The sequence below is a fragment of the Spodoptera frugiperda genome, chromosome 28, assembly GCF_023101765.2.
Source record: "Spodoptera frugiperda isolate SF20-4 chromosome 28, AGI-APGP_CSIRO_Sfru_2.0, whole genome shotgun sequence".
NCBI lineage: Eukaryota > Metazoa > Arthropoda > Insecta > Lepidoptera > Noctuidae > Spodoptera > Spodoptera frugiperda.
The window spans coordinates 4,752,922-4,862,788 of record NC_064239.1 but is presented as its reverse complement, the minus strand read 5'-3'; the positions used below and the strand labels follow the sequence as shown (position 1 = coordinate 4,862,788).

The 109,867-nt window shown below is 37.0% G+C and overlaps 9 protein-coding genes across 13 annotated transcripts; 5 read left to right on the top strand and 4 right to left on the bottom strand.

Annotated features, from left to right (window-relative positions):
• Window positions 1-9,593: 9,593 nt before the first annotated feature.
• On the top strand, window positions 9,594-27,909 carry LOC118265458 (WD repeat-containing and planar cell polarity effector protein fritz). 3 transcript variants are annotated; one of them, XM_050706043.1, is made up of 15 exons: window positions 9,594-9,790; window positions 10,006-10,304; window positions 10,573-10,694; window positions 11,028-11,194; window positions 11,646-11,760; window positions 12,117-12,341; window positions 12,590-12,723; window positions 13,052-13,070; window positions 13,738-13,839; window positions 14,236-14,365; window positions 14,754-14,892; window positions 15,186-15,340; window positions 15,530-16,194; window positions 16,384-16,534; window positions 27,628-27,909. In XM_050706043.1, exons 1-15 carry the CDS (start codon window positions 9,714-9,716, stop codon window positions 27,681-27,683), a joined length of 2,556 nt encoding a protein of 851 aa, XP_050562000.1. In that variant the 5' UTR covers window positions 9,594-9,713; the 3' UTR covers window positions 27,684-27,909. The 3 variants fall into 3 exon arrangements, with proteins under 3 accessions (XP_050562000.1, XP_050561999.1, XP_050561998.1); XM_050706042.1 differs by lacking the exon at window positions 27,628-27,909 and adding an exon at window positions 16,908-17,422; XM_050706041.1 differs by lacking the exons at window positions 13,052-13,070; window positions 27,628-27,909 and adding an exon at window positions 16,908-17,422 and having other exon boundaries at window positions 13,719-13,839.
• On the bottom strand, window positions 18,052-29,892 carry LOC118265614 (polyubiquitin). Its single transcript, XM_050706063.1, is given in 5 exon segments — window positions 18,052-18,319; window positions 18,523-18,564; window positions 18,567-18,754; window positions 29,219-29,467; window positions 29,724-29,892. Coding segments are annotated over 4 exon segments (636 nt in total). The 5' UTR covers window positions 29,461-29,467; window positions 29,724-29,892; the 3' UTR covers window positions 18,052-18,155.
• Window positions 19,520-20,908, top strand: LOC126912696 (cytochrome c oxidase subunit 7A2, mitochondrial-like). Its single transcript, XM_050706061.1, has 3 exons — window positions 19,520-19,688; window positions 19,767-19,940; window positions 20,677-20,908. Exons 1-3 carry the CDS (start codon window positions 19,614-19,616, stop codon window positions 20,812-20,814), a joined length of 387 nt encoding a protein of 128 aa, XP_050562018.1. The 5' UTR covers window positions 19,520-19,613; the 3' UTR covers window positions 20,815-20,908.
• LOC118265613 (synaptojanin-1) lies at window positions 21,176-26,755 on the bottom strand. Its single transcript, XM_035578606.2, has one exon. The coding sequence runs from the start codon at window positions 26,611-26,613 to the stop codon at window positions 24,148-24,150; it is 2,466 nt and encodes an 821-aa protein (XP_035434499.2). The 5' UTR covers window positions 26,614-26,755; the 3' UTR covers window positions 21,176-24,147.
• Window positions 21,176-38,024, bottom strand: LOC126910612 (synaptojanin-1-like). Of its 2 annotated transcripts, none has more exons than XM_050706040.1 (2): window positions 32,808-38,024; window positions 21,176-22,141 (listed from the first exon to the last, which is right to left on the bottom strand). In XM_050706040.1, the coding sequence occupies exon 1, from the start codon at window positions 37,860-37,862 to the stop codon at window positions 34,581-34,583; it is 3,282 nt and encodes a 1,093-aa protein (XP_050561997.1). In that variant the 5' UTR covers window positions 37,863-38,024; the 3' UTR covers window positions 21,176-22,141; window positions 32,808-34,580. The 2 variants fall into 2 exon arrangements, with proteins under 2 accessions (XP_050561997.1, XP_050561996.1); XM_050706039.1 differs by having other exon boundaries at window positions 21,176-23,234; window positions 33,899-38,024.
• On the top strand, window positions 30,232-31,566 carry LOC118265615 (cytochrome c oxidase subunit 7A2, mitochondrial). Its single transcript, XM_035578609.2, has 3 exons — window positions 30,232-30,400; window positions 30,479-30,652; window positions 31,335-31,566. The coding sequence occupies exons 1-3, from the start codon at window positions 30,326-30,328 to the stop codon at window positions 31,470-31,472; spliced, it is 387 nt and encodes a 128-aa protein (XP_035434502.2). The 5' UTR covers window positions 30,232-30,325; the 3' UTR covers window positions 31,473-31,566.
• A 762-nt stretch (window positions 38,025-38,786) lies between the features above and the next one.
• LOC118265616 (polyphosphoinositide phosphatase) lies at window positions 38,787-44,380 on the bottom strand. Of its 2 annotated transcripts, none has more exons than XM_035578610.2 (12): window positions 44,133-44,380; window positions 43,667-43,874; window positions 43,006-43,435; window positions 42,500-42,820; window positions 42,062-42,406; window positions 41,619-41,817; window positions 41,181-41,314; window positions 40,714-40,941; window positions 40,264-40,456; window positions 39,740-39,897; window positions 39,452-39,646; window positions 38,787-39,215 (listed from the first exon to the last, which is right to left on the bottom strand). In XM_035578610.2, the coding sequence occupies exons 1-12, from the start codon at window positions 44,205-44,207 to the stop codon at window positions 38,975-38,977; spliced, it is 2,727 nt and encodes a 908-aa protein (XP_035434503.2). In that variant the 5' UTR covers window positions 44,208-44,380; the 3' UTR covers window positions 38,787-38,974. The 2 variants fall into 2 exon arrangements, with proteins under 2 accessions (XP_035434503.2, XP_035434504.2); XM_035578611.2 differs by having other exon boundaries at window positions 42,500-42,814.
• Window positions 44,381-47,646: 3,266 nt separating this feature from the next.
• Window positions 47,647-106,637, top strand: LOC118264893 (protein turtle). The gene is made up of 18 exons (XM_050706045.1): window positions 47,647-47,970; window positions 87,261-87,297; window positions 95,972-96,097; window positions 96,282-96,424; window positions 97,646-97,792; window positions 97,877-98,012; window positions 98,120-98,361; window positions 98,722-98,992; window positions 99,374-99,634; window positions 99,721-99,791; window positions 100,126-100,317; window positions 101,063-101,284; window positions 101,747-101,855; window positions 102,432-102,515; window positions 103,398-103,583; window positions 104,713-104,940; window positions 106,206-106,292; window positions 106,490-106,637. The coding sequence occupies exons 3-17, from the start codon at window positions 96,025-96,027 to the stop codon at window positions 106,235-106,237; spliced, it is 2,397 nt and encodes a 798-aa protein (XP_050562002.1). The 5' UTR covers window positions 47,647-47,970; window positions 87,261-87,297; window positions 95,972-96,024; the 3' UTR covers window positions 106,238-106,292; window positions 106,490-106,637.
• On the top strand, window positions 106,523-107,503 carry LOC126912645 (serine/arginine repetitive matrix protein 1-like). The gene has a single exon (XM_050705700.1). It carries the CDS (start codon window positions 106,523-106,525, stop codon window positions 107,501-107,503), a length of 981 nt encoding a protein of 326 aa, XP_050561657.1.
• The last annotated feature ends 2,364 nt before the right edge of the window (window positions 107,504-109,867 follow it).

The following is a 109,867-nucleotide window of genomic DNA, read 5'->3' as shown; positions in this document are numbered from 1 at the left end:
ACATAGTTTCAGTTTCAGATAAACATCGGCTTACGTACATATTGCTATTGTACCAGCAAAAGCGCGTAACATTTGGTTGAAAATCGATTGGAGACCAATAAAGTGTCCCACACAGGCCCCTTACTCTGTCAAATAAGTTCAGATATCGCCACAACCCTGAAGCCATTGCCGATAACCTTACACTGACTCCGAAAACCGAACACTTCTCGACTTTCAGTCACGCAAACTTGTGTGACGTTAGTTCGCGTATTTTTAGCCAATCATTATGGCCTAAATAAAAAGTCAGCTTAAAATAACAAAGGTTATCTGCCAGATAACCTACATTATTAGAGCTTTAAATAAAAATGTTAGTCTCATTATAAAAGGCTTACATTACACTAGTTAGTATTAAGTTGTCTTAAATAATTGGAGTGATTCTGTAGTGTCTGTCTGCCATATTTTGAGGCTCTACTATACATTGCTATTTTCATTACCTATGTATAAACAATGGAAGCTTCGTGCTTGAGGAGATATAGACTAATAAAAAAAAAGTCTGGAGCAATTATCACACTGTCAGTTCCAAAAAAAAGCCTAATTATTCTTGATTCACAAACAATTAAGAAGATATAAGAATATTTCAAGAGATTTTTTCTACATTGATCAAAAGAAATATGAGTAATTTGTAACTAAAACTACAAATTGAAGTTCAGATTTTCTTTTTATAGAACCAAAAAACATAGTTTTAATAACTGAGATCCATCATCAACTAAGTTATCAGCTGCTACCCCGCCCTTATTCGTCTTAAGTTTTTATATAAAAATTTTTGAAAAACCTTTGAATTAAAAAACCTCAAAACTTTAAAATGTATTCATTATCTATGAATGTCCGTGATAGGTTAAAATAAATGAGCATTATGCATGTAAAAATGTGTTGTTGAGTATTAAAAAAGGTAATAAAATTATTTTGATGTATCTATGGATCTAACCTTGCCTACCTATTTTAAACACACCTACGTATTGACGTAAAGAAATCCTTAAATTCCTATTTACGCATAAAAAATATAACCATAAAATTTTAAATAATTCATTAATTCAAGATAAAGTTATTTAACGGACCCTAAACCTACAAATGTTTTTGTATCGTGAAATTTAGAATTAAATTACCTAATAAAATAATATCTATGTACATTTCGTGAGAAATACTCATTAAGTATAACTCTAGTTACTGAAACTTTAAGAATTTCAGTTTAGTTGATAAAAAAGTTTTATCATTTTCGTGATTCAATTCTTAAATTATATATGAAATTATTCATTAGTAAGTTTGTAAAACTAAAATAAAAATAACAGTACCTAGGTACTTATTTACAAAATGAACTAATAATTTAGTTAGAACTGAACGTTTTAACAACTCTAAGTAGTTTAACAAACAATCAAATATTCGAAGCTTATATCTACTATCCTACTTATAAAATAAATACACAACTTTGTCATAAATACGAAATATTTACAATACTTTTTTATAAATATTAAAGAAGGGCCAAATTAAAAGTACCCATAACAGACGAGCATGCATGAAAAGACTGATGGTTGTTGATGAAGTGAAAGACGTAATATTATGTAAGATTCATTGCAATTGGCGTTCCATTGTCTCTGCCTATCCCCATGGGAGACAGGCTTGTTGTACTTATTTTACACAAATACTGAATGGAACTAGAATGAAATATTTGGCAGTGATAAATTGTAGTCCAGATAACACACACTTTTTACGTAGTAACTCTCATGGACGCTAAATATAAAATTTTGATGGCAAAAATCAATTTAAATACAATTCTAAACTAAACCACCAGAACAGTGTACTTACTAATACTTATTAAATTAACCTAAATATTTCATTTCCATGATAATTAAGTGTTTCTAATCCTGGATGTTAAGGAAAGTACCCAACTATGTGAAGTGATAATAAACTTTACATTTAATTAAGATATCAAATAGTTACGAGTTATAATCTCGGCCAACTCTTGATATACATAACATATAAATAACCCTTTAGAATATCTTTGGATCAACATAAACCGATAATGAAATACATAATGAAAAGACATTTATATCTTTCTAGCAGTATCGGACATTTCAAATCACATGCTTATTAAAATAATGGATCATGAAACGTTAAGTAGATCAAACCTGCCAATGGTAGGTATCATAATATGTCCCCCATAATAGGTAGTCTCCTTGATTGAGCTGCCAAAAGCATCAGCACCCCAAACTCCCAGGAACCCTGAGATAAAGACCGAGTAAAGAATTTCGATAATACTTTGGAGCTAAAGCACTAATGAGATTTTCGGTCTTTACAAATTTTTAGCATTGGAATCTTTAATGGAGTTCCTTATCGTTCACACCGATCGTATAAAACGCAAAAGGAGTTAGCTGTTTAATACCAAATATCTATATCATTCGTCATAATCATGACGTAGTCTAGGCCAAACTAACCATGGCCGCGACATTGAAACCAAAGGGATATACTATGGAACCGCACTATTTTTGTTTTATTCCCCACCAATGAAATAAAGATAAGGCCCTCAGTGATAGCCGTCAGGATTTATAGTCGACAAATAAAATCGAACCATTATTGGAGAAGTCTCATCTACCCTAATTGAGGGTCATTTACTTGCTTACTTTAGCGTATGGTCGCTTTATTGTCTGTACTTATTATACCAACTTAATTCGGATACTTCATAAATCAGCTGTTTGTTTGTATAAATAAGGTGCTTTCGTACTTCGTTTCGTGTAATAATATAATTCAAGGTTGTCATAGAAAATGTATTACGTTAAACAACTTTTTAAATGAAGTACCTGTCTACCTTCATTATAGGCTGTTTGTAATCTCTTCGGGGTTTCTCTACGACATTTATTAAGAAAGATATTTAATCTTTATTGTTATCTATGTGCCGTTACACATAATTAACTGTTTTCTCACTAATTCAGTAAAGAACGGAAACTTAAATGAGAAGTAGGCTGTTTAAGCTGTTGCCATTGCTCTTTATGGGTCGATTGTCAACTGACGTAAGTAACAAGACATGGGTTCATTGTCTATGGAACTAAAGCGAATGTCGCATTGTCACTGTTGTTCTACAGCGGTATGTGTTCCTGTGTTCTATGGTATGCGTTAATCTTCCATTGTTTTCTCCGTCAAAACAAACACTAGGTATATTAGCAAGAAACACTATTGAAGAAAGCGAAATTGAATAGCCTTAATGAATAGTGATAAACAATTAAAATTAAATGAAAATTAAGTAATTACTGTTATCATTAAGACCCGTTACGATTAAGCAAACAATTTTCCGACAAAGATATAGAAAGTAATTTCTAAACCAGAATGCCAGCCACGTTGGTTACTCAAATAGGTCCCTTTTACGGTAACTAGTTTCTACGATCTAATTTTGGTAATAAGAAAATATAGGATTACTGAAACCAAATCACAGACCAAATGTACCTAAGAATTTTGGAGAACATTCCGCGCCATTTCTGCCACATTTTTAGGCGAACAAATGTGAAATGTTAAATGAGTTGTTGCGTACCGTACGATAACAGAGGTATAATTTAAAAAAAACTCATGAGTCATGTACGCTATGGCTTGATGGCGGATTGATGGGAGTAATTTTCTTGCCCTTGGCCTTCACGTTGGTTGGTTCCACAAAATGTGTCCAAAGGTACAAGATCTTCTTAAACTTATTTCATTAATATTTGAATTCAAAACGTGAAGGAATCAAGGAATACATGTAAGGAATCAGAAAGTACATATAACTCGGAAAATGTCACATTGGTACTTGCCGTTGAAAAGTTTCGAACCCGCGCTTTCATGCATGAGAAGCCTTAAAGTCTTAAATCTTACCTAATTATTACAATATTACGACTTAGTATGAATCTCTGCAAGTTATCCCGAAACTGAGCAATTAGTTGTAGTTAGTATGTAATACTTGCGTTTCCAAAGAGAAGTTGTTAACATTTTTAAGTAACTCCATTCCATTTATTCGAATTCCATTAACAACGTTTAATATAGGTACTTGTAGTTCTTTATGTGTTACGGGTAACTAAGTAGTTTATCAAATAATCAATTAAATAAAAGTGTTAGTATAATACACTATTTGTTAATGTCATACACTTACGCTATGTAGCCGAATATTGTAACAGTAGGCATTATCATCTCATTAAGTTGTTGATGAGTACCAATGCAATACACTTTTCCTTTATTTAGTTAGCAACAGGTTTATGGCTCTCTCGACGCTCAATATCTTTTATAGAAATGAATTATTCATATTTACGATCCCTTCAGAAGTAATATTAGGAAACTGAGTACTATAATAAGTATGTAGGTTTGTAAATAATGTCCTTAAATAGATGTAATATGTAGGTACCCGTAGTCTGATGTTTGCATACGACCACCTTGTACGGGTTCCTATTGTACTCTGACTCTCTGACACGTGTAAAATACTTTTTTTTAATATTTTCAATTAGGGGTTCGACCCCCTATATTATTTTTTTTGTCGATAAAATTAGATGTAGTACTCAGCCTTATATAACGTTACGCCTTTAATCCCCGAAGGGTTATGCAGAGATGCACATTATGGCACATAATACCAATGTACACCCAAATTTCACAATTTATGTTGTAAGTCCCATGTAATAGCTGGTGAGCCTATTGCCGAGACCCCTTGCCCGGCAGTCGCATTTGCAACCACTCGGCCAACGAGGCAGTCAAAAATACTAAATAGATATTATTAATGTTTCAAATATATTAGGGACTGTTCATAAACAAGCCTTCGACCTAATATGTATAGCCGAATACACCAATTATAAGTTCTGTGATATTAAATAACATTATCCTGCATACATTAACACACATGAACTTACGAAACTCCGTACCCAATTGAAAAAAAAAAAGTTACCTACCAAGGAATAAGGATTGAATTTATTTTTAGTTTCACTTGCTTGTAGCAATGCAGTGCTACAAATAGTCAACAGATTCTCTGTAAATTGAAACTCTTCGTCGTCTGGTCATAAAACTAGACTCCATCACTCGTAGGAAATCCCACAGCAGCTTTTGCAAACGCCTTGAGATAGAAAAGGCTTCCTCAAAATTGCGGCCACAATTTACTGAAAACTACGAACTTCCAAAGCGACCGAGTCTTTTTAGGGTCTTAACGGAATTTTTAACTAAAGTAAACGTCTTCTACAAGAGTTTCGGCAGCTATTATTTTAATATAACCGCCTTATAATTAACTTTGTATTAGTATTCCGAACCTTTATTAAATCCATTCTCTCGAACGTTCCCGTTTTGATGTTATAACAACAACTTTTATTAATAAGTAAGTATTATTAGTATATTAGCAAAATTATTGTAGTTGTGACATTACGAGTAATATAATTATGTGGGCCTGAGTACCATGACGTATTTTATGTAACAACTGTCATAATATGGTTGCATTGGTTTACAAACACAAATTCTATTAATACAATATTTATATCAATACAAGAGACGGCAACACAGTACTAGCACATAAAATAAAATCGGATGTTTTTTTAAACAATCACTTAGTAAATCTATTTATTAATACAACAAACTTTTCTCAAATGTTGTATTGTTTTCTGTGACCCGCATTGTTTATCAATGTTCTCACGTAATTTTTCATCTTTTATAGCCGTAAAACGCCATTTGTATAAAATGTATCCGAATGACAAAGTGATAATGGTATCAGTTCTTGAATTTATTGCCCTTTCATATGAGAATTATGTGAGTTTGGATATTTTCGGATTCGGAAAAGGAGCACTTCCTTTATAAGTAAAAAAGCGTAAGCCGTTTGCCGTGGTATGAGAATATCCATCAAGGTATATTAATTTTATTCGAGATGTGTGAAAATATATGTACATTATATTGTGTAACTGAGTACTTTACACTCTACATCTACTAATCGAATCCAAGATATATGGTAATATTTAATCTTTTAAAAAATTTGACTTTTTAATCATCGATTAAAATTATCAGACAATGTAGGTTAGAAATCAACTTGTAATTGATGTCATAAGCCTTAAAACGAATTATGAGAACAAACTCCATCACTGGATCGGTAACGATGCCCTGTGCTTGGTAAGTAATTAAATTTTAACCAGAATTATACCTGGCGGGATGTTCCCAAGATTTCGAGCACCACTTAATGCGAACGGCGTTAACGCCAGATGCCAACCATTATTCCATTTTATCGAAGATATTTTTGAAAGAAGATCCTTTTTAATTAGATATTAGGGTAAAGACTTGGCCGCTTCCCTATTGTTATTTCACTTAAATTAGGTCGATGCAAATTGACTGTTAGGTAGAGTGGATATGGTAGTACTTGCAACCACGAGGTCTCTTGTTTAACTCCGGGATGAACAAAATGATTGTTGTAACTAGAATTATGTCCAATTGTGTTATTCCGTTTCTGGAGCCGAGAGTTGTCCGAGCCGCTGGATGCAGGTCGCTTCCTACCGGCCTATCTGGGAGCCATTGAGGAGGTCTATGTTCAGCAGTGGACGTCTTATCGCTGATATGACGATGATGATGTACATAATTCCAGTACTACATACCTTTAGAAGGTAATAGTCGGTTGTCGTGGTGTTATATTATAATACCTACAATGTGACTACCAAATACATAACACAAATGAACTCCACAAATTATGCAATTAGATAACACTAAACTACCGTAACACGCCGAACATTGGCTACGAGAGCTACGAATTGTCTACGGCTACGAAGCTGGCTACGAGTTACCAGGAAAACATGTAAATTGCTTATTTTAGCATACAACATTTTCTAAGAAACTTCCTTATACACCTATCAGTCTAGTAAATAGGATTTACATCAAAACGTTTGCCTTTTGAAATAGATTGATCTTAATAATGCATAAATTGTTCGATCTATGTTTTTGTCTCCATAATCCTACGCTTATTTTTTATAGGCTTATCTTACTAAGTTATCCCACTTTCTTAATTTATTAAACTTATTCAGTCTGAATAAACACAATTACGAGTACACGGAAAAGATTTAAAAATGTAGGGTTACAAGGCCGATGTGTTGAACTTTTTGGCACAGTATGTAATCCTGGTGTATCTAAAAATGTATTATTATTAAACAATATTACTTACACACATTTAATATAGCAGTTAAGACTTCGTGAGATCCTACGAAAACTTGTTATTTTATAAAATAGGTAGCTTAGAACACAAGTATCCACTTGGGGAGTCCTCGACGGGCGTCCGTAGTCCAATTTTCTCAATAAAAACGTAGACATGTTATATAAGTCCAATACACTAATACCCACACGTACGTTATGCCTTGTTCGCATTACGCTAGTATTTTTATCCAGTAGCGAAGTACATAAGTAGCTCTCCCTTGCTTCTATCCCATAATCGAAGCGAGAGAGTGCTACTATATACTCGCTACTTGACTAAAATACTAGCGTAGTGCGAACAAGGCATTAGTCTCAGACCTATTTCAGAAACATAGTAAAGTTTATCTCCTATACCATAAACTGGGTATTGGACTCGTTAATTTAATGCAACGTATCCACTAGCTTGTATTAAATTAGTGTTTACGAATAAATGGGTAACAGGTAACGCACTTTGTTTTTACTCAACTGAGAGACGCGAGAAGAGTATCCTATAAGTATTATCGTTTTATTTGAAGGACATAAAAAATCACAATTTCGACCGCCACGATATTATTAATCTTAGGTATATTACCACAAACAGACAACCACACTTGTCTATTCTTACATATATTAACCTAATTACGTATTGTAAATAACGCACAATGATTCCAGAAATAGATCCTCAACCAGAGGCTTTGTATAAGCTCATATTTTGGAATTTGATTAAATTCAATTAATGAACTGTTGCTTTTGTCTTAATTAAACTTATTTATAGAACTTCCGTTCGCTTATATACCAGTGGTTAGTATGACATATTTGATACAGAATTATAGCTAGTATTGTTGTCCTATTATTATCTAATTATCTACCTATGTACCTACTTAGGTAGGGTACTTCAGCTACGTTGCGACGAATAAAGTGCGACGCCCATTACCTTACATCGTTCCATAAATTTTAGGTCCTAACCACATCATAGTTACATGGCCGTGCTAACAAGCTATTTTCTCCCCTACGCCACAGATATAACAATGATGAGAATTACGAAACACAACCCCTCATACACCTAAAAGAGTTTGGCCAGCAAAAATACACCCATGTTAGGTTCACACATCTTCGGCACCGCTTTATGTTTTACATATTAATAAAACTATAGGTAATTTCGAGACGTCTATTTAACAGAAGTGTCCAAATTTAATTCTATCAAAAACAGGTACTAGTAACAAAAAATACGTTACAATATCTGCCTCTAGCATTCTCATTAATCTATTAGTTAAAACCACTTTAAGTGACTACTTAAAATACTGATAAGTTTAATTTCTTTAAACATTATATGAGATTAGGATAATACCTCTCACTTTGTTATAAAACTACTCAATTTTTAAAAGAAGTTTTAGAATGTTTTTCTTATTAGTTTAATATAAAAGTAAATTGTTTTTGGAAGAACGCCTGTATAAAATTTCAGTTTTCCAGACCCATTTGTTTAGGCTACGAGTTGTCTCTCAAATATTTAGGTACTTTAAAATGTTGCTTAGTAATATTTTAGTCTTGTATCTGAGGCAAAACTCGAGTCTGGCCCACCCATCCATCAACGAACAACAACAAAAATGTTTCTTTTTAAAAATGTTTACATTATGATTGATCGTCTTTCATTAATTACCTTGTATAAGTTCTTCGTTTTATAATAATACATAATCACAAAGTCTCTTCTTTGTTTTTAAATTTACTTTAATGTGTAGGGAGTAGGGTGTTACTAAGGACAAGAACAAATTTTCTCAGAAGTTAGAGATATTGAAAACTTCAGCTGCGCGCACTTTATTTAAATACATCACCAGGGCTACCCAAATAAATCTACGGAATCTGTTCAACAACAATTACGGGTTTGTTTGTTAGCTTAAAAATAAATACTTAAGTTTGTACGTAGCATGGTAGGTACATACCTACATGCATTAATGAAGTCACTACGTAGTAGTGTTGACTGCTGTTCATGTGCCACAAACAAATGCGATTTCCGAAAATAAAAATACATATATAATATCGTCGCGCCTTAAATCCCAGACGGGGTAGGCAGACGTTCACATGGCACGTAATGCCACTATACAATGTACACATACTTTTCATAATTTATGTTGTAAGTCCCGTGTGTCGTGATAGTAGTTACCTGAACTACTTTAAAAGCTTAGTTCTAACTACCCTCCATTAAATACAAACGAATTATATGAAAAGCATGAATACTTAGTGCATTTAACATTTTTAGATTAAAGTACAAATAATTAAAAATTAATCTTTCTCTGTATTATAGCAGACAGTGTGAATTCTGTTGCTGTTCCTGTTGCAGAATCATAAACACTTAAAAGACCCATATCCAAATCCTACGAAACTTTTAAAAACGACAGCCGTCAAAGAAAGAAACGTCACTGTCACAATTATTTACTTTCTGAATGTGATACACGGAGATGTAAAATAAACTAGATTTTGCGATTTCTATTAGAAAATTATTTTTTAAACTCTATCATTAAATGTTATATTTAAGTTATGAATAAGAATACATAATGATAAACTATGACGTTAAATTCCTAACATGCGATGACACTGTGCACATAAAAAACAACGACTTTAAAAGTTTCAAGTAAGTTTCCAAAAACTTATTATCGAACAGTAAATAAATATTTTTAGATTATAATAAAAACTTTTGATGAATTAAAATACACTATCTATATTTAAAGCATTTATGTCCTACTTTTAGTCAGAGAAGAAAAATATTATCTAGTCTAATATTTTAATTTACACAATTAAAGAATGTTTACGTTACTCTCGAATAAAAATTAACCTACTTGCTTACAGATATGAAACTAAGAAAAGAGTAGATGAGACGATTTATGATTCTGGTAAACGCAGTTATTGTGAAAAACGGGGCAGTGTCTGGCGGGCCGCGCACCCTCGCCAGGTGCGCCAGTTGGAGTCCAAGCTTAGAGACAGGAGTATCATCACTTGTGAATGGACCACCGACTCGCTGATCACCTTGGTATTCTCCTCAGGAGTGATAGCCTACCTAACTGTTAAACAAAACACTCTAGATGTCTCTCAAATACTTTTCGACAGATATTTTGTGGGGAAACTCTCCGGACAGTCTATCACAAATGGTATGTTTAATATATTTATTTAAATAACATAGTATTGGCTTAATTATCGTACAATGTTAGCCTGTATAAAATTACATAGTGATTTATACCAAGTGCAAGTGCACCCCATAAATAATGCCTTTAAAATAAAGACAAAAGAAATAAACTTGATATATTTAGAACTTAGACTCAATAATTTATTTATTTAACCAAAGGCAACACTGACTAAAGTAAATTAAAGATTCTTTACCTTTTTTTATTAATTTAATTTTTCTATGTTGTATTACAGTGGCACTATCAAAATCACACATACTGGTGACACACAATGACCGCACAGCAATTCTAGTGACATTTGGCAAGAAGAATATCAGTCTCCCATGTCGAATCACTGACAGGGATCCACATATTCAGGTTAGTTCCTTTTATATGATAATATGACATCAAAGAGCCATCAGACCACCACAGATAAGGCCCCGTAAGGCTGTTGCCTGATCCAGTGTTGCGAACTACCTAGTGGATTTAATGGAGCTTCAACTCGAAAAGCAGAAGTAGGAATGGGTTGCTTTTTAATCAGTAAGAGTCTAGCACTCGCTGTTACCTCGCCCAAGGAGAAGACATTGGATTATTTTCACCCTACAAACAAAAACCCTCTGTGAAGTTGTAACTAACTACTAAATCAACAACTTTCAAAAACTTTTAACTATTCCAGGAACATTATTCTAAATAATAATTCTTATTTTTCAGAACATAGAGCTAGGTGGTAGTAGTCGCAGGACAGAGAGGCACATATCTAGCAATGAGAGTGCCAACGGAGCGCGGGTGCTCGTATGGAGCGTCACTGTCGCGGAGCCGGCGCCCTGGAGCCCTGTCCTCGAGGACCATGCTAACCTACACCTGTATACCATTAATGGGTAATTATTGTTTAAATATTACCTATAGATACACTTGTACCTCTGATGTAGCCAATGTAAATTACTATCAGGTGATATATCTATATGCTGTACTTTAAGTATGAGTTTGAGAACGAGAGTGCATTCGGCGCTTTGATTGGTTGGTTCATTTGAGCCGGCCAATCAGAGTGCAAACACACTCTCGTTTCGATTTCTTTAAACGTAAAGCAAACTCGTACTAAGGGTACTGGTCTGCTCTCTATCACATAACTAATTAACTTTTTTACTCTGTTTGCTTGCATTACTTGCATTAACATGTTAAGAGAACAGAAAATGGCACAGTTGCTTCCAACTGCATTATCTTCCTACAAAAAAACGACAAATAATAGAAACATCAGCTACCAATAAAGGTTTAAACAATAATAAAGGTTGTATTATTTAATAATTTAACATAATATCTTGCATATTACAGGCATAACATCAGTCTAACAGCATATCACCAATTGGAGAATGAAACATTGTCTGCTGAGCTATCCAACAAGGGGGAGAATATTGTTCATATTGTAGAACAAGTTGCATCTCATAAGGTAATCAAACATATTCCATCTCACGTAATGAATTCATTTCCACCATTTTTTAAAATTAATATACAGTAAGTCTGGTTCTTGCTTTCTATTCTACTAAAAAGTACAACTTACTGCATATATCTAAACTTTTATGCATGCAACTGTACAAACAGATGCATATCAGCACCAAACTGTTTGAAATCATAAGGTTTCACAAGATTTAGAAAGTTTAGTCAATATAATAAATAACTCAGTAAGTGCTTATTTAACTACATATTTAAGTTGTTTTTAAGAGGTCGCCCAATACCTAGGTCAGTATCTAATATGTATACTTATATACTTGTTTGTCTAATGCACATAATACAAATACTTTTCAGAATGGTGTCAACTTAGACTGGCTTCGATACGAAGTGAATCCCGAAGACCGTGCGACCAAATTGTCGAGTGCCCGCGACAGTGCGACACACGTGTCATTGTCCACAGCTGTGAGGGTCGTACGCCGCTCTCCCTGCGACACGCGACTATTGATCGCTTGCATCGACGGCTCACTACATGTCGTGCATTGTGTAGCTGGCCTTACGCATACTACAAGAGCTGGTTTTGTAAGTTGATTCTTAGTACTATTTTAACAATTACTTGTCAATTAAAAATATTGCATAGGTAGTATAAAATCTTCCTAACTAATATTAATAAGTTTGTTTGTCTTTATGAAGATGAGGGTTGAAAATAACGTGTTATCTTCAACCTTCATCTTTAATATTTTTGTTTAATTTAAGCACTTGATGATCTTTGATCCATCATCGCTATGATGATATATAAATAATTATCATATTTTCATTGTTATCATCAGATAGCGACAGAAATCAGATGGGCAGACGAGCTGATCATAGCGGCAGAAGAAGGCGGCAGACTGCAGTGCTTCGACCGAGCACTCTCTCTACTACACCACCACTCTAAGTGCTTAGATCTTACTTCATACTTTCGGTAAGTGAACCCAATCTGTTCAAGTTCTTTTAGATTTTGAACCTTAATGTTGTGCAATAAAGATGATGATATACAGAATCTGTTAAACTTTTTAAATATATTTTGAACCTTTCACATTAAAATTCACAATATGAATTTAGAAAATATTTATTTAGCATTGGGCCATGCACAAACATTAAAAAACTGCAAATAGAGCTTACTTTAGAATCCTAACAGTGTTATGAAGGTAGAATAGTTTGCTTCTAATTATAGAGGCTCTCTCGTTTAGCGCGCCAGAAGAGTGTTAGATAATAAATATCGATTTTAAACAGTTCTTTTTTTATACCAGGGAATCTCGACGAATGCAAGTTGCTAGCCTCAAGAACTGCAATATATGGAGGTCCCATACTGCTGGCCAATTTTTCTGGCAGCCGATTACTTATTCCTACACATTACAGCATCCGAAAGCTTCTGACGTTATAGCTTTGAGCGATATTTTACAAACTATAAGATTTTCCATATAAGAAATTAACATTTACTATTAACTTCTAAAGTTCTAAGCAAGCTACCACAAACTCTTTCGGAGCGCTGATAGTTGCACAAAAGGAGCAATTAACGCTACTATTAGCTATTACGCTATTAGCTCTTAAATTCATTCTGTAACTCCACTACATCGCCACTGTGGAACCTAAGGCTAAATTAAGTAACTTGTTTTTCCAGGCATGGATCCGCAACAAGCGTCCATAATAGGCGGTGTCGTAGCTCCGCGCCATGGACTCCTAGCGTGATAGCACTTACTTGATGACCTTAGGATGCTGTTTAGCTCCTTTATATATCTGTTATAACTCTTATATTAGCGCTTAATGTTAGTTAGGATGTTTCCGATCCTTGCAGACTTTTTTGAGCCTCCATCACGTTTATGCATCTAATTTTTAAAGCACTCTTGTTCAAAGAACACTTAGCTAGCCTTGAGATCCATTCGAAATATCGATTTTAAACAGTTCTTTATTTACCAGGGAATCTCGACGAATGCAGTTGCTAGCCTCAAGAACTGCGAAGGGCGGCCCCATACTGCTGGCCAATTTTTCTGGCGGCCCACTCACTCTTTTACACATTACGCATCCGAAACTGCTAACGGTAAGTCACGATTTTTATTGTAAACATTTTTTTTTAAAGAGAACCTTTATAATAACATTTAGTATATAAGTGTATTCTTTGTACATATTACGATATTAAATAGACTCAGTGTTTCGATTCCATTGCCCAGCATGTAACGTCTTTCAATGTCTCGTCTTTCTTAAAATCTAATAATAGTAATTGTAAAACTTCTTGGACTTAGTTATCGATACCTTAATTGGCAAACCAGCTAACTCCTTATGAGCAATTTTTTCAGGGGACACTTAAAACTCTGTCATACTAAGTGTTCCATGTCATATTAACAAAAAAAAATTTACGAAATGTGTAGTTGGCTGGTTTGCCAATTAGGGTATCGTTATGCAACAGTCTAAATTAAGTTATTTGTTTCGCTGGCAGGCATGGATCCGCAACAAGCGTCCATCGCAGGCGGTGTCGTTGCTCCGCGCCATGGACTGGGAGCGTGAGGGCACCGACTGTCTGTGGGCCGTCAACGTGCTCGTCTGTGCTGCTTTGAGGAACAAGACTGGTTCGTATACCATACTCTATTAGGAATTTTACATTTTCATCATTCTTGGCATGATTAGTCTTTGAAGGCCTTTACTCACACGTAGAAGATATAAAATTTTACTTTTTCTGGACTTTAAAAGTGAACGATAAATGAAATCACTATGAATAGTGATTTCTGTGTTCCTTCTTGGAGTAGTCAGATTGAAGGTTTTTACAAAAATAAATAATTATCATTTTTGGATAAAGTGAGCGGTGGGCAAAACTCACAACTGAGTGGAGCCCACTCCAAATCAACAGACGTCGCGGCAGGCACACGAGAAAATGGTGGGATAGAGAGGCGCTCCTGCTCTGCAATGGGGCGATCACGGCTAAACATAATAAATAAAACAAAATTATCATATGTGCAGAGGCAGGAAGTAGCGAGGCAGTAGCCCAGGGTGCACTGGGCGCGTTCCTGTCTCCGGCCGCCCCGCACCCGGCCGCCGCCGCGCCGTACCATCCGCCAGTACACGACCTCGCCAGGAAGTTCTTCCATCATCTACTGCGGTACTTATTATCATATGAAAAATAAATGAATAGATGTTTGAATTAAAAAAACTGTCTTCCAAAAACTAAAAACCAAAAAATCACTATCATTGCATTACCTGTGTCCACTGCTAGTTTAGAAGTTGATGCCACAAGTACTAAACAAAATTATATTAAAACCTAAGCAGATACAAATTATTATACATCTCAAGGATGCTCAACTACTTTCAAGCCATACAGGAACTCTTAACAATTTTCGAGCATCTTCGAAATAATTTCGCAGTTATCATTATAGAAACTTTATGCCTTTACAGTCGCGGTCGTATAGAGAAGGCGCTAAGCTTAGCAGTGGACCTGTCGTGCTGGGACCTGTTCTGCGACGCTCGCTGGGCCGCCAGTCGCCGCGCGCTGCCTGCGCTCGCCACTGAGGCTGCTTCACTCGCACTGCATTATGCTGACTTAGATCACGGTTAGTTCACTCTAACTAAATGTAGTACCTACAAATTAATATTTGTGTCGCGGTTAATGTCATTTGATAATCTTTTACAGATATTAAAACATTTAGAAAGATCTTTATCTGATTTGAGCTAAAATGATTCTTATTTGTTCTCCATTTTCATTCGTACTGACTACTAATAAACATTGCTACTAATTGCAGGGTCAGAATGTTCAGAATCGTGTTCAAGCTGCAGTTCTCACTCTTACACCGGATCTGAAGAAGAACCGAGTGTGACGTCAGAGCTTGTCAAAACAAAACCACCGCCATTACCTCGCGTCTCAATACCAAACCATCCCACACTCATGCAGGTGCCGATCACACATACAGAGACCATGTCCACCAACAGCATACGACCAAACCTCCATCAGTATTTAGAAAGAGACAACACTATATGGACTACAGACGTACGCGACGATACATACACGAGAACTCAATACGATGACTATACAAAACCTATACGGAACTCACAAAACGTTCGATGGCATAGTATGGACGTACTATCAAACTATAATGGTGCTAAACACAAACTATTGACTATAAACGAGGCTCCCGTCAAACCAACACATACAGTCTTGGACATACTCCCTCGGCAACATGACGACAGATTATCAACCACCCACTATAAACACTTATACCAAACAGAACTAAGAGAGGAAACTCCGAACACCTTGTATCGTTACCAAAATAATAATAATTACCATCCCAGTACGAGCTTGAAAGAAAGAACGTACAGAATCGATACTGACTCGGAGAAACAAGGAAATCGCACCGGGGAAAGGAATAAAGTTAAATTCTCAGATACTGTTACCATTGCTGTAGTTTCGGTAAGTACTTAAAAACTAATAGCAACTAATTAACTACTAGTCAAGTCATCAATTGACAGAATTAAACGAAAACAATCAATTAAAATGCTATCAGTATTTTAATATATATCGCATCATTAATTTTGACTAAGGAAACGACTTAAACCTACTCTACGGGCCTTGTGTCACATACCGAATATTTTCTTGCAGGAACCGCGCGTATCTCCGGAGCCAGCCCGCGAGTTAGCGGCCAGTCTTCCTCTTTGTCCCCCACACAAGTACCTATCCGCCTTCACCCCGCAGCACGCCGCGCCCCCAGCGCTGGCGCCTGCGCCCCCTACGCCCGCGCCCGCCCCCGCCGGTACTACGCTCGACTACGTTGAAGTGTGATGCACGCACGCATGCCATCATATCACACACACCGCACCTCACTTCACACCCGATGCACGATCAAACCATCAATGCAACTTCATTTATATGTTTAGTTTGTTAGTCTCGCTTATAGTCATAGATCTGCTTCTTGTATTTTTTGTACTAATTGTGCCATTTCAATACCGTGTTATGACTATGCATTGAATGAATTTGGTTATTTATTGTAGAAACTACCTACTGCATGCACATTGCACATTGTGTTTTCACCATCAAAGCATGTCACTGTGCACACTGGCAATCACTTGTGCATTAAAAACAAATTGATGAATTAATATTTATTTGTATAAAAATCCTGTTTTCAGAAAACGCAACACAAAAGCCGCCGAAAATCAAAGTTGTACATTTCGGCATGGTATAGAGAGACTGCAATACATTCCATTTTATAGCGACATAGTGCAATGTATAGTGATATAAGAATCCGTCCAGATTTAGCTGTAAGTTATCTAAGTTGTGTATATATAAAAACATTTGTTTATTGTTTAAAGGCTGATTCAGTACACTGAATTCATAGCAGGAAATGTCCCTCCCTCTTTATATAATCAGGTCCTAAGCCTAAGAAATTACTTTCTTAGCGGTGGCTCATGTGGTAAGGAAGATGGAACATGGGTAAAGAACTAAGAACAAATCAACACTTACCGCATTTCACTATTTTAAACATGGATGAAATCGCGAGCCTATACAGTAAGTCTAACTTACATTAATGGTTGTGATTTGCCCTTTAATCTACGATCAAATTTTAAAATAGAAATTAAATAATCGTTGATGCATTTATTATATTATTTACTAATAAATAAAAATTATACAATTTTATATTGAATATCTTGTTTTATTTATCCAGCTGCTGGCTAATAAATATAACAGATTCCTCATAAGTCTCCTTAGATTTTGAGCTTGAATCCTACCTACCTACCTACCTTTACTCGCATCAGCAAGTTTTTTTGATGAGACATCAGCGATTTTAAGTGTAGAAATCTACACCTGGAAAGGGTCTATAGGCCCATTTACGCAATCTCTAAACATATTTTTTGAGATTTCGTAAATTGGATTGCTTTAGTTAGTGAGTCCTGCAATATCTATCTCAGAATCATGAGCTCCTAGCTAAAAAATAACGAATTTGTTGTTGCCCCTCTTAGCGTTATGCCCCATAAAGCTTACATTTTCTTTAATCAAGGAATAGGATGGATGTGAACCTAGCCTAGAAAGTTTCCAGTGGTTAATTAACGAAATTTAAATTTAGATTTCGTGGACAGAACAATTTCCTAATTCAGTTTAGAGTTGAAAATCTCTTGCAAAATATCTATTCTCAATATAAAAATATAAACTAAGGTAAATTTCTCTTAAAAGTTAATTTTATTTGAATCATCATTATCCTTTCCCATATCAAAGGTGGCCTATGCTCAGTAGTGAGCATTTATAGGCTGATGCTAATGCTAAATAAAACAAATATTTTGCTGTTACATTTTTATTAATTTTGTCATCTTAATTAAATGAATAGCAAAATGTAAGATGGTAAATTGGTAATGCTATGCAATTGAAAGAAATAAAATAATTTAATCCTTCAGCTTCTTCTTGGGGCGCAGGTTGTTGGTGTGTCCACACTTGGTCTTGCGGCAGTTGGTAGCACGGGGGTGAAGGCGAGCATAGCACTTGCGGCAAATCATTTTGTCACAGTTGTACTTCATGGCCAGAATACGGAGGGAAGGCTCAATGGTACCTGAAAACAATTGGTTTTATTATAATTTTGCACATTATTTTACTGTTGTGCCAGCTATCATTCGATTTTAAATGCTGACATGAAGCTGGTCTCAAATTAACATTAATATGCCATTAAAACAACCCACTGACCAATATTTCTTTATCACACTCAACACTTTTATGTTTTAAACCTAAAAATCATAGACAAAGTTGAAGTCTTACCTCCTCTCAACCTGAGCACCAAGTGGAGGGTGGATTCCTTTGGATGTTGTAATCAGAGAGAGTACGGCCATCTTCCAACTGTTTACCAGCGAAGATAAGACGTTGCTGGTCTGGTGGGATTCCCTCTTTGTCCTGGATCTTTGCCTTCACATTTTCGATGGTGTCTGAGGCTTCCACCTCGAGGGTGATGGTTTTACCCGTGAGGGTTTTTACGAAGATCTGCATTGTAGAGCTGGAAATAAGTTATTTGGTTACTACAACATCTATTGGATTTTTTATGGCAGGTGGCCTAAACTTTTATAAAACAAATGCCAAGCGACGTCTATACATGACACGCCACGCGGATATTTAAATTACGAACATCAGCTCAAGGAAACACTGTATTTTATGAAGAAATTATAGTTATATCACAGTATTCAATTATACAGATGGTTTTGTATGAAAATATCACTAATTTTACGTTTTTTAAAGTTATTTCACAAGCTCACCTTTTCCTAAAAACGTGCTCAAAGTAAAAGAAATGTCAAACTTGAAAAGTAATATGGCGGAATTTGTCGTTCAGAATTGGTATCATAAACTATAATTTGTAAGATATCGAATATATATTTCTCTAACTGTAATTAAAATATTTACTGAAAATACATATTTCTAAATGACAATTTATTGAAACAACGTATAAAATATCAAACCATTCTTTGATATGTAATTAAATTTCATTTTCATAATAGATTGATATATTTTAAGTGTTCTGATTTCTGAACGCATTACCGGGGTCACGTTCAGAATATACAGCTCACAACCTTAATCATTTATGGTCAATTTACACATAATAGTTATTCTATTATTTCATGAGTGAAATAAAATATCTTAAGTACTCCCCAATTTATAATACTTCCAAAAATAGTATTAAAATACATACAGTCAGCTATTTTCTTCAAATTATTTTTATCCAATAACAATGTTGACAGTTATGTGTTGCCATCACGTTTTTCTATAGCCATATTTCTAAACGAACCTGATAAGTACTTGTTTCGTAATCGCTCGATTTTCAGGCACTTTGCAGGTCTAAAGTAGATTTTCCTTCGAACAAAATGTATCATCAACTTAGCCGAGTTACTGGCAGGCTGGTGGCTTCAACCCACCTGCAAAGCCCACTGTTCCCCGTGGTAAGTTTCTACTACAAAAACTTGATTTATATGAGGTTTATCTTTGGGTGACTTACATAGATAACTTTTCTTCTCTAGGCACCCGTTGCTTTGCAACGAGTGGAGCCCCCGACTATCCAGTACAACACTTCGCACATGTCAACTGTTGCTGAGACGTGCCCAGCTCCTGGCAAGACTAAGTTGATCCCCGGCACCAACACTCCTTACGCTCGTATGTCTGAGAAGATCATCCAGCGACAGAAACAATTCCAGGTTATAACTTCTAATCAGTTTCTAATATATAATTTATTGCGTAGAAAAAATATACTAAAATCTCTTATTCTAATCACAATAACAGCTTTACAGCTGATGTGATCTGAATGTTCATACTTCATAACATTATTGACATTTTATATTTAAGAATATTTTAAATAAGAACTAACTCATATTAACTGATACTGATGTATTAACTTGTATACCTAGTAATCTTACATGGCAAATTATTATCTATTATTCTAGTAGACAATAGTATTTGATACTACATTGTGTCTTAAGGAAAATAATGCATTGTGTTTGTATATAGTTAACAAGTGGTCATGATAACAAACTTGTATGTTAGTCCTTTTATGAACATATTCACTCACAAGTCTTTACTCATATTATCTTCAAAAGAATTCAGTTGGCTTACCTTTCCGACTTTCAATTAACTAATGGAAAAAAGAAGCAAGTTATTTTCAATAGTATAGTTACTTCAGATAGGTCTGCTTATATCTGTGTTAAATATTGTTTATGTTATTCATTTGTTTACATTTTTTATTCAATGTGGCCATGTTCACTAACAAAATGAAGTTTTATTCTAATAGGCATGATAAAAAATTTGTTACCTAACTGTCAATTGATAACTATTTAAAATTTCTTTCAAATATAGCAATTATACTGCCCATAACAGATAAAACTTATTCTGAATATAAATATTTGTTTGCTAAGAAGTATTTGTATAACATTTCAGAAAGAGGATGATGTCCCCGTGTTCCTGAAGGGAGGTCCCGCTGATGGTATCCTGTACCGTTTGACCATGGCTCTCTGCATCGTTGGGCTCCTCGGTGTCGGCCACACCATCTACACCCACGCTGTACCCAAGAAGTAAATACATGAATAAATCAATTACTAAATTATGTATTAGCTGCCTGTGTTATAAGTGTCTCAGCACTGTGATTAGAAATATATAATCTATAAAACTATATCTTTCTTTTTCTTTCTCTGTGGTGATGGAAAACCTCATATACCTTGCTCAAATCAGTCCTTTGGAACTCTAAATCCAAATTGAATATAATAAAATTATACATCATTCAAACTACAGATAATTCTGAATGCATGAAATATTTAAGTTTAGTCAATTAGTCAGAATCATTATATGAAACTCCAATGAAGTATGAAAAACCCCATTATTGTAAAAATCAGAGTGCTAGATTGGGATATTATTACAAACAGGAAAATGAAACACAAACTTTTATATAATTCTATATTTGATATAACTGTATAACATATCAACACTGGTCTTCACCTATAACGCCATATATTGCAAACCATACTTTGTGAATTCATGTAGCATAACATTCAAAGCACTACCTTATAACACCAACCTACTCTATGCTTGAAAAAATATGAATAACATCCAACTTTAATAATAATCAGGATCAAGTAGATATACATAATATTTTGATCGATAGTAAATACGTAACACCTTAGTAAACTCAGTTCTTCCATGGAGCTGAAGAAGGAAAACAATCAGGTACCTATCACGAGAAGAGTTGTAAACTCAACTCGCTTAATAAAAAAATATTTTAAAAGGACATAATATAAAGTAACTAGGTAAAAAAGGATATAAAAATATTTTGGAACTTTTACCATCAAACCAGTCCAGAAACATTAACTAAACCAAACATGAAAGAAATTTAAAATAATTGAGATTTCAACATTCCATCTCATTTGAATAAAATGCAAAACACAGCCTTTTAACATTAAAATAAATCTGGACAATGTTTTAAATTCATATCACTTAATTTCCTTTAATAGACACACCAAGTAAGTAAACAGTTTAATGATATATCATGACTTAAAATCTATCTAATTGCTAGGCAATATGTATATAAAAAGTATTCAGCACTGAATATTACTGGGAACTTAATGATTTACTAAAAGTAAATAAGTACCAGTAAATGACTACTGTGGTTTAACTTTAAATAATTTGTAGGAAGAATAGGTATTTGTTAAATGATACCTAAGTAAATAAACAATATAAAATTTAAATTAACTAAGTAGTAGCGTGGATCTAGTATCTACCAGATAACTAGACCATAATTAAAGGAAATGTATGTAATGTACTTCCTATTATAATACTATGTACTTGCATAAAATCTACTTATTTCTATGACAGCTTTTCCTATTTAAATAAATATAAACCGAGACGATTACTGAGAATTCGATGCATTATTACTATTTTCGGCAGTTTCTAATAAATCAATGGAGTCAGCTGCTTATAAATAGCAACCATTGATAGATGAGTCATGGGTATAAATGTACCTAAGTATATTCATGAATAGAGATCGACAGGATCTACACGGAAGCATTCTATAATAATTATATCTTTGTTAGAAGTCTAGATTGGCAGCTGTTTCGATCGAACTAAGGCAAAATAGTGCTAGTTATGTGTAAAATGAGCTGTTAGTTTACACACATCATCTACAAACACAGGAACCCCATAGCTGCTTAACATTACCAATAAAGATTATGTAATCAATTAGCTATAGTTATGTTATGTACCTATTCAATATGCGATATAAAATCCATATACGTACGTTAATAACGTAGCATTGAAGCTGTAAGCAATAAATTATTATATTCTTTTCATTTTCTATTTAATTCATCGAACGAAAATCACTGAACATTTCAAAAATATATAAAGTAACAGCTGACTTAGAAGTTTGAAAGAAAAATAATCACGTAAAGAAAACTTATTAACATTAAGTATCCAAGTTAATTGTTACACTGCTATGTACCTATTACAGATATTCGGCGTGATAATGCTATCATCAATGCATTATTTCTATCTGTCTATAATGGTGTACATTAAGCTACGTTATCAGTATTTACGTGTTAACATTAGTATAGTAAATATTCAGTGAAAAAGTACCAAGATATTACTAGAAATCAACGATAGAGTAAAACACACGTTCTTAAATCGATAATAATACTTATACATTTCTTTCATTACAGTAAAAAGTAAGCCTGTTGAACTGGGTCACTGTCTTCAGATATTGGAACCACTCCAATTGTTGCCAAAGAATTTCGTTATCTTCATTCATTGATTGTGTAAAGCCGTAGATAAATACAGACTTAGGAAATACAACATACATTATTGTGTACGATACCGTAACTAGACTTGTGTCACACGGTGGCGCGGGCGCTTCTAAATATAATTACGGCGCCTATTAAATACATGTTCCTGGCCCTCGCTAGAACTGACATACAGTTGCTGGTCACGGTACTTTGTTAAGTATATTTAAACTAATACAATAATCTCATACAACACTAACGTATCGATACGTACTGATTATATTGCACCTCACAAACACTGGTATATTAATTCAACACTCTACTAAAATATAATTATTAACAGTAAATATTTTCAAAACAACATCCAAAAATTCATCATCATTAATGAACATTAAAATATATATTTCAATTTTGTTAATATGGAACACAGGTTTTCAATCTTAAGCAAAAGCAGTTCATTGAAAACAATACTTGTAGTAACTATGCGTTATTTTCAACAATTTTATGTATATTATTAAATGTAATACATAATTTATAGAATTGAAAGCCAGCACAACTGTAATATAGGTACAACGATAGTGGTATTTAGGTATATATAATTTTGGTAAACAATTACATTATGTAACAAAAAATCGAATTAAATAATAATTACATAGTTCGTGTTTAGTGTTCCATAATATAAATAAGTAATAATTTTAACTGCAATTGCATTACAGTTTAAATTCTGCAATAAAATAGTAAACATATAATTCAATAGTAAGTAAACAGCATTAAGCTTACTGATTGAACAGTTATTGCAAACTTTTACAGATTAGGGACGAATAAATAAACGAAGGTAACACAAAATATACAATAGTGTACATTGGCTTGTACACATTATTCCTACATTAGACGTAGCATTATATTTACGTTGATTACGATGGTCGAGGCCGTGCTGGCAGTGGTGGCGGTGCGCCCTGTCTGGCAGGGACAGGTGGCGGCGGCCCAGCTGGAGGAGGCGTGCTGCTCTCCGGAGGAGGCGGCGGCGCACACGTGGGGGGCGGAACGCTGTCTGCTGGAGGCGACGCGATCGGAGGCTGTGCTGTAACCTTACCTGCGTCAGGCGTGAGTGGAGCTGGACGCGGGGGCGGTGGTCGCGCTGGACTTATTGCAGGCGCTCTGGACGGCACCAGCGGAGTCGGTGATGGCGCCGGTGGTCTACTGGCTGTTGTCTGCGAGGGGTGGGCGGTGCCGACCTAAGAGGCCTCTCAGGCTGTGCTTCTCCCGACAGAGGGACCGTATTGTTGGAACATAAATTTATTTCGGCTCTTACGATATCGATCCAATTGGGGGTCTTTAAAGTTATTTGTAATGGGATAGAACAAGCATATATCTGTCCCTTCTGAGCAGCTGCCAAAGCATTTTGCCCTTCTCTAAAAGTAATACTTAGAGCAGCATCATCAATAAATCGAACTAATGTTACTTCACCAATAGTAGATAATTCCTGTAAAACGGCTGCCACGACGTTGTCATCAAAGGCGGACTCCTCACTATTGTATTCTTCGAAGGGCTGCACGATTATGCTAGCATCAGGAGGTCCAAGGTCCTTTACTACTTCATAAAATACTTCCATACATTTTGTATAGCTAACTTGCAGAACTTCAATTTCTAAAATTGCGATAACTGGTCGATGATCGCTTTGTTTAAGTTCTGCGCGGCCATAATGAAGCAATTTTCCGGCAGCTAATTCCGAGGTGCCTTCTGGGTCAATAGTAGATTTCCTGCTTCTCCACAACACTCGATCGGTCCAAGCGGGTGCTCTACACTTTTCGCTCGTATCGTAGTCATCGCTAAATAAGTCATATTTATATGTTGGTGGGAAAGTTATTTCTCCTTCAAAGCAATTTTTGAACACTAAACCTTGGTCTTTTTGTTGTAATAATTGGTCGTGGTCTAAAATTCGTTGTAAATTGTTCTGTGACACTAACATACGTATCTCATCTTTATCTAGGTCAACTCGGTAATTAAAATCACCACACCAGAACACATAATCATGGGAGTATAGCGACCGACCCATTGGGAAGGCAGTTTTTCGTGTTATCTCAGTGTAATCAGCATTGCGCTCTGTAACCTGAGACTGGCCAGCGGCGAAATGAGCACAAACAAAACATAGCGACGTCCCATAGAGGACCATTCGAATTCCCACTGATCCTTTGTTTCCAGTTGTCCCACCCAGACCAGTTTTTACTGAATCAAGGGCAACATCTCTGATATGTGGAATCAGATCTTTCCTTACAAATATGAAGAGACATACGCCTACTAATTGATGACTTGATAGTAAAGTATATGGAGCATCCCTGCAAAGTACCTTTTCCAATTCTTCACTCCAAGCTCTAGCATTGTCTGAACTAGCTGCCATAATATTGCTAGCATTCAAGTCCACAATTTCTTCAAAGCCAATAGCAAATATATCTGATGGATGTTCCTTTAAGTTGACAGTGTTCACTAAAGCTGAATTAGGGCAATCAAGTAACCAATCAGCCAATGAAACATCCTTGTATGCAAGACTTCTGAAATGTTTTCCTCCATTTACATTGTATGTACCAATTGTGATTCGGATAGGAGTTGGCTGTGTGAACTCATTTGCTCTGCGGCACATTTCTCTGAGCACTGGTGTTGATGTGTGCAATAAGTTTGATGGTAATAGTATCCTTGAACGGTCAGCAAGTTCAGAGTTCAAAGTAGATCCTAATAGTAAAATATCAATAGCCTCTTGCTTGGAGTTGTCTAGTAAGTTATTTTGAATAGTACGAGCTGCAGACCTCGCTCCATCAATTAGTTTAGAGCCTCCTTGAATGGCACCAGTGCCCGCATATATTTTGGATATTTCATTGCCATTATTGACCCACATTTGTTTAAACACTTCCTCGAATCGGTTGACATTTTGTTTTTTGTCAATGCATTGCAGAAGCATCAATTGAATTGCCAACATTTCTAATCCTATAAATGTTTGTATAGAATTGGTTCTGTCCAAGCAATCTAAGCAATTGGTTCTTATCACTCCTTTTTGAATATTATAGATGTCTGAACTTTTAGCACTAAAAATACTAATGTCATCATAGTGCTTTTCTATTATTTTTCTAAATTTCGATAATGCTGTTTCAATGGAAGAGGCTCTGACTTCTTGGTGATAGTCAAAGATAATTTGAACAACATCATTGTGAGCAGAGTCATTCAAATGTTTCTGAAATGCATTGCTCAGAGTAGCTTCACCTTCACTGCCTCCAATTAAACTAGACCCTAATAGGTTTACAACTATTAAAGAGCCATAGTTACGCTTCAGTTGAGAAAAATGTCTATCACATGCACTGGTAGATGCATCATATCCTCTTGACATCTTAACTTTGTGTGATCCTACTTGGATACCAGGTTGTTCCCAAAATAGAGGCACTGAGCCTCTGGTTTGTATATATGAAACTACTGAATCATCAATGTAAATAGCTTGTTCAGTTTCTACAAAATTGGCAACATTGCCATCATCATTGCAGCCTCTAACATTGAACCGTGTTCCAGCACGCTCACAGCTGAGACGGGAGACCAATACTGCTCTTGCTTGTCTGTGTGCCAACATAAATGGTCCTGATTTCCACTGAACCACACATTGCTCTGGTCAACCACTCCTCACAATCTATTCCATATCTTATTAAGTGTATAAACAAGGTTCTGTTCCAAAAGAACCTATTATCTGGACTGGCCCCCTTACTTTTTCGCTGGGCACATAATGTGAGATCAAAAAGATTAGGAGTTTTACCTGAGTTCCAAGAAAAGTAAAAAGTGCCAGAGTTAACTAACTTCCTGACTTCTGAAACTTTGTCCTCACCTTGTGTTTGATAAAACAGTGGCAGAAATTGCGTTTGAGTGATTTTAAATACTTCAACATCACCAATCTTACCGATTGAGCAACATCCCGTTACAAGAACCAAGTACAGCAAACAATTCTCGCCAGAATTCAGTTGCAGGACACCTAGCACTCCATAGGCGTCCGCGATTTTATGATACTGTTTTCGCAATGTTTCTGTTTCTTGAGATGACAACGAGACCACAGCTTGAGACTCGAAGAGAAGCGCTGAGTCTTTATTTCTATGTTGTAAGATTATACTGTACGGGTTTGGCGGAGCGGACTTCTCTAGTACCTGTCCGCCTTCACCCCGCAGCACGCCGCGCCCCCAGCGCTGGCGCCTGCGCCCCCTACGCCCGCGCCCGCCCCCGCCGGTACTACGCTCGACTACGTTGAAGTGTGATGCACGCACGCATGCCATCATATCACACACACCGCACCTCACTTCACACCCGATGCACGATCAAACCATCAATGCAACTTCATTTATATGTTTAGTTTGTTAGTCTCGCTTATAGTCATAGATCTGCTTCTTGTATTTTTTGTACTAATTGTGCCATTTCAATACCGTGTTATGACTATGCATTGAATGAATTTGGTTATTTATTGTAGAAACTACCTACTGCATGCACATTGCACATTGTGTTTTCACCATCAAAGCATGTCACTGTGCACACTGGCAATCACTTGTGCATTAAAAACAAATTGATGAATTAATATTTATTTGTATAAAAATCCTGTTTTCAGAAAACGCAACACAAAAGCCGCCGAAAATCAAAGTTGTACATTTCGGCATGGTATAGAGAGACTGCAATACATTCCATTTTATAGCGACATAGTGCAATGTATAGTGATATAAGAATCCGTCCAGATTTAGCTGTAAGTTATCTAAGTTGTGTATATATAAAAACATTTGTTTATTGTTTAAAGGCTGATTCAGTACACTGAATTCATAGCAGGAAATGTCCCTCCCTCTTTATATAATCAGGTCCTAAGCCTAAGAAATTACTTTCTTAGCGGTGGCTCATGTGGTAAGGAAGATGGAACATGGGTAAAGAACCAAGGACACAAACCAACACATACCGCATTTCACATTTTCGACATGGATGAAATCGCGAGCCTATACAGTAAGTCTAACTTACATTAATGGTTGTGATTTGCCCTTTAATCTACGATCAAATTTTAAAATAGAAATTAAATAATCGTTGATGCATTTATTATATTATTTACTAATAAATAAAAATTATACAATTTTATATTGAATATCTTGTTTTATTTAACCAGCTGCTGGCTAATAAATATAACAGATTCCTCATAAGTCTCCTTAGATTTTGAGCTTGAATCCTACCTACCTACCTACCTTTACTCGCATCAGCAAGTTTTTTTGATGAGACATCAGCGATTTTAAGTGTAGAAATCTACACCTGGAAAGGGTCTATAGGCCCATTTACGCAATCTCTAAACATATTTTTTGAGATTTCGTAAATTGGATTGCTTTAGTTAGTGAGTCCTGCAATATCTATCTCAGAATCATGAGCTCCTAGCTAAAAAATAACGAATTTGTTGTTGCCCCTCTTAGCGTTATGCCCCATAAAGCTTACATTTTCTTTAATCAAGGAATAGGATGGATGTGAACCTAGCCTAGAAAGTTTCCAGTGGTTAATTAACGAAATTTAAATTTAGATTTCGTGGACAGAACAATTTCCTAATTCAGTTTAGAGTTGAAAATCTCTTGCAAAATATCTATTCTCAATATAAAAATATAAACTAAGGTAAATTTCTCTTAAAAGTTAATTTTATTTGAATCATCATTATCCTTTCCCATATCAAAGGTGGCCTATGCTCAGTAATGTGCACTTATAGGCTGATGCTAAATAAAACAAATATTTTGCTGTTACATTTTTATTAATTTTGTCATCTTAATTAAATGAATAGCAAAATGTAAGATGGTAAATTGGTAATGCTATGCAATTGAAAGAAATAAAATAATTTAATCCTTCAGCTTCTTCTTGGGGCGCAGGTTGTTGGTGTGTCCACACTTGGTCTTGCGGCAGTTGGTAGCACGGGGTGAAGGCGAGCATAGCACTTGCGGCAAATCATTTTGTCACAGTTGTACTTCATGGCCAGAATACGGAGGGAAGGCTCAATGGTACCTGAAAACAATTGGTTTTATTATAATTTTGCACATTATTTTACTGTTGTGCCAGCTATCATTCGATTTTAAATGCTGACATGAAGCTGGTCTGAAATTAACAATAATATGCCCCTAAAAAGACCCACTGACCAATATTTCTTTATCACACTCAACACTAATGTTTTAAACCTAAAAATCATAGACAAAGTTGAAGTCTTACCTCCTCTCAACCTGAGCACCAAGTGGAGGGTGGATTCCTTTTGGATGTTGTAATCAGAGAGAGTACGGCCATCTTCCAACTGTTTACCAGCGAAGATAAGACGTTGCTGGTCTGGTGGGATTCCCTCTTTGTCCTGGATCTTTGCCTTCACATTTTCGATGGTGTCTGAGGCTTCCACCTCGAGGGTGATGGTTTTACCCGTGAGGGTTTTTACGAAGATCTGCATTGTAGAGCTGGAAATAAGTTATTTGGTTACTACAACATCTATTGGATTTTTTATGGCAGGTGGCCTAAACTTTTATAAAACAAATGCCAAGCGACGTCTATACATGACACGCCACGCGGATATTTAAATTACGAACATCAGCTCAAGGAAACACTGTATTTTATGAAGAAATTATAGTTATATCACAGTATTCAATTATACAGATGGTTTTGTATGAAAATATCACTTATTTTATGTTTTTTAAAGTTATTTCACAAGCTCACCTTTTCCTAAAAACGTGCTCAAAGTAAAAGAAATGTCAAACTTGAAAAGTAATATGGCGGAATTTCTCGTTCAGAATTAGTTCCATAAACTACAATTTGTAAGATATCGAATATATATTTCTCTAACTGTAATTAAAACATTTACTGAAAATACATATTTCTAAATGACAATTTATTGAAACAACGTATAAAATATCAAACCATTCTTTGATATGTAATTAAATTTCATTTTCATAATAGATTGATATATTTTAAGTGTTTGATTTCTGAACGCATTACCGGGGTCACGTTCAGAATATACAGCTCACAACCTTAATCATTTATGGTCAATTTACACATAATAGTTATTCTATTATTTCATGAGTGAAATAAAATATCTTAAGTACTCCCCAATTTATAATACTTCCAAAAATAGTATTAAAATACATACAGTCAGCTATTTTCTTCATAATATTTTTATCCAATAACAATGTTGACAGTTATGTGTTGCCATCACGTTTTTCTATAGCCATATTTCTAAACGAACCTGATAAGTACTTGTTTCGTAATCGCTCGATTTTCAGGCACTTTGCAGGTCTAAAGTAGATTTTCCTTCGAACAAAATGTATCATCAACTTAGCCGAGTTACTGGCAGGCTGGTGGCTTCAACCCACCTGCAAAGCCCACTGTTCCCCGTGGTAAGTTTCTACTACAAAAACTTGATTTCTTTGAGGTTTATCTTTGGGTGACTTACATAGATAACTTTTCTTCTCTAGGCACCCGTTGCTTTGCAACGAGTGGAGCCCCCGACTATCCAGTACAACACTTCGCACATGTCAACTGTTGCTGAGACGTGCCCAGCTCCTGGCAAGACTAAGTTGATCCCCGGCACCAACACTCCTTACGCTCGTATGTCTGAGAAGATCATCCAGCGACAGAAACAATTCCAGGTTATAACTTCTAATCAGTTTCTAATATATAATTTATTGCGTAGAAAAAATATACTAAAATCTCTTATTCTAATCACAATAACAGCTTTACAGCTGATGTGATCTGAATGTTCATACTTCATAACATTATTGACATTTTATATTTAAGAATATTTTAAATAAGAACTAACTAGTAATCTTTCATGGTAAATTATTATCTATTATTCTAGCAGACAATAGTATTTGATACTACATTGTGTCTTAAGGAAAATAATGTATTGTGTTATTATGTAGTTAACAAGTATGTTAGTCCTTTTGTGAACATATTCACTCACAAGTCTTTACTCATATTATCTTCAAAAGAATTCAGTTGGCTTACCTATCAACTTTCAATTAACTAATGGAAAAAAGGAGCAGGTTATTTTCAATAGTGTAGTTACTTCAGATAGGTCTGCTTACATCTGTGTTAAATGATCATTGTTTATTTTATTCATTTGTTTACATTTTTTATTCAACATGGCCATGTTCACTAACAAAATTAAGTTTTATTCTAATAGGCATGATAAAAATTTTGTTACCTAACTGTCAATTGATAACTATTTAAAATTAGTTTCAAATGTAGCAATTATACTGCCCATAACAGATAAAACTTATTCTGAATATAAATATTTGTTTGCTAAGAAGTATTTGTATAACATTTCAGAAAGAGGATGATGTCCCCGTGTTCCTGAAGGGAGGTCCCGCTGATGGTATCCTGTACCGTTTGACCATGGCTCTCTGCATCGTTGGGCTCCTTGGTGTCGGCCACACCATCTACACCCACGCTGTACCCAAGAAGTAAATACATGAATAAATCAATTACTAAATTATGTATTAGCTGCCTGTGTTATAAGTGTCTCAGCACTGTGATTAGAAATATATAATCTATAAAACTATATCTTTCTTTTTCTTTCTTTGTGGTGATGGAAAACCTCATATACCTTGCTCAAATCAGTCCTTTGTCCTTAGTAACTCTAAATCCAAATTGAATATAATAAAATTATACATCATTCAAACTACAGATAATTCTGAATGCATGAAATATTTAAGTTTAGTCAATTAGTCAGAATCATTATATGAAACTCCAATGAAGTATGAAAAACCCCATTATTGTAAAAATCAGAGTGCTAGATTGGGATATTATTACAAACAGGAAAATGAAACACAAACTTTTATATAATTCTATATTTGATATAACTGTATAACATATCAACACTGGTCTTCACCTATAACGCCATATATTGCAAACCATACTTTGTGAATTCATGTAGCATAACATTCAAAGCACTACCTTATAACACCAACCTACTCTATGCTTGAAAAAATATGAATAACATCCAACTTTAATAATAATCAGGATCAAGTAGATATACATAATATTTTGATCGATAGTAAATACGTAACACCTTAGTAAACTCAGTTCTTCCATGGAGCTGAAGAAGGAAAACAATCAGGTACCTATCACGAGAAGAGTTGTAAACTCAACTCGCTTAATAAAAAAATATTTTAAAAGGACATAATATAAAGTAACTAGGTAAAAAAGGATATAAAAATATTTTGGAACTTTTACCATCAAACCAGTCCAGAAACATTAACTAAACCAAACATGAAAGAAATTTAAAATAATTGAGATTTCAACATTCCATCTCATTTGAATAAAATGCAAAACACAGCCTTTTAACATTAAAATAAATCTGGACAATGTTTTAAATTCATATCACTTAATTTCCTTTAATAGACACACCAAGTAAGTAAACAGTTTAATGATATATCATGACTTAAAATCTATCTAATTGCTAGGCAATATGTATATAAAAAGTATTCAGCACTGAATATTACTGGGAACTTAATGATTTACTAAAAGTAAATAAGTACCAGTAAATGACTACTGTGGTTTAACTTTAAATAATTTGTAGGAAGAATAGGTATTTGTTAAATGATACCTAAGTAAATAAACAATATAAAATTTAAATTAACTAAGTAGTAGCGTGGATCTAGTATCTACCAGATAACTAGACCATAATTAAAGGAAATGTATGTAATGTACTTCCTATTATAATACTATGTACTTGCATAAAATCTACTTATTTCTATGACAGCTTTTCCTATTTAAATAAATATAAACCGAGACGATTACTGAGAATTCGATGCATTATTACTATTTTCGGCAGTTTCTAATAAATCAATGGAGTCAGCTGCTTATAAATAGCAACCATTGATAGATGAGTCATGGGTATAAATGTACCTAAGTATATTCATGAATAGAGATCGACAGGATCTACACGGAAGCATTCTATAATAATTATATCTTTGTTAGAAGTCTAGATTGGCAGCTGTTTCGATCGAACTAAGGCAAAATAGTGCTAGTTATGTGTAAAATGAGCTGTTAGTTTACACACATCATCTACAAACACAGGAACCCCATAGCTGCTTAACATTACCAATAAAGATTATGTAATCAATTAGCTATAGTTATGTTATGTACCTATTCAATATGCGATATAAAATCCATATACGTACGTTAATAACGTAGCATTGAAGCTGTAAGCAATAAATAATTATATTTTTCATTTTCTATTCAATTTATCGAACGAAAATAACTGAACATTTCAAAAATATATAAAGTAACAGCTGACTTAGAAGTTTGAAAGAAAAATAATCACGTAAAGAAAACTTATTAACATTAAGTATCCAAGTTAATTGTTACACTGCTATGTACCTATTACAGATATTCGGCGTGATAATGCTATCATCAATGCATTATTTCTATCTGTCTATAATGGTGTACATTAAGCTACGTTATCAGTATTTACGTGTTAACATTAGTATAGTAAATATTCAGTGAAAAAGTACCAAGATATTACTAGAAATCAACGATAGAGTAAAACACACGTTCTTAAATCGATAATAATACTTATACATTTCTTTCATTACAGTAAAATGTAAGCCTGTTGAACTGGGTCACTGTCTTCAGATATTGGAACCACTCCAATTGTTGCCAAAGAATTTCGTTATCTTCATTCATTGATTGTGTAAAGCCGTAGATAAATACAGACTTAGGAAATACAACATACATTATTGTGTACGATACCGTAACTAGACTTGTGTCACACGGTGGCGCGGGCGCTTCTAAATATAATTACGGCGCCTATTAAATACATGTTCCTGGCCCTCGCTAGAACTGACATACAGTTGCTGGTCACGGTACTTTGTTAAGTATATTTAAACTAATACAATAATCTCATACAACACTAACGTATCGATACGTACTGATTATATTGCACCTCACAAACACTGGTATATTAATTCAACACTCTACTAAAATATAATTATTAACAGTAAATATTTTCAAAACAACATCCAAAAATTCATCATCATTAATGAACATTAAAATATATATTTCAATTTTGTTAATATGGAACACAGGTTTTCAATCTTAAGCAAAAGCAGTTCATTGAAAACAATACTTGTAGTAACTATGCGTTATTTTCAACAATTTTATGTATATTATTAAATGTAATACATAATTTATAGAATTGAAAGCCAGCACAACTGTAATATAGGTACAACGATAGTGGTATTTAGGTATATATAATTTTGGTAAACAATTACATTATGTAACAAAAAATCGAATTAAATAATAATTACATAGTTCGTGTTTAGTGTTCCATAATATAAATAAGTAATAATTTTAACTGCAATTGCATTACAGTTTAAATTCTGCAATAAAATAGTAAACATATAATTCAATAGTAAGTAAACAGCATTAAGCTTACTGATTGAACAGTTATTGCAAACTTTTACAGATTAGGGACGAATAAATAAACGAAGGTAACACAAAATATACAATAGTGTACATTGGCTTGTACACATTATTCCTACATTAGACGTAGCATTATATTTACGTTGATTACGATGGTCGAGGCCGTGCTGGCAGTGGTGGCGGTGCGCCCTGTCTGGCAGGGACAGGTGGCGGCGGCCCAGCTGGAGGAGGCGTGCTGCTCTCCGGAGGAGGCGGCGGCGCACACGTGGGGGGCGGAACGCTGTCTGCTGGAGGCGACGCGATCGGAGGCTGTGCTGTAACCTTACCTGCGTCAGGCGTGAGTGGAGCTGGACGCGGGGGCGGTGGTCGCGCTGGACTTATTGCAGGCGCTCTGGACGGCACCAGCGGAGTCGGTGATGGCGCCGGTGGTCTACTTGGCTGCTGTCTGCGAGGGGTGGGCGGTGCCGACCTAAGAGGCCTCTCAGGCTGTGCTTCTCCCGACAGAGGGACCGTATTGTTGGAACATAAATTTATTTCGGCTCTTACGATATCGATCCAATTGGGGGTCTTTAAAGTTATTTGTAATGGGATAGAACAAGCATATATCTGTCCCTTCTGAGCAGCTGCCAAAGCATTTTGCCCTTCTCTAAAAGTAATACTTAGAGCAGCATCATCAATAAATCGAACTAATGTTACTTCACCAATAGTAGATAATTCCTGTAAAACGGCTGCCACGACGTTGTCATCAAAGGCGGACTCCTCACTATTGTATTCTTCGAAGGGCTGCACGATTATGCTAGCATCAGGAGGTCCAAGGTCCTTTACTACTTCATAAAATACTTCCATGCATTTTGTATAGCTAACTTGCAGAACTTCAATTTCTAAAATTGCGATAACTGGTCGATGATCGCTTTGTTTAAGTTCTGCGCGGCCATAATGAAGCAATTTTCCGGCAGCTAATTCCGAGGTGCCTTCTGGGTCAATAGTAGATTTCCTGCTTCTCCACAACACTCGATCGGTCCAAGCGGGTGCTCTACACTTTTCGCTCGTATCGTAGTCATCGCTAAATAAGTCATATTTATATGTTGGTGGGAAAGTTATTTCTCCTTCAAAGCAATTTTTGAACACTAAACCTTGGTCTTTTTGTTGTAATAATTGGTCGTGGTCTAAAATTCGTTGTAAATTGTTCTGTGACACTAACATACGTATCTCATCTTTATCTAGGTCAACTCGGTAATTAAAATCACCACACCAGAACACATAATCATGGGAGTATAGCGACCGACCCATTGGGAAGGCAGTTTTTCGTGTTATCTCAGTGTAATCAGCATTACGCTCTGTAACCTGAGACTGGCCAGCGGCGAAATGCGCACAAACAAAACATAGCGACGTCCCATAGAGGACCATTCGAATTCCCACTGATCCTTTGTTTCCAGTTGTCCCACCCAGACCAGTTTTTACTGAATCAAGGGCAACATCTCTGATATGTGGAATCAGATCTTTCCTTACAAATATGAAAAGACATACGCCTACTAATTGATGACTTGATAGTAAAGTATATGGAGCATCCCTGCAAAGTACCTTTTCCAATTCTTCACTCCAAGCTCTAGCATTGTCTGAACTAGCTGCCATAATATTGCTAGCATTCAAGTCCACAATTTCTTCAAAGCCAATAGCAAATATATCTGATGGATGTTCCTTTAAGTTGACAGTGTTCACTAAAGCTGAATTAGGGCAATCAAGTAACCAATCAGCCAATGAAACATCCTTGTATGCAAGACTTCTGAAATGTTTTCCTCCATTTACATTGTATGTACCAATTGTGATTCGGATAGGAGTTGGCTGTGTGAACTCATTTGCTCTGCGGCACATTTCTCTGAGCACTGGTGTTGATGTGTGCAATAAGTTTGATGGTAATAGTATCCTTGAACGGTCAGCAAGTTCAGAGTTCAAAGTAGATCCTAATAGTAAAATATCAATAGCCTCTTGCTTGGAGTTGTCTAGTAAGTTATTTTGAATAGTACGAGCTGCAGACCTCGCTCCATCAATTAGTTTAGAGCCTCCTTGAATGGCACCAGTGCCCGCATATATTTTGGATATTTCATTGCCATTATTGACCCACATTTGTTTAAACACTTCCTCGAATCGGTTGACATTTTGTTTTTTGTCAATGCATTGCAGAAGCATCAACTGAATTGCCAACATTTCTAATCCTATAAATGTTTGTATAGAATTGGTTCTGTCCAAGCAATCTAAGCAATTGGTTCTTATCACTCCTTTTTGAATATTATAGATGTCTGAACTTTTAGCACTAAAAATACTAATGTCATCATAGTGCTTTTCTATTATTTTTCTAAATTTCGATAATGCTGTTTCAATGGAAGAGGCTCTGACTTCTTGGTGATAGTCAAAGATAATTTGAACAACATCATTGTGAGCAGAGTCATTCAAATGTTTCTGAAATGCATTGCTCAGAGTAGCTTCACCTTCACTGCCTCCAATTAAACTAGACCCTAATAGGTTTACAACTATTAAAGAGCCATAGTTACGCTTCAGTTGAGAAAAATGTCTATCACATGCACTGGTAGATGCATCATATCCTCTTGACATCTTAACTTTGTGTGATCCTACTTGGATACCAGGTTGTTCCCAAAATAGAGGCACTGAGCCTCTGGTTTGTATATATGAAACTACTGAATCATCAATGTAAATAGCTTGTTCAGTTTCTACAAAATTGGCAACATTGCCATCATCATTGCAGCCTCTAACATTGAACCGTGTTCCAGCACGCTCACAGCTGAGACGGGAGACCAATACTGCTCTTGCTTGTCTGTGACCAACATAAATGGTCCTGATTTCCACTGAACCACACATTGCTCTGGTCAACCACTCCTCACAATCTATTCCATATCTTATTAAGTGTATAAACAAGGTTCTGTTCCAAAAGAACCTATTATCTGGACTGGCCCCCTTACTTTTTCGCTGGGCACATAATGTGAGATCAAAAAGATTAGGAGTTTTACCTGAGTTCCAAGAAAAGTAAAAAGTGCCAGAGTTAACTAACTTCCTGACTTCTGAAACTTTGTCCTCACCTTGTGTTTGATAAAACAGTGGCAGAAATTGCGTTTGAGTGATTTTAAATACTTCAACATCTCCAATCTTACCGATTGAGCAACATCCCGTTACAAGAACTAGGTACAGCAAACAATTCTCGCCAGAATTCAGTTGCAGGACACCTAGCACTCCATAGGCGTCCGCGATTTTATGATACTGTTTTCGCAATGTTTCTGTTTCTTGAGATGACAACGAGACCACAGCTTGAGACTCGAAGAGAAGCGCTGAGTCTTTATTTCTATGTTGTAAGATTATACTGTACGGGTTTGGCGGAGCGGACTTCTCTAGTACCTTAAATCCCTTTGACATAGCCATGATTACGAGAGAGTGCTAGTCACTTACATGTATACAACAGCCATCCGCCCCCTATTTCAGCTTCACTTTAGCATTTGCACAACAATCGACCAAGAAAAATCTAATGAGAATAGACGGATTTCTATCAATTTCGAAGCAAATCAGAAATGTCAATTACGTCAAAACTGTCAAACCATACAATATTTAAAAAAAAAGTTAATTCCCGACTCGTATTTTTAAGCATGGACTTCACTTAAGGATTTGCTTAAATTCTACATACTAATATTTTATAAATGTGAAAGTTTGTAGGTTTGTTTGTTTGTTACTCTTTAAGTCAAAACAGTTGAAGGATCGAGATTAATTTTGGAACAGAGGTAGATTATTAACCAAAATATCAATTATACGTTAAAATTCCTATTTTAGAAACAGGAGTTGCCAACGTCACCACAATAGTAGAATTTATAGATTATTTAAATTTTTATAAATTATTTGAAGGACTAGGATAGGACTACTGGATTTCCATTAAACATAATGCGTAACTCTTAACGCGTAGAAGGAGAATCCTTCTACAGCGGAACGATACAAACCACGCCCTTCTCTATTTTCCATCTAGCGGAAATCTACTATTTTAATGTGCTACTTTCTGAGCGCTTATAACGTATTTACAATTTTTTACTTGTGCATAATATTAGGCAGAGTGTATGGCCAATGATCTCCTGTTTGTACTGTCTTTACTAGGACTGAGTGGGATATACTTCCCTCTATATTACTTACTTAACTTTTTCGGATATTGTCCCGCCTTGACTACAAACAATCCTGCTTCTAAACCTGTTAAGAGCCGGAACTTCGAGCGGTAACCAGTAACGTTAGGTTGCCTGCAGCTAGGTCTTGTCCTACTGACAGAACATTTAGCAAATGGCGTACATAGAATTAAAAATCACTGTCTTTAGATAACATTTTAATTTTGTCCATTTTATTTTAATTTTATTTAAACATTTTAGATTATTTATGTATAAATTGGATAAGAATCTTGTAAAGCTTACACTTATTTTTAAATTATCGAAATAATATGTATAATAACAGTTGCATACATCATTATTTATAACAAATTCGTGAAAACTGAAATACTAAAGTTATAGACTGAAATTAACATATTTCTGGTAACATGTCATAGAATTTATATTCACTTTAACGTTTCCGGAACCTCTTTGGACATATTCGCGATATATTTCGCGTGATGCTTTGGACACGGTCGGCGGAATAACGTCCACAGAACTGTCGATAGTAAACGCACTATTGACGGTCATCACTATGTGGATGTCTGACTTGTAGCGGGGATTGGAACGACGTTCGAAATTCACGTACCGGTTGTACCTGAAATGTCAAGAAATGTTAATAAATATTGTATGTCAGACTGTTATTTTATTGACAAAAATACTGTTCTGTAACAAGTAACTGTAACATTTTAATGGAATATAGCTGTACTCAGAGACATTTAATGATTACTTAAACTATTCTTTAGTAACAATTTTGTAACAGAAACAATTGCTAAAGGCGGGGTTTAGTTACCATTAAGTGATTCTGAGTACGGGGTCCTAATAATAACTTACATGACCCTATCTCGTTTACTGGGCTCCTTTAATGCGATCCTGTTAATTCGTTTGATGGCGGGGAACATTGGTGTTTCTTCAACTTCTTTGGCTTTTAATATCTTCGCCACCATTGTGAGTGGTGATGGCACTGAGAACCGGGCGCTTGGAGTCGAGTTCGTCAAGTCATCATCAGTTGATGAATCCCCATTGGAGCTGGGAAAGATTTTTAATAGTTATTCCATGTTTAAATTCAAAATAGATTGTGGCAGTAGAAAATGTTTTCTTACATAGTAATAGTATACATACTCGCTAGAATTATTAGAAGTGGTGCTGGATCGGCCACTGATGACCGGGTTCTTGGATGTGGGCCCCTTAGTCGGCCCCACGCCGGACCGGCCGCGCACTATGAACGGACTGAAACTCTCTGAAAACGTCGGGGCCAGGTCTCGGAGTGTGTGGAACATCTGCAAATTCGGATTCATATAAATAATTTAATAAAATAGGTAATCAATTGTCAACATTTATTTATAATTATTTCTAAAGCTATGAAAGTCAGATAGGAGATTTAATCGATCCACAGGATTTTGTTTTAGGTGACGCAGCGATTTCATAGTTAGTGATGTTGTTGTAACTTCAGAAATAATTAAATTCAAGAACTGTTAACGAAGGAAAAGCGGTGTGTAAGAATCATAGCAATTAGTGTTCCATTGGCTCTGCAGGAGTAGCTCCATGAGAGACAGGCGTAAGGTAATGTATGCATGTATTTGATCCACAAGACGGATGCAATTTTTAACCTGAATGGGACTGTCTTTAAAGTTGTTTTTACTTACCTTGAATTCAAAACACTCCATGAGCACGGTATATTCGAAGGGCCTGTTATAATCGTTGTAAGCGTCGACCATCTCAATAGTGTTGCTACTATCGCCCTGCATGCCAATGATCTCACAACACAGCTTCCTCATCTCGTTGCACGGCAGAGGCAAGTGCCGGACCACGTCATCATCCCACCATTTTGTTAAGGAACTGTTTAGAAACATACATTATTTGATGAAAACTGCGCTTTAAATGTTGACTTAATTAGTTTAAGAAAAAAGTTGAAAATACAATGAGGGCTAACGTTGTTGTGTTCACCAGATGGCGTTTATGTAGCGCCAATCCCTATTTGTCTGTTTAGTGACTGGAGAGTACGAAAACATGCAATCATTCAGTTCTAATAAAAAAAGTAATTCATGCAATACCATTACAAAGGTAAGAAAAAATACTTTTAAAATGTATTCTACCTGTTCCTAGGAATATACACCATTGCTTCTGGATGGTGTAGATAGTAATCAGTCTGGTACTCCCAAATTGGTGGTCGGGACGGGTCTGGTATGAACAGCCCAAGGAACAAATTCATTGTATTTTGTTTCTCAGCGTCAGAGAACGTGTTGGAGTAGTATCTACTTAAAGTCTGCATTATATCGTTACCGTGTGACGACCATGGCGCAGTCTTACGATAAGTTTTTATTCTGTAACACAAAAATTATTTATAAACAAAATAGTAAAACTAGCACTACAGCAAAATACTACAAAAGTCGATCGATTAACAACTTTATTCCAAGGCTTTAAAGCTGAAAATCCTGTAAACACATTGGTTGAAAACTTAGTATTAAGAAATATTGCAGCAGATTGGTCAACCAAAAAAATACATTGAAAATAATAATAATAGTATGGAAAAATTACCTAAAATGCTGTAAATTCGACATACCTGTGTACTAATTGCGACCCTCCGTATTGCAAAGCTAGAGTATCGCCGTGGTCTTCGTATAGTCCTTCAAGAAGCCGGGCGCAGTCTGAATCGAATTCTATGTTAGGTTCTCCTATAAGTCCCAAGGCATATAACTGGAAATTAAATGTTTTAAATTTAATAAGTATGTTGTTTGATTGTCTTTATACTTGTCAGTCGTGTAGTTGAAAAAATGCCTGCTGAGCAAGGGGTCTCTGGTATGATTCTCGGGTCGGGCGAAGGGATACTCAGATTTTTTAAAGAATTTTTCAATAATAGCTCGATGTCCAGAGAGTTCTTAGGGTATGGCGATAAGAAAGTTAAATAGGGCGTATAAAAGAAATTGAAAAATGGGTGTTACATTGGAAATGAGTGATAAAACTAATAATTTATCGTTTTTTAGCTATTTAGTTGCTTTACCTGATGCGCTAACACACATTTTCCAATAGCGAATTGTGCAGTATTAGTTCTGTCCAGGCAGTCCACACAGTTGACGCGCACTAGCCCAGTCTGCAACTTGCCGCCTTGGTGGCCAGGCACTCCTGTCACTTCGCCGTACCAGTTAGAACTTAGAAATATACCAGTCTTACGAACTACAGTACGAGCAATGGCAGACAATCTGTAAAATAAAAATATTTAGTTAAAAGTTTGATTTAAAAGAAGACTTTATTTAAGTTATAATGGTTAAACTTTCAAGTACAGCAGGACCACTACAATTCTTAATTGTAGTGCCTTTAACTGCCATCAGAAAACTGTTGAAGGCAAATCCTCCACTAACATAGGTCACTTGACCTATAATGGTCACTTTCATACAGCAACCACTACTATTTGTAACTGTTTAAAAGGTTAAATATTGTTCATACTTGTCCAAGACTTTAGCATCAGATCTTTTATTTGTTCGCGCCATATCCAAGTGATAGTACTGTACAGCATGTTCAGGAGGCAGGAACTGATTCAAATACTTTATCCCATTACTTATCACATCAGTCAACAAAGATTCATGTTTCTTCTTTTCTCTCTTCTTAACTAAATTCAAAAACATAATTGGAGAGCCATATCTTCTCATTAAATTGTTCAAATGCTTCCCAGGTATTTCAGCAAATGGATCACTCAAGTCTATTGCAATCTGTGGCTTTGGTACCATTTTTGAAACATCTTGAGACCAATAACTTGGTATGGAACCTCTCATCTGGACAAAGGAACTGAATCTGAAATGGAAGTTGGTTACAGAGATTAGTTACAGCATTTTAGTTCATAAATACTGTCTAATTAATTGTTAAAGGATTCTAACTATTTCTTACCTGCCTGCAGCAAATGATGATACCATAGAATCATGAACAATTTGTTCAGTCTCAACCTCATTAGCAACATCTCCATGCATGTTTGCACCTCTTTTGAGGAACCTCGTACCTGCATATCTGTTGCTTCTTCTAGCTATGAGAGTGAGGTATATGGGTCGGCCAAATATATTCAAGTTACTCTGTTCTACAAAACCATGGACTATGTACAGGATCCAGTCAGGGTGGAGATGCGAGTGTACTGCTGACAGCAAATGACTGTTCCATACAAACCGCCATTCAGGCACTGAGCGCACACCAAAGTCTAGCCTCAGACGACTGTTGCTGGAACATAAAAAAGATACCATTTTTAAATAAACTTAAGTCTTTTTTGAATAAACTTAAACTTTGTATTTAAAGACAATGTGATCATTGTATGATATATGATCTTTCGAAACTGGTAATGAGTGGTCATTATAAAACAATAATAGGTGCAATAGATGTAGGTATTATGTTTAACAAAATCTTACCCAGACTTTTGCCGTTGTTCCAATTGACTCTTCCAAGTTTCAAATATATCTTCGTCATTTTCATCATATTTGTGACATTCACATTTGTCTTCTGGTTCTTGGTTGCTACTTGACCTGGACTGGTAAACGGCAGCTGTTACAGGTTTAGGGAACAACGCTGGAGCGAGTTGTCTCGGAGGTGCCATGTTCATTTGTAGTGTGTGTGTGATGTCATAGCTATAGCTGTAGTAGAAGTTGGTCGACAGATCTATGGCCAGGAACATCTTCAAGTATCTCTGTTCATCTGGGTGTGGAGGCTTACTACTCTCATTTGGAATGTATATTGTTGCAGTGTCTTCTATTTTGTATATGGTGTGTGAACCGATAACAGCGACTTTTCTTCTCTTAGTTACTAGTATTATGTAGTAACCTTCTAAGAATCTTATGAAACCTGTAAACAATGAAAAGAATTGAATATTTTTATGGTTTGTGTAAGTGAAACTAGTATTTCAAAATCAAAAACATAATTACTGTATGAATGTTCTGTGGCACAAGTCTTATTAGAATTAATGCTATTTTTTATTTTATAAATTGTTCATGTAATGTTAGGAATTGTACTTCCACTCATTAACTATAAGTTTATGATTTTTATTAATTCATCTTCACTATTGATACTACTCACCAACAATCCCAAATGCTGACACCAGTTTATTGAGTCCAGTCCTACCCATCCTGTTTCCAAACCCTATCATGTTGAGGAGCTGGTGTATCTCCTGCTTGTTGTATTCAAACTTGTCATCAACCAGTATCAGCTCACGAGGGTCTGTCCTATCGATTTTGAGGACGCGAAATCTTGTTTCTGTGTTATTTGAACCAATCAAATAGAATCTCTGGAATAAATAGAAAAATATGAAGTTGTGTCTATTAAATGCTAGGTTTTTCATCAATTTGAAGTGCATATTTTAAGGCATAAGTATGTTAGGTGTGAATACACCCCCTAAATTAATATTAGGAAACTCATTGATCTTTAAAGAAGTTATTCTAATATTAAAGTTCTGTTTAGTAAAAATACGCAGCGAATATGCGCTACTAGAGAGTTGTAACTAAACTGATATGTATTTTTCAAAACCAAATGTTGTTTTACATACCGCTTTAGTTTCGTAAAGTGCTATTCGTTGGATAGAGCTGATTATAGGATGAAACATAATGTTTTGCTTCGACATTTTCGGAACAATTTATTCAATTCAGTGCACTGTAAAACGAACTAACACAACTACACAATGTGCAAAGTAAATACTTATTCATTTAGCTTCTATATTACTGATAATATCAATTTAATAATTAAAAACAAACAATAAATAGAACATAATAATACTGAATTTCTGACAATTCATAATAACAGCTGGTGACGGGTCGATAATGTCAAAACCGAACAAAATTGACATTGACATGACATGAAGTGTCACTTCTGTGACATCATACTAGTGTTGTAGAGGACACTATCTACGTAAATACGGTTTTTATTTATGTTCTAATGATCCCTATTTTATTATATTGATTAACGTAATTTATGATTATTGGACAAAATGTTACATAGCATAATGAACAGAGATATTCATATAAAACCGTTAATAAGGTAATTAACCGTTATTTTTTTTTTTGATGGGTCAACGTTATTAAATATCTTATATCAATTTCATGTGTAAGCAATGATTATAAAAACTCGAAAACCTTATTATTCCACCCATTCAGACTTTGCTCATCTCAAGCCAACCATGAAATAAAATTGAAGTAACATTTTTCAACCGTGGCGATTATAATCAAGGATTGAAAGGAGTTGCCACTACAGTTCCCCCCCTCAATTCATTCCCCGGCTAACTATTCTCAAATTCTTAATCCCCAAAAAGCTGGCAAACCACTTGTGACCGCCATATCCCATTAAAAATGGATCGAGTTCGATTCATACTCGTAACAACTATTTGTATCACATACAAATTGTACTTCGACACATCTAAACCCGCACAGTTATAATTAACCCACATTTTTATTTATATTATTTTCAATGTTTTGCTTTTACTGAGAATTTCGTAACTGAATTTCAGAATTTCGTAACAAACCTTTATTTTATTTTCTCGAATAAAATCCGACACCTTAACCTTTCCAAGCGAGATATTTTATTACCTACTAGCTTCTACCAGTGGCTTCGTCCGCGTTCCAGTAGAATTAAAAGTAGACTATGATTTAGTTCAGACCATAATCTACCCGTACTCCAAATTTCATCTCAATTCCATCACCCGTTTTGACGCGAAGGAGAAACATACAAAGTTTTCATTAAGCGTTTATAATATGCGTAGGATTTACTAACCCCGTAATACGTATTCGTCACTTACGTAATTACTGCACGTGGTATACTGTCAAGTACTACATCCTGAAATCCTTACAGGTAACTTACATCCCTAATAACATTATGTGTGTTTGTGAACTTGAATGTTTGTAAACGCACCCGTTAAAAAAATAATTACTTAATTCCCATCTTAAAATTAAATATCTTTACAATACTATCAAGTCTCAGACACATTATATGAGAGTCTGGCCTTTGACCAGGCTCAAAATTCACGCGAGCCTACCGAGACGTCTATAATAATGCACTTAAAACTATCGATCCTAAATCTCCAACAAAGATATATTGATAGCCATTACCGTCGTTAACAGTGATCAGAAGCCTGATAAAGGTTCTATCTAACCTGACCAAGGTGGTCGTGTCATCTCCAGTCAATTGAAGAAGATAAAAACAGTCCTTCAGGATAATTTATTGATTTCCAGGTAACATCTATTAAGGTTTAGAATTGTCGAAAAAACCCAGAGAAGAGAAAAATGCAGTTACGAGAATGCTACGTTACGGCTACGAGGCTACGAACCGGGCGCTACGAAGTATTTTTTTTGTCAATTAATTAATGAGCATTTTATTGGTATTTATTTGAAAAACAAATGTACGTGTATTTTAAGCTACAATTTTATTATCACTGAAATGTTTTATTTCAAAAATTTATCTAAAGTGTAAATTGTAGGTACTAGGTCCGGAGCTGCGTACTATCTGTCGGGTTTACCAGGGTTCCGGCTCACAAAGCAGGAATACGAACGGGGTGGATTTTAGTCAGTCTCTTACTGACTAAAAACAACCTCTGACATTCCCTCTTGCCTCGCTTAAGATGGGAGAAGTCACTGGATGATTTTCACGCCTTAAAAAAGTAGGTACTAGGCATCGATATAGCATAATTATAAACAAACAAAAATAAAAAAGAAACAGAGTATGATTTTTATATATTTAATTTAACTTTAACTACTTGTGAATAATACGAATTAATCCTAAATATGTAGAATAAGCAAAATTGAAAATATTAAAATATTGATAATGACTTTACAGATATCGATCGCGTTGATGTCTTTTCTTCGTACGTAGAAATTTTACTTCTTGATGTTGCACTTGTGTGTGTATGTGTCACTTGCGTTGTTATTTTTCATGATTTATTATATTTGTTATGTGAAACTTACGATGATATTTTATAGGTAATTTTCTATTTCAGCATATAATAGGTAGCTAAGTAAGTAGAGACTAATTTAAACAAGTAAAAAGCTTTTCCATTCGGATTTTTCAAAAAGATTTTACTGAAAAATTCATTCTTGTCAAAGCCACTGGTCTTGCTACTGCATTAGCATGTTGAGAATTTAATAACTGAAAAATTTTAAAGCTTAAATGGTCTTAAGATTTTAATAGCTCGAGCCATTGTTGTCGTAGAATCTGTCTTTTAACGAGGAAGGAACGCGAACGAAGACTTTTGTTGTCAAAGATATCTCCACTGTTTTCCTGGGAACAACTATTCACAATACACTTTTGGAGAGGTTTTCCGTAAAACAAGGTTTTAACCTATTTTCTATTTTTTGCAGAAATGTTTTATATTTTTTTCAGCGGAACTCGGCCAAGTTAGACAGCAGTAAGTAGGTAGAGAGGTCTGCTGTATTTGTAATCCTCCCGCATTAATTAGCATCGCTAATTAAGATAAAAAGGAAGATTCAGGCGAAATGAACCGCGCGAACATTTCAGATAGTCATTTCAGCAAACCGTGAGCAGTACGAACCACCGCGCAACGTGTTACTACAACGTGAAGTATTTTTCAAACAAATTTTTCTTTGCTCAAGATGACTGAAAATACGTTATACATCTTAAATACGACACACACTTTATACACGGGTAGTAGATACATTTACTCAAATTACAGAGACCCGTCTTCATGACTGGCTCTAGTATGATCAAAGATCGAACCAGTGCATATGTTGTCGCAAGTACATAACATAACATACACAATAATATGTAACGAGACGTATTGTTACGTCAAAGTGCCACTCCCAGCTCACTGAAATATTTGTGTGAATTTGGAAGTGGGTCAAGCTGTCGTTATTCACGTCGCTATCCTCCGAATTACAGCAAGCGACGGCTGCGACCATCCCGTTTTATATTCCGAGGGTTTTTAGATAACCTACCGGTCTGCATTGAACATTCATTGTGTGAGTCCATGTGTGTAAATGAGGCTCCGGGCCTGGAGCGGCTGAGCGGGCTGAGCAGGCGTGGTGCGGCGCGCGTGCGCGCGGGGGCGCTGGTGTCGCGCGCGCCAGTCCCGTGCGCGTCCCCGTCGCCGCAGCACCTGTGCGCGCGCTCGCAGCCTGCCGCCTGCCGCCTCGCCTCACACACGACACACACTCTATGAAATAACAATGAATTCCCACACTGTCCCCCTCGCAGCTGTGTTACTATAATAGTTTATGTGATCGCCACCGGCCCAGTGCTCTCCCGGCCGCTCGACCGGTCCAGATCGGGAAGCTGCGCCGGCCTCACGCCCGACTACAGTGGAATGCGGCAATTTTAACTACTGCGGACCCCGGAGACCCATATAAGAATAGGGATCGAACGATTACAATCCCAGCAGTAAGGTAAGTCGTCTGTCTCTATTTATATTGGGCCATGTCCCACAAGAAGTACCGCAGCGGCCGTTAACTTAATTTGATAAAGTAAAGTGGAGTGCTGAAGTAAATAAAACATCAAGATCGTTCTATTACATGTTATATCTATAACATGTAGCGCCTGTGGGTACTCCAGTATGTACAGTTACTTACCAAAGATTAAATGGATTTACTCTTGGAGCTTTCTTGACTGTATCAACTAAGTGAAGCCTATTTTTGTGGCATAACTTATATGAAACTTAAATGGATAGTATAGTATTTAGACGATTGAATGTTTGAACTTTAGTATAAGGAGACACTAAATAAAAAAATAGTACATTATTATTTAAGTAAGTAGGTGCTTTAATCATGTACGTTATTAATAAGATTAAACTTTTCAATAAGATTTCTTATTTTATTAAATAAAATAAAAAACTACTCATACATTATAGGAAATATTTAAATTAAATACAGCTATTAGAACTACACGATAAATCGTTTAGTGTGAATTATTAATGGGAGCAGTTTTTCACACCATTCTCGTTGCAGTAGATGCCTATAGAAATGTTATACGAAATCTTTAATAGCGTTGCGTGTGAAGCAGTCTATAAGAATAAGAAACGTTTTAGGCAACGCCCTATATTTTATTATTGTTACTACACACCTTACTATTGCCTCCCTCGATCTCTTCTAATCAATAATCTAAACTAAATGATGCAACTAACACCCACTTACATCGTAACATATGTAAGAATTTTTAATAGCTAACTACTATTTGAAAATAGGACGATCAAAATATTTTATTAGGAGTAAATTCATTTTACGCTATTAATTAATTACATTTAAATAATAAATGTATATATAAAATGGCTAAAAGATTTAAAGCACCTAATAATGGGTGTTTAAAAATATTATCAGAATTTTTTGTACTCTACAACTCGTTCGATCAATAAAAAAGTAGTTTAAAACCGTTACGAACCAAAACAGTTCATTAAAATACTATACCTAATAATAATATAATAGCTTCACGCTTCTATTACCTAATGAACAGCGGAGTACCATTACTTACCATTTATATTACAAATACTATGCAGTTCGGGATGAATCTATTATCATTGAATTGGCACGAACCCAGACTTCGGGCCAGTAATCACCACTGACCTACCAATCCGAGAATCGAACATTGTGGCCAACCATTAAACTAATAATTTAAACCTTAACATAAATACGTAAAAATGTAAATTCTTTAACAATAAATCGCCGTTGAAAATCGAGTATTAATGATGCAGTCAACTTTGAAATAATGTACAGTAATCATTCTTTGGACAATGTACCGAGACGTTCTAAAGTTGCAAAAGAGCCGTGATGTCAGAACGAACACTGATCTGGCAGGTATACGACGGATTAAGTAAGATAGCCATGGATCGCTTTCTTTTCTACCGACAGCCGAGCCTAGGAGGTCTATTCAGTTTCGCTCTTAATTTCTCACGGTACAATTGAGACTTGAGAATAAAAATGCTCGAAGTGCATTGTTCCATCTCCCGCAAAGAATATCAATTTACGTTGATTTTATCTAAAGCCAATTGTCCAAACGTATTGGTTTCAATTGACTTGGTGTCGGTTTTAATTAGTTTATATATCTTCTGACGCTGGTGCATACAGAAGTATCGAAATAATTACGCCAAGAACTGGTTCGCGTTTTTATTACCGAAAATATTGACATTAATTGGATGGATTAATCAAACAGTTCGGTATTAATGTTCTCACCCAATAAGATTTAATGTTATTGCATATCTGTGTAGCGTGTTAGAATGTGTATAAATAAATAAACTGTAGTGTTGTATGTTTATCTTGTCATGTTATACCGAAAATGTTTAATGGTAAATTGTACATGTAGAGTAAGTAGAACACGCGGTAAAGAAATTAATATCTTACCTGTAACCACACGCCTGACTGGCCTCAATTTGTGGCAGTACAAAGACCTTACTAGGAAAGTGTAATTAATAAAGAAATTACCGAATGTGGAAGGAAAATTACTCAAATTAATTACTGGTGTTAAAGTAAACCAATAAAGAGATTTTTGTAAATCTGGAATACAATAAAACGTAGCCATTTGTCAACCATTTACTGAAGCCAATAGCAAATATTGACATCGATTAAAAGCAAAATCAATATCAGAGTATTAGAATGTCTCTCAATAATTTCAAACAAACAAATCCAAAGCCTAAGTTAGGGAGTTTAAATCCAGATTAAACAGTCGGAGATACGATGCGGTATGCACAGGAAGCGTTGTTAAACCTTCTAAACCTAGGTTAAACCGATATGCTATTGGGATCGTTCGATTTTGCGAACAGTTTCCGTGGTAACCGTATGACCGCGGCGGAACTATTACGAAACCACTGCATGGAGTAACAACCATGAGCTTCGCAGTAATACTAGGTTTACCAATATTCAAAACACCGCAATAGATACACACCACAGTTTCGATAAATTCCATTCACTTCATAATACAATGTTATGTAATTTCGTACAAAGAAGTATTTACTAATCTCCATTTGATCGGCTTATGGTAGCTCTAATTGCTTACAAATTGTTTGCTGTTCAAACATTGGTTGTATTAAAAAATAATTAAGACTGTTAAGAAAATAAATATTTGAAGGACATTGGAACAGTTGCATCGGAAGTTGCGTCGAGCACGTTTGCATAATTACACTGAGCCTTCAATAAATAACAGTTTTACATCATTATAAAAAATTGAGCTTATCTACATTTAGTATTTCTACGATACCGAATAAAATAAAACAAAGTTTTATAAAATTTACACTATTTCCTGAAAATAATTTCATAGGAATAAAAAATATGTCGCTTAATAATTCTGAGAAAAATGCATTTATTTTTATGGGTGTGTGTGTGTGTGCATATTCCAGTTTAGTTTTTTCACTGAGAAAGTAATTGGAGCTTGGGTTTGATTTTCAATAATTATTCTTTCTAAGCCTTTTTCCCTGAAGTCGGGTCTACCACAGAGACTTATGCAGATTCAGCTGGATTTACATGGGACTGTTACCCTCTACAATTTAATAGGGAGATTCGGCAAAATACTTTGATCTCATTCCAAACTTTCTGATCGTTCCCCGTAATTATTTTCATGGATATACCTAGTAGGTACGTCAATCGAATCCGAAACTATGAGAAATAATAATACACACTGTATCGTAAGATGGATCTGCAAATTCATAAAATTTTATACTATTATATGTATGAAGCTGAAGAGTTTTTTTCATCCCGCTTTACTTCGGAACTGGTCCAAATTGAATAATCATTTTTATTTTGAATAGTCCATTTATCGGGGAAGGCTTTAAAATATCACGCTACAATCAATAGGAACCGAGCAGAGCGGATGAAACCACGCGGAATCCGCTAGTAAACTATAGAACGTGCATCCGCAATACACAAGCAATTGAAGCATAAAACAAACAATACACTAACTTAATATTCCATAATTCAACCTATAAACTTGTCTAAACACCGAAGTATTTGCGGTATTTCCATATCCAACATTCAAATCCAATATTTTTATCCGCATTTGTAGAATTTAAAGGCACGTAGCTGTTTGTGAAGCAGCACAAGTATTTTTGCACAAGTTTTCCAGCCAACATCTGTCGTCTTGCATTTGTATTTCAAGTTATTGTTAAAAGGAACTAGCTCCGTTTAACGTTTCAAATAAATATCTTTTGAAGATACTTCGTCTCTTGTATGATTGCTGAATTTTGTATTGTTTTAGTGATGTAGCCTTTATGAAGGAACAGATTTTCTATTTTTACTTTATTATGGGATAGCTCAGAGGCGTGCATATATGTACAACATACATACACAATTATGTTATGAATAAACCTCAAAAAGTTTTTTTGTATGATGACAATTGAGTCTCCTCTAGTTAGTAGTCGACTATTCTGCCAGCATCATGTGGTGCTATGGTGGTCGAACTTTCTTTACATCAAGGTATGACGCAAAGTGCATAAAACCTAAAAAAAATATTCCTTAACCGAAATAATAAGAATACCAGCGGAAGCATCCACCTGACTCTTTACAATATCTTTGTTAAGGTGCAATATATTTGGACCCTGATGTGGGTATTGTTAAGTTCGTTTAGGCCACTCTCGGACCCTTGGCCCCTAAAAAACTAATTATGGTTTCCTGTTTATAGAAGATGTGTTAATGTTGTTAAATGATACATTATTCTTATAACTCTGAAGTCTTATTATAACTTTCGTGAGACATACTAAATTAATTAAAACACAATGCGGCGACAGTAGCAGCGCGACAATCGCTGCGTCGTGTGTCGCGGAATGCTGATCATGAATATGAGCCTCTAGCATGGCTTGAAACTAGTCGAGTTCCTCGTCAAACAGTTACGTGAGTAAGCCGATAACATAATAATTTACTCTAAAGTCGTATCAGACCGTGAGAATTCACTGCTGGACTAACCCCCCCCCCCTTTTACGTAAGAGAGGGCTTAGCATAAACTTCGTACGTGAAAAAAATCATTTAAATCCAGACATAAAGCTAATTTCAATACCACCAGACAGTCGCAATGATGTTTCGCAAAGGCTTAACAAAAGTCTAACAGTGACCGTGGCCCTGTGACCCACACATACACTTCAATGATTACATACGGACAAATTGAATGACGTTCCACTATAATAAAAACGGTGGTTTCTCTTTGTCAGTTTGTATGTTTGTCTGTCAATACCTCCTTAATTGCTGAACGGATTTTCACATACTTCGTCATATTCGTGAAGACAGATATAGAGATAGAATGTAGTAATTTTTCTACTGCTGTTATCGAACAAGAACTTAACTCAAAAAATAAGTGCAAATGTTATTTAAGCAGCACTTCTGCTCTCGCCATGTTGTTTAACCAAATATTCTTACACAGGAAATCTCATTACAAAGAAGTATAATGTTGATATTATAATTGTCATTCAATAATTTTCGCATGTTAAAATTTATTATTGTTCACCACGCATCGGTGCTCACCCCTTTGTCTGAGTATCCCACAGTGGGAAACCGAATTCCAAAACTCCCGAAGGCTACTGCGTCTGTATGCATTTCTTTTCTGGTATAATATTAAAGAGGACGCATCATATTTCATTCTTAATACATACTTTGCTACGGGTGTAAATTATATATATAGAATATCCGTAGCAATGTAACACAATGTAATGTAACACACATCACATCACATCAACAGCCTATACGTGGCCACTGCTGACCAAAGGCCTCTTCTCGCACGGAGAAGGTTTGAGCATTAATCACCACGCTTGTTTAATGCGGATTGGCAAGAAACACACCCTGTATTTTAATTAAACTAATAATACATATAAACAAGTAATGAATAAATCTCAATACAGTATACTACCGCTTTATTCTCATTTCAATGAACAGGAATAAAGGTTGCTTAACTAACTTAAACTTAGCCTACTACTCAATGAATTCTCAATGCACCACTCAACTACGAGATTCTTCTATGCCCACCAACTTAAACTTGAATGACAAGATTTGAATAACCGTTTAGTGCGATTAGCCTGTTCCTTCGTCTCTCCACTAAAAAAACGGTCAAGCAAGAGTCGGGTCCGCACGATTACGATATTTTAGAGACAATACCGGTTTTACTATGAGGAATAAATAGTTATTTACAAACTAGAGTACGAGATGGGTTTTTGTACCTATTCGTTTAAATCCTTGTAGCTTGGTGTATTTTTGAAGTATTCAATTTGTCGTCATGAATAACTAACTATGTAGGCAATTATTAACGTGGTTTCATACACTGTGGTTATAATGTATGACGTAACGTAAACGATTTAAAGTACTTTACGAAACTACTGTCAAACAATAATAGCCAATTTATTAATGTCGCCATAAGCATTATTACATAGCACAACGTATAATTGTAATTCGTTCCGTTACAAATGGAAATTCGAAAATGGAAAATTCATAACAGTCGTAAATTAAACGTGTGTGGCTCAATATTAATCACATGTGACTGGTAATGTATGGGGACAGGTAACGCAAGGCTCTGCGCAATTTTCAGCAAACTATTTGCCATAACCACATCATCGCTCGGCTTCCTCCACCGAGTGATTATGACGATACGGGAAACCGATTACGTATCAATTAATTGTGAACACGGTGCCGAGTTATAATCGAATTTACACGTCATTAACTGTTATTCGAATATAAGTAAAACTTCGACAGAGTTTCAAGAGCTGTTATCATGTTATAAATTTGTTGTCATTGTTATTGTATGGCCGGGAATTTCGTTATGATAAAATTTTAAAATAGCTTTATTTATGCGTCGCGTTTCTCATGTTATTTTTGTACAACGTTTACATTTTAATTTATATGGAACCCGTCGTGCAACTTGTGTTATCTATCAGATTTATTATTACACTCACTTAGTTTATTGAATTAATGAGAAAGCTTTTCGTTTAGGATTTAAGTACATAATGACTCGTTAATATTAATCTAAATCGTATCTGAAGTGGAAGGTTGCTGGAATCGTTGAAATTAATTACACGAGCCCGTATTTATAACGCAAACAAATAACAATGAGACGGAGAAGCGACGCTCGGCGTCCTTGTTTAAACTCGAATAGTATCGAGTGTAAGAGGAGGACCATACCCAGTTCCGTGTAGCAGGGTGAGTAGTTGAGCGGGCATTGTGGCAGCCTCATTCAAACAGTAACACGAGGGTGGTGTGAAGTGTTTCATGCGAGTCCGTTCAATTGTACAGGTAGAAAACTATTGACAAAGCGACCGTGTGTTGCCTCGCCTCGCCCGCTTCGCCGCGGGACGCTCGTTCACTAAACACGCTATAACAGTACAACTTCGCTCTATTTAGACAATCAATATATGCTTCTTCTTATCGAGGGCCTTTTTTCTTTTAAAAGAATGTGGCTCCGGCCCAGTCATGTTGTTCTGTAGCTTTTGTTAGTTTTTCAATTCTGCAAAAAGGGGTTTAGTAATGGTTTGATAGGGTTGATTGTTTGACTCACTTCAGTCAATAGAACTGAAGTGAGTCAATTGGGCAACAAAAAGTTACTCAACATAAAAACAAAATGTGCAAATTGCAAGTGTCTGTTGTGATAACATTTATTTAAAATTTGAAGTTTTATGAAAACTGCAAGTAAGACAATAGAAGGATCCTATCACTCGTCAAAGTCACAGTTGTTGTGAAATGATTGTGTTAAACCGTTGTGTGCTGTGTGAGAATCAACATAATGCTAACGTGGGAACCACCAACCAGGGGAACTCAAATAAATAAGACCTATTCTGTTTGCTAACGTATTCTGAAGATTTTAAAATATTTGTTTAGGAGCTAGAATTGAAGGGTTCATTATTTATTTGCCTAAGCCCGCCATTCTCAACATTTCTGTAAATTAGTACACCGCCATTGATAAATGAGAGGATGGTCAGTCTTAAACTTAAATATAAGAAAAACGAATTATTGTAGATTACCCACCAACATCAAAAAACAAGCGTACTTTCGTAACCATTACCAAAAGACCAAAACTCGCACTTTTTACAAATAAGTGGAAAATAAATGAGTTTGGCTCGACTTTAATTAAAGTTTTTAAAAAACAAAACAATGTTTTCGGATTCAGGTCTCATCCGTGCCGTGGATGCGGCTAACGAGGCGGGCGACCGACGAGCGCTAGGCAACCTACATAGTACGGTTAGCAACAAAAGTGAACACATACAATTTTTACAGCACTTTTATCTCCTGGCCTGTTCCCAACAACACCGCCGTCAGCACTAAATCCAACCATATTTGACGTTACAATAGTTAAATATTTTACAAGGAGATTGGCAATTGCAATACGGCTGTTTTTTAGGGTTGCGTACCCGTAAGTAGGGTAAACTAAGAAGACACCGTGCGAGCAAAATGGGGTATAATATTAATTTACATAATAATTTCGTTTTTATTAAAAGTAATGTGTCACTTAAATGATTTTAAGGGAGACTTTTAGAGGGTTTAATATAATCCATAAAGCAAGAATCAAATTCACTCTCGGTCGGCATTTTTCATGACAATTCTATGATGTTTTTAGGTTAACTAGGTATACTGTAAGAGCCTATTTAAACAACCAAAATCGGTGTTTTGTATAGTGCTTAATGACAATCAAGCCTTTTACAACGCAGCGTCTCAAAAATATTATTAAAAAAAATACTTTTACTTTTACGGAAAAATGCATATACAGTACGATAAAATAAACATTTCGATGTGAATTTAACACACATCCCTGGTTGAACGGTAAACTTCATGATTATTGATCCACACATCGGTATACCAGACCTACTGTAAGCTGACAAACATATATAGGTACTAACATAGATACTATATAGTATACATATCTATCGATGCCTTCCGGTCAACAGAGCGTAAGCGACATTTTTTTGCGATATTGAGTTATATACATCATTTGATGGAGAAAAATTAACTGATTCTGAATATGCATACAACTCATAATCGCAAAAATAAATATCGCGTACCGTTTTTTGACTATAAGGCATCAATATATCGCACACCATATATTGGCACATTTACGGTTTTCATAGTTTACTTGACTTGTTTAGTTTTTAGTAGTTTCACTAGGTGAGCGATATAGATCGATAAACATATAATTATAAGATGCACCAACCACAGAATATGAAGCTCTTCTCTATTCTATCAGTGTGGAAGCTCATGGTGCGTGGCGCCGCTGCGAACCATGTCTTTCTAACACATACATACATACGTACCTATTCAGTACCTAAGTTGCTACACGTGGAGATAAAATTGTAGGGCTGACAACATTTTTATTTCTTTACCGTTTTATCTTTTCATACAGTTTATGCGGGTCGATTTTTATGCTCACTGCTGTACAATCTTTTGATACCTTTATGTGACCCTAGTACGTCGGTACTGCGCTACGTTAAAATGTAGAACATTTTTTCGAGTACAAAAGAATATCTCCGTACGTTTCGTGGTAATTCGTTAAAAACTTTATTCTAGAAATAAATGTTACCCGCAAATAATGCTTTTTACAGTGTAGCAGTTAGTTTTGAAAGCATCAACCGTGACCACGTGCTCCGTTACTTTTTAGTTCCAAGCGTCTAGGATGCACTGCGGGGTGTTTGTATGTAGGTATAGCTAATCTTATACTTGTATCTTGTTTATACGTAAAATGTATTTATTTTAGTATTTTCATGAAGAAAACAACCAAACAAAATTACCATGTGCATTGACGCGAAACAATGACAACATTACAAAACAAAATCTTTTTGCTGTCGTACCGTTCTTGTAGATATTGTACCTTTTTTTTGTAATTTAACTTCCTACATCCTGTAAAGCACGCGAAGTACGCGAACAACAGGATCTCGTAAACACCTTATGGTAAAAGCTAGTGTTGTCCATGCAAAGGATTAACATTCCGAGCGCGTAACTATGGCACGTGTGACCGGAGTTACGATCGACTCACTGACATTTCACTCACGTTCCACGCTCTAATGATCATGGATTCATAGCCCGACATGCTGTTTGACATGCTCCTGATTTAATACTTTAATAATAATAGCAAATTTCCAAGTTATTATTAGTCAATAGGGACCGTGTAGAATTGTAAATTAGCTTTTCTTTATACGTTTGGTTCTTTGTACTTTTTATAGAAAAATATGTAAAATAAAAAGATTTTTGCCTAAATTAGATTATTTCACGGAAATTTCGATGTGGACCGTACCTCACTGGGTGGCTACATCCCGTCTAAGCATTACTTACCTCAAAACTTGTCGCCCAGAGTTCCATACATCATCGTTCCAGCTACAATCTAACTTTGTGTCGTGTGACATCCCTAAGGGCCCCGAAAATATTGGTGAACGAGAGTTTTATTGCTACAGACATATGCGCGAATTGCGAGAAGCAGCTATGTAGCAGCCCAGTAATCGAGTTATGTATCTAGTAACTGCTTTATATATTACTTCGATATAATAACGATTTTCGTAACGGTTATTATTGGTCAAGGACGAAGCTTAGGTATAGCCGAGACGAACGACGCGGCGACGACGAACACTTACCACAGGAAGGCCTGCAAAATTTCAACAGAGCAATTGTAATGTTATTTGATCAAACAGGTAAAATAAAATTTATACTGGAGGCTTTTTATGTAAAATTGGATTATCACCGCAGGTTCCTTTAAATTTTCTTTATCGTAAGTACTTACTCCAAAATGTGCCCAACTCGAGCTTTTATAAGAAGAAAACAACACATTGTTACCCATATAATCTGCACAGTCAGTTCACAAAGGCACGGTGCCGCGATACCATACTCTAGTTTAATATTTTGAGATGCAAATGAGTGTCGCTGTAAGTACGCTGGTATTTGTGAAAAGCAAAACAATGTTATGTAACGTGTTCAGCGCACGTTGCACATTTCTTTCACCTTCATTTCTTGCGAAGCTTTTGTGCTATACTTCAGTGTCCTAAAAAAGGAGAAAGCACTTTCGTATATGATCTATGGCTACAGTGAGTGATGAGTGTCGTGGCGGTCAGTGCTAATGATGCAGATGGTACGTAGGTACGTCGCGCGGCGAGTAGGCTGTGCGACGCACGTCCACTATCATTTAGCATGTCCACAGTAGGGTACCCCACAGCGGTGGAGGACTCTGGCGTGACGTGCACACAATGTATTTCGCGTGTGGAAGCGACGTGCCACGCCCCGTCTCGTATCAAATGCAAGCTCTGTTGTGCCGTTACCATTGTAAAGACCTTTTGACATATTTGCACGAGTCACTTCCATTAAACAGATTAAAAATGTGCGCAATATGAGCAAACTAATGCAAATAATTTCTACCATCGGTCGTTATCTGATAGACCTCAGTTCATAATGTCAAATAATGTCAGTTGTTTATCTGGGCTCGTTAGTCAACATAAATAGCAATTACTCGATAAAGTCTCATTATTTCACAAACCACAGTCGACTAATGTATCTGAAATAAGATAATTAGTTAAGTTATAAGGCTTATTTATAGGCTGGTAATAGAAATAGTGAAAGGAGTATTCAGCCACCCACGCCTAGCGGCAGGGAGCCTACCTCGAACTTGTATTAATCTGTGCGTTACTATAGCGACATCAGTAAAAAGTAAGTGCAAAAAACATCGTTTGAAAGCTCTTAAAGTGTTTCGCGATAGTATTGTGTGTCGATTTGTAAACACGTGTGGGCGGTGGCGGTACGTTACCGGAGGGTGAAACAACACGAGCCATTTGTAGGCGCCAAGTGTTTGCTGAAGAGTCGGTGTGGCATCGCTAATGAGCAGGGAATCGGAGAAAGTGCTCGTGTGGGATGTGAACCGCAGAAGCCGCAGAGACAGTCGCACTTGTGCGAGTTGTACGTGCAGTAACCGCCGCGCCGCCGCCTACTTACCTCCGCTCGCCTCTTGTTACTCCGTACTTGTTTAACATACTATCTCCGACCTCCTAATGCGTACGGACAAATACAACCACTCCGCCATGCATACTGTGGCTGTGACATAGTGTTAATTAGCGTTGTCATAACATTCGACGTTCATTTGGAAAGTTTTGCGATGAACACGTTCATTAAATGAATTCAAAATGATTTATGAACGCATGCACACAGTTTTTGATTCATTTGTACTATTACAGCAACAAGAGACAACAATGACTTCTAAATAAATTGTGTTAACAGTGAATAAGAACTAAATAGAGCTTTTGTCACGCGTAGGTCTTCCAGTGTGACAGCTACATAGTACATATCCGTAGCTACAAGTATCTAATGGACAAAGTTAGGAGGTTAGTTGAGTAGCGAGCGTCCGTTACATAATTGCAGTTGACGCGAAGAGACGGATGCGTAGTGGCCGGAGACGAGAGTGGACTGAACAGGCGAAACCTGCTGGACAAGCGCGGTTCGATGCCCGGCCGAGCACTTGTCGCGTTCGTTCGTATAATTTTTTCTCCCATGAACATACACTATCATAACCTTGAATTTTTTATACCGTATCGTATTTTCAACCATATAACATCGAACATGGAGTCTTGATTTCTGTTTTGGATTCACGATCGCCTCATGTTTTGAAGCTTTACTTCATAGAGTGCTTATATTGAACTTGACACATTCCTATATTCCTTCATAGATTCTTACTTCAAATGAGACCAATCATTTGCAAAATTTGTATCAAAGTACGAGTGTGTATCGCTCGATTGCTATCATTAAGCTAAATTGCCATCTGCTCCGTCCCGCAACCCATATGTCGTCACTCACGTCATTCACGAGTCCTCTACAAATTGCATGTTTGCTGAGTAGTTCTATGTAATCCGCAGTTATTTAATAATTTCGCTGAGCAAAGACGCAGCGCCCGGGTGAGTGTTTGACGACGAGCTCGGACGTCGGGCGTCGTGTTTGCACTCAATAAGCCGCGGCAAACAGTCTTTGGTCGATCTATTCTTTATCTGAAGCCTTTAACACTCGCGCTGTAATGTAAGTTAAAGCGATTCAAGCCTTGTTTTGTTAGAAAGCAAATAACGCCGGTTTTAGATTTACGCCTGAATTCAAACGGTGTGGATGGAAAACAATGGAAGTGCAATTATGTGAGAGCTTCGAAAACGATTATCTATGTTTGTATGTCAAAAAAGTATTTGCAATCCAACCATTTACGTAGATCATTAGTCATTGTCATCTGTCCATTTTTAGCGTCTCGCTGTGAATGTGATTTTTACTTTCAGCTTTTATGTTTAGGCAAATGACTGTCTGAATGGGTCAGTGTTTGTTTGTATATACTGTATAGACCATTTTTCCTTTAGTGTAGGAGAATAAAAGAATGTAGCCAAATAGAGCCGGAGAAATACTCGGAAGTACATAGATGTACTCTGCTGTCGTCTGTCCTCACGTCGATGTTGATGGATGGCTCGGCACGTATAGTCGGCGAACATTCTTTTATCTATTGTCGTTGACTGCGAACAAAAATAGAAATGCAGAATCTCTTGATCTCAGTCGGAAATCACTTCGTTCGTTCAATGTTGTTTGAAGTTTGCAGACTGTCTGTACGAATGGGTTCAATCTCATTTTTTGCATACTACATAATACAACTGGCAGTATGATTTCCGACTTGATGAACTGTAAATTTTATATACGGCGTGTTTTTAGTTCAATCTTTCATACTATACTGATGTTGAAGCTTTATTTATAGCCACGACTATTTTAATTTACAGAAAATCTATGTACATTGTAGTATCGATGTGTAATCAAACAAACGAATGCACCAACAATTTCTATGAAGCGGTCGGGACCTTCAAAGAATTAGCGTTTTGCAGCAAATACTTTAAAATGAGCTCCGCGCGGTATCGTAATACGATTTCTTGTTATTCTAGAGATCAAATGAACTGATTACTATTTAATTAGAATAATTTACCTTGCTTACTGCATTGTTTCGTGTGTGCCTCATAATTCACTTCCATTTCGTAAAATATAAGTCTTCCGCTTTCCAAATCAGATTATTTTACGTTGTTCTGATTGTTTGGTTTCCTTGTCCATAATTAAATTTAATACAATTAGTATTTCCTTTGTTAGAAATATTTTTTGTTTGTATGAATCTGAAGTCTTTGTTTACCAGTATTTCAGCAACTTATGTTAGGGACCTACATGAGATATAAAGTAATCAAACATTTTTACATGACAGACGTAATTTCTCTTGTTTATCTTAACAATGCAGTTTGATCCTTCGCTTAGTAACTTTCAAATTAATCCTTTTATCTATTTTTCATTTCTAGATATGATACCTTACCTATCTATGTACATCCAGAGCTGCGGACTACCTAGCGGGTTTACCGGGGTTCCGGCTCGAAAAGCAGGAGTAGGAACGGGGTGGTTTTAGTCAGTAAGAGTCCGACACTCCCTCTCGCCTCGCCCAAGGCGGGAGAAGTCATTGGATGATTTTCCCCCTAAGAAAAACCTATCTATGTACAAGTACATTCCCCAACCTAAGTACATCTGAAGTACCTTACCAGGGCGTTATCGTCATTAATATTTTCTTGTAAAGGCCAAAGTCACCACCCACATAATAGGCAACGAAACATAATAAATTCTCCACAGTGATGTAACAGCGTGACCATGACACCATGTAAACTGGCATAACGTGTGATTCGGTGAGCACCGTGTTATAAGTGCGTAAATAACGGTGTCAGTTTGACATAACATAACATAAATACCTTCCTTCTCATTATATTACATTTTATTGAGATCGGCAAATTATTACCGGTGCATTTTACTCGATTGCGGTGAAGCAAAATATGAGAGTTACGTGTTAAATTATTTTAAATATGTATATATTATATAGTAACGTGTATGTGTGAGTTGTTTATTTTGTTGTTGATAATCGAATTTGATACTTTATACTTAATCCACTTGCAACTACTTGAGAATGTAAAAGGTAACTAAATATCAATTCGGCGACGTCGTCACCGCGTCTGCGCACGCTGCTCATGATGAAGAGTTCCTCTGTGACTCGAAACTAGTAGAGCTTTTCTTCATTAATTTACGTGAGTAAACCGTGATTTTTAGTTAATTTATAATGTCTCACGATAGTTATTATAAACATTTTAAAAGTCTTTATAATAAGAAGTAATCGTCAATGTACACCAACTATAGTCTACATACGTATCTAATAATACTAGTGGCTACGTAAAATGGAATAAGTACAATATGAAAAACGCTTTTTTCTATTAGACGAGAATTAGACACAGACACGAACGGTATAAATAACCAAACTGTACCTAGTTACACATAAAAACACGTACACAATTACACACGCCTGTCACTCATCAGGATAGTTCATTAGCCGAGCCTAGGTTACTAAATTAATGAAAATAACCACACTAGGATTTAACTAAATCTATACGTTATGCAATTTTCGCTCGTATTGACTGTTAATTTGCGGGAAAATAAATAAATATTGCCGTGAAAATTGTTGAACTTAAAGCCTATTGGTAAGCTTAGTATACATGTACATGACTACATAAGTACCTACATGTAGGTATATAATGTAACTCTAACCCTTTGCTCAAGGCTTCGTCTACATTATCGGGAATAATATATTTTCGCCGTCATTCTAATTCGGACCTATTCGTATATATAATAAAGTTTTCTTTTAATCGGTTCAATAATTTTGTCTGAAAAGGTGTTGTTTTTTTCTTACAGTACAACCTAGGGTTAATATTCTATGTATATTGTATATACATAGTTCTCCACGCTTTCAAATTTTGACTGTCATAGATCTGAAAAAACTTAGCCAAAGACATTCCCCCAGTTTCCATCTTATCTGTGGTCGAATCTCATAGATAGTATCAATAAAGAAGCATTTACTTGCACATATAGGTAACATTAGTTAGTATGAATAGTCTGTGGGATTATAAAGGACCCATTTTATAAATAGGTTACTGCTTTAACATCCATTATTATGTAATATTTATTTAAATAACGCCATTGTTTTAATTTCATGACGCAGCACGACTCATTGACACGTTATCGTTATTGAATAAATGGATCGTGACATAATTATATTAAAATTTTAATAAATGGGAACACAGCGCCACAACACTGTTAACAATTCATACTTTCTCATGAATAATCAATTGTATGTAATTTGTGGATAGTGATGATTTAATTTTGCAATGCCATGAATTAATACTCTATGTACCTACAGTTACGTGTTTATCACAATGTTATGATTTCAAAAACATCATTCGGAATTTTAACAATAGTTCTGTAAGTCAGTATTGGTGTTATGTTATAATTATTAAAAAAATATTTAATTAAATTAGAACAACTACATTTTGTATTCATTAAAATTACTCAGCTTTTTAGCGGTGTAATCAATCACAAACAAAAAAGAAACACCCTAAAAGTCCTGAAACTCAAACAGATCCTTTTCCTGACTCAAAAGTTAGTCAAAAAGTATAAGTAGGTACTCGCTATAAAATGAAATTAGTTAATATTTTTCGAAAAACTTTCAACTGAAGCGTTGTTATTATTAATTAGCAATGTTTTGTGTTCTCAGCCTTAAGGCACGCGCTCCGTAGCCCTTTGTTTATAAACTTTGTATTTATTATCTGTGGGGCTGACTTAGAACAGCCACAGTTATCTATAGCGTGTTCCCAAATCTATGTCTATAATTATTATAATCCAAGGAAGTTCCCATTATTGGCTCTCGGACTTTAATATTTGAGAGAAATAATCTTTGTTGTAATAAGGATGTTTCGTTAATAAACAACCAGAAGTTAAAGCAAACACGTTCATTCAGCTGCGTTCCACTCTTTACTTTGTTGAATTTGATTAAATGGTTTTCAATAAGTCTCTGTCTCATCAATGATCAATGAATATTTTAAGTCAAATCTGTAGTCTAATAAGGTCAGTTTCCTACTTTCGTCTATTATAATATTGTAGTCCCAAATACCATCAAAATATGTATATAGGCCCGCATGACTGCCAACAGCTTATTTTCAAACTTACGAGTTACGGTACTCTTTAAGAATTTTGCTTTTTCATCGTTAAATACTTCACAGCTGTATGTCATTCGTGCCTACTTTACATAAGTACTTAAATACAAGATTTCCGTTTGTCTAATAGTCTAACTGATCTTTCGTCTACTTTCAGGTACGCACACATATCTGGAACAAGCTGTTTGTAAGTTTTTTGTGTTACTGTAAATTAAAACTGTTAGAATAACGACTACAATGTAGTATTCTAACTAGTCTTTGTTATCTATTAAATCCACACGTATCACAGCGTACCTTTTGTTACTCAGTTGCGTTATTACTATTTGAATATAGTTATAAATATGTTATTGGAATAGTTGAATGCAAAACAAGCTAGGACCCGAGTTTCACAGAACTAGCGTATCTACATTAAAAACACCCTGTGTGCGGCGCGTGGCGCAGCAAATCAAAAGTTGACTACATCGCGCTGCGTATCTAGTGGACACATCTAACTGGATAAACAAGGATAACGCGGAATGAAGTAAAAGTTTTTTATTACAATAACAATATGGGACCGATAAGTTGACGCGCGCGGTATCATTGTTTAGCTGTTCGCAGAGTTTTCTCATATCGCGCCTTCCGCTCGTTTCATCGCAACTTATGCCGTCCTGGCAAACTTCAGGTTAATTAACTCGTCTCAACTGTGTAACTGCTGGTAAACTAGCATTATTACGCGCTCTTTTATTGTCTACTCTATACCAATCAACTGGCTACCTAATTACACTAACTTTTGCAAGCTCACGAACATTGGAAACTTACCTTATTTTTACCTACGTCTTCGTGTTTTCGCTGTCACGACATACTCGTATAAATTATTTGTTTTCATTTAAATTGTCAGATGTTATTAAAAAGTATCATTAGCAAACAGCGAGTAATTAATTTCTTGTTTCCTGAAAATTACATTTGATGAAAGTCCCCGATTAGGAACGCGGGACGCGAAAGCCCGAAATTTGTCTGTACAATCCAACATTCAAATAATAAATAAACAAAGAGAGACGAATAATTTTAATTAAAACAAACATATTAATCTAAATAGTAGCTTGTTGGGGTCAAACAAAACGCTGAGGTAAAATTAGATAAGGGCGACCGAGGCAGGTACGGCGAGCTTTGTCGGGCGGCAATCGCGGTCGCTGGATGTATGGGCCAAGTTTGACGGCTGGCTTTACTAGCCCGTAATCGACGGGATTTATCCCAGTTTACCCGCTCCGATATGAGCGATCCAATACACACTCACTTGTTTACACTTCGTATTCCCACGAATTAATCATTCGGCTACATGTATACACGTCATATAGATTCTATTAGATAAGGCTTTTCTTACATTCATTAACTCTTACATCCGCTTTATTGTGGGAATGTCTTGCAATACTCCGAACAATGGAGTGTATAGTAAGTACAAAGAAAGAGTAAACAAACACACATTAAAACATACCTAATTTATAATCATAACAAAGTCTTACAAGTAATATTATTCCTAATTACGTCATTACAATAATTTCCTCGTACTATAAATACAGTTGTATAAAGAAGTTATAATGTCTACCTACAATAAACACTCGAGAAAGAAACACGAAAAATGTGTTCTGTATAAATAAATCAACATGGCAGGAAAATAAATAATGGCACACACGCAAGTACTCCAGTTTGCCGTAGCCACGAAGGTTGTAATCAATAGAGTAGGGTCAGCATTAACTGTGCGTACAGTTAGCTGCAAAAATAGTGGGCAGCGGCCGGCTGCCGGTGCAACAAAGCTACCTGCGGGCTGCGGGCTGCGGTGCCGGCGATCGGCGATAATAACTCGCTTCAGTAATCCGACCACTGGACAGGTACTTATTATATCATTTTTACGCTGACACACAACACAAATTGTCTGTCGGCGTTGGAGCTCATTATACATTTCTGTAACTTTGTTCACCCAACCTTTTGCACATTTTCATGTTGACTTAGTTCATGTCTTAAGTGCTCCTTTTTATACTTCATCATTAAGAATTTCATTCAATTATTATAGCCTACAAAAAAGCTATAACTTTTTAAGTTTCCGCAAAAATACGAGGTTATTTTTCGTGTACATCGGTTGCTTAGTAAGCAGGCCGCGGAGGCGCGCGGACTCAGGTCACGCAAATAGGTTAATAGCTACCGCCGAAAAAACGCCGTAAAGGAAGCTTAATCAAAGAAAAATATTGCTACTCCTTTCGAGTCGGACGCTTTTATTGAATAGGCGACGTGAACGGAAGTCGCCCCTGATTCACCCGCCCAATTCGTTTCTACCTTGTTTCACAAATAATACAAGGCTTAGATAATGCAGCTCTCACTAAAAGAAGAAGCCCAACATAAAGGCTTTGTAGGAATAAAGAAGTGAAAAAAGAAACAGCAATGAAATTCCATTCCGGAGTTCGCATATCTACAAAGCTTTTACCAGAAGCCAGTGTTTGCAACAAAAAAGCATACGAAAGTTTGTGTGGAACTAAAGAGAAAAGCAGAAGCAACATTAACACAAAGTTATCAAATAAAAGCACTTATGATTCTGTGTCGAGAGAGAATTTCTAAAGATATAACTGCGAACCTGGTATGTCCACTTAGAAATTGAGGACATCAAATGTATGAAATGTTAATAAGTATGACGCATGGTGCATTTTAATCACGATCTTAAATATTTGTCTAATACAACATTATCACGATTTGTCGAGAAAGGTAGTAAATGACAAATTGTCCGTCATTATAGGAAAGGGAACGAGGTTAGAAAGCTTGTACATTTTTCGTATCGCGCCGATTATGTTAGTTGCATGCAACGGTTACAACACGAGCCTTGGACCCGCTCATTATAGAACATGTACACTAGCCACACTGACGTACAGTTATTAATGTCGTAACTTCTTTCCGAACTTGCTTTGTGCGCCTCAATTTTCATTACCGTTTCTAATTGAAGAGGAAACGAATTTCGTAATTAATTTGATCTTAATCAAACAACATGGAATAGATACTTACACTTTTGCTAATGTCATTTAAGTCTTTCGAAGAGCACGTCAAATTGACATCCTTCGAGTTAAGTATTTAAGGTTTGTAGATGCAAAAAGAAAAACAACCGCGTATTCATTTCCCTTGATATCTTCTAATGAAACATCTCCCTAAGGTTATCAGAGCATCCGATGCGGCTGATTGTATAAACGTCTATCATAGTCTTGACAAGCGGGACGTCTTGACGTGCTCTCCAAGGCATAGAGAGGCCTCGGTCTGAAGAACGTTCGCCCACCCCAGCACTAATCGCAGCAAACGGAAGCTTAGCCTCGGCGAGCGATCGATCCGTGATGTAGCCATTTAGCTCAGAGAGCCTCCAGAAACAATTTAGGTGTTACAGAGGTTTATATAACAAGAGATAAGAGAATCCTTAACACTTCCGATCCGCGTGGCACCGTGCCAACGATTGCAACACGCCTTCTCCCGCTATATTGCCATTTTCAACGATAATTTATTCATCTTCAAGCTATATTCTTTTAGAGAACTTGCGAAGTTGGCCGCTTACAGCGATTTGTGTATTAGGCACAATGACTGAAGTTCCTGATACTTTATAACGAATTTTCGGCATCGACCTAATATGGACCGGCTTAGTAAATTGATACTTAAACAGCTTTCGAATTTATATTAGGCAGTTGTTATCCAGTATTTGTTTAATGTTACAGAATTCTTAGAAATGTTTCGTTCGAAATAATTTCTAGTGTACTCAGTGAGAGTACATTCATCATGCATCAATGTCGTGCTGACAACTCTAATAAGTTAGCCATGCACGTAACAGAACCTCTGTTACATATTATTGCAGGCTAGTCATTTTAGCCCGAGGGGAATATTTATCGCACTTCAATAGTACCTGCGTAAAAAAATACCTAAAAGTAAAAAATTACAATGGATGCGACTTTCCTTTAAAATACTTAAGCTAAATAAACTTAACATTATGTTACTGTAACTAAAAAACGTTAAGACTTCGTTAGATATGATAATGTCGAGGAAATATCGTGTTATAAAAGACTTAGTAGAGGCGCCCGTCCGCCAGTCCTTAAAGGCTGACCTGGCTTGGAGCAAAGAGGATTATACTGCAGTCAGTGCCTAAGAACTGACGATAACTGGCGCAACTCATACTCCTTGAATTTGTCTTATAAAATATCGTGTTAATTTCTTTGATATATTATCAAAGTATTATCTTTTAACGTAAAAATAATATTATGTTTTATTTTCTCTTCTTTTATTTACACATGTTTTACGATGCGATAACCTGACGGGTATCAACGTCAGGTCCCGTAACTATGTGATATAGTTTTTATTTTTTAATAAAAAATGCGACGCATTATTATGAGGATATTGACTGGTCGGAAACTGGTTCGGGGGTACAGTTACTTTAACGAATACCCTACACAAATATTGGAAATATTTTATGCTAATCTAGCTAAATTTATCTAAGGACAACGACACTGAAGCTATTAATCTATTCTGGTATAAAAAACTTACTATAAAATTAAATAAAAATATTTTGTTTAGTCGAGTCAATTAGCTGCGGTCCCATATCTACATATAAATTTTTTCATTTACCTACACAAGTACTGTTTTATATATTGATACTAATTGTATCAATTAATAATTAATTCCTACTTTTTAAAATTTTGCCGTAGCACTGTTTCGTGAGTATTCCATCCTAAGGTACTAAACTAACACCCCTGAATTTCGAGATCGATAAATTGACTAATATCCTGAGCCACGCCCATTGGGGCATGTTAAATTGGGCCCTATAATCGATAACTTATCATAATAATTAGTGTGTAACATGTAGGTAAACATAGACCACAGTACATTATTGTACATATCGAATTTAACTTAAAATGACATATGGTTGTTTAGCCTGAAGGCTAGTTTGGACAACATTCATTACACATATACATATGTAGGTATGTAGATTGTAGTATATTACAAAGCAATGATAGCATGTTCAATACTTTTACACGGAACACTAATAGCAGACCCAGTGAAAAGTGAATGAACTTGTCCAACACATTTGTTTTACGTTCGCTTTTTACTGATACATATTTCATAATGAAAACCTATGTGTACTATAAGTTATCAGACATCAAGATCAGCAGTCATTTGTATGCTTTAGAGAGATTAAATAATGCAAACGAAATGTGTTCCTCTTAAAAGATGTTTGCTGTTTCTGAGGAACCTCTGTCATAAAAACTGTCCGCTTTTTACTGTAGGATTGATTAGCTGCGTCTATAATCTCCAAATAACACAAAAACTGCTAGAATAGATAATACAATTACTAAAGATACAAAACTCAGACTGAAATTGTCTCGTCGCAATCATTCCAATCACTGCTATTGGCAAATGAATAAAACAAGAACATCAGTAAAACAGTTTTTGTGTTCAAATAAAATGCAATGATGTAATTTAACGGAACATTTCATCCATTACACGGAATGGATATTTAAAGAAAATGTAATTAACCGCGTAATGGCCCGTGCTGACATCGGTAATACTCGTATACGTGGTGTTTTTCATAACAATAACAGGACTTTTTATTGTAACGAGTAATTTCCAAAAAGATTCTAATGGAAAAGAATTGATTTTAAAAAATCCCTTCTGACTTATGTTGATCCAAAACCCGGGAGTCTCTTAATCCTATGTGTCAAGTTTTCCGAATTGATATTGTAGCGAAACACCCTGATGACGCACTTAATATATAAGAAAAACCACCTGTGTGACACACTGGAGCCACAACGAGTATTGCGTAAAATTGCCATCGTATACCGTGGAACGAGTAATATTAGGTAGGTAAGGCAAGTTCTGATTAAACCGTAAAAGAGATTGGTTCCTCGGCTGAGTGCTTTATCGTTGACGTTATGTCGGCAATTTGGTGTCGTCTCCCCCCGGCCCACGGCGCGTTGCCGGGATTTCTGCCGAACGAGTTACCTACGCATAAAAACCGAAGAACGAAATGAAAAAAGTTCAATCGATACGAACGAATACTAATAGAGTGTCGAAATAAGCCGTACAATTTATTAGAGACAATTTTCTGACTGATTTCATAAGATCTGTAATGCCATGAATGATCTACAAAGCGAGAGCTTTTTGCATTGAGCAGACGGAGTTCCTGGTTAATGAGGTCGAGATTAAAATCTTATTGGAACTTTCATCTTAAATTTTTATTGCAATCAAAAATGTTCGTAAATTAAATGGTCATTCCAGCTTTGATTTTGAAAAGATAGGTTAATTCCTGTTAGTTAGCGCACTCACAAAATGAGTAATAAACTAAAAATAAATAACTAGAAAAAATTATAAAACTCATATTCCATTGCGAAGTGCTACTAAAAGGATAGTAACCAAAATGAATGTTGATGGGAACCCTTAATACACGTAGCAAATAAAGATAATTCCCACCGTATTTAAACCCGAGCACAGAGCTTTTTTTAAATGAGTGCTCATCGCGGTGCTCGGTACAATCGGCTCTGGTACTGTACTTGGCACTTGCAGTAAAAACATGTTCAGATAAAACAGGTGGTGGCTGATATATGGGTCCGCATTGGCGAGCGAGCTCACTGCAGCTGTCCCGCGCTCACCTAGCCGCGCCGCGCCGCACCCGCTCTTATGCATGCGCCCACTTATCAAATCATTATTTGCACCAAACTTTCCGATTTTATCCAGAATTTCTAGCTTCTAACTTAGCAGCTGGTGTTCGTTTGACAACATTTTCTACCTTTTCTGAAGAAATATTACGTAGCTCTTTACTTGACGTTTTAAATATAATGCATTTTATTTTCTGCAAATGAATAAAATACCCTTATTACAATTTATATAAAATCCACACATATTTACAATCGACACCAGTACAAAATAGGTGTTTGTAAAGGATTGTGACCTATGAGCTTGTTTATGGGGCGAAGGCACACAGTGCAATGCCGGCTTATATTAAACCTAATACTGCGATAAATGTTCGCAAATAACAATAACTTTGACATTTTGGCGCGTTTCTGTTTAGTTAGGTAAGATGAAAGGTTTAACATTAAATATTATAATGAATTTACTATTAGATTTTTTTAAATAAAAGGTAGTTTGCTCCCAATTTTATCGTAAGGAAAATAGATAGTTTTATGGATTTGACGGTTTGTCGGGATGCTCACATCCTGTATGTTAATGTCCACTACTGAATTGGCCCTCACCGAGTCCCCTAATAAACCGCAAGTGCGAAGGGCCCCGAGGGTTATATTGCCCTAATCACCACAGTGGCTGTCCGGCCCGCTGATAAAATCCTGTAGGACTCTCACGACTTCCGTCGGAAATGATGGGGTGGTCTTCTTCACACCTACTAATATTGTTTACCTATTTCGTTGGCAAGGTCTGCTGGCAAGAATATTAACGATGCAGCTCCGACTAAATTGAAAAAAAAGGTTCTAATCTTTCCATCCGTCTTCGTAAAAGGCGTATTCTAGTAGCATGAAATTTTCCGATGTTGGCTCAGTTTTATCACAAACACATTGAACGTTATCAGTGCGCCTTCCGTGGAACAAAGTGGCCATTGCAAATACATAATATGAAACGTGCTTTAAGTGTGTTTGTAATGTTAGTCACGTTTAAATAAATCTAGCTCCGATTGAAAATCTGTACAGTCTGCATTGTATCTAGTGTTCACTCGAATGCATATTGGTCACCTACTATTCGCAAAGTAAATAGGGCATACAGTTCTCGAAACATTCTGCAATTTCTAATATTATATTTATTGGAACATCATTGAAAGCTAACATTAGAACTTAAGACGAGATATTTACCATATTTATTTCTGCCTATGAGTTTCCGATATTCCGTCTTAAGTTTTTATGTTAGTGTTAGTGACCATGTCAGTTTAAAAACTTATATGATTAAAAGCATTTATGGGAAGAATTTGTAATCGATATGCTAATCTAAAAGATCAATGACAGAATCAACCTTCAATGGATTATACCTTTTTGCTTGGATACCAAAGGATTTGGTTTCAGATTTCACCAGCCCTTTGGCCCGGCAAAACCCTATATCCTGGAATCCCAAAGTAAGGGGCTCTTGTATCTCATTGCTTAAGGAATTCTAAAGAGGTTCGATCACACAATGTATATAAAGTACTTGTAATATATTAATGTCAGTTATGTCATTGCAATGGGAATTAACATGGAATATTAGGCAAACGAAGTATATACTTATTACTTACTTGTAATATTAAGTGTTATCGACATTAAATCATTTTCATCACCATCATCAGACATAATTAAATCCGTAGAAACGTAAAGACTGCTAAAACGAAAAATACTGGTAAACAGATACGTAAAAAGCTCACCACCAATATCTGTATACGACAGATATTTTAAGTAATTATGGAGTATCATCGTCGTTGGATAAAGGTATTGCAATTTATTACTATTACTTACGAAGACAATACCATAATTACCATAGATAAGTTAACTTTTAAAAACTAATAGGTACATTTTTATCTTGTCACTGGCCATCGAAAAAAAAACATATTTTTTTCGTTTTATTAAATGTTTTCACAAATATTTTATCATATTTGCAGGCCTGTACTTTTTAATTTACAAATTAATTATTAACATTTTATTTATCGAAGTGCCTACAATAATTTAATGAATTCTTATTTTATTTTATGTATACCTACACAATCACACGTTTTTCGTTAAAATATTCTTGGTTTCAGACACTGGCTGTTAACGCAGAAAAAAATATGAGATGCCATTTAACTTTATTTTTAATTTTTTTTCTTAATATTGCTAATGGCTTTTTATGTTTTTTTTAGATTAGAGGTTTAGTGAGAATTATAATTTTTTTAAATATTTTTACAATGATTTACTTTTCATCAATTAAATTCAAGTTTGCTAATTAGGTTAAAAACATTTAATATTTTTATAGACTTATTTTATTATTAAATATTGTGATCATAACATAAATAAAAATTGTATTACAAGCCAAAGAATTTTGAACTTCGAACATTCATCATGTTGACAAATTGTGTTCTTTAGAAGTTGAAATTGAATGGTAGAATAATTTCGAGTTGAACCTTCAGACCCGCGGGTCATTCAACATCAGTAGCCATAACGACTGTCACAGAGAAAGCCAACGAATGTCGTGTTATTTTCCGCTTATCGATCGCGTGCTCTACCGTGAAACATCAAGATAAAATATACAAAAACTATTCACTTAAATCAGACCTGAATATTCCAGCAATACTTAAAGTATGGAGTTACGTGAAATGTTTATGATTCGTAAATTCGTAATGCAATTCAAGAATTATCGATCGTAGAAAAGTTTGACCGATTTTATTCGCTGTTGACAGGCTTGAATAAAAAACCGTTTGAAGAATAACAAAACCGCACGCGAGCGGTGGTTAAATAAGAGGACATTAAATATGAAACAGATTGAAAAAATTGCAGGTACGTTACAGAAACCTTAGAATTACTTATGAGAAGAAGTTATGTTGTAGCTAGATTAGTCTAGTGAAGTGATTGCAATGGTTTGTCGAGTTTCTTGTGTACATAATTAAGAAACGCGTCAAGGTGTTACTAAATAAGGTTATCATCTGAAAAACCTAGTTGCACACATAGCGGGCTAGCGGAGAAGCGCGTAAGCTCTAGCGGGGTCAGTGACCGCGGACCGGTCGACGCGTGATCGCCGTCTTCCACTGCGTCCGACACAACTGATAAGCTCGTTCAATACTGTTTGCTATTTTATTATACCTACGACCGTTTACGTTAATGACTCTACGGTTCGGCTGCCTTCGGAACCGGCTCGGAAACTTATTTCTAACTAATAGGATTGTCGTAGTACGCACCGTATTCGTACGTTGTAGTTTTATCTTCATTGACTTAACTTTATCTTTAACAGCATAGTTTAAACTTTTGCTATAATACTTACCTATGATCATGATGTTAATAGAGCAAAACATTTGTACATAGCATCCTTTTTACTTAGCATCCTTTCATTTTCCACACAACCATAACAAACCGGATATTTTCCCTTTATATTTTGTAACAAAATACGTCAGAGACGCTCTACTTTATTTATAACATGTAATTAATGATATTTTAATAATATTCTTCGAGCCGTAGCCGTGGGAGGTCGTTGCAAACACCATTTTAGAGGTACATTAGAGCTTTTATGAGATAATAGTGTTACCGTTTTTATTACGTTAGCTAACCGAGGTGCGGTGTACGTAGGCGATGCTTTTACAAGGACATAATGACCGTGTAAACAATGGAAAAGTGCATGTGGGAACGTAAGTAAGTTATCGTGTAGCCGGTCGCGGATGGATGCGTAGGCGCCCTGCCTCCGCGTCGGCATTCACTCTTGAGTCTTGACACAGCTGTTAAGGCTGGTTATGTCGAACGCGCACACAATGAGACTGCATTACGCACCACATAATGCTTGCGACATGACATTGTACTGATCTCAAGATGTATGAGCTGCCTGTATTGTGTTGCTTGATGACGTGCAGGACGGCACTTCCATTTGTATGATATCATGTTACAAAGTGGAGATGCTTTTGATCCATTGACAAACATCCAATCAAAGACACGTTGGGAGTTTTACAGTATTCTCTTAACATCTATTGTAGTGTTTCTAGTCTAGTTGAATGGTATAGAGAAGCTTAGATTAGCAGGGAACAGAAATGGGTTATAATGGTGAAGAAATTTATTCTTAAACAGATATAATTTATTATATCTGTTAAATAGATATAATTTATTATATCTGTTTGATACATAGAAATAAATTAGATTTACTTGACTTACAGTCTCAGGCAAATGTTGTTAGGCTAGTTACCTATTAAAGACAAAATGAGATATACCTATGAGATTAGCACATTAGATATCGGAGCTGCGGTCTGCCTAGCAGGTTACCGGGACTCCAGCTCGAAAAGCAGGAGTAGGAACGGGGTGGTTTTTAGTCAGTAAGAGTTTGACACTCCCTCTGTCCTCGCCCTAGGCGGGAGGAGTCATCGGGTGATTTTACCTCCTAGATACCAATGAAAACAGTCACAAGATTAAATGATATTATGTAGGTACTTAAGTTTATTAAGTTACTCTGGTTTCGTATTAAATGCGATGAATGAGATCTTTGATGTGTAATTCGTGTGCACATCAATCTAATGGAACCTTTAATTTGTTTTTCTACCGTCTACTTACGTGCTTTTTTTAACTGATTCATTTAGAGACATTTCACTTCTGTAAAAAGTCTGATTTCAGACTAAAATATGTTAATTAAATAATGAATTAATTTTTACTTAAGGCGATTTATACTATGTCCTATATGTACCTAGGGGATCTGTAGGCGAGCTATATACTTACAGTTACAAGGTATGTATAAAGTAAATCTGAAAAGTTACTGTTTCTAAGCAAAAAATAAGTTCAGAATTTCTCTTTGTTAATTAATTTTACACGTAATTGCACCTGTACACTGTACAGTATATTACTTTCCTACTTTTACGTACTTACATAGCGAAAGTATTAAATTATAAGGAGGGTGTAACTTAGCCTGCCACGTGCTGCCACCTGGTGTTATAATAATGAACGACTTAATGACCTATTAGCCCATTACATGAAGGACTCAGGAAGTTATAATTAGAACTGTCAAGGGTGTTACAAGTTGTTATAAATACGCATGTTTACATATGAAAAGGGAAAAATATATAAATACCTACACAATATAATACAATTACTTTGTACTTAGATATTAACATTTCAATACATATTAATAGAATTTTCCTTCGATTTCGATGGACAACAAAGAACGGACACCACCTACATACGAAAAACTCCCTGACAGGAACTTACACAACAATTTACCAAATAAGGGCACAAATCAACGCGACCATTTATTATTTAAAAACATTCTGCATACAATATTAGCTATTAATAGTCGGTATCACAGAATCACAGTACTGTTCCTACTTATAAGGAGTGGTCGGTCAACGATTTAACATTTAAACTACGCTAAAGACCGATTGATTGTACTCCTAAGGCGTTGGCGGCATATATTTACATAACATTAAGTTAAAACCAATTTAGGTCAAGGCTCTTCAAGATGACTTTTGTTGATAAATTGTTATGAATTCGTCAATAAATAAAAAAAGGTTATTTTTGAGTTAGGTATGTATGTTAACATTAATTGAATATGAAGATTAAAATCCGATATGTAAAAGAAGCATTGTTTTGAATTGGTTGTTTTGATTTGATTGCCTATAAGTAGTTTGTTATTGCGTTTAATGATCCATGCTCACTTACCTCCAATGCGAATACGAGCTACTAGAAACAATAAGTATAATAATATACAAAACAATTAAAAATATAAAAAGCAGTAGCCCACCAGTAACGGGATAAATCCAAGCTACCGGTGGTCAGGGCTCAAGAGAGAGGAATTTCCGGACAATACGCGCCGTGTCCAGAAGTACTGCCTTCTGCATCAGGCTCTTGATCCAACCATCTAACGTTAGCCTACTCAGGTGTTGGTCGAGGCTTTTGGCTATAAGGGCATTTACAAAACAACTTGCATTATCAGTTGTTTATCGCACGAGTTAGTCAGAAAGGGAATATGCGCTACTTTCTATTTGTGCTCGTGAACTATTTTTAGTAGTAAATAATATATCATGCACTATATATTATATAGCTAATAAAGTATTATTGATGTGGTATATGAATGGCAATATAATTTTCAGAATACTTTTTAGTAGCAAATACAATAGTAAGATGTCCTAAAAATACACGTTGTTTTCCCTGAAGCTGAAATAGCTGACTAACTGATGACGTAACAGACAATCTAGTAAATATTCCCTCCTCAGTTTTATGAAAGCGAAATAAAAACTTAACTCATTTAAAAACTATCCGAGTACGTCTTCATCCGTAATCTAGATCTGATCTGAGATCTGCATCCATTGAGGAAATACGGAAGGCGGCGGCGGCGGCGTCCCAAGATACCTAATTACTTACCGATAATAATTGGATTCCCGGTACCGCTCAGATAGTTTAATTTATTGCTCCCAGATTTAAATCTATGTATATTAGAATAGATGTTTAATTCATGTAGATAATTCAAACACTGCAGGAGAAAGTCTCGGAAGGGTTCTCTTATAAAGTGAACAAATTACTTTTGTAGCTACTGTGTTTCCATTATCTTTGAACTTTCTGAACAACGGTTCCTAGTAAGTAGGTAAGCAGATAATGTATTGAAACCCATGCTAATAAATGGGGCATTGGAATGAATGATTTTACCATATTTAGTACTAATACCAATTATACTAAGTAATCGTTGGTTTAACTTGCCTAATAAATACTTTCAGATCCTTACAAACAACCGCGAATAGCGAGTGAACGGATATAAAGAAACAAAAATATCATATTTTGGAGGCAATATATCAACTTAGCGATTAATCTATAAACATGTTGATATGCAGGCTCCAAAAAAAAAACAGAAGTTTTAAAAACAAACGCTTATACTAATGCAGTCAAGCAAAATTCAAACAATTTTTAATGTTTTATAATTTTTAACATAGAAAAAGCTCACGGACAAAATATGTTGATATTTGATACCATCAGCATTCTTCGTCACATATTTCCTTATATAAATATGTAATTAAATATACATTTTATAGCGAGCAAGTGTAAACAAATTTCGAAATAAAATTATATGATTATTTACATCAAGGGCCACGTCGCTATTAATATTCTAAAGTGAATAAGGTAGGGCGAAGGGCGAGCGGGTTACGCAAGCTCTTGAATAAATTAGTAATAGTTAGGAGAACGTTTGAAAAAAAACTTGGGTAATATGTGCGGTGAAGTGTTGCTAAATATACATGAGACGGAGAACACTGTTCGCCGCATTGAAACGCACACGGGGTTTCAATTACGTATTTATCTTTAATAACAAACATTTCATATTATCGCTTCATTCATTTTCGTGAAGCTTTTTAACATAAATTGATATCTACTTTATAACCTTACTTAAATGACTATGTTCTTGGATTATGCAGTTCCATATATTGAAAACACTTTAAGTTACTTAACTGTTTTTAAACAGAATACATAATTGTTATATACCGTAGTCAACACAATGTATACAATTACGGTACATTAGTAGGAAAAGTCCGCGACAAATTAGCAGAATCGCGGTTACCTCACCTTTGCACTGTCGATGTTAAAATATTAAAAAAGTCACTTAGCAGTAACAGACGCGCCCTCTTCGCGCCGCACCCTCTTTGTGCCCATTTACCTCTCCCTCGGGAAATGACACACACAACAAACATATAACAAACGCGATTTTATCAACAATTAAACCTAATACTGAAAGTGCTTTTGATGCATAAACTTCCTCAGCCGCATGGAAATGTGTTTTTTTTTGTTCACATGAAGTTAATAACCTGTATACATTTTATAACTTACTAGTGTACCTTCTCATACATAAAATATCTAAAATAGTCCACACAACTACTTAATATTACTAATGTGGAAATGTAGATCTTGCCTTTTATTTTCCTCTCCATTTACTATCGGGATTTACTTATACAAGAGTGTATGTGACACGGAAACTCAGGCCACTGTTTATCCCCCACGTGAGACGAAGCCGCGGACAAACGCTAGTCCTTAATAATATATCAATGCCATGCGCCATTCGTTAGTTACGCTTCCGTTCGAGGCAGACTAAAAACAAGCGCCAACAACATGCAGTTTTAGTTAATGCAGATGAAATCTGCTTACTTCGTCCATATTGCACTGATACCCACATTTCGAGCGTATTTCTAACCAAATAGATTATTTATTCATTCTCGCAGTGCACAATTTGTAATAAAGCAAGAGTAATTCACTCGGGATGTGGAGCGAGCGTTACAAATGAGTAGGACGTGCGGCAGTGAGGCCGCCAAGTCCGCGAATATCATTAGCCGATAATATACAATCATTATTCGTCTCCCACGGAACTAGGTGCAGGTTTTTTAAGTGTAGCTCGGGAAGCGCGTTGATGTGCCATCACTACCGGAGCGGAAACTGCGTAATGAAGATGAATGGGACAGTAAATGAATGTTCCATAAATATAACTCGAAATAATAACCTTACATTTGACGTGTGAAAAGTATTAATAAAAAAGTTGAATTGAATAAGAAAATTAGATATAATATGTTGATGTGTACCACAATCACAACACACATTCTTGGGTGAAACGTATTAAATATTATTAGAATATATTGAAACCAAAAGTTGTAACATTTCAATTCCCCCAGCAGCAATCACATTTGTTATGTTAACTGAGTTTCTAGTTACACCGTACAGGTAGATATAGACGGAACACGTTTTGAATGTAGGCTGGGGTAACATTGTCGCCGACGGGAAATGCGGAAGATCTCGTTTTGCTAGGGGGAATCAATAATTCAAGGAAATACCTACTGACTACGCTTTCAGCTTACCGAGTTAAAGAACTACTTAAATACGCACCTCGTGCTCGTACATGTATGGTTTCTCTGAGGTGTAACGTAACACAATCGTTGTAAACGTAATCATAATATGGAAGTTACACACAATACCCAGGAAACCAGACGAATAAAACTGTACAAGATAGTTGCTATTAAATTCATAAATATTTTTTGTTTTTACATATTACTTTTTTGAACACTTTAATGGTATGAACTTCGAGAAAGACGCTAAAATATATTTTGATGATATAAGTAGAAGTCCCAAATCTTGATCGTTCTACAATATATGTGCCTATATTTGTCCAGAATAAATATATCATTGTTATAGTTAATCCAATGAAATAAAATAAACCATGTTAATCCGACGTACTGTGTACAAACATATCCTCATTGAACCGTGCATAATAATACTATGCTATCTCAGCTTTGTTACTATTTACTTCTATAAGTAGGTATACCCTAAGGTAACACCCCGTTCGATAACACTTACAGGCGGGCGTAGCAAAGAGCTATCAATCATGATTTATTAAGAAAATTAACGTAACAAACAATCACGTTAACCGTCGGCCGCCCGCGCCGGTTCGATGTTATTTATTCTAGCTTCGCAAATTGAAATTAAAACTGGCTCAGAAACGGCGGAGGATTAAGTTCCAAGCTCATTTCAAAGCTTAGCCCCTAATCAGTGAAGTTAATTAATGTCTACGTCGATTCAGTCTTAGCGGGCTACGTCTGATAACCTGAATACCCTTGTATCCGTAGCCACAGCGAGATTCAGCCATCAAATATTCACGTGTGGAGGTATGGTTGCCGTTTTACTGCTTTCCCCCCCCTGCCTCGCCTCCCGTTCTCCTGGAACCCCTCGCAGACCCGCTCGCGCCCTCAAACGACCCTGTCTGAAACAACTGAATGTGCTAAAATCAATAACTGTTGTTTGACGACAAAACTTTTACTCAAGACGTTGAGCCATTAACAATATGGCTTGTTGCCGAAATAGTGCTGTTATTGTGAAATAGACGCAGTCACGACTTCCCAGTCATAAACGAAACCATTCCACCTGCGAGTACGACCAAACCACCTTTTATAAAGTACGAAAACGATCACTAAAAAATTATAACAACAAAACGTATTATTCCGTATTGTGAGACGTTAAATACAAAAAGGGAGTATTAAATCTGTCTTCGGCTATTATAGTATAAATGTTACATAAATACCGCTCCGAGCTCCCGTCGCGTCGTCGTTGTCCCTTTAAAGTTCGCTAAATACTGCAATGACGAGTTAAGGCCCTTCGTCGAAACTCAATAAGAACCGCGACTGAGCCCGTCACAAATTATTATACCCACTCCCTAAATAAAGTTCAAGAGAATTATTCCAACTGTACCTACTTCTAAACGGGCTCCGTGAGACGTGCGATATTTTATGACATTGTAATTGTTATATTTATTCCATATATTTATTTAAAATTCTCAATAATCAATTTTATGATGACAATGAATGGAAATTAAAAAAGGAGTCTATTTTTAATATTATTAATTATTATAAATATTACTAAGTAGTTGTGTTATTTTACCTAATAAAATCCATACTTCCAATAGTAGTACCAACAATTGAGTTGGTAAGTTTCTATAGTATTTATGGTGCGGGGTTTCAATTTTTCCTGACTCGAGAGTCGACCCGCCACCCCGCGAAAGAGGTCCAAGAAGATGGTTAGGTTAGTTGCCTCGGCCCATAGAGTCCGCAAACCGCTACAGACCGAGCCGGCGAAATGCGCAGATCATCGCCGGTCGCCGCCTTATATGTGGCCGCAGGAGAATCTCGATAGCGCGATTCAGGATTCGACAGAAAATGAACAACGCCATCTATTGAGTCATTGGGAATTAAAGTAGCGCGCCAGTTTTATGTCCCATAAATTAGAAGCTTAGAGCTTTGTTATTTTTTATACCGTTTGTCCCATTTTTGTTTTTTTTAACATACTTTGCCAGGTAGGCAAACTAAGCGTGAGAAATATTTGGACATAATTTTGTGAAAGTGTTACATTTTACACTAGCTGAATGTTTTTTTTTTGTATGTATCAGAATAGAATAATATTAATGGCATTTATCAGACTGTCTGTTACTATTAAAGTAGGTTGTTAAGGTTACGTAAGTTATCATATACCACAATACATGATAAGTAAATTATTACCTACCTACATTAAAGTAGGTACCTAAATAATAATTAATTTCGTTATGTATTTTCTTTTGTCATTATCTTTGTGAACTATTCACATATTATATTACACTTGATATAATTTATATAGTATTTACTAAACAGAATACAATACAATACAAAACATTTCATCGAAATTAAAACAATTTAAAATTGCGTGCGTAAAATAGCCTCGTAACGCATCGTAACATAAAAAATAAAATAAAAAAATAATTGTTTAACAATTGCTTTTATATGTGGAGTTAACAGTATTTAGTGTTTTAGCAATATTTTTGAAATGGCTTGTGTTTACTTTCTCTTTTAATTTTGTACAGTGTATCCTTTCATTTGTGTATTTATAGATATGACGCAAAGTGAGTGGTTTCCTGCAGGTCTCCACAGGATGTTCTTGTGGTTGCCACAACCTATATCGACCCTACTATAAGACTACTTTATTGAAACCTAACCGGTCCGTCATTTCCTCTCTGAGCTAACATCCTCAAGTCACTTTTTGCTTAAACATATTGTATACGTTGTAACATATTCTTTGCGTGGCGCACTATGTTATACGAATTTCTATAAAAGATATCATACTATATTATTATTTATGTTAAGAAATTGTATCAAGCGCTTTACACTTCAAAACAACTACAAGTTTATAAGTAAAGCTCTTCCTTCTTTATATTTAAAAGACACGTCCATTACTCAGCCAATACTCACGATCTGTAATCTATTGTAACGGAAATTTGTTCCCTTATCGCGTCTACAAAAATTCGCATTAGCTACCCCTCTATCTGTCGTTACATGGAAATTAAAATCCTGATTCGTCGGAGTAAAACGTGTCGAATTTAAAGTAATGAAATGGACCAACTGGCGTATATTTGTTTATGGTCCATAATTATGGAGCCTGTGTGTACGTAGGGATTCGATAATACCGAGCAATTTCCGTTCGCAACACAATCAAACCGAGATGTAATTGAGTTTAGTTTGCGTCCAGTTTCTATTGTTTGTTTTTTGGTCGTACGAGCGCGAGTGTGTGAAACAGACAATATCCATATCGAGTTTAATAATTATAAATGTGTTATTTATTTAACATGTTAATCCAGACCACTGTGTGTGGTGAATTTAACGTAAACCTGTACTGAAACAAAATAATATGGCAGACAGCGCCATCTATTTAAATCTAGCACAAATACCGCATACTCGTAATATCATTTGCGTCGATTAATCTAATTTCCCCAAATAGCTTTCCCAATTTGCAAACCGAACAAATTAATTAGAATACATGTGACCTACAAACAAGAACATCGTTTTAAAAGGGGTGTTTGCGATTCCACGAGATCATTGGGGTTCGGAACTGTGCCGGGAGTGGCGGGCGCTGGCAGCCGGGAGCCGGGAGCCGATGCCGTCTGACCACTAAGCAAATACCCCGGGCGCATTCCCCGCTTCCTTCCTCCTCACTTTGCACTGATAAAACTGAAATTCAGTTCACATTTCAAATTGAAGCTTACCAGATTATTTCACATGTTGCCATTTTATATTGGATCGTGTGCCAGTGGCGTGTTTTCGTGGTGCAGTTTAATTTTCAACTATGATTCTATGCGCATAGAAGATACGTACATTTGTATAAACCAAAATTACAGCGCTTGCTAGGATCACATTTGTTTTAAAATAAATTGATTACGAAGTAACCTACTTACATACTTCGTAATAGTAAGCACTTTATTAATACCTATTTAATGAAAACAAGGATATGTCATTATAATAATCATGGCTTTCCTTGAGATATGAGTTAATGACATGTAATGACGGTGATTTAAAAATATTGTTTAGTTAGTTAAGGAAGCGAGTAATGCTGGGAAAATAATCGTTTGTTTTAGGAAAAGCCTGCAATAGTTACCTAGGTACAAAAACAAATAATAACCAGCAAATATATGCTGAACAATATTCACGAGTAACGGCTTTATGGATTGGAGTAAGCCTCGAATGAGAGGCACGGTACGTTTCATAATCGCATTACTAAAATGTCCGGACAAAAGTACAAGAATTTTCCCGAGATCCGTAGATATACGTACCTCGGTAGGTGGCGTAACGTCATTTTACTCTCGGAAAGCGAAAACGTAACCGTAAATTACATTTATTTAGAGCAGTATCTGACTTGATTTATTCTCTTTTTATGGTACTTAGCACATTCACGACGGAAGAAAATGTATACCTGGTGAGAATGAAAAGAAAAATGTATTAGAATTTTTTTTCAGTCATTGTGGTAGCCTTATAAATCACAGCTAACAATAATGTATCTTCAAAGACTTGCACACTGTTATTATTATTTTGGCTTATTTAAGCACTGTGATGATGTTTTAACTCTCATGAAAAGCTGTCATCTCTATTTAGTTGACAGAATTACAGTAACTACCGCTATCTGAATGTGTACAATATTTATAGATTTTAGTGTAAAAAACTAAAATAAAAGATAAGATATTGGAGTGCATACTATGAATAGCAGAAATGTTTGCAAATAGCTACAGTTATTCCGAGCATAGTCGTTATTGTGTCGTGTCGTTTTAGGATAAACTGTTCATGTATTCAAATAATGGTGGCATGTCGCGAACTGTTGTAGCCAACGAGTAGATATGACCAACATGGCCGCGGGAGCCCGTGTCGAACACCCCTCGATGATTAAAACCAGCCCAGTTGATTACGTTGCATGTTTCTACCCTTTCATCGCGTATGAATACCGAACGATAGGTTTATTTAGGTTAAACATGTTTCGCATACTTTTCTAAATTGCTTCGCTTGGCGGTTTTTCTTTTAGTTACAAGCTAAAATGTGAAAGAAATTGAAATTAATCTGATACAGATATCATTTCTAGCAGAAATATATAACCCACGTAAGTAAGTTGCTGATCTAATTTCCTTTCACTACTTTTTTCGGTAACAAAAATAAAAAATATCCACCATAGATAATTCCCTAAATACACTCACATTAAAAGCTGAAAAGATTTAGGTCACCAATGAAAGAAAACAGGTTGCCTAAAATAAACAACGATTACCGCAGCGAGCACTCAATTGACGTGTTTATAATAAAGGCTTACAATAACCAGAACGAGGATTACGGCGAACAAACTAGATCAAAGCCATAAGTCGCGATGTTGTGTGGTGATTACCATGAACGTCGAGGGTAATCAATTGATTCGCGAATTGTGGTGCGCGCAGTATCAAAAGATTCATAAGCCGATACAGGAAACGGCGCGATTAAGCTGAACGTAGCGGAAATTACGCGCCGCCGGCAGCCGTCTCCGAATCTAACAATGCACGATATTGATCACATCACTACCTACCTACGTATTGTTCGTATTAACTCCATGTTGATTGCTGATGCTGACGGAATGTGTTCCCACCGCACGCCGCAGCTATTTGTTCAGAGAATGTACTGTAAATCAAATCCTCACGTGTATCCCTGTCTCGCCTCGCGGTTCTCACATCTGAAGCTTCATACTCGTAATATCCCTCAATCAGGACTTAACTAAGCATTTTGTCGCAAGTAAACCCCAATTAAGCTCATGTTGAAATATGACAAAACACATCGTGAAAAAGGATTAACCGAAATTCGTGCCCGAAAAGTGTGAAATGAATATAATTTAATTATTTTGGGTCAGATATATTAAGCCGGTACCTCGGCAGTAAAGAAAATTAATATTTTGCAGTTGAACGCCTCCCTGCTAAAATATTTTATACCGCACTCGTACTGTCCACCACAGGCTGTTCTAGAGCCACTAGAGCATTTTAATTTTGTGCTATTTAATATCTTGGTTACATTTACTGGGCCGACAAATATCCTGCACAAGTAAGCTTTGTATTTGTTACAAGCTTAACACATTTGTTTAGCTTAGTAATCAGCAATTTGGTGTAGATAGTTAAACTAATGAAACACTAACACTAACGTAGTGTGAGATGAAAGCGGCATCAATCACATCTGCGAGCTGCGGTGGGTGTCGAATGCGGCGACGACGGCAACGTGCCGAACGATTTGATGTGTGACGCTTCCTTAGATCGCTTAGCAGCATTGAGACGTTTTTGATTGCATTCCCGACATTCCTCGACTCTTAGGCCCTTTACACTGTGAGCGATCACAGTTTAAATCGGAATTTAGATTGCATGTTAAGGAGGCCAACGGTTTTTTGAGAAAAAGGGGAGTCGTCTATTGAGATTCCGAAGCAAAGCGGAGTGTCTGTGGTGTACCCTGAATAGTTAGTTTACGTGATAATGAGATCTGAAGTAATTCGCTGAAAATTTTAATTAGTATTGGGGCAATCGGTTTGAAATCTAGAGTTGATTTAAAATTATCAATCTCTTTGCAAAGCTGTGATTCACGTATAAAAAATGTCGTAAGATATCGCAGTTTGTAATGTAGAAGCTATCGGTACAGATGTCGCGAATGCCTGTGTACCCTAGATGCGGCTGAGTCTGCGGGAGGATGCCAATCAATCATGGCGGCCGCTGACAGAGCCAGCTGTTGGCGACGCGCCGGCACTATACACCCGCTTCACGCTACCATCATTAACTAGTGGTCACAAACAAGCGCTGATTAAAACAACGTCTGCTCTCTGACATGCAGCTAATACTGATGCTTACCTCCCGTCTATCATGACCTACATTATTAAAATTTGTACCCAGAAGGATATTTTCTACGGACTATTTCCTGTGAAATCAACTTCGTTCATATTTTCGAGATAAGTAGCCCACTGAAATCTGTAGAATACAATACGGAGCGCGAACATTTCGAGCACTTCCAGAGCTCTTATTCATGGATCCAACCGCAACCAAAGATAAATTTTCCAGTAAAAGCTCAAAACTTGAAGTATTTTCGAAGATTAAGTTGGAACGTAGGCCTTTTGTAGTACTTAGGTCTTAACTTCCTTATTTATGGTGGATATTTTTAAATAATTGACAATAATGTCGTGCAGTCTAATTTTTAACGTGTGACCTTATTTTAGTAATAAAAAATGTACATACTTATATTATAAAGAGTATATTTCGTTGTTACAGAGCCTGGCGCCTGACGGTGGTCGGATACGGAGCACTGGTAAGATATCCACTTGACTTTGTTTCTCTCTTGAAAACTATTCGCTGATTCGCTCGACTAACTAACTACTTTGGCTCAGTGCCTCGCCGCTAATTATGCTTCTCTACTTAAATAACAGTTAATATTTTTGTACAAATTACTTCGTTAGTATATAAGCAAGTTTTGAAGAACATTGGCTTATTGTACCTTTAGCCATTTTTTGATTTTAAATAGTTATGGTTAGAGTTTCTAAAATATAAAAAAACAATATATTAAAAGTAAATAAGATAAATGTAAATAAAAAAACCTAAAGTGAGATATCACATGTACTGATGACACCCAATTGGAATTAGAATAAGTATTATAGGAGATATGATTAAATAAATTAACAATATTTAGGAGTTTGAAGTATAAACAAGATAAATGTTAAAATGTTTGAAGTATAAACATGGTAAAAAATAGTTTTTGGTTTATCTCATTTGGTTCATTTATCTGGTAGCTGGAAAAGACTATTGGCAAAGTATCGAACAATTTAGTTAATAGGTACGTCAGAAACTGGCCCAAAAGACTTCAACCAATTACCTATTGTTAGTGGTAGTGCAGATGTAAGGGCCTACAGGGCAATTTATACACGCCACTCATTTCATTACACAGAGATAAGGGTCTCGTGAATATTTGCGCTCAATTTGGCACATTTATGCTTTAGCGTCGAGTGGTGGGAATAAAAACCACTGGCTGCACACAAAACTTTGTTTTTAATACTCCGATTTACGCTATTCCTTTAAACATACTGACACGATGTTAGTAATTACATTCGGCTATCATAGAGGCAATAACAACTCGGTGAAACTCGTAATTGGCAGTAACTGCAGCTCCAGTGTATAATTGGTTGGAATCAAGTTGGGCGCGTGCGGTATCCGTTGACTTCACACTCGAATGGGAAACGCTAACTAGTGGCACTCAGATAGGCTAACACGGGCCCGGGCAAGGCTCACAATACGGATAGTGTGTCCTCTCAACTCGGACGAGCTCAAATAATCACGTTATCGTTGCGATATTCCCCGGAGCCCGGAGCCACGGAACGGGGAAGGCTGAACGAGTAATCCGCTTTGGTCGCGACAGCCACAACTTTGTCGATCGCTCTTCTGAATTCTCTACTTTAAACTTGCATGCCGCGACAAAAGAGTAATAAGATTCGTTCACGGCTAACTTTCTTAAACCTTTAAACTCGAAGTTAGATTTTATTCGGTATACTAATACTTTGAAAAATGTTGGCGCTTGTAGCGAGTTGGCGACATACTTTTTGATACCGTGTATTTTGGACACGTACTCAGCGTGTAACCTACGTGCGCATGATCGTGGCGTGCTATCTAGTTACATTCATATTTAACTTACGTAAGTATTCAGTATTTATACGTAAGCGGTGTGTTTGATGAACAACGACGGTTTTATACATTCTTATTTGATATCGATCATGGATTGTATAATATTAATACAGTAATTTGGCCGGCACGAAAACACGAACCCCTGAACTAAAATTGACTGTTTACCCGCAGAGATAATAAGCTTCAGTCACTATTAAAGTAAGGTCTCGTGCTATGATAAAATGAGACAGTCATCGCAGGCACGGCGTCGGCGACACTGCACGGACTTGCTTACTGCATTATTTAACTGCATTCTGCAGTTCAGTACCCAGCGTAAACTTTGTATCTGTAGTGCAGTGTTTGTGAATTTATGAAGCGACGTGTCTATTACAGTAATGCCCGGAGATATATCACAGTTTTACTCATTCTTTAGAATGTTTTAACTTGTCCACAACATTCTATGATAGTAGGTAGGTACTTGTATGTCGATTATTACCTATAAATTTAAATTCAATACAATTGTAGAACTTCCGTTTTGCTGATAATAATATCTCTGTTTGTACCATAAGCATGAAAGGCTACAGCTACACGATACGCACGTAGTTTATCGGCAACTATTTATCCGGGCGTCTCGAACAGAAATAGTGATATGAAATGTCTATAAGTTATAAAAGGCGGCGTGTAGTATTTTCGATGAGAAAGTCATTTTACTGGGCGTCCCTTCCTGCGCCAACCCGACCGGTTCCCGTCTTCCATCACTCATTCCGGTCACGAAATAGGTGGATATGTGTGTAGTGTGTACCTACATGATATTTTGCACACCACACATTCGCGAAAAGGTTCTCGCTTAGAAACTGGGTAAGGTAGTCTTTTTCTGTACACTAAAATAATGAAGCAATCTTCAAACAGATTATCATCATATGTTTTGTATTTGACGTGATTTACTTTCTAATAATGGCAATTATGTCTTAACGTAAGCACGTATTAATGAAACGCTACGCTACATTACAAAAATATTCTAGAGAACATTTCCTGTTCATTATTTTCACGAACTTGAAAATGTAAATGCTCATTTTATTACAAAAAAGCGCATGGCAATGGTAAATGTACATTTAAATAAAGATTCTTATTTCGGAATAAAGGCAGAGTATTTTAGTTGGTAGTGCAGTGTAGAGAGGCGTTTCAAGCAGCGGCTTGTGAGAACGTATGATATTCGTAGCGTACAAGTGTAGTGATGCTTTCATGAGACGTTAGCAAGCTGGCTCACTGGCTGCTTGTCTGGCAATACTCCACGACTGTGCTGTACACCTTGCATATCACATTTATTTTAGTATACTCCTTATGTAAATGTATATTGGACTAACATATTTTCTTCAAGTACATTAACTATAAAATATTGCTATTTATAACCGTAGTAAGTAGTTAAAGTTTACTTAATATAAATAAACTACCTCGTTGCCGAGTGATTGTAAGTGCGACTGCCGGGCAAGGGGTCTCCGGTTCGATTCCCGTGTCGGGCGAAATACTACTGGGTTTTCTTGTCGAAGTCTGGAAATGTGTCCGTTATATGGCAATAGGCTCACCACACCTGGGACTTACAACATAAATTGAAGTGAAAAGTGGGTGTACTGTACAGTGGCATTTCGTGCCATAATGTAACCATACGGAGATTAGATAGAAATATAAAAATATAAACCTACGTAGATGTAACAAATTAAAGATTTATACAACAAAACAAGTAGTTTATGTAAACCATTATTTTCAATGATTGATTTTTGATAAGGCATTACATATTACAGAATACATACATACATCTGTAAAGAAGTTGCGATAAGTAAATGGGAACATAGATGTTCGATGTTCAACCATCGTGTTGGGGCGAGAGCCCGTAAAACTGTCAGTCCGTTGTTTCTGATATATCTATATTATATTACTGTCCATTTGAGTAGACTACAGTCCAACTACGGATATGCTACGGTTGTAGTTCAAAATTGTATAGACTTATCTAATAACTATATATATTGATGGTAGTGAATGTATGTGTTCTCTAACAGAGTAAATTTAATTTAAAACTAACTAGTTTAAGTATTGACTTCATTGAAACTTTAATGATACACCTATTTCATACATGTACATATATACATTTAAGTACCCTTTTCAAATAACATAGAATATTCGATGGGAACCGTTAACACGTGAAGACATGAGTTATCACGTTCTTAATCGCGACACCAATGTATTCTTCGCACGCACAAAGAAAAAAAATCGAAATACAATTCCCAGGTGTGGAGGGCAGCAAAATGAATTCAAAGTCGACCCGGTTACTTAGCTCAAAATATAAATTTAAAAGTTACAAAGCTATTCCCTATTGTATAAAGCAAATACAAGCGTTTTAATTATTCGCATTTATCTATGTCGTTAAATAGAAAATGATCGTACTTAATTGCCTCGTTTAATTTAAAAATCCTTTTCGAGTTCCGTAGTCGGATAGGGATTCTTTGGCACAATTTGCCATACCTTATCGCAATTAGGAGGTATATGAAATAAAATTTTAATTTACCGCTTACCATATAATTTGGACATTTCTTTCACAATTTTACAAAAAGACGTTAAAACACGAAGAGAAAGAGAACACGTAGAAGAAGAAATCATTAATTTATTAATCTTAATGATCTTTTAAGTCAAAATGTAATAACATCATCATTAATTAAAATGCCAATCAATTACATAGATCTTGTGAAATTTTGTTCCATTGACGTAGGCATGCCTACGCGACGTAGCGCGCGTAGCAACTCGTAGCGTTGTTGTCATCACTTCATATTTATAACACTTTTATTTTATTTCTAGGGATAATTTTCTGTTACAGACTTAGTAGACAACTATCAACTATCAAGTAAATATTGAATATAAACTATTCAACCAATTAATTTATTATAAGTAATATGTCGTGCTACGAAAGGTGTTTGTAGACTTACATATTTTTAGCTGAATGGCGTTATTATAATATTCAACCCATTAGATCTGGATGTGGAAAGGAAAACAAGAGGAAAACTAACTTGTAATAATATAAGCAAAAGCATGGGAGTCGTAGCCAGTGCGTACGCTGTCACGCGTGTCATAAAATAGTGACAATAATATCGTAACATTTCCATGTAAAATGTTTTATTATTTAAACGTTACTCCTATCAAATACTAAAGCTAAATATAAATAGAGTTTTCATTTGTTGACGGGCTAGCTACATCCGTACATGAATATGACAATCCGGTAAAATATTTTTGTGCGTTGTCATCGAGTCTGGCAGCATATTACACGGGGTAATCATCGCCCGTATAAACTGTGGAAGGGATTTGCTGTGATCAGTGACAGCGCATTAAGGCGCATATTGGCAATATAGGCGCATTGAGCGTCAGCGGGCTCAATACCGCCGCCCCTCGTTCTACACTCATAAACCTGTCATTCAGTGCTCCATTATGATTCCTATGGAAAACATCGACCGAGCAATTGTCAAGCTTTACGCTTCCAGACGAGTGTTGCTCGTATGAGCAAACATAATTACTTTATTATAGTCATTATTCGTGCAATACCTACTGCAGTCCAGTGTTTGAAATTGATCACGGCTAATGATGTTCAACTCAGTCTTCTTAACGTAACTTATGTTTAATCAGTTTTAACAAAAATGTAAATGAATTGTTAAAAATTGTGTTATTATTAGAAGCGATGTAAGCCACCTAATTTTTGGCTAACATGATGAAATTGTAATATGAGCGCGGGGAGTATCGACATGCAGTGTGGAGCGTAGTGGTAGCGCGGAGGTCACGCCGCGCGCCGCCGAGCAGGGCCAGGCGGACGGCGAGCACGTGAGCTCCTCACCGGGGACCATTCATGTGCGAGGGCGGCGGCTTGCGCGCGCACCGATCAATACGCTCTGGGCGCGGGCGGGCAGTGCCCGGCCCGCCGCGCGACGCCTCGCACGCGCCTCCGCCGCCGCGAGCCCATGACCGCCCTCCACAGATGACGGAGCCCGCCCGCACCCTACGAGAGCGCCGCACTGTCCCCGCACTCAGCACGACCACTCTCGCCGCGCGATCCCGCATTCGCTCGTACCGCGCGACGATAAGGTAGGAAAATCGATAGTCCCAAGTGCCGCAGCATCCGCTGACCGCTCCGCCGTCGTCAGCCGCACACCGCCGCCTGCCCGCCCTGCTCGCGGCAGCAGCCTGCCCGCGGTGGCCTGCTAGCTGCTAGCTGCTAGCCGTGCGTCACCACTCTCACTCCACATGCTACATATATTGAGGCCACGTTGCGCTAATCATTTTTGATAACCATCTTTTTTAAAACTTACCGTTTTCGAACCATTTTTAAACTATTAATTTAATTTACGTGTAGTTCTATTAATTACTCAAATATAGATAGTATTAGGAATATAATTGTTAATTGAAAATTGTTTTCGACGAAACTAAATCCAAACAAAACGTAAAATTTTACGTAGCCAGTGTTTCAGTAATGAATTAACTTACAATTGCATGTTTTAAAGAGTGTATTAAAATTAAAGACTATTATTTAAGCTATATAAATCTAAATTATAATAAAGTTGGTTATTTATAATCCTAATTGAATGTAGAGATTGATTTCCAATAAGTGTTTCTCGAAGTAGTGTGCTAGTGCCTACGGCCTACATATCACAAACATATGTTACACTCGAAGTCAGTAGGTGTCGGTTCGTGGTTGTAACTTTGTATTACCAACGTTCGGCCCTGATCAATTTTCTTATTAAATCCACCAATAGATAATAACAGTGCTATAAAAATATCAATGCGTAAATCGAAAGCCCGTATTAATGGACGTTTTTAAGTGTAAAGAAAAATTACCCTAATTCTGTTAATAATGTTATAATAGGTAAGACAAAAGTTCACAGTGCGAGTAAAAAAGCTGTCCCTTCCTTTGCTTATCAAACCTAACCTCTCCATTATTCTTATTCAAATAAGCTACGATTTCAATGTAGGAATTTGTGTAAAATAACAGGGTTGTCAAGATAGATAGAAGCACCCTATTCATATTAGATAAACTGTATCGAAACTCATTTATCAGATTGAGCCCAGTCACAAAGCGGCCCATCAAACAAAATTTCCCACAGAGAAAACTCAAAAATATACAAATAAAAGGAGCTTGGAAAGCCTTTCGAAATGGCCCTTTTATGGAACGAAATATACATTCGAAAAGGACAGCGGTTTCCTTCAATATTATGTTGATTTATTTTATTGTTTGTCGTTACTTCAAAGTCATGTCTAGGATTTATTACATTTTACATAAGGAAAGTCACAGTTTCTTTTACCTTTTACTTACTAACTTTAAATTGAACTTTACAATGTGAAGATATTAATAAAGTCAATGATTTTTACCTCTGCACAAAAAATACTTTGAGTACTGTATCGTATAGTTACTCGTATTAAGAACTTATCGTATCAAACACTGCGGCCTACAACCTACAGCGTCACCGAATATGAACGTATCAATAATCACGAAGGAAATGCATTGTTCTGTAAAGGTAGTAAGCGATGTAAGTGAGGTTTGAATATTGACGGCTTTGGCAAGCTGTAGGGGCTGGGGTGTAGGTCGATTATATGTCGTGATGCAGTGCAATTACTTGCCACGGGAAATAGTCCAAGGACGAGCCGCGCTTCAAAGGCCACCCACCTCTGTACCGCCTAGCTTATCGGCTATGCTAATATGTATAATATTTATATACGAAGGTACTTAACTACGTAATTACTTACTTTTGCCATTAAACCAAAATTCTTATTACAATTCTCGTGGATTTATTACTATTGAATTAACACATTAAACTTGTTCAAAGAATTATTACGAGCATTCAGAAACTCAAGCTATGGAAATAAAAATTATTCTTATGGAAATTAAGTGAATATGTTATGTACGTGCTTTAATTTCTTACATTTAGATAATACTAGTAAAGTAATGAATCCTTAGTATCTGACAGATTCAGATATAAAGTTTCGATCGATGTTCTCAAGCAAATTAACAGGTAAAAAAACTATGAAAGGAAAACTACAAACAATTATGAACTTTTTAACATAAACCGAATATAAACATTTTGAAGTTTTCTTAAAAATTTTTTGCAGAAACCTGTCAAATTGTTCAATTTGTGTTGACACCTCTAGCTACCTAAGTATTTTGACTCTTATCCGAATTTGCAAATTGTCGTCGCCTCAAATCCTCGCGTAATTGACACATTTTACGAGGAGTTAAGTCTTCAACAAACATGATTCAATGATGTACATACATTTACATACATAGCAACTTTTTGAATACATCTACTCATACATATATCATCCTATCCGTTCCTTCTATTCTATTTACTACCTAAAATTAGAATGTATTGAAATCACGAGTATACTGGGACGGCTGTTGATATTCCCACGTTTATTAAGAACATTACGAACAAACAACAAATAGGTTTATTTTTAGATTGACAACTGTACTTTACCTTTTTCGTTTTCGATTCATTCAAAGTTGTTAATAAGTACTTTACATATTTCAATTGTAAAGGTAAAAATAACTTCTTTGAAATACAATTGGAAACTTTTACCTTGTTCTAAAACAAATTGAATGTGACGCTTTATGATCTCTTTATTTACACGTGTCTTAAACTTTTGTTAATGTTTCAGGATTTTTACATTTCGTACTTTATAACTTAGTTATTAATTTACATAAAAACAAATAAGTTAATAACTGAAAACGAAGAATTCAGTAAAGCAGGTTTCGTAAGAATCACTAAACTACATTATGGTAAAAATTACATGTACGTATGTAGTGTAGTACTAATCTTAACGTTACATAGAATTTAAAGCCCTTGAATGACTTTCTTCATTCGAAAAACAATCGTGGCATTGCCTGACTAGGTCATGACAAGACTATAAATAAATAACAAACACATCAGCATAGGAAATGTCTGCACAGACATTTGTCGCTCGATTATTTATGGAATTTAAAATGTGTTGCGGCATTCATGAATACTCTGGCAAAATATAGAGTGACACATGCATGAGTAGTTACCTACCGTGCTTTGTTTTGGTTTAGGGGTGAATAGAATAGGATAGCAGACCCGCAGGGCAGACAAAGTCACACCACATCACAGACTTTTGAAGGAGGCTTTACAACCTTATATTTTATTCATCCATTTCGGTTTTGTACGAATAGTTTTGAGGACGGATCGGATCTAAGTGATATGTAACCGGTCACGGTTGCTCATGTTCTCAACAATGTACTTGTCTTCTGTTAGTTTATTAATGAGTTGCTTGTTATGTGTCGCCAGGTGATGCATCAACGATGAGTCGCCGCGCGCGGCCGTGACATGGGAGCGCAGGCATGGGCTGGCGCGCCGTGCAACCGCCGCACATCGCCGCCGGCTTGCTCCTACTGCTGCTAGTTAACCTGCCAGGTATCCATTATTTCTTACTTACAATACGAGTTACATTTCGTTTCTTAGCTTGCTTATTAGGTATTGAAAGTAAGTAATATATCTTATTTCTAATTCTCGTTCATGTTCTTCGAGAAGTATCTTAATATAACAAATCTACCATTTTATGTTTTGTCCCCGTATTCAACATGTTTTCTCGATGCAGTAACCTGCCACCAAGACCACCAAGATGCTGTGCACATCACGGCCATCCTCGGCGAGAGCGTGGTGTTCAACTGCCAGGTGGACTTTCCGGAAGACATCCCGGTGCCGTACGTGTTGCAGTGGGAGAAGAAGGTAGGCGAAACGGTACGACGGTCCACACTCCACTCTTACAATACAACGCTGCTCATCTACCGTGTGTGTGTTTCTGTTCAGTAGAGTTCGGCTCGTCCGCGCGACGCGCCCCGCAGAATGTAAAGTATATCTCGTGCTGTGTCGGCTCCGACACCTATATTGTCCCGTGCTAGTGGTAAAGCGCGGGCGCCGCGGGCCGGGGGCGCCGCCCCAGCGCCCTCGCCCCGCGCGCGCCCTCCGCACGCCTTTTGTGTATCTCTGCCTCTTCTGCGTATTGCCTCGTGTACCTACCGCGCTCGTCACAGACCGGTTCGACATACACCACAGTGATAAAGGCCTTCAAAGCGAGTCCGAGAGAGCAGCAGACCCCCGTTAGATATCGAACATACACATACACGCCACTTTACATGTACAATAAGATTTTTTCCTCGTATTATTTTATTTGGGTGCACCGTTGTTATTCTGAGATAGTATCGGCGCACCATCGCTTACACGGCTGACACGGGGCACGCGCACTCTCCGCGCACTGGCGGCGGTTCTGTCTGTTTCTCTCTTCCTGTGGCTGTGGGCTTCTCCCACGCTCTGTCGGCAATTGTAGATTCATGTACTATTTACTTGACATACTTCCTGTACCTATTTCTCGTTATCCATCCAAGTGACTGCACATTTGATTCCTTGCATGGTGTAGTGCTTCAGTTTTCCCGTTTTCACTTTTTGCATGCTACGATAATAAACTAAGAGAAACTAAATATTGATTAATTAAGCTTTGTAAATTTAATAACTTCTACATATCTCGCTATCATACAAGTTCTTAAACAACGACTTGCGAGTAAATCAATGCAAAATAAACTTTCATCCCTTACTATTCGTAGGTACACGTATGAGTTTCATAATTTGTTATGGTCATCCTTGCATGTTTCAGTAGTTTCCTTTTTTACTAAGTAGATAGTTTTTTATCTTGTAACCGTAAAGCAATATTACTTCCGCGTGCAAATGTGACCAGGTTGCACGTCACGTTACAAGATTAAGCATCCGACTCTGTCCGTGTTTTGTGAAAAAGCATCGCATCGTTTTGAACGCTTTAGACAGATTGGATATGTGTAGCGCCAAAAACAGTTGTGCGGCGAAATGTATTTAGACCTAAGTATTTAGCTGTATGTAAGCTAAGTGGTAGCCGTAACAAGTTCGCACCAGCCGTGGTTCGGAGGTTAACATGTGGCCCTGTGTGTGTAGGGACAGGACATCCCGATCTACATCTGGTACGAGAGCTACCCGACGCACAGCGGCGAGGGCTACGAGGGCCGGGTGTCGCGCGTGGCGCCGGACTCGCCCTACGGCGCGGCCAGCCTCAACCTCACTAATATCCGCGAGTCTGATCAGGTCACATAACATTACAATTATTATATCGTCTCCAACTATAACTGAAAAACTAAATATTAATAAAACTTTGTTTATTCTTAACAGGGTTGGTACGAGTGTAAGGTGGTGTTCCTCAACAGGTCACCCAACCAGCATAAAAATGGCACATGGTTCCACTTGGACGTGCACGCGCCACCACGCTTCTCCATCACACCGGAAGACATTATTTACGTTAATTTAGGCAAGTTTATTGTTTCAAGCACCTATTACATCTTAATCCAAATAAGGTTTCTATTTTTTATGTATCTTTGATTTTAAATGAGTAACCGAGTATTTGAACATTTCCAGGAGATGCCATCATCCTCAACTGCCAGGCAGAGGGCACGCCCACGCCGGAGATCCTGTGGTACAAGGACGCGAACCCCGTGGAGCCGTCAGGAACTGTGGGCATCTTCAACGACGGCACGGAACTGCGCATCAGCAACATCAGACACGAGGACATCGGAGACTACACGTGCATCGCGCGCAATGGCGAGGGACAGGTGTCGCACACCGCGCGGGTCATCATCGCTGGGGGAGCCGTTATCACTGTGAGTCTGCCATACTTTAACACTTTAACTACGTAAATCTTAATCTTGTGTATACAAAACATATTAATCTTGTCAATGTATGTATTAAGCAAGCCGATTACATGGATTACTAAACCCATTCAACCAATATATTATTATAATATCAATTATGTTCCAACTCGACAATATGAATAGCATAAGTCGTTTTTACAATATTTCTGCCATATTATGGTAATCAGTGCTATTGCAATCATGCAAGACGTCGGTATTGGGTTTAATTATCGGGAGCAGCTTGTCTCTCATCAAAAGTCACCATGTACCAGATCTGTATGGATCCTCTTGTCACAATGATAGTTCTTTAAAACACGATATTTTCTGCAGATGCCGCCAACAAACCAGACAAAGTTAGAAGGAGAGAAAGTTCAGTTTTCATGTGAAGCAAAAGCATTACCCGGTAATGTGACCGTGAAATGGTTCCGTGAAGGCGCGCCGGTGGCCGAGGTGGCAGCACTGGAGACCAGGGTCACCATCCGACGTGACGGAGCGCTCGTCATCAATCCTGTCGCTGCCGACGATTCGGGCCAGTATCTGTGCGAAGTGTCCAACGGAATAGGCGACCCGCAAAGCGCATCGGCCTATTTGAATGTTGAATGTAAGATTTTATTCTTATGTATTGAAAATTCTTTCCGAACATAGTTCCCTTTCTCACATAGTTGAAGCAATCGAAACAATGTAACCAAGAATTGTATTGTGAATCTGATTGAAAAAGAGTAACCTATGGAGTTTCTTGCTCGTTCTTCTCCATAGGAATCTACACTTTGGAACGAGCAAATAGCTTCACTAGAGGACTGACCGACAGACTGACGTTATTAATATTATTATATTTGCTTTGACGTTCAAAAGTGCCTTCCTGGTCTAATTGAAATAAATAATTTTGACTTTGACTTTGACAATTATTTCTTAAATTGTTGTGATTTGGCTACTATGACAGTCCTCATGAATAGATGTGATCTGACGATGCAAATGTTCACAGACCCAGCGAAAGTAACGTTCACACCGACCGTGCAGTATCTCCCCTTCCGGCTAGCAGGAGTAGTGCAGTGTTACATAAAGGCGAACCCTCCCCTGCAGTACGTCACGTGGACGAAGGACAAGCGACTGTTGGAACCTTATCAGACCAAGGATATTGTGATCATGAACAACGGTTCCTTACTGTTCACCAGGGTCAACCAGAACCATCAGGGTCGATATACTTGTACACCTTACAACGCACAAGGAACTCAAGGGTCATCTGGTAAGTCAGGATACTGAATAACAGGACATTAATCTGTGATGTGTACTTTGTAAAGAGTATAAACTAATGACATGTTTGTCTTGCAGGTCCGATGGAAGTTTTAGTTCGTAAACCACCTGTGTTCACAGTGGAGCCAGAACCGCTGTACCAAAGAAAGGTAAAATTATAAATATTTTTTGGGACATTGACATGGTTTATCCCTATCCAAGTATACTACAATTCCGGATCTTAAACTCAATTAAATTACCGTAATAGTTTCAATCATTGTACCTAATCAAACCTATCATTGCATGTTTTTTTCTCCTGAATCTGTCTTCAACCCAAATAGAAGATATACCATAAATAATTATTGACACACATTACTGATACAATCGGTACCCAATAAGAAGTGTTAAACTGAAAAGACGACTTGGACTTACTTAGTAACAATTTATAAGCAAGCAGTGTAAGAGTATAAGTCGAGGAGTGAGTATATGATGGGTGGCGTGCAGGTGGGCGAGTCGGTGGAGATGCACTGCGAGGCGCAGGAGGCGGAGGGCACGCAGCGGCCGAGCGTGACGTGGCGGCGCCGCGACGGCCTGCCGCTGCAGAAGTCGCGCGTGCGCGCGCTGCAGGGGAACATCACCATCGACACGCTGCGCCGCCAGGACTTCGGCATCTACCAGTGCGTCGCCTCCAACGAGGTACCCACCTTCTACTCTTCATCTATAACGGTAAAATGGGGTGAATAGGGATCGAGAGGTGAATAGGGACAGAAGAGAGGTGAATAGGTACAGGGAAATTCTTCATAGTATCTATTCACCCCTCTTCTGTCCCTATTCACCTCTCGATCCCTATTCACCCCATTTTACGGTACTTTAGCAACTTCTTCCTAACCTATATAATGTCTCCAGTTTCTAGGTCGTTCGAGAAATAATAGTTACTTCATCCATATTATTTGTTGAACCTATGACCGGAGTATAGCATACAGTTACCTCGTCAAGTTACTCTAAAGTATCACTTCAATAGATTTTCCACTTTATCGCCATTCTCAAAAATAAGTTGAAATATTAACGTTACCTGATACAACATATACTGGTACACCAATATTTCTGTTGTCTACATAACTTACTTGCACGGAACAATATACCTACTTACATAAGTCACCTGACTTTGTTTTTGAATACTCGACTTTTCTTTTTAGGAATATTTAAATACTAGCGGACCCGACAGACGTTGTCCTGTCTACACGTCTTTAATTTGAAATTTTGTCGGATCCAATGTAAAACATTCCAAAACTACTAATAAATTAAAAATTAATTAAAAAAATTGTGAATCTAAACCATTCTCAGATCCCCTTGAACACACACAAAAAATTTCATCAAAATCGGTCGTCGTTTAAGAGAAGTTCCGTGACATATACATCTATTACTGTCTTCGTTGGTGTAGGTGGCGACGATAGTGGCGGACACGCAGCTGGTGATCGAGGGCACGCAGCCGCACGCGCCGTACAACGTGTCGGGCACGGCCACCGAGTTCCAGGTCACGCTGCGCTGGCAGCCCGGCTACGCGGGCGGGCCCGACTACAAGCAGGACTACACCATCTGGTACCGGGAGGCCGGCTTCTCCGAGTGGACCAAGGTGCCCGTCACGCCCTCTGGTGCTACTTCTGTGAGTATACATGCTACATAATCTGTGCGACTTTACATTACAGAGCAGAGATTAGGTAGCCACGCTCTCTGATAAACCTGAACTGTTTTAAACTGCGATCTATCAAGAGTAAAGATCGTGACAAATCTTCGTATTCCTCATATGTAGGGGACGCTCATTAAACAAGTCTTAGTTGTCGTAGTTTCGTAGCCAGTCTACAACGTAGGGTCTACGCCACTAACCTACAGCGTAGCGTCTACGGCGTAGGCTTACTACGCAACTACGTGCGTATAGCCTAGAGGTCTTTGATTTGAAAGATTAAATTATTTGATGCATGTCACTGAGCTCAATTTCCAGTTCTTTATATCCAAACACTGGCATTTAACTTGCAGATATCGTCACTCCACATAACTTATGCGCTATCATAATATTGACTGTACAAAGGTATAATTTCTATTTATCATAACTGTTATTTTCACTCAGGTCACAATAAACCGACTGCAACCTGGAACCACGTACGAGTTTCAAGTGAACAGTAAGAATACGATAGGAGAAGGAATGATGAGTAAAGCTATTACAATAAGAACTCTTGGTAAGTGCTGCAATGTATTTTATTCTATAATTATATATGTAGTGGGATTTGACACGACGATTGATAATAATGTTGTATTACTAACATGTATTTTAACATATATATGTATAATAGGGATGATGACGGGGTATTATTAAAAATCTATGTATTTAGTCCGTTAGGTTATGGAAAAATATTAGATACGTTTTTTTTATTATGTCGAATAAGATAACAATACTCAGATAAAATGAATCAAAGTTTGGGAATGGGTGCAAATACGTGATTCTACGTACCTAGAAGTGAAATGACGAGATATTTCAAATCAATATATCTTCGAAAGTAGTGTTTCCATAAGAAAATTTAAAAAAAACCTGTGTAATATTTTAAAATATAAAACAATCTACAAGACGGACATTAAAATTAAAATAAGTCATCTACCCTATTGACAATATTGTTGTAATAATAACATGTATGGGTGACGGATTTGCTTAATAACTGTTGTATGCACAGGAGTACAATAGTTTGAAGAAATAAACTAACATTATCGGTTTAGTTGGAACTAGAGGTGGGTCCTATAACTTGAGATTGCTTTTTTAGATGTAGGCGCCAAGCCGAAGGCGCCCCCCACCCCGGCGGGGCCGGTAGACGAAAAGATATTCCAAAACGCACCCGAAGGCTCCGGTATATACACACAAATGTTGCACAAACACATTAACATAGTATCACCATTCACCACCATATCCAAGACAGTCATTCATTTCCCTGGGACGCGCCGGACTTCAGTGTTCCGGTGTTTTCATGGTTGTATCTACTGTAGATCCTGGTGCACAGGAGTTGCAGCAGTATGGGAGGTTGTGGCAGGCTTGTCCCAAAAAAAATTCACCATCATATTATATCACCATTCTTTCAAATGTGTTTCGAGTAGACTCGAGTATTCGTAGATGTTAATTTATGTTGGCGTACGTAGTTCGTGCATGGTACAGATAAATTATTTTAGTTGTGTTGTATTAAGTGTAGTGATCATTATAACATTTGCATGCATAATCAAATCATAACTCATCTTAAGGATCTTATTATAAAGTTTATTTTACTTTGAACATTGTTACTTTTAGCAACAGTTGTTTACATCAACACAGTTTATACTGTTTTGGTTTATACATCAACAATTTACACATATCTAGTCATCAAACCATCTTATCATCATTTTACTGCAACACCTCACATTTCTCAGCATCATTCAGTCTTTCTCTCAATTCGTATACCTATGCAGTGTCGGATTAACAAACAAGGTAGCAATTGCTATGGGCCCGTGCATAAGGGAGCCCGGCACATAAGGAGGCCAGCATATGCATAACATACTACCACATTCTTAACCTTTCGAATGCCATGGTTCGCTAAAAATGAAAATAGTCATCTATAACCGACTGTGGTGCTCAAAAGTTTAATTTTTATAAGTAAAATCAAGTTGGTCCCTTAACAACAATTTGCTACGAGTCTGGCATGCTTAATCCGTCACTGCATATGCAATATATGCACCGATATCTAAGACAGCATGGTGTTTAGGTCCGAAGTCAGGTCCGCCGCGCAACCTGACGGTGACGGAGGTGCACAACGGGTTCCTGATCACGTGGCAGGCGCCGCTGGAGCGCTCGCACCTGGTGCAGTACTACACCATCAAGTACCGCACCGACGCGCAGTGGAAGACCCTCAACCGAGGACAGATACGGCCCGAGGAGACCAGCTACTTGGGTAATAACAATAATAACGCTAATATAAGTTTTAAAACTGACATGGTCACTAACACTAATATTAGAACTTGAAACGGGATATTTACCATATTTATTTGTGCCTATGAGTTTCCGATATCTCAGCGCTGTTGCAAGCTTATATTGCTGTTATAGACACAAATAAACATGGTAAATATCCCGTTTCAAGTTCTAATATTAATAACGCTAAAATTTTTTTATCCTTCCATCCCATCATATCAAGACGTCATTTTATCACAGACTATTTTTCACACAGTTTATCCATCTTATTGATGTAGCTAAATAAATAAGTTACATTTCTAAATTATCTTTAAATATAACTTAACATAACTGTTGTACTAGATAAATCCTTAAATTATTCTATGAGATACGTACAACATTCGTACTTGCTGTCTAAAATACATAAATAAACGAAAATTTGCCTTAACATAGATAATTAACAAAAATAAATAATATCAGATCATGAGAATGAGATAACAGTGGAACAAACAAGTATAAAGGTTGGCAGATAATTTGGCAAGATTTTGTTATAATTTTTTTCAAGAAAATTACTTTATTAACTAAAAATACGCGGACGCGGACGTTCAATAGTCAGCGCAACGTCGCCGCGTCTGCGCACGATGCTTGTGAAGATCAATCCCTGTGCGATTGGCGGAACTTTCTTATTATTTAAAAAATAAAATTGCCAAGTTACGTGCCGAAGTATACAACGTGTAACAAAAAGGGGGTATACGTATCAAGTGCACGGTTTCTAGATAACATAACAAACGATACGGGAAGGGTTTTTTAAACTCATGTTTTCATGGTACCAAGTTATGAATTTTTCAATCACGCCGCCGCGCGAACATAATTCTTAGGTAGACAGGTACTAGGCGATCAGATTGACAGAAGAAATGTTTCGTAATATTAGCGAGTGACCCCTGTAGTGTTGTGACACGTTTGTATGATTTGAAACCAAGAACTATGCGATACCAAGTATTTGGTACTAATTTTTTTAATCGTATTTTAAGCTGAAACTTTGTGTAGAGCTTCTATTCAACCTGTATTCATCAGGGCTTCTTGATGTATATGGGTATTTAGTTACACGTTGTATAATAGTAGTACGCTTGCAGTGAAGAACCTGGTGGGCGGGCGCACGTACTACTTCCGCGTGCTGGCCAACTCGGCGACGAGCTACGAGAGCTCGGAGGAGGTGAAGTTCCCGGTGCCGGCGCGGGTGAAGCACAAAGCCATCACGGCGGGCGTCGTCGGCGGCATCCTGTTCTTCATCGTCGCCATCATCCTCTCCGTGTGCGCCGTCAAGATCTGCAACAAACGTAAACGACGTAAGCAGGAGAAAGGTAAGGCTCGCACCGCGGCCGCTAGTCCGCTACCGGCGCTAGTACTTCCCGCGGTCTTCGACACCACTAGCTTCTACGGAACTTCCTACTGACTTCGCTACAACTGGCTAATTACAACACTTTTTGTGAAACTACATGAACTCTACGACTCTTGAAATACACAGAACTTGACCTTATACACAGATTTGAAAGCTGTAAATAAAAGTAATATAATATATTTAGTTAGAAGAAGGTCTTAAACGTTTTGCTATGTTGGTATCTTACAAAAATAAATACGTTTACCCATAGCTCTGAAACGTAACGTACATACTAGTGGAGTTCACTAGAACATACTGAGCAACAATGTTGCCAGTAGTGTGTATAAACAACACCAAGTTCCTTAGGCTCTTCACATAAATAGAACATTTATCGCAAACAGTTAGACTTCCTTACATAACTTACCATATTGTCGGCAAATTACATATTCGTTTGTGTATTATCTGCTTATTTCATACACATTGACATTTCCTTTCGAAGCTTTTTGCATGACTTTATATTTATGTAAATTAAGCATTTTAGTGTTAACAGTAAGGTAAGAGTAAGTGTACTTAGCTAGACAAGAATCTACTCGTTCACTAGAACATTTATGTTGCTGAAATATGTATCTAGCACTACGACATGAATTACTTCCTTGCGACGTATTCCTCACTGTACCATAAATGAGGTACTTAAAAAGTCTCGATACGATATACATAGCCGTAAAACATATACCTACCTAATTTTATTTTGTAAAATATCCTGATCCAACACAAATGTCTAGTAGACATCGCTAGTTCGCTGTTGTTACTTTCCCAATTGTTACTTAGACGAAAGATATACTTTGTACATAAAGTTATAATTTTGTGTTATGCATGTGTGGGCACATTATGTTCTCCCTGTGTTTATTACTGTTTATCCATATTCTCGTCTGTTGCTCTCGTAGTCACGAGGACATCTCATTACTGCATAGTTTCATCGCTCAACACACACTGGAATGAACCACTTAATCTACGGAATCAAATCATAATTGACAACCAGTATAACGTTTGCTATTTGATAACTTTGTTTTACTTGCGAACATCATATTATGTATTGACACAGAAGTAGAGTAGTGTTCATTCCGGTGGTGGTTGTGTTTGGTTGACAATATGGTGGGTGGTGGCGGTGGGGGGGGAGGTAGCGTGGGTGGCGGGCGGCGGCCGTGGCTGGGTCGGGGACGAGCTCCACTGCACTACGTTAATGTTCAGAAATTATTCGATTGCAGCATACAACATGGTAGCCGCGCGACTGACAGATCTCCGCGCCGCTGATAGCACTCAAGTGCCTTTTAAGAAGTAAGTAACTGGCCATGCGCTTGATTATAACGTAACTCAATTACTTATTTGGTGCTTTCAAACAATTCTAACTCTGTACTCACTATATTCACGCTGCATAAAACAGGAAATCAGGTTAGTTGTCAGTAGTCTCTTTTCTCTATGCTGCTGTGACAATAAGAGTGAAGCTAATGAAATATACTTGTATGTTGACACAGATTTAGAGAACGCGGAATATCGAGTATAGTGCAATGTTTGCGGTTCACTGCAAACTGGGTGTGGCCCGCGTCGCGCTGCGGGGGCTCGGTGCGGTACTGGGCGTCGGCGCGGCGCGTGTCGGCGGCGCCCTCCGGCTCGCCGGCGCCCTCGCTGGCGCCCTCCTCGTCCGACGACGGCGGCTTCCTCCCGCGCCTCCGCGCCCCGCTGCGGCCATCGGCCGCGCCGCCGCTGTTCCGCGCGTCGTCGCCGGCGCTGGCGCTGCACTGGCCGCCGTGGCCGCCGTGGCCCCCGTGGGCGGCGGCCTGGACCCCTGGTCTCCGCTGCACGTGTCTGACCTCAGCTCCGTGCCCTTCCCGAGTTCTGCCGACGGCTCATTCCCCACGCCTCCGTCTCCGTTCCGCCTCCGCTCGCTGCGGCAGAGCGCCCACGACCCGCTGCGCGCCGCCACCGGGCCGCTCGCCCGGCCCCGCGCCCGGCCGCTGCCGCGCCACGCTCGGCCGCGAGCAGTCGCGGACTTGCCGCCGCCTCCGCACGAAGCATCGCCTGAGAGTCGTTCCTCATCCAGCGGGTTCGGCAGTAAGAACGCGTCGTCCTCGCAACACAACCGCAGCAGTAGGACGGGCAGCCTGGCGGAGTGGCGGCCGCCCCCGTACCGGCCCCCGCCGCCGGCGCCGCCGCCGCGGCCGGGCTCGGGCGAGGTGGGCGACGCGGGGTCGGTGGACGTGCACTACGAGTGGGACCGCGCCACGCGCACGCCCACTCCGTCGACTCCGGAGCGCACGCGCGCGCGCCCCTCGCGGGACGACGTGGAAGCTCGAGTGCGTGCTATGAAAGAAGAGTTCCTCGAGTTCCGCAAGCGACAGGCGCTGCGGCGTCGCTCCCCGGAGCCCCTGGCGCCGCCCCCGCCGCTGTCGCCGCTGTCCCCGCTGTCCCCGCTGTCCCCGCTGTCCCCGCTGTCCCCGCTGGCCGCGCTGGCCCACTCGCCGGCCGCGCCCGCCGAGACTGTCTGCTGACCCTCGAGCTGCTGATCATTATCGCTTTGCTCCCCACCGACCCAATCTCATAAATCAATACGCTTCAGATATTGTACAAAGCAATAAGTATTTAAAGTCCGAATTTACTCCAGCGAATACTTAATTATTATTTGAAATAACACTTTAGCTTGAGCAAACATACTGAATATCGGGCAGGAACGATGATTGACAATCAAATACAGCAGTCGGTAAATTTTCATTATTTATTAGGTAGAGCCCAATGACCTACAAAACGGGGGCTATTTGGAAGTAGATATTGATTTGGTACGTTCACTGTTTATGTAGTGTTAAAAGATCCCACCAGGTCACTGGCGTTACGACCACGCCGCCGGTAACCATTATTATAAATATAGATACTTAGGAAATGATGACTTAAGTCGCACAAAATATTTGCGACTGTAATAATGTACGTATAAAAAGTGGATGCTGTGACGGTTCTTGGTCGCACTGCCTGCTTTCCTATCTGTTGAAATATGTCAATTAATTGTTCGAGGCAAACGCAGTCACGGCCTTCAATAACAACGTGGCAATGTAAAGCAACACAAACTAACGCACACGACTGTATTTAAAGTACGTGTTATGTACTGAAGCCACTAGACTAGTACGTACGGAACAACAAGTGGTCACTGTGAACCGATTGCTTATTGTTTGGTAAAAGCCGTAAACAAATATTGTTTTATTTACATGAAGCAGTAATGTGCGGCGGGCAGGCAGTGCGAGAGACGTTCACCTTAACGCTTTAGGTATGAGCGGGGAAGCATCCACGACACCGCTCATACCAACATTATATTGTAGTTATTATTGTAACTAATTACGAATAACGATTTACTAAGAGCAGCCGCGACTGGTGGCCGAGCACGCCGCGGGCACGCCGCGGTCACGCCGCGGGCACGCGGGCACGCCGCGTCTCGCCCGCCAGTCCCGGCTGCTCCTTTATAATATACAACAAAATAATCATTAAGTAGATTTTAGAAATAATTTAGATTGATACAAAACGTATAAACTCAGTTTTGTTTGACATTTTTAAATGAATTATTATTTTAAAAGTACAAATTTATTTTTATTAATTTTATTTATGTAGTTACAATAATTTAAAAGGAACAACTGTACATATGTAAAAACATATTAGATATTATACTTATACATTTATTTATTTAGGTGTGGTGTGGTATGATTGAGGTTCTGAAGAACTGTTTGCCAGTGTTTGTGACTACTTGTGAGGCACTACACACTGTTGCCATTAGACACTGCCGACTAGGAACTTCCCACGTTTATATTAAGAACATATTCTCTTATATTGACGACTAAACTTATTTTTTTATTCTTGTGTGACTGATGGTGACCTACCTGATATAACAATGCGACTTGATGTTCAATGCCCAAAGTAATTCGCGAAGGTTCAGTCAATTGTTTTCGACTTCACTCAAATGATGTTGAGTAAGATTTTTTAAGAATTTTGTATGTGATTTTTTTAAACTATTTTTACAGTCCGTTACGGGGTATTAAATTGGGTTTGTTATTTTCCAGAAATAATAATTCAATTTACGTATCGGTTCCTTGAGTAATCCCACCTATGTAGTTGACCAGTCAAAACCAAGACTGTTTAGAGTTATGTTCGTTATTAGGTTTACTTATTGTGTCAAATGTGCTCTTAGATATTTCCTTGCATGCACGTCGCACTTTTTGTACCTATTGTTTGTAACGCAGAATTTTTTTATTCGAATATCGAGTTAAGGACCTCCTAAAATAAGTATAAAAATGTACGCTTTAAAGAAATTGGAATAAATTACTCATAACAAATAGATAGGTAGGTATGATAAGGTGTAGTTATTTATGTGCGTGCATGGAAGCGTCTGGTACGGAGGAATACGGCGCGTGGCGTCGGCGGGCACGCGGCGGACTCGCGGCGTGCCGTCCGCACTGAGTATTGTTACGTCAAGGACAGCGAACAAGCGCATCATTAGTTCACTGCTGATGACGGTGTAGACTTAAGCTACGTATAACGACACAATAGATCCTTGTTTTTGTTATATTTTTACTTGTTCTCTAACTTCCGCCATAGCATACACTTAGAATATTAGGATCGACGATATGTGCAATAAAATTATCCACAGTTCCATAATGAATTTGTAATATGTTAAATAATTATGTATGTATGTATAATATGCTCAATAATTTCGACTGACCAACTGTAAAATATTACTTATTGGTAAATATCGAAGTCACTATTGTTTATTTCGATTCATTATGCTTTCGTATAGAATGCAATGGAGACAATGGTAGAGTAATGCAAACAGATATTGCTGGGCAAGCTTACTTTGTGGCCGAGTGGCCGGCACTCGT

What these genes read in the sequence shown, in the direction of transcription:
- LOC118265458 (XM_050706043.1), top strand. Translation starts at nt 9,714, where the DNA reads ATGATAAACTATGACGTTAAATTCCTAACATGCGATGACACTGTGCAC. An exon ending in ACAGGGATCCACATATTCAG is followed by an intron (nt 10,695 to 11,027) that starts GTTAGTTCCTTT and finishes CTTATTTTTCAG; the next exon opens with AACATAGAGCTAGGTGGTAG. An exon ending in ATACTACAAGAGCTGGTTTT is followed by an intron (nt 12,342 to 12,589) that starts GTAAGTTGATTC and finishes TGTTATCATCAG; the next exon opens with ATAGCGACAGAAATCAGATG.
- LOC126912696 (XM_050706061.1), top strand. Translation starts at nt 19,614, where the DNA reads ATGTATCATCAACTTAGCCGAGTTACTGGCAGGCTGGTGGCTTCAACC. An exon ending in AAAGCCCACTGTTCCCCGTG is followed by an intron (nt 19,689 to 19,766) that starts GTAAGTTTCTAC and finishes TTTCTTCTCTAG; the next exon opens with GCACCCGTTGCTTTGCAACG. An exon ending in AGCGACAGAAACAATTCCAG is followed by an intron (nt 19,941 to 20,676) that starts GTTATAACTTCT and finishes ATAACATTTCAG; the next exon opens with AAAGAGGATGATGTCCCCGT.
- LOC118265613 (XM_035578606.2), bottom strand. Translation starts at nt 26,613, where the DNA reads ATGTTGGCACACAGACAAGCAAGAGCAGTATTGGTCTCCCGTCTCAGC.
- LOC118265615 (XM_035578609.2), top strand. Translation starts at nt 30,326, where the DNA reads ATGTATCATCAACTTAGCCGAGTTACTGGCAGGCTGGTGGCTTCAACC. An exon ending in AAAGCCCACTGTTCCCCGTG is followed by an intron (nt 30,401 to 30,478) that starts GTAAGTTTCTAC and finishes TTTCTTCTCTAG; the next exon opens with GCACCCGTTGCTTTGCAACG. An exon ending in AGCGACAGAAACAATTCCAG is followed by an intron (nt 30,653 to 31,334) that starts GTTATAACTTCT and finishes ATAACATTTCAG; the next exon opens with AAAGAGGATGATGTCCCCGT.
- LOC126910612 (XM_050706040.1), bottom strand. Translation starts at nt 37,862, where the DNA reads ATGGCTATGTCAAAGGGATTTAAGGTACTAGAGAAGTCCGCTCCGCCA.
- LOC118265616 (XM_035578610.2), bottom strand. Translation starts at nt 44,207, where the DNA reads ATGTCGAAGCAAAACATTATGTTTCATCCTATAATCAGCTCTATCCAA. An exon ending in TCATCATTTGCTGCAGGCAG is followed by an intron (nt 42,407 to 42,499) that starts GTAAGAAATAGT and finishes CTTCCATTTCAG; the next exon opens with ATTCAGTTCCTTTGTCCAGA. An exon ending in TGGAGTGTTTTGAATTCAAG is followed by an intron (nt 39,898 to 40,263) that starts GTAAGTAAAAAC and finishes CCGAATTTGCAG; the next exon opens with ATGTTCCACACACTCCGAGA.
- LOC118264893 (XM_050706045.1), top strand. Translation starts at nt 96,025, where the DNA reads ATGGGCTGGCGCGCCGTGCAACCGCCGCACATCGCCGCCGGCTTGCTC. An exon ending in AACCGCTGTACCAAAGAAAG is followed by an intron (nt 99,792 to 100,125) that starts GTAAAATTATAA and finishes GGTGGCGTGCAG; the next exon opens with GTGGGCGAGTCGGTGGAGAT. An exon ending in AAACGCACCCGAAGGCTCCG is followed by an intron (nt 102,516 to 103,397) that starts GTATATACACAC and finishes CATGGTGTTTAG; the next exon opens with GTCCGAAGTCAGGTCCGCCG.
- LOC126912645 (XM_050705700.1), top strand. Translation starts at nt 106,523, where the DNA reads ATGTTTGCGGTTCACTGCAAACTGGGTGTGGCCCGCGTCGCGCTGCGG.